The sequence below is a fragment of the Aulonocara sp. 'chitande type north' Nkhata Bay genome, linkage group LG11, assembly GCF_057382095.1.
Source record: "Aulonocara sp. 'chitande type north' Nkhata Bay isolate Kocher_YH1m ecotype deep benthic linkage group LG11, A_spYH_male_GT1.1, whole genome shotgun sequence".
NCBI classification, from domain to species: Eukaryota; Metazoa; Chordata; class Actinopteri; order Cichliformes; family Cichlidae; genus Aulonocara; species Aulonocara sp. 'chitande type north' Nkhata Bay.
Window position 1 is genome coordinate 33099185 of NC_141354.1, and position 106669 is coordinate 33205853.

The 106669-nt window shown below is 40.6% G+C and overlaps 4 protein-coding genes across 10 annotated transcripts; 2 read left to right on the forward strand and 2 right to left on the reverse strand.

Annotated features, from left to right (window-relative positions):
* Positions 1-2137: 2137 nt before the first annotated feature.
* LOC147319539 (cortexin-3) lies at positions 2138-11076 on the forward strand. The gene is made up of 2 exons (XM_086312227.1): positions 2138-2396; positions 7459-11076. The coding sequence occupies exon 2, from the start codon at positions 7536-7538 to the stop codon at positions 7785-7787; it is 252 nt and encodes an 83-aa protein (XP_086168353.1). The 5' UTR covers positions 2138-2396; positions 7459-7535; the 3' UTR covers positions 7788-11076.
* A 13970-nt stretch (positions 11077-25046) lies between these two features.
* ptpn23a (protein tyrosine phosphatase, non-receptor type 23, a) lies at positions 25047-41957 on the forward strand. Of its 2 annotated transcripts, none has more exons than XM_086312229.1 (24): positions 25047-25291; positions 27276-27350; positions 28124-28251; positions 28650-28726; positions 30121-30170; positions 30260-30391; positions 30486-30566; positions 30653-30784; positions 30881-30928; positions 32242-32298; positions 32548-32606; positions 32691-32770; positions 33828-33942; positions 34055-34120; positions 34346-34491; positions 35026-35343; positions 35829-35983; positions 36084-36415; positions 36584-39104; positions 39312-39496; positions 39601-39705; positions 39932-40070; positions 40391-40504; positions 40965-41957. In XM_086312229.1, exons 1-24 carry the CDS (start codon positions 25208-25210, stop codon positions 41538-41540), a joined length of 5775 nt encoding a protein of 1924 aa, XP_086168355.1. In that variant the 5' UTR covers positions 25047-25207; the 3' UTR covers positions 41541-41957. The 2 variants fall into 2 exon arrangements, with proteins under 2 accessions (XP_086168355.1, XP_086168356.1); XM_086312230.1 differs by having other exon boundaries at positions 25055-25287.
* Positions 41958-42296: 339 nt separating this feature from the next.
* Positions 42297-76829, reverse strand: scap (SREBF chaperone). 6 transcript variants are annotated; one of them, XM_086312234.1, is made up of 24 exons: positions 76627-76829; positions 73993-74043; positions 71514-71714; positions 67123-67243; positions 66630-66787; positions 65914-66134; positions 64087-64192; positions 63168-63340; positions 60347-60473; positions 58549-58661; positions 58367-58461; positions 58117-58215; positions 57576-57788; positions 56795-57180; positions 56163-56312; positions 50031-50232; positions 49352-49467; positions 48250-48793; positions 48073-48158; positions 47599-47681; positions 47200-47366; positions 46931-47011; positions 46553-46759; positions 42297-46167 (listed from the first exon to the last, which is right to left on the reverse strand). In XM_086312234.1, exons 3-24 carry the CDS (start codon positions 71633-71635, stop codon positions 45922-45924), a joined length of 3816 nt encoding a protein of 1271 aa, XP_086168360.1. In that variant the 5' UTR covers positions 71636-71714; positions 73993-74043; positions 76627-76829; the 3' UTR covers positions 42297-45921. The 6 variants fall into 6 exon arrangements, with proteins under 6 accessions (XP_086168360.1, XP_086168362.1, XP_086168358.1 ...); XM_086312236.1 differs by lacking the exon at positions 76627-76829 and adding an exon at positions 75183-75361; XM_086312232.1 differs by lacking the exon at positions 76627-76829 and having other exon boundaries at positions 48250-48558; positions 48649-48793; positions 73993-74534.
* A 1161-nt stretch (positions 76830-77990) lies between these two features.
* On the reverse strand, positions 77991-80235 carry elp6 (elongator acetyltransferase complex subunit 6). The gene is made up of 7 exons (XM_086312237.1): positions 80172-80235; positions 79967-80045; positions 79796-79866; positions 79441-79565; positions 79091-79298; positions 78836-78997; positions 77991-78490 (listed from the first exon to the last, which is right to left on the reverse strand). The coding sequence occupies exons 1-7, from the start codon at positions 80223-80225 to the stop codon at positions 78365-78367; spliced, it is 825 nt and encodes a 274-aa protein (XP_086168363.1). The 5' UTR covers positions 80226-80235; the 3' UTR covers positions 77991-78364.
* Positions 80236-106669: the final 26434 nt, after the last annotated feature.

A 106669-nucleotide genomic window follows, 5' to 3' on the forward strand; every position in this document is an offset into this window, starting at 1 on the left:
GTTTTCCACTGGGTGAGTGGAAAGCATTTTTAAATTCATGTGTTTTTTGTGAACTACTTTGACTGTAGACTCTTTTTTTTTCCTGTGCAAAAAGAATAAATTCAGTTATGAAACACTTTTCTGTGAGATTATTAAAAGGATTTCTAAAGTTTCATTTAGAAAGTCCGAAAGGCATTATTATTGCTTTTACTCATTGATGTAGTTATTAAAAAAAAGATGTCAAGATCTGGAGGCCAACCAATCTAGCATGGGCTTTAATAAATAGATAGTGAATTTATTTTTATAGAGTGTGACTATAGATGATTAACAGCTCTTTCTAGTTGTATTGTTCACACTAATATTTCAACCACAGTGAAGCAAACTTTTACACTTCCTTCCAAACTTTTCATAATTAGATAAAATATTCATGAAATAAGGAATTTTAAGGTTTAACGCAAGATGTATTTGATTCTCAGCCAGCTCTCATTTGAATAATTATGGATTTAACGGCTGACATTTTGGAAAATACCAAGAAGCCGAGAGTTCAACATTAATCTCATTGGTACACTAAGTGTGAGAGTACAGCCAGGAGACCATTAGTTCAGCTTTGCACAACAACTGGAAAACACTGCAAGTTCCTTGTCGGTCTTTGTCCTGGAGTAACAAAATCCACTAATACTTTTAAATTCTGAGTAGTCTGGCAAGCTCACGGCTATGAAATAGTCTGACAGATAAACTCCTACAATCTATGGAGGTTCAAAACTGCAAAAAAATTTAAAATACAGAAAACACAAGCCAAAAAAAATTAAATACACATGCATGTCATTAGTATAATAATTTACACATCGTTTTGGCAAGTGAAAGGTCACTAGTTTGAGCCCAGCCTGCAGGGTTGCATTAAGTAGAGCATCTAATGTAAAGCTACCTTCTATAAAAGCTACCTGCTGTGGCAACCCCTTATTTATTTATTCAAAGCATAGAATTTTTTACTTGCTGAGCTTTAGAGATGTTTGTTTTTCAAAAAGTTAACAGTGTCTTTGTTCTACCTTTATATGACAGATATATTCCTAGTTAATGTTAGACCCCTGTTATACCCTTTTAGAATGTGGCAGAGATGGTATTTCTGGTAAGCTGATGCTCCTAGTAAAAAGGACAAAACGATGAAAAAACATCTTCCCTCATAAACTGTGAAAAGGTAGAAAACAGTTCATTACTGATATGGAGTTTCAGTGGTTTTTCTTACACCTGCAGTCTTCAATCAAGGCCACCAGATGGAGATGCAGTACAGCTGTTGGACACTCATTTGAGCAGGACATTATATAACCTGAGATTTCCCCAAACTGCTGCTCTGCACAGTCACTCTGTGACCCTTCACGGTCCGTCACGTTTTTCCACATCTCTGAGGGGATTCGTGTTTGTCACTATGAGGCAGCTAAGTCTCTGGAGACTTAGCTGCCTCATAAGAAAAGTTTTCTGCTTTAGATGTCATCACATCTTAATTTCCCACCTGTATACTGCCCACAGCCAAGCTTGCACTCCATTCATGAAGTTTACTCTTTATTTTTAGATGACTACTCTGCTGTTTTAGAGTAAAGTGTGTGACAAACTAAAACATATTAATCTAATGACGTGGCACGTCCTGTCTTCCCAAATCTCTGCGGGGATTCGTGTTTGTCACTGTGTGGCAGTGAAGACTCCAGAGCTTGTCTCTATAAAAGGAATGTTTTCTGCTTTAAATGTCATCACATCTTAATTTCCCACCTGTACACTGCCCAAAGCCAAGCTCACACTCCAAGTTTACTGTTTATTCTTTTGACGAATACACAGCAGTTTTACAATAAAGTGTGCGACAAAGATCAAATACTAATGTAACAACATGCATTTTAAAATATCCCAAGGGTGATTTTATATTCTTCTCACCTTTGAGTTAAAGTCTCTCAGACGCTATCACTTTTTTATTATTATTATTTAATTTTCGAATTACCTTTAAATATGTGTTATATGTGTGTTTATGACTCAGTTTGCATGTATTGTATGAGGGCCACACCTTTCCCTCATCCGCTTGCAATATATAGCCTACCTGGAAGATTGCTATGGCAACAGGTTGCCAGTAGCGACTGGGTACCACTACATTCCTGCCTGTGTGTCTGCAGGGATAAGCGGCGCGTCAAGAGCAGAAGAGGAGAGAAAATCGAGCAGCAGAGGGTGAGGTCTGCTCGGCTCAGTCAGCAAAGACAGAAGAAAGAAGCTCTGACAGGCTTTTTCTGTCATGTAGTGAGGAGCCCTGCAGTCTGCAAGGACGCGTCTGTTCGTCGTTTTTGTTGTTTCGGTGAAAGACCTGCAAAGAGAATCGTCGGATCTAGCGGAATGGAGACCTGCCGCTGACGGAGATTCCCGAGCTCCCCTGATAACAACAGGTTAGTGTTTACAGACTCGGTCGCTCGCACCTACGGCTGATGCTCCATCTGACCACAATCCTCTTCGATATGAAGCCTTTTAAAAAAGAAATGCGTTTATTTTGTGCTTTGATCTTCGGGCTGTAAAGGTGTGACAGGTGCAGGCAGACGTACCAGAGGCGAAAGAAATGGTATTTGGACACATTTTGATCCATCCACGTGTGCAGCGAGGAGTCCAGCTGAGGCTCATAGGAATAATGGGTTCAAGAAAGCGGGCAATTTTGAGCCGTTTTATTGAAACAACAGGGGCAGTTTCAGACCGAATAGCCTATATGTTGCATTTAAATGGCGGTTCATCATTACGCGCTGGATTGTTAAGCATTCCTGCGTTGAATCTGCGGGTGTGTCTACCTTTGATTACAGTTGCATTACAAGGATTTGGATGAATTGGTCGATATGAATAAGAATATCTCAGTATGAGGACTCTTATTCATAACACCACTCTTTTGCATATTACATGTTTAATTTTGCATCCACCTGCACTCACATGTATAATTAATTTTGCAGTGGTTCCTCTTTGCTTACATTTATTTACACAAAGTATGTAACTTAAAAAAAAAAATTAGGCCAGCTGAAGAATTTGATTTCTTCAATTAATCTTCTTCAGCATATATGTTTAAATAAATGCTGTGTGTGTGTGTGTGTGTGTGTGTGTGTGTGTGTGTGTGTGTGTGTGTGTGTGTGTGTGTGTGCAGGCTTTATAAAGATTTTAAACCTTTTATCTGTTGCATTCATGAACCGTGTCTGTAGAGAAAAAGTCCACGACATTGAAAGACATATAAATAAATAAATTTTAAAAATAATGCATTAAAATGGAAACATATGCAAAATGTATATTATGGCGAAATTGTGTATATTTTACTCATAAATGGCCATCATAGTGTAATTTCTGCAGTTAATTTATTGTAAAGCACATTTATACTGTGAAATGATTCAAAACATATTGAAGAATTCTCCTTAACTGCTTAATTTGACCTCCACTGATGTTGTTTTCATTCTCTATTAGTCATAATCACAACACAGACATGCAGAGCCTGCAGGTTACATCAACACTTCAACATCACTGGAATCATTTCTAAATTTGGCTCGATATCCTCGTCACACTCACTTCCTTGTCAATTTTACTCTCAGCGTTTGGCACGCTTTCATATCTTTTCCTCACCACAGCAACTGCAGCTGATTTTGTACAGTTGAACTAAAGAAAATAAAAATTGCGCCCTTACATAGCTTCTAAAATTCGACACTGTGTATTTGTATCGCTGTCATCTACTGGCAATTTCAGGGCTACAGAGGCAATTTGCTTTTTTCTGAAATTCAGCTGCTGATGAGCAAAGCACAGACCGATATGTGACCTAACGTTTCATTTTAAAATGAAAAGCTCCTTCTAAAGTTGTCACTAGCAGCTTAAATGTTTAGCGTATCCCTGTTAGATACTGTCAAGAAAAGCTCCAAACTCCGAGTGCTTAGTCATGGAGCTGCTGATGATGTAAATGTTTGGAGTCTTTGAAGTCTATTACATAACCTTGTAACAAATATCAAAGTGGTTTCCGGCCCAAAGTGCTAATACCCTGTAACCTCACTGTGTCATTGCAGGACAAGACGGTGAGATTATGATTTGACAGTAAACCAGCAGACAAAGAAAAACAGCTATGTTCCTTATCATTTTTTACTGTGAGGGCAATGAATCGCTGCTGTGAAATATCATTTTTGAGTTTTAAGTGTGATGGATTACAGGCTGCTGATCAGCGAGGCATGGCTGAAGGCTTTGCTCTCTCTGGGTCTCTCCTGAGAGTTGCTAACATATTTTTTTTCTTTTAGGCAGAAAGAGACAGCTCTTCTGCCCGTCTTGTCACTTTGAGTTGTCTCATAACACATTCAGCACTCCTCCCAATGTGATTGTCAGTGTGTGTGACGGCTTGTCGCACTTACAGAAGCATAACTGAAGGACAGAACCAAAAAGGATTAGACTTTGGGTTATGCAAACATTTCTCAGAGAACATTGCAAATCAGATAATAAATCTAATAGATGGGAAAATGTCTGGGAGGAGCCAAAGTTTTTCCGTAAACGAGTAACGGCAGGCCCACTTTACGCAACCCGGATCTAACTGGTATACCTTGTTCCACTAGCTCGCTTCTCATCAGTATGTCCTGAATCATCCGACAAGGCTCTTGTTACATTACATTTACATTTATTTTAAATGTATCTGAATTTTAATCATACTATATTATATTTTATAGGCATATATTCCAGTACAAAGGGACTGAAAAAACATTGAAGAACCTCTTGTCATGTCTGCTCAAGTCCAAATCTGTCAGTTGACCGTTAGCTAAGAGGACAACAAAATTTATGTGTGTGGAAATTTCAACTAACCACCAGTACAACCACTGGGGTTTTACTGATGACCTCACCACTGAGGGCAAAGATGACGGGGAAAAATCAACAAATTTTTTTTTGCCTAATCTTGATTGTGTTTGTGTTGTGTGTGTCAGTTGTGGCCCAAAATGTTAGTAGCCATGTTTGACGTGGGTTATTGACACATGGCTTCATTGCAGCAGTCGTGTCTCAAATGTGGCCCTAAGAAAACTGCATATGTGGTCCACATTTAGGCCAAACACACATTGCTTTCTATGTTGTTTCTGCAGCTGGTTTGGGGATTTCAAAGTCATTTGTCGGGAGGGATTTGTTAATGTTGCCAAGCAAGCTGAAGAGGAAAACTTGGCCTTCTTCAACAGAGTCTGGATCTAAACCAAGCCCATTTAATGGGCTGTGTGAAAATATCTGATAAGGTGATTGAGGCAAGCTGAAAGGTATTGGCGCTTATTGCAAAGCAACATTAATAGGTCCAGATGATCAATAGGTTATCTGACATTACAATCAAATGACAAACTGACATGCCAGATATCAGATATGCTGTTTTTCACAGGTGTCCGTTGAAACTTTGGCTTGTCTTTGGTGTGTCTCGGACACAAAATGATTGAAAAAACCACTGAGATAGACAACTCTAAAGTATGTTTCTCCCACTTCATGCCAAATAATTTGGTGTTCTGTGTAATCTGATGGTCAGGACCCACAAGAAATGTTAACTGTGTGATAATACGATACGTAAGCCAAAAAAAGAAGGGAAAAACTGTAAGGATTTACAGATGTTCCTCCAATCAGTGTCTCCGGCCTTTTAATAATTATTTAAATAGAACAACCACACACATACAACAGGTGGCTTTGGGTTACAGTTGGACATCACTCCAGCTAATATGGTGGAGTTGTATAGCTATGCCAAATGTGGTAATTAAGCAAATTAATAATTTGCTAAGCTACGAAAATTATATACAAAAACGCGTTTTGAGAAAAACAACCTTGTGATATCTGAGCAATCTCAAGGTTTAAAAAATATATTCCCTCTGTAGCTTTCCTGTGGTGTGAAGAAAATAATAATTTTCAAACTGGTTTGGAATAATAACTCGAGTGTTTGCTCAGCAGGAGGAAAAACATCAAACGATGAACAGTCCCGCTGGCTGTTTAGGAATTGATTCATTTACCTGCAGCTGTCTCTATAGAACCGACAACCCAACTGCCTCCAAATTCATTGTATTATGCTCTTTTTTGTTAGAACAAATGATCCACACAGCAATAAGCCTTTCTGGAGATATTTTTTTGAATAACTGAACATAATGAAAAAACATGACCTAACCACTATGGATTGAAATGAAGTCATTCCCCAGCGTCTTTTGCTCTAAGCTCATACATGACATTGAAATAGCATATCAACTCACATACTGCATTACAGAATTCCCCATGAGTTTCCTGATTTAGTGTAATCTAATTGACCCTAAGGACCCTTACTAATTTAATACACTCCTTAAATGAAGCCAGCACTATCCTATGTGGAAGTTGGCTCAGTACAGGGGGACTTATTTTATTTTAGGGTCTTTTTTCTGTAAGTCTCAGGTTTGGGTTCAGGTTTGCTGTCTGGTAACTGGATTAAAGGCTAAGGCTGGTGTTATAGTGCACTTTTTATTGACATCAAATCCCACCAAATAAAAAAGCCCCAGCAGTGTGTTGGTCTCTCAATTTTTATGGCTTTAGTTTTTACTGAAGATGTTAATCTTTAATAATTTCCTGTGTATAGTTTCATTAAAAAAAGGGGCTCAGCATTTTTGTAAATGTGCTAGGCGCTGTAATTTTTAGGAAACTTTATCAAGAAGAGAGTTTAGGATTTGTTTTTCAGCTCAGGAACACTTGCATAAGATCATATGCGTTAGAATATATAGAATCGAGGTACGAAGATATATGCAGATTTCTTAATTATAGTAATTCATCATACCCATTTGCCTAATGTGTATGATGTAAAGTTCAGAGATATACACTGTGTAAGAACTAAACTAGATCTAAAATATCTCAATTAAAATGATGTGCTGAAGCAATATGAAATAATGCCTTGAGCATAACAGATGTTAAACATTTTGTCATACAAATGCGTTTTAAAATTTCATTTCTATTAAATGTGCCCTTTTCATGCACATTTCTGTCCCCCTGCACTTCTGGGGGTCTGTAGCAGCTCTCTGCTTTGTGTGTTGGTAATCCATCCTTCATCGGGCAGCCGTAAACCTATTTGAATTCATGTTTCATTCATGTAACCTTGTCTGAGGAGAAACTCATTTTTGCTCATGCATGACAATATTTAAAATAAACGTTTCCACAGAATCTAATTTGCTGATGCAGGTTGGTTGCATATGAACACAATTCACGGGAGGCAAGGTTAGAAATTCAGTAATAATAAGCTGTGGTTTAATGAAGCCAGTGACATTTCTACCTTCAGAGCGGTATTGCTTCCATTAAATGTTGTATAACTAAAGCTCCCTCGTGAATTTCATTGCCAAAGGAGTCCTCTGGGCCTTCTTTATTCACAGAGCAGACTTTTTTGCCAAATTGAGTTTTGAGAATTTAAAATTATTGGTTTACTCATTCACCTGCCAAATCACAGAAGACATGATCTATAATGCATCTATCTGGATTTTCACACAGGTCTTTTCCACTGAGTCCATCTTCCCCTCAAAAGTCTTTAAGCAACCGACAAAGAGCTGGAGCAGAGACGATCAAGCATGGATGTGCCCAGGATGGCTGAGGGCCTCTTCAGCAGCACGCTGTCCTCGTCGGGTGGTGGCCATCACGTGCCTTCCTACCTGACGCTTGAGCAGAAGGCTGCCTTTGTCTTCGTGCTGCTGCTCTTCATCTTCCTGGCCCTGCTCATCGTACGCTGTTTCCGCATCCTACTAGACCCATATCGCAGTATGCCCTCATCCAACTGGACAGACCATACTGAAAAGGACACATTTGATTACCGCATCGTGTGAGGACCACTAAGGGTGCAAAAATTATATACGCATATATTTATCTCTCTATATATAAAGAAAAAAAATTACACAAATAGACTGATTTGATGCACTTTGCCAAACAAAAGACTGCCAGGAAAACAAAAGCTTTCAAAGAAATCTTCTAAAATTTAAGACTGAAAATAAATTTGACACGATTATATTGAGTGCAAACCAGAGTTCTACAGCTTCTCCCTGCCAATTCAAAGCAATTCTCAACCACAGCAAGAGAGCCTGAACTACACTATGAAGATTATTAATCAAACCACAAGCTAACGCGGCCCTCAAGTCCGAGCGACACACCAGAGCCAATTAAGGTTCACCCATAGCTCCTTTCCCCTTCCATTAAGTCTCTTGTGGACTACCTCGCTCCTCCACCATCTCATGTGTGGGACTGTTTTCTCGTGTCATACAGGGTCAAATATCTTCTGAGATCCAAGCCAGTTGGATACTAACAGTGTTTACATCCTATCATGTTTACTTACATCCTTAGATTTCTATTGATAATGTAGACAATCAGTGTTTAAAACAGTGAACAAGTATTTGCAGAGTGAATAGTTAAGGTTTTTTAGCGCTTTCATTTGTATGTGTGTTTTTTCTTATTTATGCACAGAGATGAAAGGTCACAAAGACTATTTATGAGCGATATGATTCATGCGAAGTGGAATTTAATGCCTTATGTTGTATAGGATATCCTGTGATAGTTTCTAGTGTCATCACAGAAAGGAAAGGCCATAAAAAAAGACTGATACAGAGGTCACAAAGCAGGTTTAATAATCACAAAGGAGGAAACTGCAGCGGAAAGCTCCCTTTAATGTTTAGGTTTGGACAGATAAATGCCAGCAGCGAGCGACTAACTGTTCTGTGTTTGCGATTAAAAAAAAGAAACAAAAAAGCCCTATTTGTCCTTTTAGTCATGGAGGGGCCTTCAGTGTCCACGTCTTTAGATGTCAAAAACCAAAAGAGGTATTGAAGAAAAAAAAGTTTACTGTGCTGTACCGTGTGCCTAATTTGAAAAAAGATTGACGTGAAAAAGAAAGAAGATGGGTTCATATTTCTGTTTTTTGATGTAGTTTTTTTGTTTTTTCGTGCATGTCGTGCCCATTTAAATAAACTTAAACAGCATTTTACTGCCTGCAGTTGGTATATTGACAGTTGGTATGCCAGATCTGCAGAGTGTTGATGATGAAGATGATGACGATGCATTTTCACATCAGACCCTTTATGAACTGATGTTGTGGCTCTTTTGTTGGGCAACTTTTCAACTGTGCGCCTTATAGTGTAGATTGTTTACAGTATTGTAGGTAGCTGAGACACTGGAGATGCTGATGCCACGGTGTCTTTGCACTTCACAGAGATGTCATACAACCTGTTAAAGTTTTAAAAAAAGATATATAGATATATAGAGCACTCCCTGATCTATTTCCAACCAAGTATTACTTCAGAATGTGTCATTTCTGCATTGTTTCACAGCACAAAACATATCAGTTTCACAATAAAGGCTGTAAGATTTTGATTTGCCTATAATCCTTTTTTAGGCCCATTGTTTTCAGTTAACCTGCATCAACATCACATGACTGTAAAGTTTCTTTTTTATTAGTTATTGTTTTAGAGTTAGTTTCATATTCAGTTGCGGTGTGGTCCCCATTGACCAGGGATAGGCAACTCCAGGCCTCAAGTGCCGGTGTGCTGCAGGTTTTAGATGTGTCCTTGATCCAACACAGCTGATTTCAATTGCTAAATTACCTCCTCAACGAGAGTGATATCTAAAACGCACAGGACACCTGCACTTGAGGCCTGGAGTTGCCTACCCCTGCCATGGACTGTATATGATAAAATGTAGGCAGGTAGCTGCTGTGACCATAACCATTAGTTTATAAACCTCCATTTCCAGCACGCTGACATCTGGCATTATGGCCATCACCATTTTTAGTAAGGCTTGTTTAGTAGTGTATATCCCACAGATGCAGTACTTGCTAAATAGTACTAGCAGATATAAACAAAATACTACCTAAATATTACCCAAAACTGGAGCACAGACTTTTTAAGACTGCCTGTTTATATCGATATGTTCATAAAAAGCCATATTTGTCAGAATAGCTTCATTAAAAATGCTCCAAAAGGCACCAACAGTATAAACACACACCATAGCTCACTCAAGCTATGGCTATTCCTGTGAGTGCCTTAATGCAATTTAAACAGTAGTTATTTAGTGGATGTACATTTAACATGGAGACCAAAATCATTTTTGTATGAGGCTGTAAACATGCTTTTGTAAAGCTGAGTATTTTAACACATGAGTCTAAAGAAACTGGCGAAATTTTGGAGTCAGTCTCACGTGGATAATTGAGGAACTATAGACTTTAACAATTCTGCATTGGTGTCAGCACTATACAGCTCACTATAATGATCGTAGTTTATGTGTGTGTGTATATATATATGTATGTCATGATCACCTCCTCAATGGGTGGGTCAATCTGAAAAAAACTTTGCACAAACAATGTCACGCATAAAAAAAATATTAACATGTATACATTTTTGTTTTGTTTTTTTAATTTCTAAATCCTAAGTCTTTAGATTTTCTTTTATGTTATCTTCATTTCACAATGAATCACTGCTAAATACAGAATGAAGACTGAAGCAAAAACTCGTCCTGAAGGATCATTTTTAACCTTTAGATTATTACTAAGCTTACTTCATATTTTCCATCTTTTTTTTCTTTACGGTCACATTTTGACGACATTCATTAAAAGATCATACGTTGACATTTGACAACACATGCTAGAAAACCCCATTTTCCATTTTATGTTGCTAGAAAGAAAAGGCAATATTGTAGGCATCTCACAATTTTACAGCCTTTACTGTAAAGCAAACATGTTTTGCACTATGGGCCAGTGTAGCTATGACACATTTTGCTGTGCTACTGGTCTGTCATGTTCCCGCCCGGGACAGCAAGTGAACTGTGACCCTTTTGACAACATGTGACGTTCTTGTGATCTGCTGTGGCCTTTTCCTACCTAATGCAAATGTTGCAATGTTGTGCTGAGGTAGCGTGTTTTTGGTTTTTTTTGTCCCTCCCTTTTTTCCACCGCATGTACGTCCTGCAGAGTGTCTTCTCCGTGCATGATAAATTGTGAAGTGCTTTAATCCTGATGTTGTAGCTGTGGGTCAGTTACTCAAGCAGCTATTTCCTGTCTGTACTGGAGCCTTTTGTTTCGATCTGTTTTTCGCCAAGAGCTGACGTCCTTTTTGTAATAAAAGTGATCACAGTGCACAACTGCCTTTTTAATGTGTTTTATTTCTTCGGGTTCATTTTCTGGCCAGAAAAGGTGTCAGGTGTTAAGAACAGACAAAAACATTACAAATAAAAATGGGTGAGGTAACCATTCGTCCAACCTTTCCTGCCCTTTCAAAGGCAGGCAAATGTGCTGGAGGCCAAACACATTCTTTTCCCCGTTTTATCAGCAGCTGGCAGTGGTAGCTGGCAGGTGTCTCGATTGGTTTTCTGTGAACCCAGACACTTTGTCTCACTACACGCATGCAGACACACACACACACACAGAGTAGTCTCCAGGCTCCAGGCGCAGGCTGCTCTTTGAGCCGAGACCCTCCAGAATGCCTCGCAGAATAACAATCTTCTCTCTGACACCAACACTGCAATCATCTGCAAACCACCTTGAAAAACCTGCATCATTCCTCACACTGAAGCAAGACATGGACAGATTGGGGTATGATTTTGTTTGCAAGTAAATATAACTTTCTACATCTGTTGTGTTCGTTATTAATTCTGTTGATATGACACATCCACAGTCTTTTTTTTTTTTCTTTAAAGGGAGGGCAGCAGAGCTGAAGCGGATCAGAATTTTAAACGGGAGCTGATCGCACTGAGCTGAAATGTGCAGTCTGTGCTTTTTGGATTATTATGTAAGAGGCAACCTACGTCTTTATTGTAGCCTTTTCACAGTTTGCTTGTGTTAAAATACATAACAGTGATATGGATGCCACCTTTGGCTGATTGCAGCTGCTAACGAGAAGGCAGAACTAAGCATGCGTCATTTGCTTAGACAACACTTCTCTTGTACAATGCATGCTGGAAAGAGAGGGAAATCAGTTTGTTATACAAGAAGCTCAAAGAAGTGAAGATTGCAGGGATGCAGGAAACAGGGATGTAAGAGCCATCATTGGTAAATTACAGAGTCTTGCCTTCTACCAAAGATATTAGCCTTTTTAAAACCTCTGCTTATCCCAAAACAGTTATTAGCATCGCCCAAGTGAGCTGACATTTTGATCATTTCAAACCATAGCCAAAATAGAAACATATTATTTTGGAATGAAAGCCTTCATTTTCTATCTCTGAAATCTCATTAGCTCGTACCAAACAAGGATTAAAATCAAATCGAAACACACCCATACACAGCGAGTGGGAGCAGTGGCAGGGAACATGAGCCATTATGGATCAATATTACAGTCATGCTTTATGCAACATGACTCATATTAAAGAAAGCCACTGATAATTGAATTATTTTAATTATCTGCTCTGCACGCTTAGATGCCTTATGCTGAATTCATTCCCTCCCCAAACGCCCCATTTCACTATTCAGCCTCCAGTTAATTTAATGGTCTCTAAACAGGTTGGAAGGAATTGTTCCCATGTGAATGGAAGTAGCGGTGCAAGAGGACATAAGGCCATGGAGGAGTGATACCACATAATTGATTTTGCTGTGATTCCTTTTCTTCTCAAGAGCTTGTGACCTTTACAATAGTCTGTCGCCTATCTCATTGACAAATAGTGTGTGAGATCAGGGAGCACTGATGGCAAAGAGGATCCATTTCAGGCACATATTAGCCTCTTATGTCAGCCTGATGAGACTGAATTGTCAACTTGTCACTCTTTAATGCGTCATCAGTTATTCTGCATGAAGCTAACTAATGAAAGCTATCATTAGTTACAGCACTGAATAAAAGAAACACGGCAAAGGGAACAAAAGCACAAAAAAACAAAAATGATAAAACAATTTAATAGAATATCTCCCATTTCCAAGCAAAGCTTTGACATTTTTAAGTTGAAAAGGCAATTTTGGGTGAGCCACCATGATGTCACACATTGGTTTCTGGACTTTTAAAGCCCCAAAGGTATATTTGGACCAGAGGGTGGAGTCCGAAGGATAAAGTTTTGACAGACAACCTTGTGAATAACCAAGTTCACCCAACGATTCAGAAGCTCATAGAATTACTTTTAGCAGCAATAAACTAAAGTAATCATTTTCTGTAGGTATGTATTAATCTTCTGCATTGTTATGGATAAACTTTGGTGCATTCGTCTTTACAACGTCAGTTCAGTTCATCGAGGTTTCATTTATGCACAGCTCTCTGAAGGTCGATGCTTTTCAGTCAGTTTGACTCTGACTGGATCATTGTGACACCTTGATTCTTTTTTCGGCTATTCTGTTGTAAATGTTTTTGGTGTGTTTGGGATAAGCTTTAATTGATAAATGGCCTCACATTTGACTGTAGCATACACTGGTAAACTACAGTTCATGGCTGACTCCTTCAACTCCTGTGACGGCAGAATAAACCCAAATTATCACCCATGCTTGTTTTTCACCAGACGTGGTGCTGTGCAAAGGACATCATTCCAAAAGTCTTGTGATTTGTTCAGATCCAACTTTACAAACTTAAGTCATGCTACCATACCAAGAGGCCTGTCCTGGCACTTCCAAACAAGCCATATTTGTTCAACCTTTTTCTCATTGCACTGTCACGAGATTGCTGTGGAGTCTGAGGTGTAGTTCTTGGGGTCTTTTGCAATTTCTCTAAGCATGGTCTGACCTTGGGGTGAATTTTCTGAGATGGCCCCTTCTAGGAAGATGATGGCCGTGTGTCAAACAAGCTGCTAAAATATCTTCTTGCTGATAACCAATTAATTAAGTGATTGACCTGGCTGCAACTTACCGTACGTAGAACATTTTCCCAGGACTGCAAAGAGTCCTGTATGTCCATTGAAATGATCCAAAGGTACCAAAACCATGAATGTTATAAAGAGTGGTTTTCTCAGTTAGTGAAAGTGAGGCCTTGAAGACAGTGACAGCTGCCATCTGTTTATAAAAGTAGCCATGCCCTAACTTTAAACTTGAAAAGGGTGATTAGGAAAATTATTCATAACAACCAAAACTGTATTTTGTACCAGGCTGGAAACATGTCAGTTTCAGAGCTGAAGTTAAACCTTTTAGTATGGGGTCTATGAGCATTGTCTTTCTTTTGGAGCCTACCTCAAGTGGCCACTGGGGGAACTGCAAGTTTTAACACGTAACACTGGCCGTTTAGTCTTTAGCCGATTTAGCAGGTTCCCAATTGGTGTTTGATAAAATTGCCACTTGCTTGGCTCTGACTTCCAGTGAATAAACCTTTAAGGAATAGCATTCTCATTTAAATATGCCTGTTTGTTCCCTCTGTGAGACTCTTCTCTTGAAAAATAAAAGGGGCAGAGGTGCCCTAGCAGTAACAAGAGCAGCTGTTTGCAGAGCGATTACCACACTAAATTGCAAGAAAATAGCCCAGAAAAGCCATTTTAACAGTGCTCCTATGGTGTAGAAATGCTAAATGCTGACATGTAAGTATTGTAATTTCAGATTTGTCCTTTCTCACATGCAGCAGATAACCGGACATTGTTCTCATCTGTTGCTACTGAAAGACAAGGATGCTTCTCTAATAGATTTCACAAGCCACAGGATAAACTGTTGTTAGCTATGAATTCACTTTACCTGGCTATTCTCACACACATACTAAGTGTACTTTAATATATGATTTGACCAAAGGTGGGAAACAACAAAGTACAAATACTTTGTTACTGCACTTAAGTGGATTTTTTCAGGTATCTATACTTTAAGTATTTATTTTTCTGACAACTTTTTACTTTTTCTCCCTGCATTTTAACCCAAATGTCTCCACTCTAAGCTCCTTTAGTTTTCAGAACAGGCTTAGTACTTTAGGTTTAATGTATTTGAGGTAATACATAAAAGACAATCTTATTGGTGTATCCATCACTGGGGCTTGTTATAGCACTACATTCAGGGGTTAAAGTGGGCCGGGTCAATCTGTAAGGACGTTTTTGGTGCAGATGCCCATAAGTTGTGATCAAGAGAGTTCAACATTTACCAAGCGCTACAGAAGGGGAGCGAGTGTACAGGGAGTATTTTTTTTTTAGTTTTTTGTGTGGCAGATAATTTTACATGCAACGTTTCTGTCACCTCAACAAATATCAGCAAATATACAAACTCTTTGCGTGCAGTTTGCCACACAGTGTGTCTGCTAGCTAGAGGTACAGATGCTGTATTTTCAGGGGAGAGAAAAGAATGAGCGATAACACTCAGCGATGGAGAAAAATATAAGAAAGACAGGACAGGAGGGGGAAAAAAAGTTTATACAAAAGTAAGGATGTTTGATAAAATGGAAATTCCAAGTTTACATGTAATGCCCTTAATTTTTAAATGAATATTAGATCTGAATATGACGTGAAGTCGTGTTTTTGATATTGTAAAACACCCTGCATAACCATCAGAGTTACTGTAAACCTTTATGAAAATATTCTTTAGTATAAGTTGAGTGCAGGATAAACAGGTTCGCTTTTTGTACTAAGATGAAATTACAATCAAGAGCTGAGTTGGACTGGTGCCCAGTGGCTGAGGTGTCCATAGCCACAATTGGGTTACATCCAGTTTAGTGCAGATGAATTTGCATTTTAGCTGATGATGCTTAGATTCAGTCACCGAACTCAACCTTTATACCAACCAAATACTGTATTAGATATAGAGAGACAGTATTAACACTATGATGCCAGTGTAGTGAATGGAAATCAGCCAAGACAGCCTGTGCAACCTCTGCTTACATGTTGTTGAACTCAGTTAGATCAGCAAACCTCAAAGTATCAGCATAGATCAGCTGATTACAGCCTGCACACAAAGGAAATTTATTGAAGCCCTCCATAGAAATTATTGTTTAATATGAAATTATTTTTCCAATTTAAAATTACAAATCTCAACTGTAAGCTAGCACTAGAGAAAAGGCATAACTAAAGTTATGAGGATTCATTGTCTAGAAAACACAAATTTTATAAAACTGTTTTTAAATCATCCAATAACATAAAATACATTTCAACAAAATGTCCAATCATGGCTGCATTTTAAGAGGTGGTTCTACTATTCAAGGATAGCTGATCTCCTCAGGCGGGTCGTTTTGAGCCTCAGGGCCCTGATTGATGAAGCACTGTTGCTCCTGGTCGCTCTGGGACAGCCTGGGGGCGCCTATCAGGTGATGTCAAGCTATGAGAGAGCCCACATAGCCTTCAGAGCACCATAACATAGTACCAGGCCATGATAAACTTTTAAGGATAAAATTTGTAAAGCACTGACAGACTGTGTGCGCTGCAAAAATATGATTCCATCTCCCACATCTTGGTAAAAGTCTGGAGCTGGTTTGTCAGTTACATGTCAGCTGCAATCTGCTTCCCTCCTCAAAGTACATCAGAGCAAGACAGCTGTTCAGGAATACATATCACATCAACTACCAGCCCTCACTCCCACTGAGCCTTTCTGTGCACACATTTCAAGAGTTTTGCTAACAGGGAGCTGCGTGCAATGGTATTTTTCACCACTATGACTGACTGTTGATGTCTAAGAGCTGCCCAGTGTAATGACAGTCATTACCGAAGACCATGGGAGAACTTGACAAGGGGAGCTGGGAATATAAATGCTTCTACTGGCTGTTGTACAAAACAATTTACATAAATTTCACTTGCACATAATGGCTCATAAGCATGGAGATCTTTGTAGGACACAGGAACAGTGAATGCAAAGCAGAAACAACTTTCAGAAAGAACTCTGGAACTGGAATTATAAAATAAATGTTTCTTGTTCAAGCCACTTTAGGATTGTTCATGCAAGAGCTCACAGGAGACCGATTAAAACTGTCAAAGCGTCAAAGAAAATTAGCCCAGGAGTCCCAAGAGTCATCATCCAAAAGAATTTCATTTTTCACAGTGCAAATTTGTCTCCAGTTAAACTCATTGTTAATTAGGCTTGCACTATCAATTTTATAGTCACCAGTCCAATCTGAGACTTGACAAATCTCCCCATAACAAATGTATATGTCACATTTAGAAGAGGGAATAGAACTTGGGAGTTTTCTGCTAATGCTACTGCTGAGTAGCTAGCTTGATTAGCAAGGTGTATCCAAAATGTAAGTGATTTTGAAAGGGAGCTATATTGGACTTGTGACCCACAGGTTTAAAACCAAATGCACATTGTGGCAATAATGAACACTTACTTTCAATCAAAAACTTAACAAGATCAAATAGCAGCCACTGTGTCCTTGATTCCACATGACTTTAAGCCTTAATCTTTTTTCTTCTTTTGGCTGCTCCTTTAAGGGGACACCACAGCAAATCATTAGCCTCCATCTCAGCCTTTTATATCATCATCCACTGTTACATCAACCTTCTGCATGTCCTCATTTAGTACATTCATCAATATTCTTTGTGGTCATGCACCGTCTGTGCCTTTAGATGGTTAATCCCAGCTATTTAAACTCATCTGCCTTGACTATCTCTACTCCTTGCCTCTTCAGTGTTACACGTCTCCTTCAAATCCACACGCGCATTTTTCTTGCTTCTATTGACTTTCACTCCTCCTCTCTCCAGTGCATCCCTGTGCTCTCCAGGCTCTCTTCTGCCTGCCCCAAAGTCCTCAGAGCTCACTTCAGTTGTTAGTACATTTCCATCTCTAACCTGCTCTCCCTAACCTGCTGCACATCCTTTCTAGTAATATCTCTCTGATGTGGAAATTTATATGACATTTTCTCCTTCTTTAGTGTCCAGTCTCTCATGCAACTCACTATAGGCCATTTAATGTCCTATAGCAGCGGTCCCCAACCCCCAGACCACGGACCTGTACCGTTCTGTAGCGGTCCCCAACCTTTTTTGCGCTACAGAACGGTACAGGTCCGTGGTCTGGGGGTTGGGGACCGCTGTCCTATATATAGTGTATCCATGTTTAAAGTCCCTACTCCCATCTCCACACTCCAGGGCTCAGCCAATCTGGTATGGAAATCCCCCCGTGCCTGGGTTAAACGCTAATTAAATTTAAATTCTACATTATATCAGTTCATTTCAGATATTTATTTCTGCTGTAAACTTTTGTATTTTATCTTGGGAATCTATGGAAAGTTTTGGAGCCGGCCTAAAGTGACCATTTGAGGGAATGCAGTTATTGACACCTTCACATTATTTACTGAATGTAGTTTTCATTTCCAAAATATGTTGATGTGTCCAGTTCTCATTGAAATCAAATCTATATTATAGTGGCTATGTAGATGGAGGAGGGTACTCCACAACAAAGGTCAACTTTGATTCAGTGAAGATAAACTATTCTTGTGGGTTCTGCTGAAGTGTCCTTGAGTGCAACATAGAGCTTCTATCTGCTTGATATAGGTCATCATGGATAAGAGCGGATGAAGTGCTCTTACAGTAATTGCTTCATTATTATATTTGCCCATACAGTACACCTCCAGAGACGTTTACTGCCTGGCACATCACTCTGAGGTCATTTATCACAAATCCTGACAGAAAAATAAAAAAATAAAACTTGAAAAGGATATTTTCACATACTTATGGAGCTTTTTTCTTTCCTACCTGACTAGTAGGTGTTTAACTTTAGGTTAGCTCACCAAGAAGCCTCACAAACTGTTTTTGCTCCTGTGTAACTTGTAAAACAGTAAATTCTAGATACATTTTGTAGAGAAGGAGCCATTAATATTACAAAACTTTCAGCTCCCATTTATTTGGCGGTTTTAAAATGATAAGTCATCTTGATGTGATTAAATGATGAAGCTCATTAAAAGTCTGCCCACTGCTTCTTCTGCAGACTCAGTGTGAAACACTAATGAAACAACTTTTTCCTTCAGCTTATTGATCTGTTGACTTCTGCAGGAATAAAGCTTTAACATAAAGTATTACCAGAAACCTGCATCCTTTTCTTCTGGGGAAAAAAGTGTATAATGTATCAGTAATTCTTAACCCTTTTGAGCATGATCCCCTTTAGTCAAGTCAAGTCATCTTTATTTATATAGCACATTTAAAAGACATCAAGTGTCGGCCAAAGTGCTGAACAGAAGGATAATATAATAAAAGAATTAAAATAGAAAGAAAACATTTTAAAAAGAATTGTAAGACACGTAAGAGTATATAGCATATAATGTACATGCAAATATGCACATACATTTAGGGATGAAAATATTTTGTAACAATTAGTCTTTGAACTCTAAGACGCGCTCTATGCTGAATTTAACTTTCCTTTAAAAGAGGAAGAAGAAGACAAGTTTTCTCACTCTCACTTTAAAGTGAATGTCACCTTGAGATTGTCAGACATGCTACTGGGGAATCATCACTGAGAGATTGGTATGCTGCATCAGTTTCTCTATTTTTCTTGCATTCTCCATAGTGTCCCATATTAATGTGTTTAATAGTTATCATGTTTTAATCCACTAATTGCCCTGTCTTTTGTTTTTTGAGGGTTTTTTCCAAAGGAGCTGACCAAAACTAGCTACAATTATTATAATTTCAGTGCATGTCTGATCTCCCTTACCTCCTAATCAGTATTCAAAAGCACTGAGCACATAAATAGCCCACTCGCTCTGCTGCCAAAGCAGGGTGAGGATGAACTGTTGGCCCACAGCTGCTGGCTCCTGGTTCACCAGTATAGAGATGACCCTTAGCCCACCATTGTGCAGCCATGCTGAAGAATTATTTCATCCATAGTGTTCTCTAACTTGTCTGAAGACAACAGTTGGCTAGCTTTGTTAGATAACAGCCACAAAGGACCACTCCAACACTTTGCTGCCGTACAAAAATGAAACAAAGCCAAACTGTTACACAACCACAAAGGGAAAAAGGGATTAAGCTGTGCATACTAACATTTTTGATGTTCTTCTATTCTCACAGGTGTAAGCGAATGATTGCTGCTCTAAATGAATGTTAGCTGTTGAAAGCGTTTCCTTCCAAGAACATTTTCTGAGTTGTTCTGTTTAACAGTTGTCAGTTACTGTTCAGTAACTTTTAATTTTTTTTCTTGTTTCTTGTCAGAAATCATTTTTTTATCTCTCAAGATAATGTGTCTTGTTAGGTGTCTTTTCACATATTCCATTGCCTCCACTTCCATGCCGTGATCTTGCTGGAAGTGGAGGCCCAGTTCTGAAATGTTGACAATCCCACCAGCATGGATGATGACGTAGATGTAGTTGTTTCTGGTTCTGTAAGCTGTCCTATGCAAGCACACAAGGAATTGGTGGTTTTCAATTAGGTAAAATTTATTTCCGTTGCATTTACTAATAGTCTGCAAACCAATCTGCCCCCAAATCAAACCATTTGTCAGATAGTGTGTTTTCCTTGTGCCATCAAAACAGCTCTGAACACTCAGGACATGGACAGACCTCTACAGATGTCCTGCGGTGCCTAGCACTGGAAAAATATAGACCCTTTAGATGTAGAGGAGGGTAACCTCAGAAGATCTACATTTTTTTCAACAAATCTGCACAAGGACAGGGATGTACACAGGTCAAGGCAAACTGCCAAGGGTGACACAACTGGTTATTAGGCTTAGGGGACAATTACCTTTTCACAAAGGTTTGGATAGCTTTTTTTCCTCCTTACTAAATGATATAATCATTTAAAAGCTGCACTTTGTATCTATGTGGGTCATCTTTGTCTAATATTAAAATCTATTTGATGATTTGAAACGTGACAAAAATACAAAAAAAAAGGAATCAGGATGGAGGCAAATACTTAGTAACTGAATGTGACAGCACTTTTTATAAAGAGTAGCAAGTGCCTAGGATTAGAAAGAAAGCATTATACTGACTGTACCACATTCTCTTTTGCAAAAAAGTAAATCATGCTATTAATGAATCCTGTCTCAATTTAGTGCACCTCATCTGAAAGAGACATCTGCCTACCACTTGAGTGTCTGTGCTCTCTGGACATGATAAAAACATTTTTGTGGCTTCATGAAATGCCTCAAAAATCCCCTAGTTAAAGTTAACTTTCGACGATGAACTTGTGTTGGCATAATGTGCGCTTACAGTGATTCATCCTTCACAAAGTCATGAATTCCCTCCTCGTGGGTGTTTATGTTTCATAAACACGTTCTGTATCGGTGCCCTGTTGTATGCAACCGTGTCGCATGGGTCATCCATTGCTTTTGCTCGAGGCCCTACTATCTCTAGTCTGGCTAGCTGAAGAGTCCTGATAAGGGAGATAAGTTATCTAATGATAACTAGAGCCTCCTACGTATCGCCTGAGAGCCCCCACACACCTCAATTATGTAAAACCTTGGTAGGAAAGCACGTGGGCCTTTTAAAATCTCCAAATGTGTCCGTGTCCACCCATTTTAATATAATCCACAACCATTTAACTGTTATTTTAATAATCACTGGGTCTAATCCTCTATATTGTGAAATGGTGTCTTAATGTGGGTGCTATGGTAAAAAACAGTCTGCAACATCTGACAGACAGAGGCTGCATGGCTATTGAAACCATAGCAACACCAGTCAAACTGGGGCTTCGCTAGTCGCACTTAGAAAACATCAGACGTATTTTGGAAATCACAGGGGGCCCATGCAAACATGTTTGGCGCCTGCAGTCCCACAGTCTTCTGACTTTTCGTCCTCCTCCATCAGCCCTTTTTGTTAATATCCCTGGCTTCACCATTTCTCCTCTTCCTCATCCTTCCTCTCTGTTTTGCTGTCCCTATAATCTCTGTCCATCTTTCTCCCTCCTTCCTCTCTCACAGGCCCCTGATTTATCCATCCATGTCTCCTTGCCTTTCCGCCTTCATCTATCTGTCCATCTCGCTCTCCCTTCTGTGTTCATTTTTTACCTGCCTTGGCTGAAATGTGCTTGGTCATTTTGTGTCTTTTTCACTGTCTCCTGTTCCCTTATCTTGTTTAATAACCTTGTGCCAAAATGTTATGTGTCTGAGATGCTGCCAGAAACCCAGATGACCTAACTTGACTTGCCTCAGCTTTTCTGTCCTTAACCTATCTTTCTCCTTATGTCCTTATATCTCTTCGGTCCCTCTTTATTTAGTCCTCCCTCATCTTTACAATGTCCTCTTTGCCTGCTTTGTTCATCTTCCCATCATGCCACTTTCCCTCTTTTATCTCACCATTATGTCTGTATTCACTCCACTTTGCCTCAATATCCTTTATCTGTCTTTTCTACTGACTCCTTACTCTCTCACACTGTCCTTACGCTTCCCTGTTCTTAACTGTCTGGATTCCTCTATCCTTCACAGTCTTTCTCTTTCCGTCCTCACTCCCATCCATCCACCTGTAGCAGTACGTTCAGCTCAGTGTTCCTGGGATCCATCATGTCGAGCTCGCTGTGGGAGAGGACATTTGCACCGCACCCCAGCAGGAGCTCGGCCAGCTCCCTGTGGCCGTGCGGAGCCTCCCAGTGCAGTGCCGTCGTTTTCAGCACGTCTTCGGTGTTGATGCTCTGACGCTGTTCTGTACAGAGGCACACAGTGCCCTCTGGTGGTAAGAAAATGAAAAACACAACAGAGGGCAGAAGAAGAATGAAGAGAACGTGAGAACAACTGTAGATAACCACATATGAAGACAGGTGTTTTCTGCACAGGGTGACGTTACTGAAAACCATGCAAGATGGTTACAGATTACTATTATTTATTATTTTTAAAATGTGTGTTTTTCTTTTTTGTCATGTCAAAAAACGGGTGAGGCGGGTTTGCAGCTTAGCTATATATATATAAATTCCCCTATTGTCTCTGTGGGCGGTCAATCCTTCCACCACGGGTCCTCTACCAGAGGCCTGGGAGCTTCTTGAGGGCCCTGTGCAGTATCTTTTTTTTATTTTTTTTATTTCATTTTTATTTCAAACATTTCAAACATGTGTATCTTAGCTGTTCCCAGGATTGCGCTCTTCTGGACAGAGATCACCGATGTTGTTCCTGGGATCTGCTGGAGCCACTCGCCTAGCTTGGGAGTCACAGCACCTAGAACTCCGATTACCACTGGGACCACCGTTACCTTCACTCTCCACATCTTCTCGAGCTCTTGTCTGAGCCACTGGTACTTCTCCAGCTTCTCGTGTTCCTTCTTCCTGATGCTACATCTATCACTACAGCCACCTTGTCTACCACCACTATCTCCAGTTGGTTAGCCACCACCGTTTTGTCCGTCTGTATCTGGAAGTCCCACAGGATCTTAGCTCAGTCAGTCAACACTACCCTAGGGGGTGTGTTCCATTTAGACCTCGAGACTTCCAGGTCATACTCAGCACAGATACTTCTGTATACTATGCCGGGCGCTTGGTTATGGCGTTCCATGTATGCCCTGCTTGCTAGCATCTTGGAAGCTTGCTGTTATGTGCTGGATTGTCTCAGGGGCATCTCTACACAGTCTGTACCTGGGGTCTTGCCTGGTGTGATAGATCCCAGCCTCTGTGGATCTTGTGCTCAGCTTCTGTGCTGCCATGATTAGAGCCTGTGTGCTGTCTTTCAGTCCAGCTTTGTCCAGCCACTAGTGGGACTTCTGGATGTCAGCCACTTCCTCTATCTATCTATCTATCTATCTATCTATCTATCTATCTATCTATCTATCTATCTATCTATCTATCTATCTATCTATCTATCTATCTATCTATCTATCTATCTATCTATCTATCTATCTATCTATCTATCTATCTATCTATCTATCTATCTATCTATCTACCTACCTACCTACCTACCTACCTACCTACCTACCTACACTGAGTGCACCTTCACTGATCTAATAAGTACTTCAAGGCTGGTAGCTGCTATAATGTAGGTAAATATTTGTGTAGAACCTAAGCCGGAGTAATTTCTATGATTTATACACTGTCATTCCACTTTCAGTAATATTTTGTTGAATTACCACTCCAAAAGAACTTCTGTCATCTTATAACTGAACTCCTGTCACCATCTAGATCTCAGATTTACCATAAACATAACCTACAGGCTAAAAAAAAAAGCCCTCTTGCATAAGTTTTTCTTTTTCATGTAATTACAAGAAGGAAATGATGTATGAGTTTGTCACAGACTAGGGAGTTTCCAGCTCTCTCTCATACACTGCCGCAAATATGACAGCTTATCAGCCAAAGCTGACACTCCACGGTAACAGAAATGTAAATGATCATAACTTTCACTCACACAGTCGGCTTTACTTTAGGAGAGGAGATGGGTCTGCCCCATTTCATTAGCAGCAGTCCTTTAATTCATAAATATAAATGATCCCGGATGTGGCTGTTTTAAAAAGATAAAAAGGTGAAAGCTCCAATTTCTCCACTTATTTTAAAATGCAGAGATCGTGTGAACATGCAATAAATACACAGCGCCTTCAAAAACTGCCACTAGTTCCCAGAAAAACCTTTTTAACAGGTGACGCTGTTTACTGTTTAGAACTTCATTGCCAGTTTGCATAATTTTAACTCTAATGTCTGTAAAGCCAAAACAATCAGTGTTCCATGGAGGTAGACGAGTATGCACATGCATCTTATTATGGATTAGGCTAAATATTATTCCATAATTAATCTGTAACAGCTGCCCCAGGCTGTGACCCAGTTGTTTTTAGAACTCTGACATTATGATCCCCAGCATCTGCAGCCCAATATGCACTACTGTTCTCTCCAGGAGAATCATTCACTCATTGGTGAAGTGCTGAAAATAAAATAACCAATAGGCTGCTCAACATTTAAAAAAGAGTATCATGGTAAACCATTCCCTAACAAATAATCCTTATGGTTTAATTAAACAATTAGTTTAAAGACATGAGTGTGCAGTTGTAGTTTTTAATTTACTGTAATAAATTAAAAACTAAGAAGTTAAAAACTATGACCACATTAACCAATTAGCTTTACATAATATAAATATATTATTAAAAAAAGATTTGATTTAGGTTAAAGTTTTAAAAGTATAACAAAAACATTTCACTCTTGCTATGGCGATTTGTATCTTTCTCATTTCTTCTGACACAAGAAAATCAATTATATTGGGTTCACTTTTTTCCTATAAAATATTTAGTTGTAAATGTTTTAAATTTGTGGCTGTATAATAAAATTATACGTTAGCTACTTTCCAGTGTGATTTATATCCTAAGTCTAGTTTCTTCAGGAACTACATTTCCCAGAAACGCTCACAAGCATATCGAAGGCCTACGTCACGTGTGTTTCCAGTTTCCGGTTGAAGTGTAAATGGATACATGACACAGTTGTTTGGGGGGAAAAGCTATCTTCAGGAAAACCGTTAACGTCCACAAATTCGTCAGCGGGATTTTGACATCGCACCGACTGAGAGCTCCGTGTAGATTCGGCCGCGATGGAGGCGGTCCCCCGGATGCCGATGATCTGGCTGGATCTGAAAGAGGCTGGGGAGTTCCAGTTCAGCCCGTCCGTGAGGCAGGTGAGCTGGGTGGGGAGTGGAGCAACAGGGCTGAGGTCGAAAGTCAATTAACAAGGATTATGAACGAAGGGATAACCTTGTCAAGTGGATACCGCTAGCCATAACTCAAAGCAACAGTTGTCGCTACCTGTCGAGGGTAAAAGATTTTTCCAGAACGGGTAGCTGACGTGCTAGCAAAGGTCTGTGTCAGGCAAACCCCTCCTGCTCACTGCCTTTGTTTGCTAACGTTAGCAAGCTGCTTGCTAGCTGGTAATAAGCTAAAAACTCAAGTTGATATTTAGCTTTCAGCTAAGTGGCTAGCTTTGTAGGAATCGATCAAAATACTGCCAACGCGAAAGGCATATGTGAGTATTTCTAGGACTCCTACGCCTCGAGTCAGCCTTCCGACATGAGAATAATAAACAATGATCTCATTGTCACATGCACCTGAGCGAGCGGAGCAGTTTGTACTATTCAAACTATCAGCCTGCTTAATAATAAACACGGGTTTACATAAGCTTCTATAACGAAATACACAGGGAAAGTTGTCACTAAACCTGTGACGCTACTTCTTACCTTAACCGTAAGAAAGATGGGTTATCCTGTTATGTAGCGCATGTTAAAAACAAATAAAGGCATTTAAAAACAGAAACAAACAAAATTGTAGAGGACAAATATGGAAGATAATAACTCTTTAAAAAATAGGAAAAAAGAAAGAGTTTCGGGCCCTTTTTTTTTTGGTGCTTTCAAATCCATTCTGGGAGAAAACCTTGTTTATGTGAGCGTCCAAGCTTTATTTTTCCCATTGGGCGTTAGAAGAGCCTATTCCTGTATGGTGTCAAAAAGGGATTTCGCTCTTAGCTTGAAAAAAAGAAAATTAAATATTAACGGATTTTTTTTTAGGCCTGCTGCTTCCAAAACTCATCTGGGATATTTAAACTCCAGATCATTTGACTGCTTATTAAAGCTGGTATCATCTTTATCTGGTGACTCATTTGTCTTCCCTAACTTCTTCCTCGTGCACGTAAAAGGACTTTGTCCTCATGACTAAATACAATAATCAGAGGGGTTATATGGTTGGTTTGGTTTGTTTGTTAGCAAATCGTTATGGCACAGAGAACAAAATTGCACTTGTGGGATCATAGTTTCACAAATGTATTTCAGATTTATCTAAGCAAATTCGAGAGATGTTATCTTGATGTTTCCACAAAAATGTCACAAACTGATCTGGATCCAGACATCCTTTTAGGTCCAAGGATTCAGTTCATACATGGTGTGGAGTATATTTTTAGCCACTGTGGAGGTGGAGATGCAGTTTCAGACTTTCTTATTAGTAATTCTTTTTGGTAATAGGAAGATTTATTTTGATTTAATTTAACGACAGAGTGTTTTCTTAAAAAATACTAAGAATGATTATTTTATTATTTTTATTGGCCTTAAAAGTGTAGCCTTTAAATAAGGGGTAGTCGATCAGAACAACATTATTTTAAAATGTATCTAAAATACCAACATTTTCTCTGTTTACCCCAAACTAATGCACAACAGCACATATTTGGCCTGAAGGAGTAACAACGTGACTGTGCCTGTCTTCTTGCTTTGTCATTGTGACCTTTCCATGATTGAATTAAAATTGAAACAAAAGCACTAGTAGAAGAATGAGTATCTGCAGGGCTGTTTACCTCCTGACCTGACAATTACGGTAGTAGCTTAAAGCTTATTGTAGTGCTTATGGGGGACAGTGTGAGTCCTGGCAAAGCATGATGGGAAGTCTTGAAGCTCCAAGAGTCTAAATGCTTGGCTTATGCTCAAGACTAAAGATTAACATAATGAGTTATGAGCCCCAGTTCAAAGACATTTGAATTTTTTTTTCTAAAGAATTTAACCCTCAGTATTAGAGATGATATTTTATTTCTTTATTAGGATTTAACCCTTCATTTAATTTGGTTTTTACCTGAGTTTCAGCAGCACATTCACCTACTTCTTGCTTCTGCTTCTTTTTCTCTAGTTCATCTTGAAGAACTATGGAGAGAATCCGGACAACTACAACGAACAGCTGAAGAAACTGGAGACGCTGCGGCAGGTGAGCACTGTGTCAAAGTATTCTCAGTCAGATTTCTGTGACTCGGACTTGTCCATCGTTATGTGGGTTGCTATTGAATATAGTGGAATTCACTTTTAGGCATCTCCTTGTACCTGAAATTAAGTGTTCCCAACTTCCAGGCATAGTTCACATACGGCTATGAGTCCTTACTGGGATATTGCCGGGGTTATAGTGTTTGTTGCAGGACGCCGTGTTCTGTTGACAGTTCTTCTTTCCCACCATTGCTAAGTGCTTCTTCACAGGGGATCTTTTGATTATTGGGATTCTCTCTCTAACACTGCAAGGTGTATACTGTTCACTATAAAGCACCTTGAAAGGACTGTGTAAATAAAATTGTGATGAATAAACTTGGTTATCACGTAAAGTCATTAATATTTAACCTTAACACTCACAATCCCAACCAGATAGTAAAAGAAACCTCCATCCAGTGCATCACAACTACAAACTGTCTGTTTTGTGATGAGGTTAAGATCATCATGTATAGTCATATGTGTGCAGTTTTACATTAATAGTAGTATTTCCATGTGGACAGGGATTTTCAATACAAAACATTCTGATACAAGTTATCAATCATATCATAATGAGGCCTTTTGAAGTGTTGCCAAGGAAAATGATAAATTCTGAGCATTAAGCACTGAAACCCATTGTTACATAATTCATCGCTGGGCTGGGTCACAGCGTCTTTGCAAGAGTAATGATTTTTGTAGCTGATTAAACACAACAGAAACACAATGTTTGTGTCTGCTTCGCAGAGCGCAGTGAATGTGACGAGGGATTTCGAGGGATGCAGCACACTGAGGAAGTACTTTGGCCAGCTGCATTATCTGCAGAGCCGGGTGCCCATGGGAACCGGCCAGGAGGCTGCAGTACCCATCTCATGGTAATAACACACAGGAATCCACAGAAACTGTATGGAGTGTTTACACATACCCATCCAACTGCAGTCTGTACTGCTGAACACCAGAGAAGCTTATTTTAGAGACACACTCACTGCAGCTTGCTCGTAGAGAGCAGTGTCAGCACACTGGCTTAGTTGCTGAATGTTGGGATGTGGATAGAATGAATGAACTGACATTAGGCGTGCGAACCTGTACTGCTAAATTCTAATTTAGACTTAATTCAACTGCATTTAATTAATGCAGTCCTTCAGTGTTTTTTCTGTAGTGTCTATGAATACAGTGTCATTCTAATACTATGGTTTAGAAATCAATAATATATGATATTGTTCAGGCATTTGATTCTCTTTAAAAATACTTTTCTATTTTCTTTGGAAAACAGGACTGAAATTTTCTCTGGAAAAACAGTCACCCATGATGACATCAGCTATGAGCAAGCCTGCATCCTGTACAATCTGGGTGAGTCACTTAGAGTCAATAATAGTAATAAACTGTAACAGTTAACCGCATCTGAACATGTCAGTTTAAAAAAACAAAACAAAAAATGAAAAACATGAAAGCAATTGATTGGAACGTCCGATGCTGTCTTGCTCAGTACTGTAGTATTTGTTAAATTATATTTTAATCAGATGGAGCTTCATCCATGAGGGTGTTTGTTATTAAGGGAAAAGAAATCCAAAGCTACATGGCCCTGTGGGAAAAAGTGATTACCCCCAATACATAATAACTTAGCACCAACAACTACAATTTAGCGTTTGCAATAACTCACAATGAGTCTTTTACAACACTGTCGAAGCATCTTTGGAGAATTGTTGTAATTCAGACACATTGGAGGGTTTTCAAGCATGAAGTGCCTTTTCAATGTCGTGCCACAACATCACAGTCAGATTCAGGTCAGGACTTTGACTAGGCCACTCCAAAGTCTTCATTTTGGTTTTTCTTTCAAGTCATTCAGAAACAAACTTGCTGATATGTTTTGGATCATTGTCCTGCTGCAAAAGCCAAGTGCGCTTCAGCTAGAGGTCACAAACAGATGGCTTGACATTCTCCTTCAGGATTTTTTGGTAGACAGCAGAATTCATTATATTTTTTGTCTGCTCCACTTTGTCAGGCAGGGCCTACTTAAGTGATGTCTTGACTGAGAACAGGTGTGGCAGGCGAAACTCAGCTTTCCAAAGAGTTGGGAGTTCGCCTTGTAATCGGAAGGTTGCCGGTTCGAGCCCCCGCTTGGACAGTCTCGGTCGTTGTGTCCTTGGGCAAGACACTTCACCCGTTGCCTACTGGTGGTGGTCAGAGGGCCCGGTGGCGCCAGTGTTCGGCAGCCTCGCCTCTGTCAGTGCGCCCAAGGGCAGCTGTGGCTACAATGTAGCTTGCCATCACCAGTGTGTCAATGTGTGTGTGAATGGGTGGATGACAGGATGTGTAAAGCGCTTTGGGGTCCTTAGGGACTAGAAAAGCGCTATACAAATACAGGCCATTTACCATTTTAATTTATGTCATAACATAATAACTTAATAATAAACACCTTCATTTAGAAACTGCATTTTGTGTTTACTTGTGTTAGCTTTGACTTGTGTTATTTCAGAATTCTATGGTTGACACAAACAATCGCTTTTTCTTCAGGGTGTTGGAGATTTTCAGAAGTTAATGTTAAATATGTACATGAAACCCCTCAGTACCATATTGTATATGCTGTAGGGGCATGCCACTATTGAGCGTGTCACACAAATCACTTCCTTTAAAGAACAATGCGGAGAAATTCAGATAATTTTCAGCTTAAATGCCAATTATTTACTGAATGTGAACAACAAAACCTACAAATTCCACCAAACTTATCTGTGGATTGTCTGCAGGGGCCTTGCACTCCATGTTGGGAGCCATGGACAACAGGGTATCTGAGGAGGTAAGAGAGACACATACATGGGCGCAGAGTAATTCTGGCCATTTTGTTTGCTCACACAGTCCCACTGACTCTTTCTGTTTCATTTTTAGGGGATGAAGGTGTCCTGCACTCATTTCCAGTGCTCAGCAGGAGCCTTCTCCTACCTGAGAGACCATTTCAGCCACAACTTCAGTGTGGATATGAGCCACCAGATTCTGAACCTCAACATCAACCTTATGCTGGTAGATTACACACCTACATGCGCATGCATAGATTAAAATACACACACACACACACAAAACAAATGAGTGTCCTTAACCTTGGTCCCTCTCGCAGGGCCAGGCTCAGGAATGTCTTCTGGAGAAGTCCATGTTGGACAACAGGAAGAGTTTCCTGGTTGCTCGCATAAGTGCTCAGGTTGACTTCTTACCATTAAATATGAATCATATAGTCATCATTAATTTTAATATTAAATGCTAATAACTGCGGCCCTGTTGCTACAGGTGGTGGATTACTACAAAGAAGCGTGCAGGGCTCTGGAGAACTCGGAGACGGCTTCCATGCTGGGAAAGATCCAGAAAGACTGGAAGAAACTGGTTCAGATGAAGATTTATTACTTTGCTTCTATCGCGCATGTGAGTGTTTATGGGGCAAATTAGTTCCCTACATGTATGCACTTGTTTGTGTGTGCTGAGTTTGGTCTCAGTAATTGCTTTCGCTTCTCTCAACAGCTTCATATGGGAAAACAGGCAGAGGAGCAGCAGAAGTATGGAGAACGGGTAGGACCAACACACAGATGCATTATTTATTTTCCACTGTCAGGGTGCTGTGGTTTATATTTGTGCAGTCATATTTTGCTGCATTGCTACTGATATGATTAAAAATCCCACGAGAGGAATTAGTGCTGATATAATTTTAAAATTTTCCCATTTTCTAATGTTATTAATACATTTAATTGTCTAACAGTTCAACTGAAATAAAGACAAACAAGTATTTTTTCTTTAACTAGATTAGAAAGGGTATTTTTGTCTTATAATCTCTACTAATGCACATGTATTGCTCAAATTGAGGGTTTCCAGCTGATCATTTTCCTTACAGCCACATCAACATAGTGAGTCCGCTGTGGTCTGATCTTTCGCCTAAGTTGGTTTTTCCTGGTTAGCACACGTATGGAAGCCCACCTGGTGCTGCAAATCTTTGAGTGGCGAGCTGGTTCAGTGGTTAGCAATGTTGCCTGAACGCAGGAAGGTCCTGGGTTCATATCAAACGGGGCTTTTCTGTGTGGTGTTTTCCTGTTCACCATATGCCTGTATGAATTTCTTCTGAACACTGTGGCTTCCTCCCACATTCAACGAACTCTTATTTGGTTGTTGGTGATTTTAAAGTGGTTAAAGTGCACACAGCTCATAGTGCTTTGAGTGGCAAGAACTCTAAAAATGCCAGCTCGTCATCGCTTAAAAAACTGTTGTTTTGCATTTCTTGAAATACACTCTTTGACCTTTTTTTTTAACATGTCTGTATGCTGCGTATAAAGCTGGGCTAGTATGCAGCTGAACTAGCCTAACTGTAAAGACAGTGACGTGACATTTTTTTCCACTGTTCTCAGGAGGTAATAGGATATTCTTTATCTTAATCTTAGTAAGAATGTGAAAATGAGAAAATATCACACTATTAACAAACCAATACCTATGACTAACATTTGGTTTGTGGGGGTTGGTGGCGGCACATTAGAGCACAGTGGTTATGTTACCTCATAGATTTATTTATGTTTAAAAACAAATATGTAAGAATGAAGACTCTTCCTGTCTTACTGGCATCCTGCCACCAGGAACTAGTGACATTAGTGACATGTACCCTTTCCTGACATCCTGGGAAACTGGAAAGAAACTCTTTCCTTCTTGGTACTAATAAGGGAATAGTTTCTTTTAATCTGAATTGAACATGACGTTTGAGTGTCACAATGGTTAGTTTTATTTTAAATTTTAGAGGTAAAACTGTTTCAGTTAGTTTGACCAGTTTCTTAGTTAGTTTTGTTGAGTCATGTTTATTTTTCTGTCGGTTAAATGGCTTAAATGCTCATTTTCCCCCACAGTTGGCTTACCTGCAGAGCTCCTTGGACAAACTCAATGAAGCCGTCAAACTAGCAAAGGTACTACTTCTCTCTACCTTCCCGGCAATCCATGCTTAGGTCGTTTTAGTGTGACTTGAACTTTCTTTGAACTGTTTTCACACTTGAACTTCAAATGTTTTTGGGAGAATCAAATTTTCTGAAGTTGTCTTTGCAGACATGCATCATACAGATGCATAGACCTCCTATTACTGGAAACACACTCTGTGATTTAGAAAAAAGATGTTCAATCACTCGTTCTGAATTCTCCTTTTATCCTACTACAACCAGGGACAACCTGACAGCGTGCAAGAGGCCCTGAAGTTCACCATGGATGTTATCGGTGGAAAGTGAGCAAAAACTCTTAGTTAACAGTTACGGCCACTTCATGATCATCAGCGGTTTTTGAGCTTTTTTTTTCTTTGACCTTGCAGGTTTAACTCTGCCAAAAAGGACAATGATTTCATTTATCATGAGACTGTTCCGTCTCTGGAGACTCTAGCCTCTGTAAAAGGTAACAGGAAGCATCAGTATGTTTCGCTCAGTCAGTACATGCAAAGCTGGTTTTGCATATAGGGTGTTGCAAATATGTATACACTGTGTATGAATATGTTTTTGTATATCTTCCTTCATTTTTATCCTGGTGTCGTGCCTTTGTTTTCTGTTTTCCTTGGATATAATTATTTTAATCATCAAGTTTCACTAAGTAAAATTCATGGATTTTAATGTATATGTCGTTTCTAAAGTAGTTTTGCATGTCATGTTATGCTTGGCCAACAGTAATGCACAGTCAAAGCTAATATTAGCCAGTTTTTATATTTAAATGCAAAAGTTGACAACCATTTATTCTAGATTAGGCCCTTTTTGAGAAATAAGCCGTCAATTAATAGTTCAGTTCAATTTTATTTATATAGCACAAATTCACAAACGGTCATCTCAGGGTGCTCTTATTGTAGGGAGAAGATCCCACAATTTTAGAAAGAAACTTCAACAATTAGAAAACCCCCTATGGGGGGAAAACTCGCCGGAAGTAACCTCCAGCAGAACCAATCATCTGCTGCGACCAGTTTGAGGTGATAGGAAAGAGCAGAAAGCAGAGAGAGACAGAATGAAAGTTTAATAACTACTAATGACTAAATGCAATAAAGTGATGTTTTGAGGGCAGAACATGATTCTCTGTTTTGAAACAGACCAGTGGCCAAGCAGTTTTTTCAAATTACGTTGGGGTATCAGTCTACTTTATTGACTGATTAAACTGCTTTTTCTTGGTTGGTTAATTTTCCCATAACCAAAGTAAGTGATTTACTCTGTCATAATACTGCAGACATTCTTAAATATTCAGATTTGAGATGTTACCAAAGATTTTTTTTTTGTGAATATTTTTATTTCATTAAGACAAACTTATGTTTGTTGAATCAAGTTGCCCCACGTTTGGGATGTAAGAGTAAAATTAGGTACAAGTGATGCTAAAAAGTAAAATGACAGTAGTCTCTTCTTTTGAATGCATTTGGTTACATGCTCTCCTTTTATGCTCATCTGCGCTTTTACATAAATGTTTTTTGTCTTTCTAGGTGCTCCTCTGGTGAAAGCTCTGCCGGTCAATCCCACCGACCCGACTGTCACTGGACCAGACCTTTTTGCCAAACTGGTGCCCATGGCTGCCCACGAAGCCTCTTCTTTGTACAGGTAGGCTCCCTCTGTGGATGTCAAGTTCATCCTAGAAATGGGAAAATATCCGCAATCATATTTTAGTACGTTATTCATCTTCATTTTTATATCTTATGTATTTTTTTTTCAGTGAAGAAAAGGCCAAGCTGTTGAGGGATGTGATGGCTAAGATTGAAAGCAAGAATGAAACACTAGAGTGAGTATGATGTGTCATTAATTTTGCATTCAAGTGGTAAACGAACTAAGGCTTACTCAATATCTCTCTTTCCCCCAGTTGAATTTTAAATAAGAACCAATCTTGGTACAGCAAAACTTTTAATCTATACCCACATTAAATACTAAAGTACTTAAAATACTAGGGTTTTGTTTTAAAGATTCTGTTGCAGTATTAGGTAACTGTTATTGCCTCCTCCTTCTACAGGCAGTTCATGGACTCTCTAGGCTTGGAGCCAGAGTCTGTAGACAACCTCGATATGTACAACCACCTTCCTCCAGTCCTGATGGAGAAGTGCGCTGCCCTCAGCGTCCGTCCTGACACCGTCAAGAGCCTCATTCAGTCCATGCAAGGTGAGTGCCACAGGCAAGCACAGCAGACCTAACAATTGCAGTTGCTATCTTTTATTATGAGAGTGCACAGAGGTTACACAGTGAAGACGCAAAACCCTCGAATTTCAACAGCTGGAATTGTTTTTCCCAGCTACAGCAGCTGGTGCTCAATAATTTAATCAAACACTTTGATTTAGAAAAGCTACATTCTTATGAAACAGTTGTCTCCTAATTGAAGCAATTGAGTGAGTAGGTCATCCGATGACAAACAGCGAAATTGTGGGTCATTATTAATAATTTGCTGTCCCTACAGCAAATTATTTAAGTGAAAGCTCTTCATTAAATCCAAAGCTGAATTGAAGATTATTTCATGTCACAACATTAAAATATTGCTGACCTTTAACTGTCCTAGCGAGTGGTGTGTGTCCATAATAGTTTGCACAAATATGCATGTACAAAATTAAGCATGCATGATCTCTTGATAACTAAAAGCCACATTTCCCCCCCCAAATTTTTGCAATATTTTCATGACTATTCATGTCCTCTCCTGCACAGTGCTCTCTGGTGTCTTTACTGATGTGGAGTCTTCACTGAAAGAGATCAGAGATGTGCTAGAGGTGGATGAAGCAGGTGAGCGAGCCCTCCAGGAAGTTGGTGGCCCTGCTGTGGGTGAGTTGCAGCCAGCTGCCCAGGGCCAGGCTCTGGCTGAAATCCGCAGAGACCTTGAGAAGTATATGGAGGCTCATGAGAAGGCCAGTTTTACCAACACGGAGCTCCACCGGGCCATGAACCTGCACATCAGCAATCTGCGTCTGTTGGGGGGGCCACTGGATAGTCTGAGAGAAGCCCTGCCACGGCCACAGCTGAGTGAAGGTGAGGGCTTTTTGATAATGAGAGGTTACTGTAATTTTGCAAGGTTTAGTAGAGCAGATAAAGTCATTAGGGTCATTTAAAGTCACCCAAGATTTTCTGCTCTTCAAAGTTAAAAAGTTTAGATAATTACTATAAATATGAAACCTAGTTGTATATTACTTTTATTGTAGCATTACAGTCAGGGCTGCGCATTAATGAATAATGGAAAGTCTTAAGATTTAGGTCAAATGACAAAATCCAGTATATGTTTTAATATGTTTTAGTAGCTAATTTTTTTTTATTAGTTTAAATCAGTAAGCCAGCTGACTGTCCAGTGACTAAGGAATTATTTTCTCTTAAAAAAAAATGCCGGAAAATAGTGAGCAATGTCTTATTTGATACCCTACAGCTTAATTGTTTATTTTTTAACTGGTCAAACTGTGAATATGATTTTGTTTGAGTTGTGAATATAAACACATACGGTACATGCACCTGTGTCTGTGCAGAGGAAGTAGCAGGTCTGCAGTGCATGAAGCGGATCCTGGGAAAGGTGCAGGAGATGAGGGAACAGAGAAGCTCTTTGGAAAAACAGCTACGTGACCTCATCCAGCAGGATGACATCACATCCACCCTCGTCACTACGGAGCGAGCAGACATGAAGGTGTTTGGCAAAACACATTTGCAACCACGTTACACTGTTATTTGTTTAAGTTGCTAAATAAATGCTGTCGTGAGAGACTTATTAACTTGTGTCTCTCCAGCACATATTTGAGGAGCAGCTGAAGAAGTACGAACAAGTAAAGGTATACATCGACCAGAACCTCGCAGCGCAGGAAAACATCTTGAAGGCTTTAACCGAAGCCAATGTTCAATACGCTTCTGTTCGGAAAAGCCTGACCCAGACTGAGCAGCAGTGGAACACAACTATCCAGGGACTGGTGGGCTCATATGAAGCCTACGAGGACCTGATGAAGAAATCACAGGAGGGAAAAGAGTTCTACGATGACCTGGAAGCTAAAGCATCACGTCTACTGGAGAGGGCAAAGGCCCTGTGTCAGACCAGGGCAGAGGAAAGGAAGCCCATACTCGAAAAGTAAGGAAGACATTAGAATAATATTTTAAAGCTTTTTGAGTACTTTAATTATAGTCAACAAATCACTAGTACTTCATGTAGTAGTAACTTATAACTACTTGTAAAAGACAAATGCTATCCACATTTGTGATTTTTCATGCTGTCCTCTTTGTGTTGGCCGTTCCTCAGAGAGACCCAGAAAAAGCCACCAGCGAGGCCGACGGCAGCTAAGCCGTCCCTTAAGCCAAAGGATGTTGACTCCACCTCTTCTGGCCTAGAGGATCCAGAACTGGCCCAGATCAATGCGGCCATCTTGGCCTTGGGAGGTGACCTGCCTGAGGATCTCCGCAGCCTGCCTCCTGATATTCCTTCCCTCCCTCGCACTGCAGCACATCTGCCGGGTCCTGATGCCTACATGCAACCTGGTGCTAACTTGGGTGGCACCTCTCTGCCTTGGCCGGCTGCTTCAGCTGCTGGTCTTCCATGCTTCCCTGCTAACCTGCCACCTCCAGAACTCCTGGCACGGATTGCTCAGTTTCCTACTGCAGGGACTCATGCAGCACAGGGACCCCTGCCACGTGGGCCCCTACCACAGATGACTCCACAGAGGCCTCCACAAATGCCACCCCAGGCAGGGCTCCCTAGCTATCGGCCTCCCCCTCCTCAAGCTCCCCAACCTGGCCATGTTGCCCCTGTCCCTGTTCGACCTTCAACCACCACGGTGGACAGCATCCAGGCACCTATACCCAGCTACACCCCCACACAACACCACCCTGTCCCACCTGCAGCCTCAGCTGGTTACACTGTGCCTCCACAGATAGGGGCATACCCCCAGTTTGTTCCCCAACCGACAGGTCCCATTCCGGGTATAGGCCAGACTCCCCAGTCCCAACAGCAGAAGCATCCACAGCAGTACCCCCAGCCAATTGGACAACCACTCCCTCAGGGGTACCAGCCTGGACCAAGGGCTGTTCCTGGCTCTCATCCTCTTCAAAACCAACAAACCTACCCACATCCATATATGCCCCAACAGCCTGGTGTTCCTCCCCAGTACCAGCAGGCATTTCCAGGTCAGCTACAGTCACAACAAAATGGCTTTCAGGCGAAGCCTCCAAGAGGCCAAGGCTACCAGACTCCACAGGGCTATATTCAACACCCTCAAATGATGCCAGGCTCCATGCCAAGGCCACCTCAGATTACACACCCACCAGGACCCCCATCTTCTCAAGCAGCACCCCCTGTATCTCAACCCTACCCACCCCATTCCAACCAACAGATGCCCCAAGCACTCCCTCATCAACACATGCTACCACAGCACCAACAGGTCTCCATGCCCCCCGGTGCCCAGCAGATACCGCCTCACCCACAGATGCAAATACCAGGTGGTCCCAGAGCACCAGCACCCCCCACAAGTCAGCCGATGCCTCCGGTTTCACAAAACTACATGCCCTCAACGAGCCAACCCATTCACTCTGCAATGCACCCACAGATGCCTCCTGTTTCACAACCCCATATGGTTCCTGGTCCTCAGGGCCACTTGCCAAGGGGGCCTATGCCTCAAATGCCCTCCAATACACTACCCCCACAGCACCACCATCACCCTGGACAGCCTCCCATGCCAAATATGCCGCAGCAGCCCATGCGGATGCCCAACCAACCCCAATCTCAGCTGCCTCATCCTGGGGGCGTATGCTACCCTGGAGCAGCGCCAATGATGCCTCAGCAGCCTCTGGCACCACAGCCTGCTGCTCCGCAACAACCTCAGGCTCCTCTTTCTATGACACATCCACAGCCTTCAGCTATGTATTCTCCAGCTCCAGGACCTAATGTACCTTCAAGTGCCCCACAGCCACCCACTGCCATAGGCCCACATGGTATACATGCCCCACCTACTCAGCACATGATTCAGCCCACTCCTGGAGGCCCTATAGTATCACAGCCACCCAACAGTATCCCACCTTCCCCTTCACCTTCTCCCTCCCCTGCACCCTCTCCAGGTCCGTCTTCTCTAGGTCTGAACCCTCAGCAGAGGCCCGCTTCAACCCCGACTCCTGGAGGCACAGCCCAATCGACTCTTCCCTCTCCCTCTGCTGTTTCTTCCTCCACTTCACTGTTTGAACGACAGAACTCAAGCACAGATGACCTCCTGTCCTCAAGTCCAGAGAGCCAACCGGGAGGCACCAAGGCCCCCACTAATGTTCTCCAACCCACCAAAGCTGACCCTCAGGATGGGGAGCGTAGAAAGAAAAGCTCCCAGGGAGTTCTCTTGATCCAGGGTGACCCATACCAAGCCCCAGAGCGTGTCGCCCGCCTTCACAGTGAACTAGAACGTTACAGAGCCCAAGTAGATTCCCTGGAGAACCCCTCAGAGAATGAGGGAGGGCTTTCTGTGCTGGATGCCCGCTGGAAAGAGCTACAGGACCAGCAGGAGAAAGATGCTCGCCAGCTTTCCATTGCTATTGCCCGCTGCTACACCATGAAGAACCGTCATCAGGACGTAATGCCCTATGACATAAACCGTGTGGTGCTACAGTCAGGGAAAGATGACTACATTAACGCTAGCTATGTGGAAGACCTGTCACCATACTGCCCACGCCTTATTGCCACGCAGGCTCCGCTCACCGGCACAGCAGCAGATTTCTGGCTGATGGTGTATGAGCAGAAAGTGTCACTGATTGTTATGCTGGTTTCGGAGCAGGAGCTGGAAAAGGTACAGAGTTTAGTTTGCACAGTGGAAGTATATAATCTGTACATTACTATTTTTCAGTAGTGTGTAAAAATGTTTTTTACAAGAGAACTTAAAGTTTTTTGTGTTTGTTTTTTGTTTTTTTTGTTTTCTCAAATAAATTAAGCTACACATCATTAAATTAATTTACTTTGTTGTTTGTGTGTTTAACATCTTTCCATATCCTCACAGGGAAAGGTTTGGCGTTACTTCCCAACGGAGCGTGGCCAGCAACTCTCTCAGGGACCAATAACACTCAGCCTAACAACACAGAAGATGACACCAACACACGTGGAGCGCATGATCAGTCTGCAGTACCGTGACCAAAGCCTAAAGCGGACTGTTGTCCATCTCCAGTTTACTTCCTGGCCAGAGCTGTAAGTCATCTCTTTATATTAAAAACTGTAGATAAAGACTTTTCTTAGTCAGCCTGGCAGTGCAACGTAAGTACATCAAATATTATTTCTTCATATCCCATTAGGGGCCTTCCTGATAGCAAGAGCAATCTGCTGCGGTTCATCCAAGAGGTTCATGGACACTACTTTCACCAGAGACCCTTACATACACCTGTTGTTGTGCACTGCAGGTGAGCGTATTTCTGTGGCTGTCCATTCCATTTACATACAGGGAATTTCTTCAATGCATGTAAATGCTCCTGGCCCTCCGGGTCATAGCCTTCAAGTGTAGACAACACATAACACACGTGTACTGTTTTTGCTTCCTGCTGATAAAAGACCAACTAAGTTTTGATCCTTGTTATTCATTTTAGCATCTCAGTTGTTGTTAATCAGTCTGTACACTTTTTGTCTCAGCTCGGGTGTTGGACGCACTGGCGCCTTCTGTCTGCTGTATGCAGCTGTTCAGGAGCTGGAGGCAGGAAATGGGATCCCAGACCTTCCACTGCTGGTGAAGAAGATGAGACAACAGAGGAAGAACATGCTACAGGAGAAGGTAAGAAAGAGATGGGACTCTGATGTTGTGTTTAGGATTGATCTTTGTTGTCGCAGGTTTAAAGTTGCAATACGCAAAAATGTACATATAGACAACAGAAAAAGCTGATTGTACATTTCAAGGAGTTTAAAACCTAAATTTTAATTAAGCATTATGAAATAAATGAAGAGTTGCACAGAACACTTTGCAAAGTGCTGCTCAAAAATCCTAAATGTAGAAATATGTGACTATGCTGACAAAGTACATCATGAATCAGGCACTGCTGATGAATAGCTCTTCATATAGTACACACTTTATATCATCTTTCGGTCTGCCTCCAGCTCCACCTGAAGTTTTGCTATGAGGCTGTTTTGAAGCACGCCGAGCAGGTTCTTCAGCGCCACGGCATCACGACCGCCACCTGCAGCAAGAACACCAACTCTGCAGCCACAAAGGTTTGTCATTCTTCTTATACTGTCCTTTCAAATAAGTTCAACTGGTTAGTGGCTCACAAAGCACCATAAAGGGAAAGATATGTTGCTGCTGATTAATAATCCTTTGAAAAACCATAGCCACGCAGCTTGTAGGTGACAGAATGTCACATACATATATTTACTGGAACCAATTTTGTTCAGTGTTGTGAGCTATGCAGTCAAAACTTTACTCACCTCTATTGTAGATTTCTAGACATGGACTTCTGAAATGGTTCTTAAAACAAATCCCTAGCATCTCACATCTAATTGCACAACTTTAATCTGACTGTAACCCTCTAATTGTTTACAGTTTTGCACTCCTGATTGTTCCCAATGAATTGAGAGTTCTGGTTAGTTGAGGTACTGAAGGTATTTGTTTTTTTTTCTCTGCATCACTTCTTTCATTTGTATTTCTTAAACACCTCTCTCTGTTTTTCTGAAGCCTTACCCGAGACAGGAATCTCAGCAGGATATTGTCCTCGGCGGTGACATGCCCATCAGCTCCATTCAAGCCACCATCGCTAAACTAAGCATCCGGCCTCCAAGTACCACAGATGCAGGCATGGAGGCTGAGGAGCAGGTCGGCCCTCTCTTACCTGCTCTTGACTCACTGGGGGACATCCAGCAGCTCCAGGATCTCTGTCCTGCCACAGATCCACAGCCCCCATCCTCCTTAAGCCCGCCTCTCACTTCGCCCACTGCCTCTCCTCCACCACCCAACGGGCTTGATGCCGTTTCCCCTTCTTCTCTGCCAGCACCCAACCATCAGCCAGTCCCAGAGGCTCCGCCCAGTGTTCCTCCTGCTTCCTCTGCACCGGCTCCTTCATCTCTGGAACTCCTGGCCTCGCTGACGCCTGAAGCCTTCTCCATGGACGGGGTGGGTCGAGGGAAACAGCGGGTGACTAAACAAAGCTTTCTGCAGCCGGCAGAAGGCCAGGGTCTCCACGGAACTCGAGGGGACGAAGGAGACGACCCGCTCAGTAGCCTGGATCCCCTCTGGAGCCTCAGCAAGCGTTGAGATGAAACTATAGATTTCTGCTTTTCACCCACTCTACCACCAGGTGTCAGTGATGGCCTATAGCGCTTTCTAATCCTGCTTTAAAAAGAAGGAAAACAAAACAAATTGGCTTGGAGATATTTTAGTGGTTGATTACCAAGATGTGCCTAGTGGCAGATTGTAAGGGTTCAGTTTTGAAGATTGAAATGTGTACTTTGCACTGCTTTAGGGGTGTGAGGCTTGAAACTAAAAACACTTGCTTCTCCTTCAATCACTGATGGCTTCTGGGACCAGAACACTATGCACTCGTTGGTATTATCTTCATTCTTTGCTGCTTTTCTTTTTACGTGTGTGGTGGATGGAAGCATGTCTGCTCTTCCAGCACCAAACCTGCGCTCATCTTATAAAAAAAAAAAATAAAAAAAATCCCAGCATGCACTCCACTTCACAGGCGCCTCACTGTTGGTCATCAAAGCATCGCCAAGGGTGTGACATCGCTTGGCCGCTCTGTGATTATTTAATGGCTGGAATAAAAGATGAAGTTGCAGGCATGTGGAGGCACTCCCAACTCAATCAGTGCGTACAGTTCAGTTTTTATGTTAACAGAGGAGCATACAAATCAGCACGTCTTAACAAGTTGATTATTTTTCTTTGTAACACTGTAAATATCTTAAAACTAGAATATTACAAAAATTGTCCTTCTGGAATTAAAAAAAGATACTAATCATTCATTATTGTAAAATCTGAAATAAATCCAGTAGACAGTCAACCTTTGTGGTATCAAAGCCTCTTTATTTGAAAATTAGTACAAAGTTTTGCGCTGTTACAAAATAGTAAACAAGTTACTACAGCCTGCGTAGATTGTAGCCAGCCAATGAGGGGAGAAGGCTGGAGTGGATGGGGGGGGGGGGGAGGAAAACACCTGGGGATTACATTTGTTTATGTGCTGTGATGCTTTTTACAGCAATCTAAACAAAAAAAATATTAAGTAAGAAATGTTACACTGATTTGTATTTGCAGCTGGAGGAGGATCAAACAAGACCCACAACATCTCTGCCATTCATTGTGAGGATGCAGCTAAAGATTTATTTTAACCTAAATGATTAAAAAGGTCGCTGCTGCATCCACAAATTCTTGATATGGTGCCGTGACGGCTGAAACGAGACGGAAAGGTATGAAGCGATCTAAAATTAAAGGCATAGTTCATCTTTATAAACAGAAACATTCAGAAAAAGCAGTGACTCAACTCAATCACCACACCAACCCACCTTCCTATCCTTCAGCTTTAAAAGAATAGTTTGACATTTTAGAAAATGTGTGTACGCGCTTACTGGCAGAGGAAACTGATGCTGCCACAAAGTTTTCGTTTGAGTAACACGGCACAAGTTCTCGTCTTTCTTATATATAATTTCTCGACCTTTTGACTTTGATATTTAGTAAACACTGTTAAAGGAAACTGTTTATGTGCAGATAAACTAAGGCATGAGAGAATCAGGGTCACATTTCTGAGGAACTGTGCCTGCAACACTACACTTGGCGATTTCTCACCGTTTTAGAAATGTAAGATTTCTGTTTTACAACACTAAAATATCCTCAGCATAGAGCCCCTGTGATCACAGAATAGCACAACGATAAAACGGCTGTTTTAGCTCTGACAATTTCTTTGAATATAGAGTGTAATTCCTTGACATCTCAGTGCTGCAGTTTTCAGACCAACTTCTCAGCAAGCAGAGTTAACTGGAGTTGCTAACCCAGTCACTGTGTACATTCGGCAGTATTTAACTCTGCAAGAAAGCAAATACAGGTTCCCAAAATATCAAACTTGAGCTTTAATTCACATTTCTAGAAAACACATATGAAACTGAAATCTAAAAAAAACAAAACATTCCCCCATTTCTAAAGCTTTCAACTAAACAAAAACCACAAAGCTAATAAATCAACAGCCACAGCAGCAAGATCACATTACTGGCCTCTGTGATGGAGGTGCCATTTGTCTCAGAAGTTGAAATGTGAATACTGATGCTACAGTTGGAAAAATAAAAAATATTTAAAAAAAAAAATCATACGATAATCATCAGCTTGTTTCTGGAAAAGAAACTCTGGTCGCTGCATCCGAGAGGAACAAGCGCTGCAGTCTATATGTCACGTGCGTGTTTAACAGCGCTGCAGGTGTGAACTTTAAGTCCAGTTACATCCGACTCTTCTGCATACAAGCTGAAATTGCAAAAACAAAGTGCCTAAAAATGTGTGTGAGCTTGTACATCAGAGGGTTAGAGATGAAAGGAGTTAGTGTTGTGACCGCAGGGATCAGGTGCAGGTCTTTTAACGGATTTTCTGAGACGACATTCAGGACATACAGATAGAAACAACAGATGACAACTGGGAGAAAATACATTCTGGACATTGTGGATGTTGTTGGCATCAGAGAAAAATCTTTAACCTGCAGGATTGCATTCTTTCTACCCAGAGTAAAAAAGTGAAGTTCAGGCACAGACTCAAAAACGAGGGGGTTAAATGTTGAAAAATGCATTGCTTTCATAAATACTTGGCTTGTTGAGTTTAAGAATTTAACAGTTTCAGTATTGACAGGATTTTCACCTTGTGTGCAGAATAAGTACAAAAGGCTCTTTACTCGATGTTCAGACAGAAGCTTCATATTATACACGCTACAAAACAATGATTGACATGCATTGCTTTTGTCTGGTTTCTTAAGGCGTCTAGCAAGTGTTTGAAAACATTCATACCTGACAGAGAGCAACCGTATGACTAATAGTGGAAAAACTGACTGAAAATACTATTGACATTTCCTGTTTAGTCCAATTAAAAAGACTTAATTAAAAAATGTGTGATATAATACTGCGTGTGTTTCAGGAAAAGATTATCTGAACAGTGTCACATGTGTCAGGTCCAAATTTTGAAAAGGTTATATCTCAAACCCATTCCTGATGTGAAAAATCCAACATCAATACTGCAAACTGTTTTAAAATGTACTAGTATTATGCAAAATTAGGGACAGGATGCATTCACTGTTACCTTCCTTCAGATTTTTACCAACTGGTCGCTGAAAAAAAAGAAAAAAAAAGAAAGAAAGAAAGAAAAGAAGAACAGGTTTCAGGACAAACTCTGCTTAAGCGTGCATCAACAACATACCAAAAACTAAAAATATACACACAGTATATCTAACGTGATCCAAGTAGTCGACAAGGTTGTGTCACCCTTTGTGGCTTGAATTAAAGATTGTGGATTAAAAATGATATCAGGTGACCAAGTTATGGCTAAATGGTGATTTAAAAAAAAACAAAAAAAAAACAAAAAAAAAAAAAAACTCTCTAAAGCATAGAATGCATTTATATTAAAAAAAAAAAAAAAAAAAAAAGCAACATCAGTCATCCAAAATTCAAGCTATTTGAAAAATGGAGGTAGCCTGATGAAGGTGTAACACACTGGAGAAAAGCAGCCCCTCATACAGCATCAGTAACCCCAGAGTCAGAGGCCGAGGATGGGGTAAAGGAGGAACCCTTTCTGCCTCCCTGCGGCCTCCAAATCTACAAACACACGTGTTTCCACCTCAGTGTTACAAACAACCAAAAGCCCAGTGCTGCCAAACAAATAAACACCTTCTTACATTTAAGTCACCTTTTCCACATTATTATGGTCTTATTTAAAAGTTGTGATTAGTCATTCATATACAAACTGTTACTCAAAAAGGGAAAAAAAAAAAAGTATCGCTAATAAATAATAAATGTAGACATAAAAACAGCCCCCTCTGGAGGTTTAGTTTATACAGTAATCATTGGTTCTCCCTCACACAAACGCACACATAACCAATCAACTTTTGTTCTCAGCAGTTTTACTATAAAAAGGGTCTAAACTCATTCAATCAATCTCTCTCTCACACACACACACACGCTCAATTCATCCCCGCAGGCGATGGACCTGTCGAGCTCTCTGTGGCTGCACTTCGCTGTTGAGCGCACGGCACAGCAGGAATATTAAAAAGAAAGAAAACAAAACAAAAAAGAGGAGCTCTATGGTCCTCTCTGGGTGGGTGGGGTCACAAGCCTCCCCCCGCCCTGTGTGAGCAGCATAGAGGGCAGATCTGCAAAAACAAATGTGCGTGCACAAAAAGCACAAACTCAGAACTGGCGAGCTCCCTTCAAGTGAGAAAAATCCAACCTTAACCAAACTCGTGACCTTCCGTAACGTCAGCAAGATGGCTCTGATAAAACGCAGTAGGTTCAACGGCCAGTTTTTCCTCATGATATTCAGACTTTAAAACACCTCCCTGTTAAAACAGATAGTCTTGTATCTAATGATCGCACATCATCCAAACGCCAGAAGCAACGAAACAAAGCAAAAACTGGATCCTTTGACTGTTCCCACTGATAGCTGCCAGCCCTTCTCAGTCCAGTTTCTCCAACACCGAGGGAACGTAGACCAAGCTGAGCTCGCTGCCAAAGTCGCAAACGATGGCGGCGTTGTCCAGCACCAGCAGCTGCCGGACACCCTGACCGTCGCTACTCTGACCCAGGTACACCGTCTGCAGCAGGTCGCCGAAATTCAGGTCCCAGAAGGAGACGCAGCCCTGCCCCCCCGTCACCAGCAGAGACTCTGAGATCACACCCAGACTGGCCCCGCAACCCACCTCCTGGTGGGAAGAAAAGAGAAGCTGATAACAGACTGCTGTGTAACGCATTTTAAGGGCTCCAACTACTGTTTGTATTCTTGAGAAATTAAGCTTATCATGTAAAGGATTAGAAATCAGGACATTTTTGGAAAGCTTTTTGTGATGACTAAGGAGAGTTTCTTTAGTCTCTGTCAGATATAGAGACACAGCCGAGTACTATCACACTGAATATGGCCAGTTGGGTATGCAAACAGGAGACAGTTAAAGGGAGCTAAACAGTTGGAATTTTGGAGTTACAGGGAATTACACTGTTGAAAAAATAATAATTGCAAAACACCTGTCTGATGCCAGGTTAGGCTTTAGAGAGTTAAAGAAATAAAGACGTGAAGGAGACTGAGCACAGTACCTGCTGTATTGAGTACAGCTTGATTCCAGTGCTGCGGTCCCAGATACAGATGAGGTCATCCAGTCCTGAGCTGATGACACAAGAGGTTGTACACACCAGCGAGGTGACATCACCACAGTGACCGTAAACATGGCTGACTCGGCTCCCTGTCAGGACATCCCACAAGCAGATGGCGCCGTCCTGCCCACCGCTTGCTAGAACCATCGTCTGAGAGGAAAAAGTTTGTAATTGAGAGTCTAATTTACTGTTTCATGAAACAACTTCGTGGTTTTACTTTGGTAATTCCTCTATTTTGACCCACGGTTTTTAGAGAAAATATTCACCAATGCCTCCGTTATCACAATATGAAATGTTACGAGACGCGGGGATATTGCTGACCTGGTCTAAGTAGATGGCTGTAATCCCTCCAGAGTGACCTTGCAGGGTAAAGAGGCAGCAAGAGTCCTCCAGTCGATAAACCTAAACAGCACACGCAGATAAGGATGATCTATTAAAAGCACTATCACAAAGACTGCTTTTGGAGTTTGCTCATATTTTTTATTTTATTTTTTTTACTGCCAGTAAGATCCATTCTATTGAGTTTAATGAGAAATCAAAACAATATTTGTTGTACTTGAAATAAAAAGGACAGAGTGCAGGTCTGTTACCCGGACTGTGTGGTCTTGGCTGCCAGTGACGACTCTGCCGGCAGCTGCACGAAGCACCGTGATCGGCTTTTGGTGAGCACACTGTACGGAGCGTGTGAGCTGGCAGCTGATCACATCCTCACTGCTGTAACAGGGAGACTGAGGCATGCTGCTTCGCCCAGGGGGACCTGGAGGGAAAAATTATTTACGTGAGGAAGAGGGGGAAAAACAAAAAACAAAAAAGGAAAAAAAAAACCCCACAAAACTAGAAAAACCCTCCACTTAGGTTTACCTCATCTCATTTTCTTTTTAAATTAAAAAAAAAAAAAAAAAAAAAAAAAAAAAACTCATACTGTACATTTTTCACCAATTAAAAATCTAACTCCTACAACACTGATGCAGAAACATTTCAAGCCTCACCTCTGTACTGCAGCAGACCCAGAGGTTTGTTCATCTCAACAGTGAAGAAATCCAAGGACCCGTTCAGCCTAGCTGCCACAATTCTGGGAAGGAAGAGACACTCCGAATAAAGAACAGCCGCGCATAGTAGCCACAAGTAGGATGACACACTTTTGAATCTCTGTCAGTGTGCCCAAGGGCAGCTGTGGCTACAATGTAGCTTGCCATCACCAGTGTGTGGATGTGTGTGTGAATGGGTGGATGACTGAATGTAGTGTAAAGCGCTTTGGGGTCCATAGGGACTAAGTAAAGCGCTATACAAATATAGGCCATTTACAATTTACAGCATACATCTGATGTGTTACAATCTAATGTTATAGAAGCAAGTAACATCTTTTAAGAGGTTGGAAAATTACATAAAATAAAATTAATTAGTGTGCCATTAAAATGACCGAAAAATATTTTTTGCCGATTTAGAGCACGTATGTGTTTAACCTGTTGTTGAGAAAGGCCAGAGCTGTGATCCCAGAAACACCGTCTTCATTGCTGCAGCGTAGCCACCCTTCCACTGCATCCCACAGCTGTAACCAGATGCAATTGTACAGTGATTCTAAACACCAGCGGATCAAGAGTATGACTTTTTTCAGAGTGACATGTGAAATTTTTACAAACCTCCAGTTTGCCGCTGCTCCTCCCGGCAGCTATCAGATTTCCTCTGAGCTCCATGGCCCAGACAGAACTTTCCCAGTCTCCTGCCGCTTGCGCCCCAGCCATCGGGGATCTTTCTTGGATTACAGGTGTAGCTGCTTCCCCTAAGCTCGGACTCCTCTGGAGTTGAGCGCCTGATGGGGGCGAGGAGGAGGCTGAGGACGGAGAGGCGTAGGTAGATGGTGATGGGGGCTCGTGCTCCATGTAGGCACGCTCCACCAGTCCTCCAAAATCAAAGCCTGCTCTGGGTGCGGTGGACAGGTGGGAAGGGGGCTGGGAGGTGAAGTTGGTGTCAATGAGCGGGGTGAGATCGGGCTGGTCAATGAAAAGAGTGGGACGACTGGGCGTGGTGCGGCGTCTTACTGGGTAGAGCTCGTCCTCTGTCAGCCCGTCTCCATTAAACGAGATGTCTCGTTCAGGACTCAAACACTCTGATTCTTGAGCCCCGGTCATGCTGTCCCAGCCATTCCGGTGGTCCCAGCAGCCACTGCTGCTGCTCCGCCTCAGCCTGAGAAGGAGGAAAAAAACAAAACAAAACAAAAAAAAAAAAATTAGCATGACTTGAAGAGATAAACTGACTTTACGTTTGCAGATTTACTGGCAAACATTAACACACAAAAGGTCTGATAGGCAAAAATAAATTGATAATCTAAAAACCACCCATGAATACCAGATTGTCCCTGCTCACTGCATATTCCAGATCATGACTACTACTTTCAGTTGTTTCCTTTAGTGGTCAGCACAGATGATCACCAGCCTCCATCTCACCCTATCCCAGCATCCTCTGTCATAGCAACCCTCTGAGTGTCCTTTCTCACTACATCCATGAACCTCTGTAGACTTCCTCTTCTGCCTGACATCTCCAACATATTCACTTTAATACAATCAATTTTCAGCCTCAAATTTCCTAAACTGACAGATTGTTTTTAAACTAAATTTTACTTAATGGAAAAAAAACCAAACAAAAACAAACAATTCCTAACAATGTAAAAGCAAATCTGGAAACATCTCACAGATCAATATGACATTGAAATGTTTTTAAAACAAGATATTAAGAGTGTCTCACCCATGATTTGGAATGACAGTCAAGCAGTCCCCAGTCTGTGCGTCCCAAACCCGGATCTGTCCAGCCAGGCAGCAGCTAGCTAACAGCATCCCATCGCTAGCCAAACACTCGATATCCTACAGGACGGAAACATGGAGCAGGAAGCCGGTTTAAATAAGACTAAAGCGATCAGCCAAAAAAAGAAATTAATACACATTTATTAAATTCAGCATTTTTGTTTTAAATGGCCCACCCTGTACTGTAGTATAGTACTATGAGCAAGTGTGAGTGTACTCTTGGCTTAAACCGCAACACAGCACAAACACATTTCTGTATCTTTTAAAATCGCTATAAAGCATAGGAATCAGCTGTTTGTTTTACCCTTTTTTCAAATTGACATTTAATCTATATTTGCTAAGCAGATTTTATATAATTACAGTATCTGAGTCATTGCAACTGAACTCATTAACACTGGATTTATCTGCACCACAGATGAGATCTGGTCTTAAAATACATCTGAAATACAAATTAACTAACATTGTTAAAAAAAATAAAGACAAGGGAAAGAGGGAGTGTGCAAATAAATCTGACTAAATAAACAACACATGCTATTTTTTCTTTATATATGCACAGTGTTGCCTTTCTTATGAGTTTGTTTGGTGGACAAACAAAGACTGCGGCGTCTCCATCTTAGTCTCACCATACTGTGGCCCCTCAGCAGCAGTGGTGAGATCTCGCTGACAGGTGGTGAATAGCCGTAATCGTCACAGGGCAGGTCCCCTCGCCGCCGCCGCCCGTGAGGGACACCATTCTGACCGTAGTTTCGTGGGCAGAGAACGCGATACAGACAGAAGAGCAGCAGAACCAGCAGGACACCCGCAGCCAGGCCCAGAGCTGCCACCCTGGATCCAAAGACAACACAAAAGAGTCAGGAGTGCAGTGCCACCACACTACGACACATTTACCAGAAACAATCACACAGAAGCTGAACTTCTGTATATGCTCGTCAACTCCTTCACAAAATCTTTCAATGTACTGCACATTTGTTGTGTGTCATCTGTTCCATGAATTCACCCTTTTAATTGAAGCTCTAGATCTCTAACAGACTTTTTATCTCTCACAAAATACTGTGGAGATGCTGAGTTTCCTAAAATATTATCTGGACACTTTCACAGTCAGATGAGTAAATAGCCCAACTAGTGTATAAAGATCAAGCAGCAAAGTGAGAAACTGTTCATAACTGACAACAGATCTCGATGTTTACCTAAAACATTGTTCTGCAGCTGCACACTCACATGTTTATATAGTTTGTGTGTTGAACAAGTACAACTGTACAAATCTAACTCACAATATGTGGAACTGACCGCTTGGAAAAGAAAAACCATGAAACAGCGCATGTGCCAGCTCTTCTGTGGAATGTGGAGCTAATGTGATGATAACCTGGCAGAGGAGTGTTGACTTTCTCTGCTTAAAAAAAAAAACCAAAAAAAAAAACACCTCACATCTGCATTGTGAAAGTAGAGCTTTAACCCTTTCCCCCATGAAGGGAACATTTTGACGGCCAGGATTTTTGGAAATGCAGCTGTATAGGGAAACAAACATCGCACAAACATCTGATGCACAGTCAGTAATCTTGTTCTACAAACAGGCCAATATGGGACAAACTCCTCAGTTCAGAAAAAGAGCTTTAAGGGTTACTACTACTACTACTACTACTACTACTACTACTTTCTGTGCTTATCTTTATTTTGCTAATGGCTACTTTTTTGGCCATTTGTTTTCCAATGAGTAAAATCCATCTAAAGTCCCTGACATCATTTAAACTCATGCAGAAACAAAAACAAGGCAGTCTGTGTACTTCTGTTAGCTTTTAAAAACACTTTAACTGCAATAACAGGAGAATTACTGGCAGCAGAAACGAGTTGGGGAACCAACATTGACACACAGTTGCTTATTTACACATCCAGCACCTCTGGGGCAACGTTGCCATTTATTTGCAGTTTTACTCATGTTCACAATATAAACGGCAAAATATTCACTTTCTTTTAGCTCCGTTTTGGACTGTAGCCACTTGTGAGGGAGATGTGTAGCTCATTGGTTTCTGGTGATGATGTAGTGGGATTTTTGAACTTGTTCAATACAAACAGATGAACAGCAGTGAGAATGAACAGGAGGAAACTTGAGTTTGCATTTCAGTCCTTGCCATGTACTTTTATTTATAAACTCATTTTAGATGTTACTCTTTAAAAAAAAAAAAAAAAAAAAAAAAGAAGAAACAGCACAAATGATGATGAACTCTAATCCTGTCTTCAGACCTATTACACACTACGGTTACTTCACACAAACATCCAGCGGTTTTCGAAGGTAAAATCAGAAACAGATGAGATGGAGTCAGTATTAACTGGTTCAAACTGTGTCATTAACTTTAACCACTGATTGCACAATTTTTTATTTTAGCTGTCTTTTTTCCTGTTTAAAGTTGCTTTTGATCAAGATGGTTTTAAAAGGAAATATAATTTCCCCATGTCTTTCAAAAAAAGAGAAGAAAAACTTGTGTTAAGCGGAACACTGGAAAGCTCTTCTTGTGTTAGTCTGTGAAATCGCTCGTGTATGATCACACAAAAGTAGGATGAGAGACTTTATCCAGTTCAAAACTTCTCTTAAACAAGACAAGGCTACGCTGACTCGTTTGTTACATGTAAAGATCTTTGCTCCAGATTAAAAGTACAGAGAATTCCCTTGTAACACCTTTATCAGTCTGGCCTTCCATCTATCGAAACCAGTGTTGATGTCAGTTGCCAATTCCCAACTGTGAAGGTCACGACCCCGACCAAACTGCTGATAGCAATCATATCTGCAGTCCAAAGATGACCAAAAACATCACACTTATGTCAAGGTGACAGACTGGTTTACACAACACGGTACAGTGTTGTTGCGGCAGATAGATGAGGCTGTTATAAGCTGATAAAGCTGGAAAGGACAGTGAATCGGTGTCTCTGAACCTCCCTCTAAGATAAAAGAACATTATCTTCCCATTTTAGCAGCTTTATTGGACTGATATTGTGTGTACACACACACACACACACACACACACACACACACACCGATTGCTCATCATTGTTGTGTAAAAGAACACTTCTAGTCTTAAGACTGATTTGCTAAACTACAGAATTCACAAATTTTAACCAAAGTTAAAACTTTAATTTCCATAAAATAACAATCTAACAACATTTCTAATGGTGTTGTACCTTAAGTACTATGGTAAACTGGGGGTGAGCTTAAACGTGCTCGCCAATGTGCCATGCCACTGACAGCTAGTCTAGTTGTAGTGAGAGTTTCTGCAATTATGTCTAAAATTGTATTTTTCACTGTGACTTTGACCTCTGACCAAAGTCATCACTGAAGTCTATGCTAACACTGAAGAAATTCCTAAGATATTCTTGTACAGTAAATACTTCCCACATAGGATTAGCCCATTGTCCCTGAATGTGTCACCTGCTAGGGTAAGGAAAAAAAGCCCCACAAAAAACACTGACAAAGCCTGTAAAGTAAACAAGTCAGCCAGGCTTGGCCAGTTAGAGAATATGAATACTTGCTAAAGACGGAGATAACCCCTGGCATTATTAGAATACACTAGGGCTGCTCGATTATGGCAAAAATGATAATCACGATTATTTTCACTGAAATTGAGATCACGATTATTTGACGATATTTAACCCTTTAAGACCTACCATAGAACCAAGTCCGCCAGAGCTTATATTATTTTTTTTGTACATGCTGTAGTGCCATTTGTGGGAGCATTTCAAGTTGCTATACATCAATACAACTGTTATAGCCCATATTTTGCATTAAGTCCATAGTAACTACATTAATTGCAAACAAGTGCAATAAACTACAAAAAAATTGAAAATCGTTTTTGTTTTGTTTACATATATTTCTACTTGGAGAAATTTAAGAGGTTTATCCCTCAAAACTTTAAATACAAAAAAGTTGCAAAAAATAGTTTACAACAACAGGAAATTTATTTTGAGTGTTGTTGGGTCTGTGTTTCCACAAACCCCGCTAAGTCTAGAGACTTATTCATCATGAAGAAAACAAGACAGTCGATCGATCCATTACTTGCACAAGGGAGGCCTCGTCTGTGTCCAGCACGACAAAGAACCCCAATGGTGGCCTCCTCTCGCTGCCTTTTATTGACAATCCTCAAACAATAGTTTACAAAGCACCTCCCCTTGCAACCCCCCTTTGGTTACATAGACAAGGCACTGTGTGTGTGTGTGTGTGTGTGTGTGTGTGTGTTACCTCCTGCTGACCAAAGGGTCATAAACCCAGGAAGTTTACATCAAAAGAAACAGATCTTTCAGATAGGATGTATCTACAATAAAACCTCCCCCAGCACAGAGTGGCTGGAAAGGTGGTCAGGATCAAAGAGATGGCTTTGATCCTACTGCTTAAACTAAGACTGTACAAATTTAAGAAACACAATGGCAACATTCAACAATTAGACTTAACAAGTGTCTTCATAGTTTTATTTTGGAGATACAGCAATTTTTATATACTGCAGGAAAAACAAAAAAAACAATCCTATGATGCAAATTTGCAAAGAAAACAGCACGTGCATCAAAATAAACTATTTCCAGCTGTGCAATTCGAGTTCTAAGCATCCCAGCAACTATTCAGAAAAGTATAGAGTCAAACATGACTTATAAAAACACTAGTATAAGTATAGTATAGTATAGTTTTTTACTTAAGGCCTACAAGTAAAAAACTACATTTTCCGCAAAAATGACATCACTTCCGGTTTCGGGCAGGAAATGCGATAGTTCGAGTTGAGTCTTTTTCAAAGTGGGAAGTGTTAGGAACAGCTGATGGATTGGCAAAGCGTGTTTCTGGAATATTATGTTTTTGTTCCTGCAAGCGCTTTTTATGCAATTTTTGCAAAGCTTTATGTGGAAGGAAACCGTGACCGAGGACAAGCTGATGGCATCAGATGTAAGTACAACTCCTCCGGTTTCATATGCAAAACAAATTATTGCACTAGCTTAGCGGTTCAGGTTCTACAGGGATTTAAAAATAGTTACGCAAAACGGAGTGTGCTGCTCTGACCGGCTTTAAAGGGTTAACAATAACAATGTATTGAATAATGACTTTAAATAATAATATAAAATAGTGTGCAAATACTGATAACAGTGCAAATGTTTGCAATATAAGAAATAAATGAAAAATGTAAACATCTATGTTTAGTCAACTTTGCAGTGTTGCTCTGTGGTGCAGCTACTACATCGTAGCAAAGTTTACACACTGTCTACTTGATCCACGTCTAACTCCGCCAACCCATAATGTTCCCACACTACTGAAGTTTTTTTTTTTTTACCTCTTTTCAACCAACGGCAGTCACTCTCCTCTCCAAATAACTTCTGCTTAGCTTTCCGAGCTTCCCTCGGGTCCTCTTAATTGTTGTGACGCGTGTTCGAAATGGAGAGCGGTGCGCTTGACTTACCACACGGAGCAGCGCGAGAGTAAAGCATGAGGGAGGGTCTAATAATCGGCTCAGTCATTTTTAATGATCGTTGAAAGCCCAGATCGTAATCGTGATTAAAATTCGATTAATTGAGCAGCCCTAGAATACACACAAAGAAACTGCATTTTCACCTCACATAAAAGAAGATTACCATCAGCCCAGCAACAGTGAACACTAAGCCAAGCATGAAACGTAGGTGCTCTTTTACTCCCTTCTGTGTTATGTCAACTTAAATACTGTAATAGAAAATACATCTACAGCACTGACAAGTTTAAAAGTAACTTAAAATGTTTTTGATTTTGAGAGAAGTGTCATGATTTCTCTTTGCAAGACCTCCAAGAGCAGTTCCGCAGACAGACTAAGACTGCAGCTGAAAAAAAGAGATTTTAGTCCAAAATTATGTTATTTCATGTCTGGAAAACTAAACCTGAATGGCTCAAATGCCCTAAATGCTATTGTACTTCACTGCTCCAACTTCAGCAAAACTGCAGAAGGAACTTAAAGGCTTCAGTGTCCAAGGTGCAATCGGTTCAATGACACAGGTACAAAGTGTGAAGGTCAAGGTCCTTTACCTGCTGTGGCCCCTATTTACACTCAGCTGTGTGACGTCAAGGTTTGTTTTTTTCTAACCATGTGCAAAAACAGTGATCGCTAAACTGAACTGAAACTAAGAAAAGCTAGGGCCTGAAAAAGATATCACTCATTCAATTAGGCTAAGAAAATTGTTTCTTTGTAAATTTGTCTTAAAAAAAAAAAAAAAATTATATGAACTCATAAAAACAATCAGAGCTGGTTCATCTGTACCTTCTTTCATAAGATACTAATTAAGGCAGGTAATTTAGCATTCAGAGGATTCTGAGATTTCAGCATTTCCCCCTTATTTCGTTAAGCATGTGTCTACATATTACACATAAATAACTTCCTCATGAACTAATAATAACAGCAGGAACCCAAAACAACAAGTACCCAAACAAGCGGGGATTAACATGACCCAACAGGTGGTAAGCTGCCCTGCCTGTAGATCCTACATGCATATATTTGGTCAGATCAACATTTTCACAGAAATCCTTTCATTTCTTGTTTGGAGAGCTGTAGGAGGCTTATGTTGCTTTGAGAAACGTCCTTTTCAATGCGAGTCTCTAGAATAGTAGGGGCAAACAACTCAAGTAGCCACACTGATGGAAAATCTGCTGGATTTAAATAATCAAAAGTTACCCTTTTAACACCTTAAGGCATGCAGGTTTATCAAAGAGTTTGTGAGGCAGTTCAAACTTAAAGCGGGTAGATGTCTGTGTCTTTCTGACTACTAACTTGTAGAGGGTGAGGTCTGTCTGCAAGTCAGCAGAAACCTTGAGAATGGGTGGTTGAGGGTGTCTCGTGTCCTGAGGGTGACGTGCGTCAATGGCCTCCTGGGGTGTCAGATGAACAGTGATTGGGATGACAGGTAAGATGCTAATGTACCTGTAAAAGGACAATAACATAGTGGACATAATGAAGCTGAAAGAAACATCGAAGCAGAATTAAAGACTTAAGAAAAAAAAGAAACAAAAAAAATTGTTCCTGGCTTTTACACCTTTAAAGTGGGAAAGTGTTTGTTGGACAACGCATAAGCACATAACTGAAGTAGGTTACTTGTTTGTAGCTGCATTTTCCATGTGGAGAATGGCTGACAGAAATTAGTTGTTCTTTTTGTCCAGCTTTTATTTGGAGTTGATATAAACTTCATAATGCAGCATTTCATTTTGCAGAAACATCCCATACACGCCAGGAATGAAGCAACACATTATGCTGCACCAGTATCATAACGAGGCAAGAAAATCTAAACTGCTTTGCTTGCTTTTATGGAAAATTTGGGATCTCCACTACAGTGTAATATACCGTTTCCCAATTAAGAAAATAACAGACTGACGAACAACAACAAAAAACTCCCCAGCAGCACTCGCCTTTTTGCTAAAGTGATGTTGTAGTAACTGAAGAGTGATGGCCAGTGCCTGAAGGACAGTCTCCTCCATCCCTCCTCATCCTCCTCCCCCCAGGTGATCTGAGGTACAGCGGGTGGGGACTGTGGAATGGGCCCTGCCCTTGGAGGGCCATGATGTCCCTGCGATTGGTTCTCAGGTAAAGGAGTTGGATCTGGTGCACGATGGATGCTCAAGGTGCTGGTAGGATCCCCACCTCGAAAAACCGGGGCCACTCCCAGGTGTGGGGGCAGACCACCTCCCCCGGTGTCGCCTAAGGGGCTTTGTTCAGACACCTGTGCAGCCAGGTAGGTGCGGATTCCAGCTGGGTCGGTATACACAAGGATACCAATCCAGATCACTGTGCCAGCCTAAAAATGAAAAAATAAAAAGGTCATGTTGATCAGTTAGCTGGAATATGTGGCCAGCTTCATTTTACATCGAGCTGATATTTACTTAATTTAGACCACTTTAACCTAATGTATGTATATGCTTGTATTAAACGAATCCACCTTACAGTATAGGCATCTTTACATACATTGTTGGCTTTATGTAGGCACAGCAATAAGCTTGCAGACTGTAAAAGCTATTCTGTTAGTTTTAAAGCTGAAACAGACATTCACCCCCCCACCCAAAAAAAAAAAAAAAAAAAAAGATCTTGTCAGTCTTTGCCATTGTATGAAAGAATTAGAAGCTGACAGTTGAAGACAAATGGCAGCAAAGTGCACAAAAACATTTACAGTCAGTTCTGAATTTGTCTTCTCACCATGATGATGCGCTGAGCCAGGCGCGTGCGAGCCAGGAAGTACACCACACGCAGCCTCTTGGGGAGCCTCAAGTTTCTAAAGGCTGGTGTCTGCAGAGTGATTGTATGCGGAGAGGGTCGCGGTGGAGGGGGTACCTCACGTGTACGCAGGGGGCCTGGCTTGGGTGGAGGCATACCTGCTTCAGCTGGCAGGCGGCGGTTCAGGTCAGCCAGCTAAAGGGAAATAATGAGGTTCACACATTTTTTTTTTTTTTTTTTTTAAAACATCGTTTTTTGTATTTTAAGTCAACTTCACAATACATGCTGAAAATATCAAGAGTGATTATGTGTCTCAGTGCTGTTGTGTGGTTGTGTTTTTTTGTTGTTGTTTTTTTATTTTAAACTCAGTTCTTGCCTGGTGCACAAAGGTTTACATCACATAAAACTCTTGCTACTTAAATCTAATGTTGAGTCCAGCATATTAACTGTGTGTGTGCGTGTGTGTGTGTGTGTGTGTGTGGGGGGGGGGGGGGATTTGAAAGTATGCATATGCGTTTCTCACCTCCATGCGGCGAATGTCTATAGATAGTACAGTGGTGAAGAAAAACATCTGCAGGAAGAAGTCAGACACCAGCCCCACAACAGCAAATAAACAGAATTCCTAAAATAAACAGAAGAGACATTAACCACATAGAAGCATTTCCCACCTGGCTTGATTTAGCATTATGCTTTGCTTATTTAATAACAATAACTTTAACTACAGTTTTCTCCTGGTGCACTTCCTTCAACAGTTCCAGCATTTGTCCTCTTACCTGGATAGCTGGCACAAGAGTGAAATATCCAATGAGGATAATACACAGCTCAGTGGCCATATTCTTCATGATAGACCAGCTCTCATTACTAAGGCCTGAAAAAACAGAACAACAATCAGGGAAAAATAAAGAAATGCACAATATTTAATAAGCCATGACTAAACTACATTCTCCAAACTTACCTTGAGCTATGCGCAGTTTGACCTCGAGGTCGACAGGGGTGGAAACCACAGACTTGGTGAGCACCAAGACGTTCTCCAGCCCGATTACCACCACCAGATAAGGGAAGATCTCACTGCAGGGAGAAAAATAAAATACCCTCAACTTTGAGTACAGTTATCTTTGGTAATATACACTTTCACCACATTACCACTGTGTGGAATTCTGTTTAAATTACAAACACAAATGTACTTTAATAATGCAGCCGCCAAGGCACCGAGAAAATGTATGTGGTCCACTCCTATGTTTTGTTTGTTTTTTAGTTATAAAATCAGTCATTTAGGGTTCAATTTCTTTTTTTTTTAAATTCTTGGCCCACATAGCTGGGAATTTCCCTGAGATTAGTATGTGTGACAGATTAGTTTGACAGGATAGATAAGCTTTAGATGAGGCAAGTGTATAACTGGGTCACACACACACTCAGTAACACTGTACATAATAAAACACACACACACCCAACACTATCTGTATCTCACCAGCTTTGTGTGTGGAGTCGATTATGACTCTGCAGATTTGCATGTTGCAGTCATAGTTTTGGTACGTTGGCCTTGATGTGTGTTTATGCAAGCACATGGCCTGGGCATTCACAGCCCATGGAGGACTTGCATGGATCTTAGTGGCTGGTTAACAGTACCACTGTCACGCCATGAGGTCTGCTTCCTAATAAACAGCTCACGATTGGACAGCCATTAAACGTCAGTATCTGAATACATCTGCCCCATATTTCAGTCCATCCCACTTCCACACAGTGTTCTTCCTTTTTCATACACACTAACACGCTGTTTGCCCACATGAAGTGATCATTAACAGAACTCCATGTACGATCAATACAGAAGAAGAGGAAAGTCAAAAGTCAGGTACGTGCACGTGAGTTGGTAAAAATAAGGATACAACTGACAGCCAGCTAGAGGTGTTAACATTAACAGGATATATTTGAATGTCAGTAAGAGCAGGAGAACAATGAAATTACTGCAGACATAATTTCAGTAGTGATTCACAAGTTAAACTCATCCTTCAACCTCTTAAAAATATTAGCTAGTAAGTGTTTTCAGGCTGCCGCAAAGAGTTGACTCGGTTCATTTGGACATAGTGTTTTCAGAGAGTTTCCTGAAAACGCTACATCCAGACGTACAGAATGAATTTTTTAGGACTTCCTTACCTGGATGATTGAGCGTGCATGAAGACAGCTTTTAGGCTGGTTTAAACAGCATTCATAATAAAGAAAATGTACTGTAAAAACAGTTCATGCACTTAAAAGTGTAAGGAGCATTCAAGTGCTAATCACTACAGTCTGAAGTTAAAGCTACTGTGGAAGGTAAGTGCAATAGCACTGGAAGCTACTTCAGTTAACTAACATACAACGATGCCATATGCATTAGTTTCTACATGCAAACACGAGAAGAAAACAAAACAAAACAATGTTTTACTTTAAAAAAAATGGCACTGACTGTAATGAAACTGATTCCTTGCTTTGGTGTAATCAAGGGAAACAATGAGTATAAGTCATGAAAGTACAAGTACCAAGTTGCTCTCAGTGATGCAAACATACATTTTTGCTGCGTCTTGATTAAACTGTTTTCTTGGCTGCCTGATTTTTGAAACAGTCTCTGCATTCCTTGGCTTAAGTTTTAGGCTGAAATCTAATAAGCATCTGCTGCCAAAATGGCATGTGCGTTACTGTTCCTGGCAGATGAACAAGAGCAGAGACCAGACCCCTTTAGTAATCTTCAGACACTCAAGTATGTAGAAAATGGTTTTTACCCTCCATTAAGTGTGGGTGTCAGTCCAAACAGTGTACACAGACCCACAGACATGAGCAGAGAGCTGAGCACTGTGACCACAGCAGCCAGAGCAAGGCCCCACTTAGATTTCACCATGTCGATCTTACCTGCAAGGAAGAAAAAGATGATATGTTGAGGACTTCACACTAACCAGCTGTACAACTATTCAAATCCTCAGCCAGACCTTGTCTTAAATCAAATGATGGTGATCATGTAGAGAAGGTGTTTAAGCATTTCCAAAATTACATTTCTAGATGGCAGGTGATGACACTGAACACTAGGCTTGCTGATAAAATATGCAGGGGTTATGAAATGAAACTGTACAGGCTGTCCATTTCTCAAACTTGCAGGTTTTCTTTGAAATGACAATTCTGAAAATGACTACACTGTAAAATAAAACAGCAGCTGCATATTGTTGTAACAGATGTTTGTTCAATTACAGTTTTCCAAGGCAGCCTCAAGTGTACACTCTGATTTTCCAGACTGGAAGGAGAGGTCTTTCTCAGAAGGGAACAGATAGCAAAACAATGGTGAGACAAATAACTGAACTTTCTGACCCCGATGTATCAAAAATAAGAATGAAACTTAAACAGACTCAACATAAGAAAGAAAGCTCCGTTTTATTATCGGAGCAAAGAAACATCGTGGACCCTTCTGACTTCTCAGCTTTCCTCGAACCTCAGGAGAACAGAAATAAAGACTGTGTGCTTCATCTTTCTCACACATTCTTTCCACTGTCTAATGCTGCACAGACCCCGTTTCATATCACACGTCCCAAATAAAATTCCCTTCTTTTTACTGTTTAATGTGAATTTCATGAAGAATTTTTCCTTAAACTGTACTTTGCGCAGCACCACTTCACTGTCTGAGACACTAGCAGCCCAGTCTGCTCTGACGTGTAATCAAAGTTTCTTCACTTTTCAGTTGGCATAAAAGTCAGGCAATGTTGGTTACTATGCTAAAAAAAAACAAAACAAAAAACCCCTATGAAAAATGCAAAAAATCTGAATCATAGAAAAGCGACATGCTAAATATTTCTCTGGTGGTCAAAATTACAGCACAGCCATTTATTCAACATCTCTGAATGGTTACATTTTCAGAGGATATCAGCATTTTACTAGCAAAGTGAAAAATTGTGTTTGCATTGATTGTAATGGGTTTTGTGTGTGTGTGTGTGTGTGTGAGTTCTTGCTTGTTTCACTGTTTAACAACAAATATTGTGTTACTGAGAATTCAAAACAGCATGAACGTGCCAAGAGCAGGAAAGATGTGCTAACAACAAACATCAAGGTATTTCTCTGAAGCTTTGGAGATACTGACATCAAAATAAAACCTTACACTTGTGTTTACCTCATGTTTTCTGTGATCACAAGGTGTTCCGGTATTATTATAGAATATTATGGCTCTCTTTTGGGTTCATTAAGAAACATTACCGTAATTGTCGGGCTATAAGCCGCTACTTTTTGCACAAGCTTTGAACCCTGCGGCTTTTAGTCAGGTGCGGCTTTTCTATGGATTGTCCGTGATTTTTGTCATATCGTAAGACGATTTGTTTTGTTTGTTCCGCTGTTGTACGGCACTACGTTGCCTGGCGGAAGGATCGGGGTTCAAGAGTGGTATGTTAGTCACATGTCCGTCCGCCAGGCAACGTAGTGCCGTACGAAGTAGCGCGAAAAACAAACTTCAAAGTAGCGCTACGCGTTCAGCTGGAGGTGTGGATGATGAGTGGCGATAAACTTGCGAAAAGCAAGTTATGCCCAACTCCACCGGTGGAATCTGACAGCGTGGAAAAGTGTGAAAACATCCACGATCACCAACGGATTTTGAAGGGCTGGACTGATGATGGAGAGGAGGACACCGCCACGGCCCTTCTGAGGGTGTTCGACTCTGACACTGACAACGAAGGAGAGAAGCTGAGAGTGGATGACGAAGCCATCCTGAGCCTGTTTGTATCCGACACTGGAGGAGAGGACTTTGGTGGTTTTAGTGCGCAGGAAGAAGAGAAAGATGGTGGTGAATGACTGACTTTTCTTCTTGTTAAAGCCGTGTCACTGCACCTGAGCCTAAAAGGTAGTCCGAATCTATTTTTCTGGTGTGCTGTAGGTTACTGTTATGTACTACATGTGCAAATATGTACCCATAACTTGTTTTTCAAAATATTAATAAAAGGGGTGTGTCTCCAAACAGCCATCTCTTTCCTGACAATTCCTTTGTGCACATTCTCTTACATATGATAAGTCAACATTGAAACACCTGCGGCTTTTGGTCAGGTGCGGCTAATGTATGTACAAAACAGGATTTTCCCCTGATTTTAGCTTGTGTGGCTAATATTCAGGTGCGCTTTGTAGTCCGGGAAATACGGTAGTCTCATTGAATAATTATCTAAATTATTATACTGCAATTACAAGTGCATATCAGGAGCCAAATGTGAGTAATTTAACCACCTTGCAGGTGAAAATTCATTTGAGTACTTGGACGGTGTGTGTGTCTGTGTGCACGAGTGTGTGTGTTTGTTCCCTGAGCTAATGTTTGTGCTGGCAAGCTGCCGATGGTTTGGTGGCTGCATTCTTACAGCGGTGTGCAATGTTCCCATGTGAGGATTATCCCTGCAGCAGACAGGGACAACCTTGGCACCCAAACACTTGTGCACACAAAAGGGCACAGCACGTTTTGCCCTCATTCTCTGGCACTTTTCTGTTTTAACTATGGTGAGGTGTGCAAACAAGTGGTAGTGGTGGGGGGAGTCGAGATGTTTGAACATGCACCGAGTACAAAGCAGATTTAAAGGGAGTTGGACTAACGTGTAGAGAAGTAGATGTAGGCAAAAAGAATGATGTATGTGGTGACGAGAGGGATGAGTTCAGCAATGCCGATCTCCTCCTTGAAGTGGACGTGAACCATGTGGTCATCTCTGAGGGTGCAGTTGGCAGATGGGTGAAGCTGCTTCAGGCGGGCCCGTAGGCTGCCTAGGAACCTGGACACACAAATAACAATTAATCATAGTCACATGGAGTAACAAACTTCATCACTCCATTTTAAATTTTGAGAAACAGACACTTTGCCTTGAGGGACAGATGCCATTAATCCAAGGAGAAGACAGTTCTGACTATTTATGCCGTTCTATTGAAAAAGTGAAATACAATAAAATGCAAAACCTAAGTCACAGACTCCTACTCTGTTCAGGCTCCAGAGTTAGTTTGTAGATCTCAGTTTCAGTTAGTTTCCAGAGTTGGTTTGTTCTTTTAGTTTAGTTTTTAATGCATAGAAACATAGTTTGACCGTGAGCAAGCCCAGAACAGACAGACGATACAACAGAAAACACTTTCCAAAAGACACTTGACTCAAAGTCATGGAAACATCCCAGTCTCACGCTCCTCAAGCTTCTTCTCTGAAAATTTTAGTAAACTACAAAAGATTGAAATTTTTCCAATTTAGTTCCATTAGTAAAATATATATTTCTTAAGTGTAGTTTGTAATTATTATTTTTTATTTCTGTTTACCGATTTTAACTCTATTAGTTTAAAGTTTAAGGAAGTGTGTATTTTGTGTCTTAAGCTTTTTCTAAAGCAGCATTACCGTCCAAGAGTCACAGAGTTAGAGATGACAAAAATATGAAACGAGAAAAAAAACAAAAAACTAAATTTTCCAGTGACATCCCTTAAAACTAAATTTAAATAGAACTGGCTTTTAGTTTACTGTTCTATTGCCTTTGTAACTCACCTTGCATCATAACTGGATAGAACTACAGTGATTGTGTAGGTCACCACCCTCTTCCTGTTGTAGTGACTGACCCCCGAGTACTTCACAGGAACCCCGAACAGCAAGTCTAAAACACACACAGTAAACATCTTCATGTAAATAGACTCTTCATATTCTAGTAACAGACCATCTTTTTACAGATCACTTTAGGTTGACCACTGGTTATTTATTAGTCACCAGCCAAACATTCTCAAAGCCCTTAGGTCTGTGTCAGAACAGATACAGTTACCACTTCTTTATGAGAATGAAAAAAAAAAAAGAGAAGTTTTAGAGCAGTTTTAGGCTTAGAAAGCTTTGTGGGAATCTGCTGTTGTCACCAAGTTCTTTTGATCTTAGTCACAACACAAGGAAACATCTTAGTGATCAGGAGCACACGTGAAAGCAGGGAAAAAAAACAAAAACAAACCCCCCCCCCCCCCCAAAACCCTAAGTGACAACATCCTGGTTTCAATAATGAAGTTAAACGACAACTTGAAGCTCACTCGAAAAGCAAATCAATCCATCAGCTCTGGTCTCAGACATGAGGGTGAAGTTATAAAGGAGTAAATAAGTTCAGGAACCAAAATGGCAACTGCTATAAAACTAAAAACTAAGCCATTAGAATGCAAGCCTGGAACACAATCACTAAACTCAGATCCATCCATACGTTCACAAAATGACCTCAAAATGCATTCATCCTCACTGACTGCCATCTCTCATAGTTATATATTTTACACTGGGTACCTGGTGGAGTTTGGGGCTCCCCTGCCCTGCAAGAGCAGCTGAAATATAATCCCCAATGTAACCAGGCTGACAAGCCTCGAGTCAGTGTGAACAAGCACATCAGTCTAACTTTATCTGACAGCCAAGCTGTCCCTGACTATATCTTTAATATCTCTTGAAGTGGCAGATGTGGCAAAATGCTGAAGGGGAAACTTGGTTCACTATGTCAGTGGGTAGCATTTTAAAAGAATTCAATAAGTTCCCAAGGAATGAAACTGCTTGTTCTCTGTCAATACGAAAGCCTCTTAGTTGGCTGATACAACTAATCCCCTGCTCACTACTACCGACAATTACTCATGCTGAATGATGGCAGACTACTTTCAACAAGGCAGTCAGAGTATAACACATTCTTTTCCCCTGCACTTTAACAGACTATACAACAGGCACGAGGTACTCAATATGGTGACCACCAATGGCAGTTTCTGACAGACTATTTAAAAATGCCTGTAGTTCAGAATGAATTAGTCATCTCATGGATCATTGCATGGCAAAAAGCAATAACACAGGCCAGACTGGAGCTTTCAGATTTTGTCAAAATAAAAAAAATGCTCCCACACCTACTGACAGGCGTGAGAACATTTCGGACACAATGACAATGTCCTATTGTATTACGATTTGTTAATTACTTAATACATCGATTTTCACAAGGACCAGTTAAGGAAGCACTGAAGCTCTAATCTTGGGCACGCTTCAGGATGACACCACATGCTCTGTGGACGGTGACAGAGACTTTGTCTGAACACATTCACTTAACCACTCCTTGGCAGGGTATGCAGTGATCACACAAGTCACACAGTTGGTTACAGTAACAATTATTAGAATGTGAGTAGAACCTCAAAAAGAAAAATGTCCAAGGGCTTTTTCTGAGTAGAATATGGTAGCAGACCAAACTGAGTTATATTTATGTACTCGCTTGTTGATCAAAGGTCTGTCAAGGGAATGGTTTGTTAGCAATACTGTACACAGAACCTACTGCACACACACGAGGGGAGGCCACTACTGAATCAGAGCTTTCCAAATTACTACCTCGCAATGTCGCTGAGGTGTGCAAGCCTTTCGGTTCATGTTTCTGGATGGTCTTGAGGGGGTCGGGATCCGAGTCAAACAGCTCCCGTTGGTTCTGCCAGTAGTTGCCAGGAGAAACAAGAAGGCAGCCATGCTCTGGCAGCACCGACTGCATCCGCCGTAACCCTGGAAACAGATCTGTCACCTGGAGACACAAAGACTCCAGACTGCGAATGCCGGAGCTGACAAGACAAGAACGAGACAGCGGTAAAGACAAGAGAAGAGGAGGTGTGACAGAAGACGAGGAAATCAATGCAGTACAGCTCACGGATACCAAATGCTCCTGGAATAAATGAGATTTAAATAAACTAATAAAGTATTGAACAGCAATAAATCGTTAATGTAAAAATAGTTAAACAAGTATTTAATTGAAACCAGAAGCACAAAAGCAAAGCAAACTGTTCTGGGAACTATCATTGATACAGTAGATTAGTCAAACAGAACAAACCATAAACTTTGTAGTTTACAACAGATCAATAACTCAAGGTCATTGATGTTTATCCCCCCCCCCCCCCCCCCTTGGACTAAACTCAAAGAAGCTTTTGGTTCACAGCTTTCCTTCCACAGCCCTCTGCTCTAGTCTTTCCTTATACTTAGACTACACTTCATAATGTAGTATTTTTTCATTGTGTTACTGCAAATTTACCACCGTCACATATCAGTGCACCCAAGCTTACCTGTCGGAGTGAACATGGTTGTGGATCTCTTCCAGCAGATTGAAGACTCGACCAAGAGGCGACCGAAAGACATCCACCGGCACCAGGCTGTTGTCCCATGGAGACACTGCTGCCTTCACCAACACCTGCTGGATGTAGGCGACCGGAGGACCCCGGTACTAGGGCAAACATGTAGGCAACTTATTAAGAAACAGATTGTGATTAAGTACAATGAACCAGCTACTACTGCTGACTGATTTTAATATTAGTATTTAATATTAACTAAAAACGTATTCTTTGTTTCTTATTCCCCTTGTTACAGCAAATTAAAACTAGTGTTGACAAATCGTGTGAGCCACTGTTTTACTATTTATGAGCCTCCAGCTTTGCCCAGCCATCATTTTTGAATATTCAAGCCTAAGATTAAAATGTATTTCAGGTTTGAATGCCAAAGCTTAAACACATCCCAAGGAAATAAAACAAATCTTATGGATTTCATGTTTTTTTCTCCTACCCAGTCAGGGCGCTCTCCAAAGTCACCCTGAGGCTCATGGAAAGGAACGCTGTAGTCTCGCAGCCCTGTGGTGAACTCCACAGGACCCGTCCCAGGCAGGGGGAGCCTCAATAACGGATAGCTAGCAGGAAGAGAATGTGGGGGTGGGGTGGGGGGTGGGGGTTCACATGTCAAACAATAGGAACAAGGGAATTTAGTTCAACTTATATTTATGCATCTACATCCTTTTGTTCATTCATTAATAAATGGAAAAGACATTCTCACTGTAACGCAAACCCACATGCATGCTTTCAAAGAAAGCAGCAGACAGCTATACACTACGGACCAATGAAGCCACCACGATAACGGTGAGTGCTTCCCTGTGATGCATGTTGCAACACTTCTGAGTAGATGAAACCAGCACCTCTGGCTTTTCCTGCCAGATTAAGTTTCATGCGCAACCCAGAGAGACCCGCTCCCTAGTTCTCCTGGAAATGGGCAGGTCTTCAAGAAAACAAACTTCATCTGAGAACCAAACCACTCCCTTCTTTCATTCCTTCTCTGCATGTGTCTATATGTAGAGGAAGCACGTTCAGTTTGAAATGATAGTGTTGAGCAACCCTGAAAAATACCTGAAAGACTGAGCTGGTGGTGGCAACAGAGGTGGATGGAATAAAGCTTTTAAAAGACTCTCTGAAGTGTTTTGGATGTATGCCCACTGTCTTGGTGCTTACTTAAAATGGAAAAAAAGTCATCACAAAATTATCAAAGGAAGTCAATTCCTTCTTTAAAAAAAACAAACAAAAAAACCCCCACAAACTACATTTTTATTTTTTTCTTATGCCTAAATTATGTCAAATTCAGCCAAAAGTAATCAAATGTGCCTTCATCAGCTTTATAATAGGGATTTTAGCAGAGCACCTCAAGCTTCCCACTCAGGCTACAACTAACAACTAATTTTATTCTCAATTAACGCAATTAGGGCTGCCACGATTTGTCGACTAGTCACGATTACGTCGACTATCAAAATCGTCGACGACTGATTTAATAGTCGACGCGTCGTTTGAAGCTTTGTAAGAGCCCAAAAGACGCAGGAATAAGTAGCAGGATTTAAGAGTGTAATAACGGACTGAAACAGAAGATGGCAGCACTGCATGTACAAGGATGCCAGCTGCCGTTAAACCCCGAAGAAGAAGAAGAAGAAGCAGCTGTGTCCCAGAATTCATAGCGCGGCCCAGCTCAGTTTCCAACAATGGCGGCAGCTAGTTAGTTTTAATATTACTCTTATTATTCTTTCTGGGTCACAAAATAAACGTTTAACATATTTTCAGCCGAGAATGTAGCTGTGTAAACCTCAAATATCGGCTCAGTTTATCAGGACACCACATATTTTCAAAAGCGCTCCGACGTTTTCGGAGACGTCTGTTACCCACTAGCTCGATAGCTAGCCGGGGGCTAGGTCACTAGCGTGGTGAGAACACCGGACTCCCAGCAAATTGTTTTCAAACCCACCGCCATCTTTCGCTACTCAGGTTAAATATATATGAGTCACTTAGATAACTTAAAAATGTTGTTGTTTGGCTTTTTTTTTTTTTTTTTAGTATTTTATTTGTTCCTGAGTAAATCTGTTTGGCTGAGATTAAAGTTATAGTTTTTACACAGCTGAATAAACGTCAAGCAGACAGCTGATTATCAGAAGTGTGAGATGCTGGAGAATATACTCCGTTGTCCTGTTATATTTTAGATAGCAAGGAGTTTATTAAACTTCACCGAAACAATCTGCAAATTTCATTAAAATTGAATAAACTATCATCTTGTCTTTATTTTTAGTTAGCACCTTAAAAGCTTAAAGCTGTAAGCTAATGATAGTTATATAAGAGCATATGCTGCTGGTGCAATAAGCTGTAGTTTTACGTCCAGTGGATGATGATCTGATTAGTCGACTAATCGCATAAATAATCGGTGACTAGTCGACTATCAAAATAATCGTTTGTGGCAGCCCTAAACGCAATGCTGACTTTCTGAATTCGTTGATTTTGTCAAAAACAAGAAAAACACTGATACACCTCTATTTGTTAGCATAACCTTAATCTAAGGTCGTGTTGTAGTTGATAAATAGTCCAAAAGTCAAAATAGTTTTAATGTCAAAGAAATGCATCAAATTCTCACATGAGAGAATGTAAAAGAAATTAAATATTTATATTAAAAATAAATCATGATTTAATTATCAAAAGCAGCTGCTGACAAATTGTTCACTTTTAATTAAACTAAGCTGTAGCTGTGCTGCCCACATGGCTGTCGTCAAGGCCGCTGAGGATAAAACAAAGTAAGAATTCATCTAATAAAAATGGGCTCTCTCCTAATGAGGTCAAGCCTGGAGAAAATTAAGTGCTCCCCAAACATCACCATCACACTTTTTTTCTTTTTTCTATAAAAAAAAAAAAAAAAAAAAAGACACAATACAGCCTTCAGCAGTTGAGCTGTACCCCAGTTTAGCAGTATAAATAAAAAGTTACGTTTTAATTTTTGATGATGTACATCTTTAGCTGGAAAAGGAAAAGTGGTCTGACAGAGGTTCAGAAATCTCAGCAGCTGATGAAGGATCAATTGGGTCACTGGTACCTTTGTATCCAGACAGCTTATATGAACATATTGTACTCTAATACAAATATCAATTCTTGTCTTTTCGATGGAAACCTCTGCCTGCTTTTCGCTGTGCCTCACCTCCCTCTCCCTCATGCCTCCTCCACTCTCCTAGGTCACTGTACCTCCACAAAGGCCTCTTTTGTGCCGAGCCAGCCCCCCTCCTGACAAGCAGATGGAGGGACAGGCATCCCATTCTCACAGGGCCACTTTCTCACAGCCCTCTGCTCTAGCCCTGCCTTAACATCCCCGTTGTCCAGCTCTTTTCTTTCATTTTACCCCGGGTGGTAGTCAGTCGCCCATTTGGTCAGCACCCCTGCTGTAAGTTGCAGCAAGGACAGCACGCTGCAGGTGCATGTGTGCGTTTCTGATTGTTTTACAATGCCTTTACTTACAAAGCCTGTCAAACTCTGACCCATGTCCTCTCTTTTGAGGAGTGATTTAGCAAGAGGAGATATGTGCGTGAGTTCAGTGAATGTTTGTGTCATCATGTCAGCAGGAGGCTGTTGTGTGTGTACAGATGGCCAGTTAAACTGAGCTGAACTGGCCAACTGAGTTTTCCCCTCTGAAGTCACTTTCTCCATCTGTCTGTTTCTGTAAAGTGGATGACAAGATTTCCTCTCATCTTTTAACAGAATTGGTACTAAAAGGAGGTCATCATGTCCACAGGTTCTTGCAAAACAGTCTGCTGTACTGTTTAGTAGATTTTGACTGGACTAGGGCTGCCACAAACGATTATTTTGATAGTCGACTAGTCACCGATTATTTTTGCGATAAGTCAACGAATCAGATCGCGCATCCATTGGACGTAAAACGTACAGCTTATTGCACCAGCATGCATCTGCTCTTATATAACTATCATTAGCTTACAGCTTTAAGTGTTTAAGGTATGTGCTAACTAAAAATAAAGATGCAGATTGCAGTGTTTCGGTGGAGTTTAATAAACTCAGCCGTCTGCTCCTTGCTATCTAAAATATAACAGGACACCGGAGTATATTCTCGAGCATCTCACACTTCTGATAATCAGTTGTCTGCTTGACGTTTATTAAGCTGTGTAAAAACTATAACTTTAACCTCAGCCAAACTGATTTACTGAGGAACAAATAAAATACTAAAAAAAAAAAAAAAAAAAAAAAAAAAAAAAAAAGGAATCACATTTTAAGTTACCTAAGTGACTTTTATATCATGTTTAACCTGAGTAGCGAAAGACGGCGGTGGGTTTGAAAATGATTTGCCGGGAGTCCGGTGTTCTCACCAGCTCTAGTGAGCCTTGCCCCGTTCAGTCCGTTATTACGCTCTTAAAATCCTACTACTTATTCCTGCATCTTTCGGGATCTTACAAAGCTTCAAACGATGCGTCAACTATTAAATTAGTCGTCGACGTAATCGTGACTAGTCGACTAATCGTGGCAGCCCTGGACAATGTTTCAAAAGCAGTTTTCTGAACCCTGCATAGGTGGTCAACTAGCTGGTCACAGTACAACTGTTCAACACAACCACACTCTCTGGGAAGGTAAAAAGTGAATCTGAGGAGGGGGAAGGTGCATCTTAATAAGGAATAAGAGGGAGCATAATCAGACAGTTTCACCATTAACGTACTTGGTTGTATACAAGAACAAGAACACGAGTAGATGCTCCACAATGAACTCATCAGTATAATACGTAGGTGTAAATGCCAGCTTGTCAGTTTTTCAAAGTTAAAAAGAAATCCATATTACTGAAACTGTTCCCTGTATGCTCAAATTACTTATATTACACTCAATACCTACCAGCAGGTGAGGATGCTGGCCGAGGTGAAGAGGATGATGGGTACTGGATAGGAGGCACACAGCAGCCCGTGGCGGTAGAAGGCCGCTGAAATCTTTTCTCTCAGCTGCTCGCGCAGCGTCATCTTGGTGGGCTTGGTCAACTCCCGGCCATTGGGAAGAACTGGGCGGCCGAGGACAGTTCGCCGCGGGGCATCCAGGGACCTACGAGTGCAAGCGAGTCAATAGATTCACCGAATGAATATTTAATTTCACACATTTTAAAGCCAAAACTCGTGGGATGATTTTGACTATAAAATTATTCATTTTAAAACTTTTAATCCAGAGGGGAATCTGGTATAATAATTAAGTCATTTAATGATTTTCTAGGGGGAAAAAATGTCTTATATACTCCTATGAGATCTGAGAGTTCAGAGAAAGGGGAAGGGACAAGGGGAAGACTTTATATTTAAGACTAAACTTGTTATGGAGATTCATCAGACATAGTGAAACTGAGTGAAATCCTGTTTTATAACTGATAAATAATTATTTGCATACATAAGACATATTTCCTTTTCAGACATATAACATTTGACATCCAAAATTACAATACTTTTTTTTTTACTTCAATATTTTAGTCTAAGAAAAGCATAAATTCCTTCCAGAGAAAATAGATTGTACTTTTAAATATTGAGATTGCTGACACTGCATCCAATCAGTCTAAATAATGCAATCTTATAAAGATGTATTACAAAAGCAACAGTTTTCATATTTTTAAATAACTGGCACAGTTGTCACTGTTTAGACGTAAGCACATGTGGAACAAAATAGCAGCACAGAGGCAAGTTTTATAAATATTGTCATCCCTCTCTTATCAGGCCAAATCGTGTAGTGCATCTCCACAGACTAACACACAGAAACAGAGGTCAGCTCTGTTACTGAGAAGCTCTGTCCTGGAAAACTAATTTGTTACACACATCTTGTGGTGCCATTCTTACTGCTAACTAAAGGCACAGTGTGGTTTTTTTCGTTCAAACCAGCTCATACTGTGGTCACATGCTGCATAGCACTTAAACACACGACTCATTCAGTAGCCCAAAAGGTGTGGACACATTCCCCACGGTGGAAAATATCCAACTGTGGTACAGCAGTGAAACATACATGCTTTACTGGTCACACCTGGGGAAAATTACAACCTCCACGTTCCCTGAAACAACTGTTTCTCAGAAATTTCCTGTAAAGTTACATTTAGATAATAATGCACAGGAGGATATGATGGTGAAAATGGAAGAGGATAATGTTTAACTATTTAAAGAAATAAAAACATAAAATAATAACAACAACAACACAGGTACTGAAAAGCTATTTGTAGAAGATGAATTCATTAAGTCATTAATCATTAGTCACCACCTAAATATCTTTCGACCTTTGGACAGAGAAAGCAATTGGAACACATATCTGACTGCTGGACTTCTTAGCAGTCTTCCAACATGAATCATCCTTTGAACCAGTCCTAATATTTCCATAGCTATAAACAGAACAAAATGCTTTTCATACAACAGGATGCCCCGAAACTCTGAATACAACAGTCCTGTATACTCATTATTGATGCTAATGAATTCTAGTAGCTGAACTTTTAGGTAACTTTGATGATCCCAATTTATCCAGCCATGGTACAGCACACATACTATGTGCCATATGGTATAAAGGAAACAGCTAAAGGAAACCAGCAAACTTGTTTAGCTATTTCCATCGATTGAAATTTAAAAGTTAGATAGTTGTGTAGACCACATTCTTTCATCCATATTATAGGAACTGAAGAATTGTTCTCTGGCATAGGTGCACATTTTATACACATTATATGAGTATCGACAGAGATATGTACAAGTACACAAAAAAATATTTTTAACTGACACCATGCACTGATAATTTGTCGATCAACCAACAGGTTAACATACTCTTAACTCTGATTGGCATCATAATCTCTGGTTTCCATTCTATACAATAATAATCACAATCATGACAACGTCCGGAAATTGACCATCGTTCAAATAAAGAAATGTTAATGTTAGGATGATGTAAACTGCCAGACTAACTGCTGAGTTTGATGTGACTTATCTGAATTCAACATTTGATTTCTCCAGCCTGACCCCCTTAACATGACTCTGTGCTTGAACACGGATGTCAACTCAGGTGGAAAAACTGAACTCTTTGACGTAAACGTGGTTCACTTAACAACAAACGCAATCACCAAATTGGCCTCCAATCGCAGTTCTCGTTTCCCTGTTTACTCAGTCGGCACGTTCAGAGCTGCCTATCAGTGTAAACACTGCTCTATTAAAAATATTTAACTGGGTTTCCTGGCACACATACAGCAGCTGGATTTGTTCAGTATCTTAATCCACCCGCTCTCACCTCAGCTTCTAAAATCATGTCAATAAGCAGCATGAAACTGTTAACCAAACAGTGTTGTTAGACAAGTTAGACTGTTCTAAGAGCATACCTGCCAATGGGAGACCAGTTTATCTCTCTGGCTTGCACCCGCTGAAGTCCCCTGAAAGCAGAAACGGTGGGTTTTTTTAGCTTTACGTGCGCTTTGTGGTTAACACAGTGCTCCCTCCTCGACTCAGACAGACTGTGTAATTGCTCCGCTTGTCCCCCCGAGAACAGCGGAAACATTCCCCGGGAGGAATTTGCCTCAGGAGTCTCTTGATCTGCTGTTATAAATACTCCATACAGTAAACACAGCAATGTCCTAGTAACCTTGCACAATAGGTGCAGCAAACGTTAAAGGCAGATTTTGAAGTAATGACTTTCTGCTCTCAACCTGGTCCTGGTTCCAGGGGCCATCTTGCCAGGGAAAATTTTCAATGAATGCCTCCATCTCTCAGTTGTTTGTCCAGCAGGGTAAGTGGGTGTAGCTGTAAGGCCCAATTTGGCAAAGGGTCAGCACCATCTCCGTCAGTGAACTAATCCCGGATTGAGCTGATCGGAAACTCAGCGAGCAGGGCTCAGGACCTGTAGCCATCCCCCATCATCTCCCTCCTCCTCTGGCCAAAGCCGGCCAGCGTACTATTATGCCAGTTACAGCAAGCCAAGACATTCACCATCTCAAAAGCATGGTGTATTTGAGAGAGGCTTGACAAGTAAAACGTAACAACTAGGGCAGATATATTAACACCAGTCACAGGTCAAGTGCTGGTAAGGAGTAGCCTTTCTCTTATCTTCAGCCATTTTTGGCAAGTGACCAGCAATTATTCAGAAATCCTATTCTGTATCACAAGATAGACGATGGTGTTCCCTAACAAACACTATGGCTGTAGTACATTAAAAACAATATATATTATATAACACAAATAATATTTCCTGACTAAGTCAGGGAAAAGTCTCAGCTGAATGAATAACCATGTGCATTTGTGAGTATGTGCTAAACAAATAATCTAACAAAGAACAGCTTGTATGCATCTTACATGAAAACTCAGCACATTTACTCACAAAACACAGCATTTCACATTGCAAGTGCAAATTCAGTTAAGGAGATCATTGTGGACCTCTTTAGTGTACCTTTCAGATTAAGACTAAGGTAAGACTTTGTCAAAAAGCACAAAGCTAAAAGACTGCTGCTATGAGAAAAATGGTGCACGGAGTTTATAGATGCAAATTATCAATAAAATTTAGAAGCGCAAAGCTTACCTCTTTTCAACACATGCCATGAATGTAAATTCCTTAAACAATATTTCCTCATAAACTGCTGCAAAAATCCAAGCACCATACCAATACCCACAAACATTCCAGCGAGCATTAAGCTGTGTCCGTTCTTTGTGGCATAATTGCATCAAAATTCAGTGACATAGTTGCATAATTCTGAGGCATGCGCCTCTGATAACTGAGGACCATTAGTCCTGCTATAATTGCAGAGAGCAGCTCAATATGGATGAGCCGACTTTTACAACCAGCGCTGATGAGAAAAGAGGGTAATGTCCTGTCAATGAGTAACCACATTTGAATAACAGATGGTGCGTAATAGGCGGTCTACTTCCTTACAAGCACCTCTCTCAAAATACAGTTTTTAAAAATGAAATATATCTTGGTTAATTGATGGACATATACTAAATTACTTGCTAAAGTCTTCTTTACGCTCTAAGGTATACTAAAGCAACCAGGGTTGTGACATAGCCATCACAAGACAATGAACAACTGCAAGAAGGATGATGCAACCCTGTTGCAATATCACCTGCTGGTAATCACAGTAATTATCAAACCAACAATCAGAAACCGGCAGGGATTAATGAATAAAAATCAGAAAGTGCAGTTTAAATATGCACACGTCTTAATTTCATTTATAAAAACTAACATTAGAAAGTGCCTACCAACAAATGTCAAATTGAGCGAGAAGACACCACTCACCGAGCTGAAGCAATGATAAATTATGTTTACATGCAATTAAAAACCTCAAAGGGAACAGTTAAATCTCACCGTTTGCCCTGACAGGTTTATATTCCATATGAGAGCATCTAGCTTTATTATTAAAATGGCATGTGCAAAAAAGGCTAGCTGACAATATCCACCGCTACCTCATCATGGTTCATTAAATAACACTTAAAATGCCTTAAACATAAGAGCAGAAAACAAGTGCTGAACAAACAGCTATAATAATGATAGATCAATGTGTTTTATGTATTATGTAAAAACTTACGATGTCATGAAGCTCAGGCTAAACCTGCTAGCAAACAATTAGCTTTGCTAGCTGTAAATAAACCCGGGTCCCAATATGGACCCACGCTTTAAGCTTAAAAAAAGAAACAAATTGTGACAGTTAACATACCTCAATTAACACAGCTGTCGCTTATAAAGTACCACAGATTGATTCCAACAACGGCGCATAATAGAGTAAAACTACAGGTAGCATGCTTGGTGTTAGCACGTCGTTAGAGTGCGCTCTGAGATGCTCCGGGTTCATGTGTAAGTACCACACTTAAGTTATGAGCTTATTCGAGCCCGAAGACGGCAGCTTTAACGCTACATTCATAGCAACATTGAGTAACCTACATAATAAATAATTCAACAGTTCCGGTACTTTACACTTACACGAAGCTAAGTTTCACAGCTAATGCTAGCAGTGCGCAGCTCAACTTGCCTGGACAAATTTCAGAGTCCCTCCTAATGATGCTGTTGTTGTAGTTGATGTTGTCCTCGTGGTTGAACTGGTAAGCAATCGCTCTATTCCTTCGGTTCCAGATTTTACTAAATGCTAACGCATATGCCTCCCATTAAACGCCAACATATAGACGCACCGTCTCAGCAGTTACTGGCTGTCATATCCCAATGAAACCTCTCCCCTTCGACCTCTCAACTTGCACGCTGTTACAGTGGGGACATCTAGTGGATATGATGGCGACTTTTTAGGCATCCTGTGCAAATTTAGGAACCAATTTCCTGTTTGAGTCTACGTGTCTGTGGCTTCTAGGCTAGATTATTGTAATTTATTATTATAGTGAAACTTGCTTTTATGTATGGGTCAGAGACGGTTGCACTGAAGAGACAGAAAGCAGGGCTGAAGGTGCCGGGAATAAGTACATAAGAGAGACAGATCGGGTTGTAGTCAGAGTTAGAGGGACAAGCTTGAGAAGGAGGTATAGTGGCTATATTGGACAAGGGATACTGACTATGGAGCTTCCAAGGATGAGGGAGCAAAACAGGAAGACCACAGAGAAGATTCATGGATGTAGTGAAGGAGGACAAGCAGAGGGTTGGTGTGGCAGGAGAGGACTCTAGGTATAGGGTGAGATCGAGGCAGATGATCTGCTGTGCTGAACACTAAAGGAAGTAGTCAGAAGAATTCTTATCAGGTGCCCTGATATCTTTGAAGACCTTTCAATTCATCCAAAATGCTGAAGGAATCAAGAGTACTAATATGAACAAAGGAGGCTCATAACTCTCTAATATTCTGTTCATTGACTCCCTGTTAAATCCTCGTCACTTATACAGCGCTTAATTAGGTCCATCATATTTTGAAGACCACGTAGTTCCATACTATCCCAACAGACCACTTTTCCTCACAACTACAAGTTTTAAAAATTAGGATGTGATGGAGAGCTTTCCATTTTGGGTTCAAGTGACACCCTCTCTACTTAGGTGACCACTGAGGATACTCCAGGCATTCAAGTACCACTATTAGATTGAATTAAGATTGTTTCTTCTTACTCTTTGGGCTCATTTGGGCTTTAATCATTGTTAACTATTCCCACCTGTACCTATCTCCAGGTGTCTGCCTTCAGAGGTGGATTACCTCCCTAGGTATGTTTCTGCCAGAGGATTTTTCCAGTAAAATTTGAGTTTTCTGTTTTTAAGTGCTTACTCATGAGGTAGGCTTGGTTTCTCTCCAAACATATTTTACTTGTGTGTTTTTCTTACAATGTAATGTACCCTGAGACAACTGTTGTTGTAAAATGTGTGCATTTAAATAAGAAAAAATGAATTCGATTTTATTATATTAACATTCATTGGCAACACGGCTCCACAAAACTGTTCTTTGAATAATACTTTTATTCATTAACAAGATTCTTTCAAACCACCAGCAATCCTGCATTCTGAGTATTTTGTTGAGTCGTCCACTGAAATCGACCAAATAATGACAACATCACGAGTCAGCATGATAATAACTCTATCCTCTGGAGATTCAGAGGTCTGGAATTGGATCACAATGTCCTTCCATCACAAGGTTTGGGATCCAGACACTGTTTGCTGACAGCAGTGACCAGCCATGGCCAATTCACCAACCACTTTGGCAGCATTTGCTATTTGCGCAACATGAAAACATAACAGTGGTTGTTCTGTTGTCACGTAAAAGAGACTAAATGTGTCTAAGGGTATAACTAGAGAACGGCGCTGGATGTCCCAGGAGCAAAGAAGGAGGCTCCTTTATCGTGGACCTTGTACTGAAAAAGCTTCTTCTGTGTGTGCTGCCCATCGCCTCGTCTCCTCCTCCAACAAACCTCCACCTGGAAAAACAACAGTGCACCTTGTGCTAAATTTGATACTGTTTAAGGACAAGAAATAGACACTAGATGGATTTTGTCAAGTACAGCTGAAATGAGATTAATAAAGTAATCAATCAACAGAAAATTAGTCAGTAATAATGTTCTTAATTACAAAAATGTTAATCACAGTTACCAAAAACAATCATTTTACCCTCTTTCTGTTCAAATATTTGTAACTCTATAACATAGAAAGCTCAAATCGATTTTGACTTGTTAACTGAATCTAAACACCTGGATAATGAGCAGATCTGTGTCTCTGATGTGTTCAGTCTGAATTAGAAAATTTGCATCCACATACACACATACCTGACCGTGTATGTCCCTGCAGTAGCCAGTTGGGAGACCCTGTACATGAAGAGTGAGGCTGCACTGGTGGGTCAGGCCCTTGAGGAGCCACTCTGATCCCTCATCACTTCCATCATCCTCCGCTTCTTCTCCATGACAGCGTACCAGCATCACTATGTTCCCCTGCAGTGCAGACATGTTTATAAGAGTATTTGTAGAATCCACTGAGTTTAATTTGAGGAGAGGACTTTTAATGAAAGGGCATTTTGGTCTAACCTGTAGCTGAGAGCAGACTGTGGCTCTGCAGTAGTGGCTGAAGTCCAGCGCGGCTCCAGCGCTGACCCCCAGACTCAAAAGCACACTGACGTCATCCACCAGCAAAACGGGAGGACCCCACTCTTCCACCCCTTCCTCCCCACCACCATCACTGCTCACACTGGACCGCACAAACTCATACAGCCTCTGCAGGCCAACGGTAGGATCTCTGGGGACAAAGGAGGTGATGCTGTCTGACTAGTCCTAAAGTCAGTTGAGGTTTTTTTTTTTTTTTTGTTAACATGTTTTTTTTTTTTTTAAATACGTGACAATTATGCAATGAAAGTTATGAGTAAGAACAGTGGTTATACCTGAGGAAGTCCATGGCTTGACTTCCTGTTGTGGTTTCTTGAGGAATCAAAATAGATAGCGACTCCTTAAGGCCCTCTAGGAAAATCAGCTGACCCTTTTCCCTTGCCTGTGTTAAACTTACACCCTGAGAACACACATTTCACGCAAAAAAGAGGTTTTTAAAAAAATATTTGACTCCTGTTGTGTCACTAATAAAGCGTTTTAATTCTGCTGCTGATCCTTGTTTAAATAGATTTAGATCTTGAATAAGATATCATGTCTTTAATGACAGTGGCTCACTGGGGAAGGATGGAAATTGCCCTTCATGCCAGTGGTTTTGATGTTTTCTTGCAGAAAATGTTAGTTAACACTCACCAGTCTTTGACTGATTGCACTGTAGTGACTGAAGGACTGCACCAGACCCAGAAAACACACTTTGCATCGCGCTAAAACCAAACAAACAAACAAACAAAAAAACAGATTAAACACATTAGCTGTTAAACAGACAGCTAGAAAATGACAATACTGTGGCAAGTTACACCTCACCTCGCAGGTAGAAAGACAGGAAGTGGTGAATGAGGAAAGAGGCATCACTCTGTCTGTCAGACACTAAAATAAATTCCCCCTGTAGGATGGGCATTGTGGCACTTAATGACGCTGGATAACTTGCAGTGCACTTAAGCTCGTTACAAATACACGACTACAAGTAAAGTAGTGTTCAAAGTGAGACTGAAAATACTGCATTCCTTACCTGAGTGAAGCTGTCTGGAGTGGCGTTCAGGATGCTGTTGAGCTCTGTAAACATAGCTAACCTTGGAAGCTAAGCTAACTGTAAATAATACAAGCTAAACGGTTTCAAAGTGACACACACCAGGAGATTTTAACAGAAATTAACCGACATGTCTGTTTTGTACATATATGGGATAAAATTAAAGGCTTACGATTCTATTTTTAACAAATCAAAGATTAGAAAGCTTTTCTCCACAGTCTCTGCTTTCTGCTTGTTGTTAACGCCTGGAAATATAAACCAAAGAAGAGGTCTCACTCCGACCCTTTATCCGTGACAATCTTTTCGATCATTTTCACAATTTTTTTTATTTTGGCACATTACACTCAAGCTATAATAAAGACAAATATTAAGGCAAATCTTAATATTTGGCTTACGATCATACTAAAAATAAATTCCACTACGGGCTAGCAAACAGGAAAGCGTGGTAGCGAGTGCGCATCGTCTTCATAGACAATCTTCGTAAGCACATGGAAACTTCTTCGGCGTTGCCGTCTTAATGTCGTGTGCAAGCAGCCCCACATGCTGGTGGTACTGTGGTAATAGACGTGGTGGTAGACGCATCCCGAGTATTTCACAAAAACAGGTATATACAGGAATATATGTTAAAGTATTATTATTATTATTATTATTATTATTAGGGCCCGAGCACTGAGAGTGCGAAGGCCCTATTGTATCTGCTCCGTTTCTTATTAGGGCCCGAGCACCGAGAGTGCGAAGGCCCTATTGTATCTGCTCCGTTTCTTATTATTATTATTATTATTATTATTATTATTATTCAGGCGAAACAAGGGCCTTTTTGAGGGCCTAAACATGCTCAAAAACTCATGAAATTTTGCACACATGCCAGGTCTGGTGAAAAATTTTGTATTTTAATGGTTTTACATATGAGCACTGGGAAATGGCTCTAGAGCGCCACCTATGCCTTGTTAAATGCAGCCCTACGACCACATCGTTTGAGCTACATGTATGAAATTTGGCACACATGTGTATCATGCCAAGACGAACAAAAAAGTCTGTGGGCCCATTGACGCAAACCCAACAGGAAGTCCGCCATTTGGAAGAGAAGGTGACATTTTGGCTCTAATTTTGCCATTTCCATGCCTCGAACTTTTGCGAACTCCTCCTTGAGGTTTCATTTCATAACCTTCATATTTGGTCAGTGTCAACTACACCCTTGTGCCATGTTAAATTGCGGAGCTTTTGAGTTTTCACAATACCATGAGGCCGTGGCGCCATGGCGAATTTCGATGACTCGCCATGAAAATCTTATTGCCTCTCATTCTGTCATACATGTTCCGATCTGGACCAAAGAGCACACATATGATAAGGCTCCACCCCTGAACATATTTCAACTGCCATATTTGACATCAAGGACAGCGCCACCTAGTGGGAACAGGAAATGTCATGTTTTACACTTTGGGGTACAGTATAGTGATGGGTGACATCTGCAGCCTCAAATTTCTCCAGGAAAGGCGTAAGGAGTTGGTCTTGGGTTACAGTGAAAACTGTGACTTTTCGCAAAAGGGTGTGACCCCAGCGGCGTGGCGAACTTTGATGTCACGCCATGAAGAAACAAATTAGTATAACTCAATGAAATCCAGTCTGATCAGTACCAGACTTTACAGGCATGATGTCAGACCCGCCCTGAACAGATTGATGTGCCCATTGTCGGAAATACGGACAGCGCCACCTAGTGGCAACAGGAAATGTCATGGCTTTAATTTTGTTGTACTGATTTTCACAGGTTCATCTTGGCCACCTCAAAAGCGGTGAATATCACCATCAGTCCCTCGTGATGCTTCAGTGCAAAAATTGTGAGTTTAAACTGAACGGCGCACCCTGGTGGCAACGCTGTTCAACATGAAAGATGAAGTGGCTTTTGAGGGGCTTGGCAAGTTTATAGAGGCTTGAAATTTGGCCCACACCTCCAAGTGGATGAAGGCTTTGTTGTCATGTGATCATTTTCATTGAATAGCGCGAAATTGCTCCACAGCGCCCCCTACAAAATTTCAAAACAACAGCCCCTGCTCTGTGTTTCATCTATGAGTCTGAAACCTGGTAAGCTTATGGAAAATATCAAGATGTACAAAAAAGTCTCTTGGAGCAATATCCCAAATCCAACAGGAAGTCAGCCATTTTAAAATTAATGTGCAATTTTGGCGACATTTTCCCCTCTTTTCAGGCTTCATACTTTGACGAACTCCTCCAAGGGATTTCATCATATTGAACCATTCTCCAGTGTGTGGAATCTAAAGACCTTTGTGATGTTAAATTGCGAAGCTTTTTACGTCCAGGGAAACGGGGTGGTTATGGCGGCACTTAGAGTTTGAATCACTCGCCAAAAAGCAGTAATCTGCTGTCACTCAAAAACACAATGTCCAATCTCTCCCAAACGTCTCAGGTGTGATGAGACTCGAGCTCGGAAATGTTTGTTATGCCATTGGTCGGTAATAGTTAGAGCGCCACCTAGTGGGACGACTATAATCATGGTTCAATGAGATGAAATGTTAGCTGGTGGTTAAATGCATGAATTCCATCAATGTGACATCAGATCGGACGTGCTAGTTTTAGGTGTTGGGCGTGGCTCGACACGCCAGGGTGCGAGGGCCCTCATAACGCTGCTTGCAGCTTTAATTATTATTATTATTATTAGGGCCCGAGCACCGAGAGTGCGAAGGCCCTATTGTATCTGCTCCGTTTCTTATTGTGTGGATGCTTTAAGCATCCACACTATTGAGTTCCTGTTTCTCTTTATTCTTTATTATTATTATTATTATTCTTAGGACTTCCGTACACTTTTCGCCGTAGAACTACTTCCACAATTTTCAGCCGATTTTCACCGTTCAAATTTTAAACTATTCAGCTATTTTTGCTCTTTCCGGCTATGACTTTTGCTATTTTTAACTATTATACTTTTTAAAATATTCCACTTTTTTCCTTTAATTTGTCCCATTGAAATGAATGGGAAACTTCAGCAATTCTGCTAAAATTTGCTTGTTTTTGAAACTTAACTACTTCCTCATACTTTCACCTAGAACAACCATTCAAATTTTAAAATGTTCACAAATTATTGGGCTATTCAGGTATGATTCAGCTTTTTCAAATCTTTTACTGTTTTACTTTTATGCCTCTTAAAGTTTTGAGTTGCAAAATTGTGATTTTTCACAAAATACATGCGTTGTTATGGTTGCTATGCTCTTGGCTTCCAGTGTGTCACTGAAGGTTTTGCAGTCTTCTCTTCATGTCCGAACAACTGTTTGCTACTTGCTCAATTTTCACTCAACTTCCACAAATTATACATCAAAACGTAGGTATTTTTGCTGGCTTTCAGAAAATGTCACTATCATTGTTGTGGTATTCATAGAACTTTCGCAAATCTCCTCAGACTAACACAAGGTCAGAAAACTCTCCATATAAAGTCAATGGAGAGTTTGTTCAAAATCACCGCTGCATTTCTGGAATGAGAGGCATATTCGAATCGTCATATCTCCTTAACGAAGCAAAGTTAAGACATGAGGCTTGTCCCGGCATATCTTCAGACACTCCTGACGCTCACAATTCAAGAATTTCTTTCTCAACTATTACCGTTCTGAAATGAGTTGGACTTGTTTGAGGGTAGGAAATTCGTCCTTCGCTCAGATTTCTTCAGATTTCAAAGTCTGGAAATGAACCACTTTTTTCTCTCGTCATAAGTTTTTGTTGGATTTCCACAGAGACCTGAAAATTTCCATGATTGTTCACCAAAGCCTGCTGTCTCTTACGGTGAAAGAATGATATCGATACTCCAAATAGATTTCAAGTTACAAAGCGTTGTTTGAGGGCAAGTCAAGGCAGTTTTTGCTTCGCTCTACTCAGTTATGGTGCATTAGAAGTCAAATATCTTTAATAATTCATATTTTAATGATAAATTGTAAACACTGGAAGATTCCCCCATGTCTTCTGAACAAAACGGTGTAAGAATGACCGTTCTAGCCCCTACGGTTAGGAAATTATGGTCATTTGTTTGAGGGGAGTCGTCACTATGAGAAATAGACTGCAATAATCCTGTGCCTCTCTCTGCTGCGTGTGTAAAAAGATGCACCTTTTTTGGCGGGAAAACGTAAACAGCCACTCTGATTGGTGGATTTAAATTCGGCAGCTCTCTCCCTCTGTGTCTGTGTGTGTGTGTGTGTGTGTGTGTGTGTGTGTGTGTGTGTGTGTGTGTTTAGTGGGAGAGAGAGGACCCTGCCCTTATTTGGCAGCATGTCATTGTAGGATTTAAATTGAATATAGTTAGACTGGTTGACTGGATTAGAGCCTGTGTTTGTGTGTCCCTCTGTGCATTTGTGTTTCAATATGCCTCCATATTTGTCATTTTGTAAGTTATTACTATTCTGCTAAATCATAGTATTTCTGGTACTTTTCGGTACTTGTGCTAAATACAGTATTTCTGCTAAATCATACTATTTCTGCTTTTCATAAGATTTGTGCCTAATATAGTATTTCTGCTAAATTATAGTATTTATTTTTTTTATAGGATTTGTGCCTAACATAGTATTTCTGCTAAATTATAGTATTTCTGCTTTTTATACTATTTGTGCCTAATATAGTATTTCTGCTTTTTATAGGATTTGTGCCTAATATAGTATTTCTGCTTTTTATAGGATTTGTACCTAATATAGTATTTCTGCTTTTTATAGGATTTGTGCTTAATATAGTATTTCTGCTAAATTATAGTATTTCTGCTTTTTATAGTATTTGTGCTAAAACATAGTATTTCTACTAAATGTAGTATTTATGCTTAATCATAGTATTTCTATATATTTCTGCCAGGTCCCCAGGCAGCCAATCCTCTGTGAGGACTGAGAAATTCAAATTTTCAAATCAGGGCCTGCACGGCTTCCCAGCCAATCATATATGTGTCCTGAGGCATTCAAATTTGCATATTGGGGCCTTCATGGCTTCTAAGCCAGCCAATCATATCTGAGGGCTGAGGAATTCAAATCCACAAATCAGGGCCTGCACAGCTTCCCAGCCAGCCAATCATGTATGTGGGCTCCAGGTATTCAAATTTGCATATTGGGAAATTCGTGGCTTCTAAGTAAACAAGTCATCCATGTCATATATCTCTAAAAATTCATATTTTAATGATAAATTGTCAACACTTGAAGATTCCCCCATCTCTTCTGAACAAAACGGTGTAAGAATGACCGCTCTAGCCCCTATGGTTAGGAAATTATGGTCATTTGTTTGAGGGGAATCCTCACTATGTGAAATAAACTGAAAGCAGGTCTATGTCTCTGTGCTGCGTGTGTAAAAAGATGCACCTGTTTTGGCGGGAAAACGTAAACAGCCTCTCTGATTGGTGGATTCAAATTCAGCAGCTCCCAGGCTGACCTAGAAACTTAGTCCTCTCTCCCTGTGTGTGTGTGTGTGTGTGTGTGTGTGTGTGTGTGTGTGTGTGTGTGTGTGTGTTTAGTGGGAGAGAGAGGACCCTGCCCTTATTTGACAGCATGTCATTGTAGGATTTAAATTGAACATAGTTAGACTGGTTGACTGGATTAGAGCCTGTGTTTGTGTGTCCCTCTGTGCATTTGTGTTTCAATAAGTTATTACTATTCTGCTAAATCATAGTATTTCTGGTACTTTTCGGTACTTGTGCTAAATACAGTATTTCTGCTAAATCATACTATTTCTGCTTTTCATAGGATTTATGCCTAATATAGTATTTCTGCTAAATTATAGTATTTCTGCTTTTTATAGGATTTGTGCCTAACATAGTATTTCTGCTAAATTATAGTATTTCTGCTTTTTATAGGATTTGTGCCTAACATAGTATTTCTGCTAAATTATAGTATTTCTGCTTTTTATACTATTTGTTCTAAATTATAGTATTTCTGCTTTTTATAGGATTTGTGCTTAATATAGTATTTCTGCTAAATTATAGTTTTTCTTCTTTTTATAATATTTGTGCTAAAACATAGTATTTCTACTAAATGTAGTATTTATGCTTAATAATAGTATTTCTATATATTTCTGCCAGGTCCCCAGGCAGCCAATCCTCTGTGAGGACTGAGACATTCAAATTTTCAAATCAGGGCCTGCACAGTTTCCCAGCCAATCAAATAAGTGTCCTGAGGCATTCAAATTTGCATATTGGGGCCTTCGTGGCTTCTAAGCCAGCCAATCATATCTGAGGGCTGAGTAATTCAAATCCACAAATCAGGGCCTGCACGGCTTCCCAGCCAGCCAATCACATATGTGGTCTCAGGCATTCAAATTTGCATATTGGGGAATTCGTGGCTTCTAAGTCAACAAGTCATCCATGTCATATATCTCTAAAAATTCATATTTTAATATTAAATTGTCAACACTTGAAGATTCCCCCATCTCTTCTGAACAAAACGGTGTAAGAATGACCGTTCTAGCCCCTATGGTTAGGAAATTACGGTCATTTGTTTGAGGGGAGTCGTCACTATGAGAAATAGACTGCAAAAATCCTGTGTCTCTCTGTGCTGCTGCGTGTGTAAACAGATGCACCTGTTTTGGTGGGGAAAAGTGCACAGCCTCTCTGATTGGTGGATTCAAATTCACCAGCTCCCAGGCTGACCTAGAAACTTACTTCTCTCTCCCTGTGTGTGTGTGTGTGTGTGTGTGTGTGTGTGTGTGTGTGTGTGTGTGTGTGTGTGTGTGACAGAGAGAGAGAGCGAGAGAGAGAGAGAGAGAGAGGGAGGGAGAGAAAGGCTTTTAATGGGATGATCTCATTCTAAGATTTAAATTCAATATATTTAGACTGGTTGACTGAATTGGATCTTGTGTGTGGGTCTCTCTGTGCATGTGTGTTTCCTCATGTGTACATATTTGTGATTGTGTGGCTGTAATAAATTTTTTTGCAGATTTTTGTCATTTAACAAGTATATTTGAGGGACCCTCAGCATGTTCAGCATTTTTTCAGCTGTCCATTTTGCTTTTCCAATTTTTCTGTTTAACTTATTACTATTGTGCTAAATCATACTGTTTCTGCTATTTTATAAGATTTGTGCTTAATATACTATTTCTGCTTTTATAGGATTTGTGCTTAATATAGTATTTCTGCTAAATGTAGTATTTATGCTTAATCATACTATTTCTGCTTTTCATAGTATTTGTGCTTAATATAGTATTTCTGCTAAATTTAGTATTTCTGATTAATTATAGTTTTTCTACTAAATCATAGTACAGTATTTCTGCTTTTTATGGGATTTGTGCTAAAACAAAGTATTTCTACTAAATGTAGTATTTGTGCTTAATCATACCATTTCTGCTTTTTATAGGATTTGTGCTTAATATAGTATTTCTGCTAAATTATAGTATTTCTGCCAAATTATAATATTTGTGCTAAAACATAGTCTCAATTTAAAATTACAATATTCATAGTTCATCACAGTGTCTCTGGTAAATCACAATATTTCTGCTCTGTTGTACTATTTTTCTAAATCATAGTGTTTCTGTAATGTTTAAGTATTTTTGGCTAAATATATTCTTTCTGTTATCTTATACTATTTCTCCTAAATTCTTGTATTTTTGAGAAGTTATCATGTTTCTGGTAAGTTACAATATTTCTGCTAAATTCTGCTATGCTATTGTATTTCTGCCAAGTATTATGTTTCCTCTAAGATATTGCAGTTCTGCTAAGTTATTCCATTTTAGCAAACTTCTTTTGCTTCTGCAAAGTTTTTACAATTTCTGCAACTTTTCAGCTTTTTCAGCTACTTTTTGCATACAGCTTCAGCTTTAAGCATCCACACTGCATTTTCGCAGGAAATGCAAATTTTTCTAGTTATTATTATTATTATTATTCAGGCAAAACAAGGGCCTTTTTGAGGGCCTAAACATGCTCAAAAACTCATGAAATTTTGCACACATGCCAGGTCTGGTGAAAAATTTTGTATTTTAATGGTTTTACATATGAGCACTGGGAAATGGCTCTACAGCGCCACCTATGCCTTGTTAAATGCAGCCCTACGACCACATCGTTTCAGCTACATGTATGAAATTTGGCACACATGTGTATCATGCCGAGTCGAACAAAAAAGTCTGTGGGCCCATTGATGCAAACCCAACAGGAAGTCCGCCATTTGGAAGAGAAGGTGACATTTTGGCTCTAATTTTGCCATTTCCATGCCTCGAACTTTTGCGAACTCCTCCTTGGGATTTGGTTGTATAAGCTTCATCTTTGGTCAGTGTCAACTACACACCTGGGCCATGTTAAATTGCGGAGCTTTTGAGTTTTCACAATACTATGAGGCCGTGGCGCCATGGCGAATTTCGATGACTCGCCATGAAAATCTTATTGCCTCTCATTTTGTCATACATTTTCTGACCTTGACCAAAGTGAACACATATGATAAGGCTCCACCCCTGAACATATTTCAACTGCCATATTTGACACCAGGGACAGCGCCACCTAGTGGGAACAGGAAATGTCATGTTTTACACTTTGGGGTACAGTATTGTGATGGGTGACATCTGCAGCCTCAAATTTCTCCAGGAAAGCCTTAAGGAGTTGGTCTTGGGTTACAGTGAAAACTGTGACTTTTCGCAAAAGGGTGTGACCCCAGCAGCATGGCGAACTTTGATGTCACGCCATGAAGAAACAAATTAGTATAACTCAATGAAATCCAGTCTGTTCAGTACCAGACTTTACAGGCATGATGTCAGACCCGCCCTGAACAGATTGATGTGCCCATTGTCGGGAATACGTACAGCGCCACCTAGTGGCAACAGGAAATGTCATGGCTTTAATTTTGTTGTACTGATTTTCACAGGTTCATCGTGGCCACCTCAAAAGCGGTGAATATCAACATCAGTCCCTCGTGATGCTTCAGTGCAAAAATTGTGACTTTAAACTGAACGGCGCACCCTGGTGGCAACGCTGTTCAACATGAAAGATGAAGTGGCTTTTGAGGGGCTTGCAAGTTTATAGAGGCTTGAAATTTGGCGCACACCTCCAAATGGATGAAGGCTTTGTTGTCATGTGATCATTTTCATTGAATAGCGCGAAATTGCTCCACAGCGCCCCCTACAAAATTTCAAAACAACAGCCCCTGCTCTGTGTTTCATCTATGAGTCTGAAACTTGGTAAGCTTATGGAAAATATCAAGATGTACAAAAAAGTCTCTTGGAGCAATATCCCAAATCCAACAGGAAGTCAGCCATTTTAAAATTAATGTGCAATTTTGGCGACATTTTCCCCTCTTTTCAGGCTTCATACTTTGACGAACTCCTCCAAGGGATTTCATCATATTGAACCATTCTCCAGTGTGTGGAATCTAAAGACCTTTGTGATGTTAAATTGCGAAGCTTTTTACGTTCAAGGAAACGGGGTGGTCATGGCGGCACGTGGAGTTTCAATCACTCGCCAAAAAGCAGTAATATGCTGTCACTCAAAGACACAAAGTCCAATCTCTCCCAAAGGTCGCAGGCGTGATGAGACTCGAGCTCGGAAATGTTTGTTATGCCCTTTGTCTATAATGGTTAGAGCGCCACCTAGTGGGACGACTATACTCATGGTTGAACCAAATGAAATGTTAGCTGGTGGTTAAATGCATGAATTCCATCAATGTGACATCACATCGGACGTGCTGGTTTTAGGTGTTGGGCGTGGCTCGACACGCCAGGGTGCGAGGGCCCTCATAACGCTGCTTGCAGCTTTAATTATTATTATTAGGGCCCGAGCACTGAGAGTGCGAAGGCCCTATTGTATCTGCTCCGTTTCTTATTATTATTATTATTATTATTATTCAGGCAAAGCAAGGGCCTTTTTGAGGGCCTAAACATGCTCAAAAACTCATGAAATTTTGCACACATGCCAGGTCTGGTGAAAAATTTTGTATTTTAATGGTTTTACTTATGAGCACTGGGAAATGGCTCTAGAGCGCCACCTATGCCTTGTTAAATGCAGCCCTACGACCACATAGTTTGAGCTACATGTATGAAATTTGGCACACATGTGTATCATGACGAGCCGAACAAAAAAGTCAGTGGGCCCATTGATGCAAACCCAACAGGAAGTCCGCAATTTAGAAGTGAAGGTGACATTTTGGCTCTAATTTTGTCGTTTCCATGCCTCGAACTTTAACGAACTCCTCCTTGGAAATTGGTCGTATAAGCTTCATATTTGGTCAGTGCCAACTACACCCTTGTGCCATGTTAAATTGCGGAGCTTTTGAGTTTTCACAATACCATGAGGCCGTGGCGCCACGGCGAATTTCGATGACTCGCCATGAAAATCTTATTGCCTCTCATTCTGTCATACATTGTCCGATCTGGACCAAAGAGCACACATATGATAAGGCTCCAGCCCTGAACATATTTCAACTGCCATATTTGACGTCAGCGACAGCGCCACCTAGTGGGAACAGGAAATGTCATGTTTTACACTTTGGGGTACAGTATTGTGATGGGTGACATCTGCAGCCTCAAATTTCTCCAGGAAAGGCGTAAGGAGTTGGTCTTGGGGTACAGTGAAAACTGTGACTTTTCACGAAAGGGTGTGACCTCAGCAGCATGGCGAACTTTGATATCTCGCCATGAAGAAACAAATTAGTATAACTCCATGAAATCCAGTCTGATTAGTACCAGACTTTACAGGCATGATATCAGACCCGCCCTGAACAAATTGATGTGCCCATTGTCAGGAATATGAAGAGCGCCACCTAGTGGGAACAGGAAATGTCATGTCTTACACTTTGTTGTACTGATTTTCACAGGTTCATTGTGGATACCTCAAAAGCGGTGAATGTCACCGTCAGTCCTTCATGATGCTGCAGTGCGAAAATTGTGACTTTATACTGAACGGTGCACCCTGGTGGCAACGCTGTTCACCATGAAAAATGAAGTGGTTTTTGAGGGGCTTGGAAAGTTTAAAAAGTCTTGAAATTTGGCCCACACCTCCAATGTGCTTAAGGCTTTGTTGTTATGTGATCATTTTCATTGAATATCCCAAAATGGCTCCACAGCGCCCCCTACAAAATTTCAAAACCACAGCCCCAGCTCTGTGTTTTATGTATGAGTCTGAAACCTGGTAAGCTTATAGGAGATATCAAGATGTACAAAAAAGTCTCTTGGAGCAATATCCCAAATACAACAGGAAGTCAGCCATTTTAAAATTAATGTGCAATTTTGGCAACATTTTCCCCTCTTTCCAGGCACCGTTCTTTCACGAACTCCTCCAAGGGATTTCATCATATTGAACCAATCTCCAGTGTGTGGAATCTAAAGACCTTTGTGATGTTAAATTGCGAAGCTTTTTACGTTCAGGGAAACGGGGTTGTCATGGCGGCACGTGGAGTTTCAATCACTCGCCAAAAAGCAGTAATCTGCTGTCACTCAAAATCAAAATGTCCAAACTCTCCCAAAGGTCGCAGGCGTGATGAGACTCGAGCTAGGAAATGTTTGTTATGCCATTTGTCAGTAATGGTTAGAGCGCCACCTAGTGGGACGACTATAATGATGATTGAATGAGATGAAATGTTAGCTGGTGGTTAAATGCATGAATTCCATCAATGTGACATCAGATCGGAGGTGCTGGTTTCAGGTGTTGGGCATGGCTCGACACGCCGGGTGTGCGAGGGCCCTCATAACGCTGCTTGCAGCTTTAATTATTATTATTATTATTCACCCCAAACAAGGGCCTTTTTGAGGGCCTAAACATGCTCAAAAACTCATGAAATTTTGCACACATGCCAGGTCTGGTGAAAAATTTTGTATTTTAATGGTTTTACATATGAGCACTGGGAAATGGCTCTACAGCGCCACCTATGCCTTGTTAAATGCAGCCCTACGACCACATCGTTTGAGCTACATGTATGAAATTTGGCACACATGTGTATCATGCCAAGACGAACAAAAAAGTCTGTGGGCCCATTGACGCAAACCCAACAGGAAGTCCGCCATTTGGAAGAGAAGGTGACATTTTGGCTCTAATTTTGCCATTTCCATGCCTCGAACTTTTGCGAACTCCTCCTTGGGGTTTCATTTCATAACCTTCATATTTGGTCAGTGTCAACTACACCCTTGTGCCATGTTAAATTGCGGAGCTTTTGAGTTTTCACAATACTATGAGGCCGTGGCGCCATGGCGAATTTCGATGACTCGCCATGAAAATCTTATTGCCTCTCATTTTGTCATACATTTTCTGACCTTGACCAAAGTGAAGACATATGATAAGGCTCCACCCCTGAACATATTTCAACTGCCATATTTGACATAAGGGCCAGCGCCACCTAGTGGGAACAGGAAATGTCATGTTTTACACTTTGGGGTACAGTATTGTGATGGGTGACATCTGCAGCCTCATATTTCTCCAGGAAAGCCTTAAGGAGTTGGTCTTGGGGTACAGTGAAAACTGTGAGTTTTCGCGAAAGGGTGTGACCCCAGCAGCATGGCGAACTTTGATGTCTCGCCATGAAGAAACAAATTAGTATAACTCAATGAAATCCAGTCTGATCAGTACCAGACTTTACAGGCATGATGTCAGACCCGCCCTGAACAGATTGATGTGCCCATTGTCGGGAATACGGACAGCGCCACCTAGTGGCAACAGGACATGTCATGTCTTACACTTTGTTGTACTGATTTTCACAGGTTCATCGTGGCCACCTCAAAAGCGGTGAATATCACCATCAGTCCCTCGTGATGCTTCAGTGCAAAAATTGTGACTTTAAACTGAACGGCGCACCCTGGTGGCAACGCTGTTCACCATGAAAGATGAAGTGGCTTTTGAGGGGCTTGGAAAGTTTATAGAGGCTTTAAATTTGGCCCACACCTCCAATGTGATGAATGCTTTCTAGTTATGTGACCATTTTCCTTGAATAGCGCAAAATGGCTCCACAGCGCCCCCTACAAAATTCCAAAATATCAGCCCCTGCTCTGTGTTTTATCTATGAGTCTGAAACTTGGTAAGCTCATGGAAGATATTAAGATGTACAAAAAAGTCTCTTGGAGCAATATCCCAAATCCAACAGGAAGTCAGCCATTTTAAAATTAATGTGTAATTTTGGCGACATTTTCCCCTCTTTTCAGGCTTCATACTTTGACGAACTCCTCCAAGAGATTTCATCAGATTGGACCGATCTGAAGTTTGTGGAATCTAAAGACCTTTGTGATGTTAAATTGCGAAGCTTTTTACGTTCAGGGAAACGGGGTGGTTATGGCGGCACTTAGAGTTTGAATCACTCGCCAAAACGCAGTAATCTGCTGTCACTCTAAAACACAATGTCCAATCTCTCCCAAACGTCTCAGGTGTGATGAGACTCGAGCTTGGAAGTGTTTGTTATGCCATTTGTACATAATGGTTAGAGCGCCACCTAGTGGAACGACTAACTAATCATGAATGAATGAGTTGAAATGTTAGCTGATGGTTAAATGCATGAATTCCATCAATGTGACATCAGATCGGACGTGCTGGTTTTAGGTGTTGGGCGTGGCTCGACGCGCCGGGGGTGCGAGGGCCCTCATAACGCTGCTTGCAGCTTTAATTATTATTATTATTATTATTATTCACCCCAAACAAGGGCCTTTTTGAGGGCCTAAACATGCTCAAAAACTCATGAAATTTTGCACACATGCCAGGTCTGGTGAAAAATTTTGTATTTTAATGGTTTTACATATGAGCACTGGGAAATGGCTCTACAGCGCCACCTATGCCTTGTTAAATGCAGCCCTACGACCACATGGTTTGAGCTACATGTATGAAATTTGGCACACATGTGTATCATGCCAAGACGAACAAAAAAGTCTGTGGGCCCATTGACGCAAACCCAACAGGAAGTCCGCCATTTGGAAGAGAAGGTGACATTTTGGCTCTAATTTTGCCATTTCCATGCCTCGAACTTTTGCGAACTCCTCCTTGGGGTTTCATTTCATAACCTTCAAATTTGGACAGTGTCAACTACACCCTTGTGCCATGTTAAATTGCGGAGCTTTTGAGTTTTCACAATACTATGAGGCCGTGGCGCCATGGCGAATTTCGATGACTCGCCATGAAAATCTTATTGCCTCTCATTTTGTCATACATTTTCTGACCTTGACCAAAGTGAACACATATGATAAGGCTCCACCCCTGAACATATTTCAACTGCCATATTTGACATCAAGGACAGCGCCACCTAGTGGGAACAGGAAATGTCATGTTTTACACTTTGGGGTACAGTATAGTGATGGGTGACATCTGCAGCCTCAAATTTCTCCAGGAAAGCCTTAAGGAGTTGGTCTTGGGTTACAGTGAAAACTGTGAGTTTTCGCGAAAGGGTGTGACCCCAGCAGCATGGCGAACTTTGATGTCACGCCATGAAGAAACAAATTAGTATAACTCAATGAAATCCAGTCTGATCAGTACCAGACTTTACAGGCATGATGTCAGACCCACCCTGAACAGATTGATGTGCCCATTGTCGGAAATACGGACAGCGCCACCTAGTGGCAACAGGAAATGTCATGGCTTTAACTTTGTTGTACTGATTTTCACAGGTTGATCGTGGCCACCTCAAAAGCGGTGAATATCACCATCAGTCCCTCGTGATGCTTCAGTGCAAAAATTGTGACTTTAAACTGAACGGCGCACCCTGGTGGCAACGCGGTTCATCATGAAAGATGAAGTGGCTTTTGAGGGGCTTGGAAAGTTTATAGAGGCTTGAAATTTGGCACACACCTCCAAATGGATGAAGGCATTGTTGTTATGTAACCATTTTCCTTGAATAGCGCAAAATGGCTCCACAGCGCCCCCTACAATATTTCAAAACATCAGCCCCTGCTCTGTGTTTCATCTATGAGTCTGACACTTGGTAAGCTTGTGTAAGATATCAAGATGTACAAAAAAGTCTCTTGGAGCAATATCCCAAATCCAACAGGAAGTCAGCCATTTTAAAATTAATGTGTAATTTTGATGACATTTTCCCCCCTTTTCAGGCCTCATACTTTGACGAACTCCTCCAAGGGATTTCATCATATTGAAGCATTCTTCAGTGTGTAGAATCTAAAGACCTTTGTGATGTTAAATTGCGAAGCTTTTTCCGTTCAGGGAAACGGGGTGGTCATGGCGGCACTTAGAGTTTCAATCACTCGCAAAAAGCAGTAATCTGCTGTCACTAAAAAACACAATGTCCAATCTCTCCCAAAGGTCGCAAGTGTGATGAGACTCGTGCTTGGAAATGTTTGTTATGCTATTTGTCAATAATGGTTAGAGCGCCACCTAGTGGCATGACTATAATCCTGGTTGAATAAGATGAAATGTTAGCTGGTGATTAAAAGCATGAAATCCATCAATGTGACATCACATCGGACGTGCCGGTTTGAGGTGTTGGCAGTGGCTCGACGTGCCGGGGGTGCGAGGGCCCTCATAACGCTGCTTGCAGCTTTAATTATTATTATTATTATTATTATTATTATTATTATTATTATTCCATGGTAATAGTGACCAATTTCACCTCAGAGATGCACCTGCACACTCCAGTCTTCATCTCCAGAGACACATTTTTTCCTCTGACATTTTTTTTTACATCTAGCATTTAAATAAGTTCCAACAGTGATATGAAATCTATATCTATCAAAAGTGAAATGAAAAACTGCAATTAAATATTTCTATTTGCTATGCATTTTTAAAACTGTCATTTTGCATCTCTTTTGCCGCTTGAATGTCAATCAGTATTGGCTTATTATTAATCAATTAAAGATCTGAAGATTGAATCTCTGCACATTCATCACTCAGCACATCCTTCTTCATCATTTTTATTTTATGTCTTGCTCTGTTTAAACTTAATGACAGATTCTATTCATGGTGAAGCACTTCTGAGGGAATACTCATTAACCTTTGGGTTGTTCTGCCTCAACAATTCTCATCACACTGGAGGTTTCCAAAATTTTGACATCAGTCCGCTGATAAGTCTTTGTGAAACATACAGTTTTGTTGCTATATTTGATGTTGTTGCCGTCCAAATTTAAGGAACGGTTTGTGTTGAAATGCAGAAAGCCTGATTACATAATGTGTGTGTGTATATCAAGTCATCCATCTTACATTCACGATTCAAGCAACCAGCTCGGTCTAGTTAAACTGGGAAACAGAACTAAAGCCACCGGACATTTTTCCAATCAGCAGGTGGCACTGTGTAACTCTCACACAACTCAACACCAAAGAGATCACTACAGTAAATGCAATGAAACTGCACGTGATGACATTATCGCAGTGCCTGTAAAATTACCGGCAAAAGCAGACAGCTCATTAGCTGCCTGATTCTGATTTGCTGAATTTATTCAATTACTTCTTTTCTTTTTATTTCCACTAATTTCAATCCTGACTGCCTGAAGGTATTTTAGATCAAACTTACATATCCAGTAGAAATACAGGCGCATGTTGTGTCCAGAGGATGAATATCTAAAGTTTCTTTGGTTTTCACTAACTTGAAATAAAGAAAAGGCAAAAACATTAAAGAAAAATTGCTTCAGTCCACATGAACACTGAGCTTTAAAGTCAAAGATCTCCACTGGAGGGATGAACACAATTTTTTCATGATGTATTCCCTGATTTGGTGTTTTGATAGTGGTGGTGAACAAGACTGTCTGACATGGAATTTCCAAACATCCCATAGATGTTCAGCTTAGGTGACATCTGGTGACTGTAAAGTCGACACCATGAGCCACATAATTTTCACCATTCAGTGACCCCTTGTGCCCTGAGGATGGTGGCAGACTGCTTCCTTCAGGATAGAAGCATTGATTTAATGATAGGATGAAGGTGATCACTGAGAACAAATTTTGTATTGGTTTGCAGCGATGTGAGCCTTGGCAACAAAACACTGCAGAAAAATAAACCTCCCGGATAACTTCATCGAAGTGATTCAAGGGTTCAGTTTTTCTTTTCATTTGTCTCTATTTCAGCTGCAGATGCCCTGAGTTATTCACCAGCTAGGGGTTAAATGGGTTTGCCTGTCTGCTACTTTTGAAATTGGTTCAGCTGAGTTTTTCTCTTTGGGAACAGCTGCCTGCTGCGGCCAAACATGATGTAATGAGAGCAGCGAGACGACCGAAACAGTAAAGCTGCGGGCAGAGAAACAAAACATCGAGCTTAAGATGCTAAGAAGGCTTCAAAAACTTACATGGATAATAAGTGATGGCTTCCTAACGGCGTGCCTTTAACAATACATGTGGATATTATTTATTTTTAAGTCAAGTATTCATTCGTGTAGTTTTGAAATAAGTGATAAAGATTGTGTACTTTAACACTTAACAGTTTAGCAGTTTAAACAAAGCTCTTTTGTTTTATATTCATTTCCACCAGTTCTCTGGACACACCAGCTCGAAAATCTTAACCACTTAAATAATCAGCAAGATATAAAAAAAATATATTTAGTCCAGTAATTAGTCATCAAGTGAGAAGAGTAATACAAAGAAATCCAGTAAGTTTTTATTGACTTGTTTGGTGAAATGACCATTTGGTCTGGCGTAACTGTTTGAGGACTGACACAAATACAAATAAATAAATAAATAAATACAAGTTTCTGCCTCTGTGAAGGTTGTCGGCAGCCTTTGTGGATTGAGACCATCAGAAGGTCACTGGTCTGATTCCCATCGTCCCTGAAGTGTTCCCAAGAAAAACAGTAAATAGCACAATGCAGTGTAGCTGTAAACTTTAAAGTATAAAGAGACTTTAAAAAAAAGTTTTATTAATGTTTTTTTGTGCTTCTGTAATTACTTTAATATAAATATTTAAATATATAAATATTTAAAACAATGTAAACATATCTGAAATAAATCCCCAAATATTATTACTATATTTTATTCACTGCTTGATGTTTGCATTCATGTCACTGCATATAATCTAATACATATCCAAATGCTCTTTCCCCCTTCCAGAAGACATCGTGCATTTAGCTTTTCTCAGCTGAGGACAGTTTATAATTCTTGGAACTCCAGAGTTTGTCGCCCTCCCCTGCGTTATAATAATCCAATCTGATCCAACCTTGGAAGCAGATCAGCAAACACTATTTTGTGAATTTCAATTTCCCTGAATGAAAGATTTTCATTAACTCCAAAAACAAGTAAAATGCACATTCACAGAACCTTTTTCAAGATGACAGTGAAATGTACAAGGAACAGGTCATCAGGGGTTGTACGGGTTAAGTATCCATGTCCTGTACCCTTGTTGCTCATTGGTGATGGAGGCTGGCAGAGAGGGAGTACTGATGGGGTTACAGATAGAACAAGGAGAAGAAGCTGGGTACAGGGCATCCGCCCACTTTAAAACTCGACCTTTAGCTTTGCTGGGGCCATTAACAGTCCTGGGACTTGGCCCGTTGGTGATGTGTGGTTTGGTGTTGGGCATCCTGTAGAGGTAAACGTCATAGTGTGCAACAGGTCCTTTGGAAGGTTTCAGCTTGACGTTCTTGTTGAGGTGGAGCTCCAAATTGATGGTCACCTTACAGTGCAGAAATAGACTGGTTATTAATACGCAAATGTAGGAGTAAAGTAAGAGAGGTAATGCACAAAAATATTAACAACTAATTATTCTCCTGTTGAACATGTTTGCAAATTGTGTTTGTTCTCTTTAAAGCAGACTGGATACATCTGATTTATAGTATTTTATTAGAGATGCATAGTAAATAGTTTGGTCAATTACATGATAATTTGACATGAAATCAAAAGTATGCAATTAAATTGTTTAGTCTCGAGTATTTGTTTGAGTTTAAATATTTAAATATTTGTTTAGAGTACACAGTTAGAAGACAGGATCTCATGGTAAGTTAATAACTGAGGACCTGAAATAATTTTAGTTTCAATGATGCACAGCAGAAAATTAAGAAAATACATTTGCAGTTGGATACAACTTCAACGGTTCAGTTCTCGGATGGGGAACATTATTTGAATGTCATAGGCTCCACTTTTCCGCCCATGTTTCCAGTTTCTCTAAATCTATAAAGTCATGAAATAAAATACAAATTGCAATACAAAAAGTAACTAGGATTCATGCCTTTCGGACAATGTTTGCTTTGTTCCATCAATTTGTCTGCCTATGTAGTTTACAGGTGTAATGGGACAATGCCATCAAAAATCTTGCAGCAGTTTTGAGTGAGTAAATAATGCTAACCTGCAGGTAGTGACATCAGCTGCTGACACTTAAAGGGAATTAGACCAGCCACAATGGAAACCTCACAAAATCTTGCTTGTTTGTTTGGCTGTAAAGCTAATCTAAGAGTGACAAAAATACATCATCTGGGAAATATGAATGTCCACAACAAATTCTGTGCCAACCCAACAGATGACATTTCACCAGGTAAGTGTGAACTTACTTTGAGGCAGTGATTGATGAGATCAACAAACAAATTCTGATAATAGAACATAAGTTGAATAAATACACAGTGCAGTTTTATATTAAGATTTAAACACACACTCTCTCTCTCTGTCTCTGTCTGTCTCTCTCTCTCTCTCTCTCTCTCACACACACACACACACACACACACACACACACACACACACTCCAAGACCTGATTACTGTCAGACCTGTTGAATCAAGAAATAATTAAGCAGAACCTGTCTGCGGGCTAAAAGACCTCAGAAAAAAACACGTAATGTCACAATCTAAAGAAACTTGCGAACAGATGAGAAAGAAACTTGTTGACAACTATCAGTCTGGAACGAGTTACAAGCCATTTGGCTTTGAAAGTCCAAAGAACCAGGGAATGCCCATTATCCACAATTGGAGAAAACTTGGAACAGCGGTGAATGTTGGCAGGAGTGGCCAAATCTACTCCAAAACTACTCCAATAATTTATGGTAAGTGATTGGCGATCACTTATAGGTTAAACAAGAGAACAACTTTCAGTGGGATCACGCTGGCCACAATGAGTGCTCGGACAACACTCTACTTTGAATCTCTTCACAGAAAGTGGAGATTGCGGCTATTTACAAATTACAGATGAAAGGGCCTAAAATAGAGACACAAGTGGTGGCTTGCTTTCCAAAGCCAAACTCAAAATCACCTTTTTGGTCACTTATGCTGAAGCAGACGTCTCAAGGAGTAGATTTTGGCAACACACACACACACACACACACACACACACACACACACACACACACACACACACACACACACACACACACACAAGGAAAAGACAGATCCCGAAACAAAACACACAAAGCCCGACCACAACAACACATGAATAGGCCAAGACTTTATTTAGTCAGGGGGCCTCGTCTTCATCATCATCAGACTACACAGTCTCTGTTTAAGGAAACATTTGGGTCACATCACTCTTAGCTTTGTAAAAGTCACTGTTGCACGGCACTACGGGGCTGTCAACTGTTTCACTCACTCACTCACTCACTTGGAGGAACGGAGGACAGGGGGTGGGTTTCTCTGGTTGGGACTGGTAATGTATCACCACATTTCCATCATAAAAGGCCAGAGGGTCCTGTTCTGATCAACAGCATTCCTCAGAGCCTCATTAGTAAACTAGACGGTGCCAGAATGATTCATTTAGAAATCGGGGGTTGGTGGGTAAGACATGCTCTCTTACTCCCCCTCTTGCTTTCTGTCTTGTTTCTTTTGATTTCTGTCCTGCTTTTAATGCGGCTTTGTAAGGCACGCAGTACACTTGTGTATGCACGCATGTAGATTTCAATTGAGAGCACTGGGGCAGTTATCTGGTTGCTTCTACATGTGTGTCACTATATCTGTGTTTCGGTGTGAAAATGTGTGCACGTCGTGTTAATTTTAGCATTTCTGTGTACAGATACGTGCATGATTGTGTGTGTTTGAGTGTGCATGCCTCCTTCATGCACCCTACTATTTGTGTGCCTGCATCAGCCAATCACAACGGCCACTTCATGATCCTAGCACCATCATTCCACCGTGCTGTCAGCCAATCGCAGCCTGCTGATGAATCCCAAGTCCCAGCAGGTTTGACTCTGAACAGAAGAGAAAAAAAATCTTCACATGCCTTCAACATGTTCACTGTTTTTTCTAGTTCCTTTTCTGCTGCCCCCATTTTACTGCTTGTACCCTTCATACATACTTTACACCTCTGATAGAGGATTTTCCCCATAATATGAAGTTAAAAAGAGCATTTGTTTTCCATTCTAGATAAAATGAAAGTGACTCGCTGCATTAATTCAAATGCTGTGTATTTTTGATGTTCTTGTCACTTTAAAAATGCACTCTTCTTATTAGCGGAACTTCTTTGTAGCATTTCAGAGAGAATGAAAGTGTTTTTCAATTTAAAAAAAAAGAAGAAAAAAAACATGCTGATAATGTTATAGATTATGCGATGGGACTTGAGACCCTTTCTGATTAAAAAAAAATGGGTCATAAGATTTTAAATAATCCATCCATCCTCTTATCTAATTCACTGTGGGGAAGCTGAGCCTATCCCAGCTATCAAACAGTGCTCCGTGGATAGGTCAACAGTGTGTTGCAGGCCTAACATAGAAAGATAAGTAACCATTCACTCTCATGGACATTTTAAGATCACCAATTAAGCTAACTCAATGCTTGTCTTTGGACAGTGAAGCTGGAGAGCAAAAGGTAAAATGTGAAAACTTAATGCAGAAAAATCAAAGCCAGTGTATTTGAACCCAGGAACAGTGCTAACCAGTGCGCCAATGTTTCCAGGTGAAAAACAGGGACTAAACACAGAAACCTTTACCAAACCCAGAAATGGAAAAGATTGGCTGACTGCTCTTCCTTAATTCTGTGTCAGTTAGTTAGTTGGTGGGGTAATTTTAAATAATGTGTAGGGCTATTTTGTTGTCTAATCGTGGATAGTTTACCCTTCTGTGGTAATTTGTGCTCAACAAATGAAATGAGGAGTCACAAACAAATTTGAGTTTAAAAAAAGAGAAGAAAACCTAGTGCAATTAAGCATGCATTTTTTCTAATGGCCACCAGGAGGCGAATCTGGTTTTGTAGAAATTAGCTGGAGAAAGATCCAAATGCCCACTATGGTCTCAGTAAACACTTTCCTGATGAGTTTATTGTCTCAATCCTTAGTTTCGAGTTTTAATGTTAATTTTGTGGATTATACACGAGTAACATAGACAAGTATCTATGATACTTGTGATACATGGTACGATTTTGGGGGTTATTATTGAAACATCGCAAAGTCTTTGGAGTTTCCTCAGTTCCTCACTCAGATCCAGCAATAGGATACTCCCTAGACAGGTTTCTAGTCCATCACAGGACAGAAAGACAGACAACCACATTCTCGGATTTACACCTACACACAAGTTCAGAGTTGACATTCAGTTCAGTTCAATTCAATTCAATTTTATTTATACAGCGCAAAATCACAACAACAGTTGCCTCAAGGTGCTTTTAAATTTTAAGGTAGACCCTACAATAATACATACAGAGAAAAACCCAACAATTATATGACCCCCTATGACCAAGCACTTTGGCGACAGTGGGAAGGAAAAACTCCCTTTTAACAGGAAGAACCCTCTGGCAGAACCAGGCTCAGGGAGGGGCGGCCATCTGCCACGACCCAACAGACTTGTGACATGCAAGTCTTTGAATTGTTTTTAAATTTTTGTTTTGTGTTTCTCTTGAAAGACACTATAAACTAACACTAAAATTTGACGAGAGTCATGATGAGGACATTACAAAGTACAGTGGATATTTCAGCTGTAAGTGGTAGCTGGACAGCTGTGTTGGAGAGGATTAGGTTTGTCTGAAGAGATTGCAGGGTGCAACATTGAACCTAAAGTGGAGTTAAGAGCACTTTTAATGCTCTGATATTCTACAGTCTATTTCTAGATGACCGTAAAGCTGCATAAGAGTCGCTTAATCTGCCTCATCCATCCGTGTGTGTGTGTGTTTGTGTTTGTGCGTGCGTGCGTGTGAAGGCAGAGAAGGCTGGAGGTCACTGCATTTGGATCTCGTCTGCTCAAACTGTAGCCTCAATGTGGGTTTCCATGGCAATGACGCCCTCTGTCTGAAGATGCACAAAATCACTGCCAGCAGCAGATAAGTGAGAGTGAAGAACAGAAGGAGAGGAAAGAGAAGGGTGCGCGTATAACGGGAAAAGGGTTAGTGCACATGGAAAACACACATCCTCATGCAGGGCTAATATCTGCTTTAACTCAACAGGTTTCAGTCTTTTCTCAGAGGGATCAAGGGGCAGACTGTTAGCATCTTTCTGCTTAAAATCAGTCTCACAAAAATCTTCCAAGCTCCTATTATCATCCCACATACAGTGAAGCTTTGTGGAATACTTTGCGGCTCTGACCCTTGCCCTCGTTATCTAATTCCCTTGAACAACACAAACAAACACGACCTTTATGTATTACATAAGGGTACAGCTGGGAAAACATTCATTATTTTATAATACTGCTTCCTGATTTTGCAATAAATCATGTGTGCTTCTATTCAGCAATATTCAGGGTTATCTGAACTGTAGGTGTTTTATTTAATAGGACTTTATTTTGTTTTAGTTTTTGTGGTACACAGCTTTACTGTTTCCCATGTTTAGTGATATGTCTGACATTCCTAATAGCTTTTTGGATCATCGGATCATCTTCAAAAGGTTACTCACTGAAATAATTTGCTAATCCCTCATAATTGTGTACTACAGCTCTCAATTGAAAGCACTGGAGCAGTGTCCGTTGTGTCCTTGGGCAAGACACTTCACCCGTTGCCTACCGGTGGTGCCAGTGTCCGGCAGCCTCGCCTCTGTCAGTGCGCCCCAGGGCGGCTGTGGCTACAATGTAGCTTGCCATCACCAGTGTGTGAATGTGTGTGTGAATGGGTGGATGACTGCATGTGTAAAACGCTTTGGGGTCCTTAGGGACTAGTAAAGCGCTATATAAATAGAGGCCATTTACAGCTGTTAACTGTGAGGAAGAGGATAGCACTGACAGGATAAGAAGAACTTAATGAATTAAATTATATCGTTTACTTATTTGCCTTAAGAAAACAACACTCACACTAAAGTTGTTTTTATGCCTTCTCTGGTATTGAAATGGTTTAGCCCCATAGCGCAAATCCAGTAGGCGAAAAGAAATAACACCAGACTATGAATGCTGCCCTGGAAAACCAACATCAACTAGTTCTGCATCTTGTCCAAATTCAGGTCAAGAAATGCTCCCCAGTTGGTGAGGTTCTCAGCATTTACTGGCTCAGGTCTACAAATTTAAAACCTAATGAAATCATGGAACTAGAACTGCGTCACTAGAACACACCCAAGTGCAATGACAGTATGCTTAAATAGTCCCCATAGAGACAGCATTTTGCAAACTGCTACAGCTACATGTGGATTATCCTCCTAATACATGCAGTAATGCATTTTCAAATGTATCTGCTTTAATCTTACCACAAAAAACAAAGATTTAAAGGTAAAGTAGACAAATATCTGTTACTGAATACTGCCTGAAAGGAAAAGATGCCACAGCAATGAGTAGGCATCACAAAGATGAAGACAAAAATAAACCAAATCATGAGAAAGAAAGAAATATTTAGCTGCTATTCTTTTGGATTGATCGTGGAAATCTATTATCCCTTTTATCTGCATTTTAGTTGCCATTAACTGAAGAAACATGCCTCATAAATAAGGTTCAGTCTGTCACAGTGTTACTCTCAGAGGGATGACGGCACCTCCCCCACCCTCCCTCGCTCGGTAATGTAATGCCCACTTGTTGCCATGGAGTCCAATGGTACTTTTGCCTTCACTTGCTTCAATTCAGAGGACCCTCCTTTAGTTTGTGTGCGTGTGTGTTTGAGCATGTGCAGTCATGTGCTACTGCATGTGCCAGCTTCCACAAGTGTGTATGATAGGCTGGCAGGAATAAAGAGAGTGATAATCACTGTTGCTGCTGTTTTTGTAGCTCACCGACTGCTGTTTCCTATTCTGTGCTTTTAAAAAGTCTTTTCATATACTTTTCAGGGGCTGAAATGCTCTCTTACCCCCGATCTATTTATTTGAAGAAAGAGAAGGGCATCCAAACCTTCCCCCACTCTCCACACAGCAGCACCCATCCAGCCTGGGAAGGATCCACCACAATACTGCTGTTTAACCCGTCTTTTTCTTCGTGATCCAAAAAAGAAACCTGACAAAAGGCTGCAGGCACTCCAGCCTCATCTGAGACCCAATCAGGGTCTTTTACAGCTCTTGGTAAATGTGTGTTTCGTTGTTACTGTACTTTTATTCTTGTGGAAATTACTTCACAAAAGTCACAAAAAACTGTCAAGATGCAACCCATAGAAAAAAAACGAATGATTTATGAATTTTCTCAAATGTAAAATATCAACATTTTAAAAGTTTAAACCCCCAGAACAAGAAAAACAAAGGAAGCTGTCACCTAGAATGATTTCAGACTTACCTTGACTGGCTTTACTGATTTTGTTGAAACTAAGCTTAAGACCTGACAAGAACATGCCTTGAAACACACAATACCTGATTTTGTTCAATCATTTCCAATCAAAAGGTTCTGTGGCTCCATCCATAAAAAGACCCTTCAAGGTCCTCTTCTTATGCACTTCTGAGCAACTTTTAGCACTAATGCTGATTTGACATTGCAACAGCCTTTGAATTTAATTTAGAAGAATCAGATGAAGTCACAGGGAACAAAAGTTTCCTAATAGTTTATGTGACCAGTCACAATTGTTTTGGTTCGGACAAAAAAAGTGAGCCTGGTTCAGGTTGTTTGTGCTGACTCTGAGGGATGAATTCAAGGTGTGCAACAACTGGTGAGAATAACAATGGCTTGTTCCTGATGCATCACCTTTAGGTGTGGACACTGCAGGATCATGAAGATCATGTCAGTCTGAGACAGAGTGTTTACTCTCTGCACACGTATAATTGGTGAGAATAAGACTTAGAGGAAGCTGTCGTCACATAGCAGGAGTGCTGAAAGTGGCACATGCTCACATAAAGAGAAACCTGGAAGGGCCGTGGCCAATTTTAAATGATGCATGGTGATGTAGAAGGCTTTATATAAAGTATGAACGCAGCCTTGGGTAACCCAGTGGTTCTTGGAACCACATTGTGAAGCCAGTGCCATTTTCATGTTTTGAAACCAGATGTGATCATCAAGGTGTGGACGGTGTTTGCTCATATGTTAGTGACTAGACCGATGCTCTGTACATATGCAAGTGTACCTGTGAATATGTGGGGGCATCTGAAAAAAAAAATACAAGATTTACTAAAGTAGAGCTGAAACATTGGAATTGTGTGTGAACATTGAGGGATTATTTTTAAGAACTGTCTGAAAAATAAAAAATACAAATATTTTGTCAACCAAAAGCTATTGTAATAATTTCCTTTGTATTGCACTGTTTTTTGTCTATAGCAGATTTTACGGTAAATGTGAATGCAGCAGATGTGGGAGGTTTTCATCCCGAAGTGTTATTTATTCACAAGCGTGAGCATGTCTGCATGGTGTGTGTGTCCAGCTGGAAACAGGGAAGCGTCTCTGGAGGCAGGAAACATGCAAAAGCAGCAGACTGGTTCCTG

What these genes read in the sequence shown, in the direction of transcription:
- LOC147319539 (XM_086312227.1), top strand. Translation starts at nt 7,536, where the DNA reads ATGGATGTGCCCAGGATGGCTGAGGGCCTCTTCAGCAGCACGCTGTCC.
- ptpn23a (XM_086312229.1), top strand. Translation starts at nt 25,208, where the DNA reads ATGGAGGCGGTCCCCCGGATGCCGATGATCTGGCTGGATCTGAAAGAG. An exon ending in TCAACATCAACCTTATGCTG is followed by an intron (nt 30,392 to 30,485) that starts GTAGATTACACA and finishes TCCCTCTCGCAG; the next exon opens with GGCCAGGCTCAGGAATGTCT. An exon ending in CCAACTCTGCAGCCACAAAG is followed by an intron (nt 40,505 to 40,964) that starts GTTTGTCATTCT and finishes GTTTTTCTGAAG; the next exon opens with CCTTACCCGAGACAGGAATC.
- scap (XM_086312236.1), bottom strand. Translation starts at nt 75,325, where the DNA reads ATGCAATTATGCCACAAAGAACGGACACAGCTTAATGCTCGCTGGAAT. An exon ending in CAAACTGCGCATAGCTCAAG is followed by an intron (nt 58,462 to 58,548) that starts GTAAGTTTGGAG and finishes CTGTTTTTTCAG; the next exon opens with GCCTTAGTAATGAGAGCTGG. An exon ending in GGGTCTGCTGCAGTACAGAG is followed by an intron (nt 47,367 to 47,598) that starts GTGAGGCTTGAA and finishes TTTTCCCTCCAG; the next exon opens with GTCCCCCTGGGCGAAGCAGC.
- elp6 (XM_086312237.1), bottom strand. Translation starts at nt 80,225, where the DNA reads ATGTTTACAGAGCTCAACAGCATCCTGAACGCCACTCCAGACAGCTTC. An exon ending in CAAGCCATGGACTTCCTCAG is followed by an intron (nt 79,299 to 79,440) that starts GTATAACCACTG and finishes CTTTGTCCCCAG; the next exon opens with AGATCCTACCGTTGGCCTGC. An exon ending in GCAGGGACATACACGGTCAG is followed by an intron (nt 78,491 to 78,835) that starts GTATGTGTGTAT and finishes TTGTTTTTCCAG; the next exon opens with GTGGAGGTTTGTTGGAGGAG.